At 45.5% G+C, this 144,179-nt stretch overlaps 4 protein-coding genes and 1 long non-coding RNA gene across 5 annotated transcripts; 2 read left to right on the top strand and 3 right to left on the bottom strand.

Moving 5' to 3' along the window:
• Positions 1–11,087: 11,087 nt before the first annotated feature.
• Positions 11,088–21,632, top strand: PRRT1 (proline rich transmembrane protein 1). Its single transcript, XM_066581058.1, has 4 exons — positions 11,088–11,235; positions 11,958–12,280; positions 12,631–12,807; positions 19,184–21,632. The coding sequence occupies exons 1-4, from the start codon at positions 11,217–11,219 to the stop codon at positions 19,358–19,360; spliced, it is 696 nt and encodes a 231-aa protein (XP_066437155.1). The 5' UTR covers positions 11,088–11,216; the 3' UTR covers positions 19,361–21,632.
• Positions 21,633–38,217: 16,585 nt separating this feature from the next.
• On the bottom strand, positions 38,218–50,600 carry LOC136580469 (uncharacterized). Its single transcript, XR_010786958.1, has 3 exons — positions 50,476–50,600; positions 44,814–44,921; positions 38,218–38,519 (listed from the first exon to the last, which is right to left on the bottom strand). It is a non-coding gene; the product is annotated as an uncharacterized lncRNA (long non-coding RNA).
• Positions 50,585–56,668, top strand: FKBPL (FKBP prolyl isomerase like). The gene is made up of 2 exons (XM_066581057.1): positions 50,585–50,652; positions 55,007–56,668. The coding sequence occupies exon 2, from the start codon at positions 55,044–55,046 to the stop codon at positions 55,854–55,856; it is 813 nt and encodes a 270-aa protein (XP_066437154.1). The 5' UTR covers positions 50,585–50,652; positions 55,007–55,043; the 3' UTR covers positions 55,857–56,668.
• Positions 56,669–62,946: 6,278 nt separating this feature from the next.
• On the bottom strand, positions 62,947–95,395 carry LOC136581056 (zinc finger protein 25-like). Its single transcript, XM_066582047.1, has 8 exons — positions 95,388–95,395; positions 82,709–83,060; positions 81,236–81,401; positions 79,623–79,712; positions 68,207–68,316; positions 67,406–67,594; positions 67,205–67,328; positions 62,947–65,711 (listed from the first exon to the last, which is right to left on the bottom strand). Exons 1-8 carry the CDS (start codon positions 95,393–95,395, stop codon positions 64,834–64,836), a joined length of 1,917 nt encoding a protein of 638 aa, XP_066438144.1. The 3' UTR covers positions 62,947–64,833.
• On the bottom strand, positions 93,135–141,405 carry LOC136581055 (zinc finger protein 850-like). The gene is made up of 14 exons (XM_066582045.1): positions 141,286–141,405; positions 140,991–141,179; positions 140,587–140,913; positions 140,396–140,504; positions 136,919–138,841; positions 131,707–131,888; positions 131,449–131,586; positions 106,609–106,697; positions 104,161–104,269; positions 102,987–103,175; positions 102,789–102,909; positions 102,595–102,674; positions 102,409–102,517; positions 93,135–97,489 (listed from the first exon to the last, which is right to left on the bottom strand). The coding sequence occupies exons 1-14, from the start codon at positions 141,355–141,357 to the stop codon at positions 95,865–95,867; spliced, it is 5,262 nt and encodes a 1,753-aa protein (XP_066438142.1). The 5' UTR covers positions 141,358–141,405; the 3' UTR covers positions 93,135–95,864.
• Between the last annotated feature and the right edge of the window lie 2,774 nt (positions 141,406–144,179).

The following is a 144,179-nucleotide window of genomic DNA, read 5'->3' as shown; positions in this document are numbered from 1 at the left end:
CCAGACATAGCTACACAATACACCAATAGTACTTGTCCTACTATATAGGGGTGCCAGACATGGCTACACAGTGCACTTTTAGTACTTGTCCCAATATATAGGTGCCTAGACATCACTACAGAGTGCACCCTTAGACCCTGTCCTAAAATATAGGGGAGCCAGACATGGCTACACAGTGCAGCATTAGACCCTGTCCTAAAATATAGGGGACCCAGACATGGCTACACAGTGCACCCTTAGCCTCAGCCTAATATAGAGGGGACCCAGACATGACTACACAGTGCACCCTTACCACTTATCCTAATATATAGGGGTGCCAGACATGGCTACACAGTGCACCCTAAGCACTTGTCCTAAAATATAGTGGACTTAGACATGGCTACACAGTGCACCCTTAGTACTTGTACTAATATACAGGGGACCCAGACATGGCTACACAGTGCACCCATAGCACTTGTCCTTATAGGGGTCAGACATGGCTACAAAGTGCACCCTAAGTACTTGTCCTAATATATAGGGGACCTAGACATGGCTACACAGTGCACCCTTTGTACTTGTCCTAATATATAGGGGACATAGACATGGCTACACACTGCCCCCCCCCCCCTAGTACTTGTCCTAATATATAGTGGTCAGACATGGGTACAAAGTGCACCCTTACCACTTGTCCTAATATATAGGGAACCCAGACATGGCTAAGCAGTGCACCCTTTGTACTTGTCCTAATATATAGGGGACCCAGACATGGCTAGAGAGTGCACCCTTAGTACTAGTCCTAATATATAGGGACCCAGACATGGCTACACAGTGCACCCTTAGACCTTGTCCTAATATATAGGGAATCCAGACATGGCTACACAGTGCACCCTTAGTACTTGTCATAATATATAGGGGTCAGACAAGGCTACACAGTGCACCCTTAGAACTTGTCCTAATATATAGGGGACCCACACATGGCTACACAGTGTACCCTTAGTACTTGTCCTAATATATAGGGGGGCAGAAATGGCTACACAGTGCAACCTCAGTACTTGTCCTAAAATATAGGGGTCAGACATGGCTACAGAGTGCACCCTTAGTACTTGTCCTAAAATATAAAGGACTCAGACATGGCTACACAGTGCACCCTTAGCACTTGTCCTAATATACAAGGGTCAGACATGGCTACACAGTGCACACTTAGTACTTGTCCTAATACATATGGGACCCAGACATGGCTACAGAGTGCACCCTTAGTAGTTGTTCTAATATATAGGGGACCCAGACATGGCTAAACAGTGCATCCTATAGTACTTGTCCTAATATATAGGAGACCAGACATGACTGCACAGGGCGCCCTTAGCACTTGTCCAATAAATAGGGGACCCAGACATGGCTACACAATACACCAATAGTACTTGTCCTACTATATAGGGGTGCCAGACATGGCTTCACAGTGCACTCTTAGTACTTGTCCTAATATATAGGGAACCCCGACATGGGTACACAGTACACCCTTAGAACCTGTCCTAAAATATAGGGGAGCCAAACATGGCTACACAGTGCACCCATAGCTCTTATCCTAATATACAGGGGACCTAGACAAGGCTACACAGTGCACTATTAGTACTTATCCTAATTTATAGGTGCCTAGACATGGCTACACAGTGCCCTCCCTAGTACTACTCCTAATATATAAGTGATCCAGACATGACTACACAGTGCACCCTTATGTAGGGGACCCTTAGTACTTGTCCTAATATATAGGGGACCCAGAAATGGCTACACAGTGCACCCTTAGTACTTGTCCTAATATATAAGGGATCCAGACATGACTACACGGTGCACCCTTAGTACTTGTCCTAATATGTAGGGGACCCTTAGTACTTGTCCTAATATATAGGGGACCCAGACATGGCTACACAGTGCACCCTTAGTACTTGTCCTAATACATAGGGGACCCAGACATAGCTACACAATACACCAATAGTACTTGTCCTACTATATAGGGGTGCCAGACATGGCTACACAGTACACTCACAGTACTTGTCCTAATATATAGGTGCCTAGACATCGCTACACAGTGCACCTTTAGACCCTGTCCTAAAATATAGGGGACCCAGACATGGCTACACAGCGCACCCTTAGTACTTGTCCTAATATATAGGGGACACAGACATGGGTACACAGGGCACCCTTAGCACTTGTCCTAATATATAGGGGACACAGACATGGATACACAGGGCACCCTTAGTACTTGTCCTAATATATAGTGGTCAGACATGGCTACACAGTGCACCCTTAGCACTTGTCCTAATATATAGTGGTCAGACATGGCTACACAGTGCACCCTTAGAACTTGTCCTAATATATAGGGGAGCAGACATGGCTACACAGTGCACCCTTAGCACTTGTCCTAATATATAGGGGACCCAGACATGGCTACACAGTGCACCCTTAGTACTTGTCCTAAAATATATAGGGGTCAGACATGGCTACACAGTGCACCCTTAGTACTTGTCCTAAAATATATAGGGGTCAGACATGGCTACACAGTGCACCCTTAGCACTTGTCCTAATATATAGGGGCCAGACATGGCTACACAGTACACTCCTAGTACTTGTCCTAATATATAGGTGCCTAGACATATCTACACAGTGCACCTTTAGACCCTGTCCTAAAATATAGGGGACACAGACATGGGTACACAGGGCACCCTTAGTATTTGTCCTAATATATAGTGGTCAGACATGGCTACACAGTGCACCCTTAGCACTTGTCCTAATACATATGGGACCCAGACATGGCTACACAATACACCAATAGTACTTGTCCTACTATATAGGGGTGACAGACACGGCTACACAGTGCACTCTTAGTGCTTGTCCTAATATATAGGGGTGCTAGACATGGCTACAGAATGCACCCTTAGAACCGGTCCTAAAATATAGGGGAGCCAAACATGGTTACAAAGTGCACCCTTAGCATGTGTCCTAATATACAGGCCACCTAGACATGGCTACACAGTGCACTCTTAGTACTTGTCCTAATATTTAGTGGTCAGACATGGCTACACAGTGCAGCATTAGACCCTGTCCTAAAATATACGGGACCCAGACATGGCTACACAGTGCACCCTTAGTACTTGTCCTAATATATAGTGGTCAGACATGGCTACACAGTGCACCCTTAGCACTTGTCCCAATATACAGGGGACCCAGACATGGCTACACAGTGCACCAGTAGTACTTTTCCTAATATATAGCGGACCCAGACATGACCACACAGTGCACCCTTAGTACTTGTCCTAATATATAGGGGACCCAGACATGGCTACACAGTGCCCCCTTAGTACATGTCCTAATATATAGGGGACCCAGACATGACCACACAGTGCACCCTTAGTACTTGTCCTAATATATAGGTAACCCAGACATGGCTAAAAAGTGCACCCTTAGTACTTGTCCTAATATATAGGTGATCCAGACATGGCTACACAGTGCACCCTTAGTACTTGCCCTAATATATAGGGGACACAGACATGGGTACACAGCACACCCTTAGAACCAGTCCTAAAATATAGGGGAGCCAGACATGGCTACACAGTGCACGCTTAGCATTTGTCCTAATATACAGGGGATCTGGACATGGCTACACACCGCACCATTAGTACCTGTCCTAATGTATAGGAGACCGAGACATGGCTACACAATACACAAATACTACTTGTCCTAATATATAGGGGACCCAGACATGGCTACACAGTGCACCCTTAGCACTTGTCCTACAATTTAGGGGTGCCAGACATGGCTACACAGCACACCCTTAGTACTTGTCCTAATATATAGGGGACACAGAGATGGCTATACAGTGCACCCTTAGAACCTGTCCTAAAATATAGGGGAGCCAGACATGGCTACACAGTGCACTCTTAGTACTTGTCCTAATATATAGGGGACACAGACATGGGAACACAGGGCACCCTTAGTACTTGTCCTAATATATAGTGGTCAGACATGGCTACACAGTGCACCCTTAGTACTTGCCCTAAAATATAGGGGGCAGACATGGCTACACAGTGCACCCTTACTACTTTTCCTAATACATATGGGACCCAGACATGGCTACACAATACACCAATAGTACTTGTCCTTCTATATAGGTGTACCAGACATGGCTACACAGTGCACTCTTAGTACTTGTCCTAATATAGAGGGGACCCAGACATGGGTACACAGTGCAGCCTTAGAACCTGTGCTAAAATATAGGGGAGCCAGACATGGCTACACAGTGCACCCTTAGCACGTGTGCTAATATACAGGCGACCCAGACATGGCTACACAGTGCACCCTTAATACTTGTCCTAATATATAGTGGTCAGACATCGCTACACAGTGCAGCATTAGACCCTGTTCTAAAATATAGGGGACCTAGACACGGCTACACAGTGCACCCTTAGCCTCAGCCTAATATATAGGGGACCCAGACATGACTACACAGTGCACCCTTACCACTTATCCTAATATATAGGGGTGCCAGACATGGCTACACAGTGCACCCTAAGCACTTGTCCTAAAATATAGTGGACTTAGACATGGCTAAACAGTGCACCCTTAGCCTCAGCCTAATATATAGGGGACCCAGACATGACTACACAGTGCACCCTTACCACTTATCCTAATATATAGGGGTGCCAGACATGGCTACACAGTGCACCCTTAGTACTTGTACTAATATACAGGGGACCCAGACATGGCTACACAGCGCACCCATAGCTCTCTAATATATAGTGGTCAGACATGGGTACAGAGTGCACCCTTACCACTTGTCCTAATATATAGGTGACCCAGACATTGCTAAGCAGTGCACCCTTTGTACTTGTCCTAATATATAGGGGACCCAGACATGGCTACAGAGTGCACCCTTAGTCCTTGTCCTAATACATAGGAACCCAGACAAGGCTACAGAGTGCACCCTTAGTACTTGTCCTAATATATAGGGAATCCAGACATGGCTACACAATACACCCTTAGTACTCGTCGTAATATATAGGGACCCAGATACGGCTACAGAGTGCACCCCTAGCCCTCGTCGTAATACATAGGGGTCAGACAAGGCTACACGGTGCACCCTTAGTACTTGTCCTAATATATAGGGGACCCACACATGGATACACAGTGTACCCTTAGTACTTGTCCTAATATATAGGGGGGCAGAAATGGATACACAGTGCAACCTCAGTACTTGTCCTAAAATATAGGGGTCAGACATGGCTACAGAATGCACCCTTAGCACTTGTCCTAAAATACAAGGGTCAGACATGGCTACACAGTGCACCCTTAGTACTTGTCCTAATACATATGGGACCCAGACATGGCTACAGAGTGCACCCTTAGTACTTGTCCTAATATATAGGGGACCAAGACATGGCTACACAGTGCATCCTCTAGTACTTGTCCTAATATATAGGAGACTAGACATGACTGCACAGGGCATCCATAGCACCTGTCCTAATAAATAGGGGACCAAGACATGGCTACACAATACACCAATAGTACTTGTCCTACTATATAGGGGTGCCAGACATGGCTACGCAGTGCACTCTTAGTACTTGTCCTAATATATAGGTGCCTAGACATCGCTACACAGTGCACCTTTAGACCCTGTCCTAAAATATAGGGGACCCAGACATGGCTACACAGCGCACCCTTAGTACTTGTCCTAATATATAGGGGACACAGACATGGGGACACAGGGCACCCTTAGTACTTGTCCTAATATATAGTGGTCAGACATGGCTACACAGTGCACCCTTAGCACTTGTCCTAATATATAGTGGTCAGACATGGCTACACAGTGCACCCTTAGCACTTGTCCTAATATATAGGGGAACAGACATGGCTACACAGTGCACCCTTAGTACTTGTCCTAAAATATATAGGGGTCAGACATGGCTACACAGTGCACCCTTAGTACTTGTCCTAAAATATAGGGGACTCAGACATGGCTACACAGTGCACCCTTAGCACTTGTCCTAATATATAGGGGTCAGACATGGCTACACAGTGCAGCATTAGACCGTGTCCTAAAATATAGGGGACCCAGACATGGCTACACAGTTCACCCTTAGTACTTGTCCTAATATATAGTGGTCAGACATGGGTACACAGTGCACCCTTAGTACTTGTCCTAATATATAGTGGTCAGACATGGCTACACAGTGCACCCTTAGCACTTGTCCTAATATACAGGGGACCCAGACATGGCTACACAGTGCACCCTTAGTACTTGTCCTAATATATAGTGGTGAGACATGGCTACACAGTGCAGCATTAGACCCTGTCCTAAAATATAGGGGACCCAGACATGGCTACACAGTGCACCCTTAGCCTCAGCCTAATATATAGGGGACCCAGATATGACTACACAGTGCACCCTTACCACTTATCCTAATATATAGGGGTGCCAGACATGGCTACACAGTGCACCCTAAGCACTTGTCCTAAAATATAATGAACTTAGACATGGCTACACAGTGCACCCTTAGTACTTGTACTAATATACAGGGGACCCAGACATGGCTAAACAGTGCACCCATAGCACTTGTCCTTATAGGGGTCAGACATGGCTACAAAGTGCACCCCAAGTACTTGTCCTAATATATAGGGGACCTAGACATGGCTACACAGTACACCCTTTGTACTTGTCCTCATATATATAGGGGACATAGACATGGCTACACACTGCCCCCCCTAGTACTTGTCCTAATATATAGTGGTCAGACATAGGTACAGAGTGCACCCTTACCACTTGTCCTAATATATAGGGAACCCAGACATGGCTAAGCAGTGCACCCTTTGTACTTGTCCTAATATATAGGGGACCCAGACATGGCTACAGAGTGCACCCTTAGTACTAGTCCTAATATATAGGGACCCAGACATGACTACACAGTGCACCCTTAGTACTTGTCTTAATATGTAGGGGACCCTTAGTACTTGTCCTAATATATAGGGGACCCAGACATGGCTACACAGTGCACCCTTAGTACTTGTCCTAATACATAGGGGACCCAGACATAGCTACACAATAAACAATAGTACTTGTCCTACTATATAGGGGTGCCAGACATGGCTACACAGTGCACTCTTAGTACTTGTTCTAATATAGAGGGGATCCAGACATGACTACACAGTGCACCCTTAGTACTTGTCCTAATATGTAGGGGACCCTTAGCACTTGTCCTAATATATAGGGGTCAGACATGGCTACATAGTGCACCCTTAGCACTTGTCCTACTATATAGGGGTGCCAGACATGGCTACACAGTACACTCATAGTACTTGTCCTAATATATAGGTGCCTAGACATCGCTACACAGTGCACCATTAGACCCTGTCCTAAAATATAGGGGACACAGATATGGGTACACAGGGCACCCTTAGTACTTGTCCTAATATATAGTGGTCAGACATGGCTACACAGTGCACCCTTAGCACTTGTCCTAATATATAGTGGTCGGACATGGCTACACAGTGCACCCTTAGCACTTGTCCTAATATATAGGGGAACAGACATGGCTACACAGTGCACCCTTAGCACTTGTCCTAATATATAGGGGAACAGACATGGCTACACAGTGCACCCTTAGCACTTGTCCTAATATATAGGGGAACAGACATGGCTACACAGTGCACCCTTAGTACTTGTCCTAAAATATATAGGGGTCAGACAAGGCTACACAGTGCACCCTTAGCACTTGTCCTAATATATAGGGGTCAGACATGGCTACACAGTGCACCCTTAGTACTTGTCCTAATACATATGGGACCCAGACATGGCTACACAATACACCAATAGTACTTGTCCTACTATATAGGGGTGCCAGACATGGCTACACAGTGCACTCTTAGTACTTGTCCTAATATATAGGGGTGCTAGACATGGCTACAGAATGCACCCTTAGAACCTGTCCTAAAATATAGGGGAGCCAAACATGGTTACACAGTGCACCCTTAGCACGTGTCCAAATATACAGGCGACCCAGACATGGCTACACAGTGCACCCTTAGCCTCAGCCTAATATATAGGGGACCCAGACATGACTACACAGTGCACCCTTACCACTTATCCTAATATATAGGGGTGCCAGACATGGCTACACAGTGCACCCTAAGCACTTGTCCTAAAATATAGTGGACTTAGACATGGCTACACAGTACACCCTTAGTACTTGTACTAATATACAGGGGACCCAGACATGGCTACACAGTGCACCCTTAGTACTTGTCCTAATATATAGTGGTCAGACATGGCTACACAGTGCACCCTTAGTACTTGTCCTAATATATAGTGGTCAGACATGGCTACACAGTGCAGCATTAGACCCTGTCCTAAAATATAGGGGACCCAGACATGGCTACACAGTGCACCCTTAGCCTCAGCCTAATATATAGGGGACCCAGATATGGCTACACAGTGCACCCTTACCACTTATCCTAATATATAGGGGTGCCAGACATGGCTACACAGTGCACCCTAAGCACTTGTCCTAAAATATAGTGGACTTAGACATGGCTACACAGTGCACCCTTAGTACTTGTACTAATATACAGGGGACCCAGACATGGCTACACAGTGCACCCATAGCACTTGTCCTTATAGGGGTCAGACATGGCTACAAAGTGCACCCTAAGTACTTGTCCTAATATATAGGGGACCTAGACATGGCTACACAGTGCACCCTTTGTCCTTGTCCTAATATATAGGGGACATAGACATGGCTACACAGTGCACCCTTTGTACTTGTCCTAATATATAGGGGACATAGACATGGCTACACACTGCCCCCCCTAGTACTTTTCCTAATATATAGTGGTCAGACATGGGTACAGAGTGCACCCTTACCACTTGGCCTAATATATAGGGAACCCAGACATGGCTAAGCAGTGCACCCTTTGTACTTGTCCTAATATATAGGGGACCCAGACATGGCTACAGAGTGCACCCTTAGTACTAGTCCTAATATATAGGGACCCAGACATGGCTACACAGTGCACCCTTAGACCTTGTCCTAATATATAGGGACCCAGACATGGCTACAGAGTGTACCCTTAGTACTTGTCCTTATATATAGGGAATCCAGACATGGCTACACAGTGCACCCTTAGTACTTGTCATAATATATAGGGACCCAAATATGGCTACAGAGTGCACCCTTAGCACTCATCGTAATATATAGGGGTCAGACAAGGCTACACAGTGCACCCTTAGCACTCATCGTAATATATAGGGGTCAGACAAGGCTACACAGTGCACCCTTAGTACTTTTCCTAATATATAGGGGGGCAGAAATGGCTACACAGTGCAACCTCAGTACTTGTCCTAAAATATAGGGGGGCAGAAATGGCTACAGAGTGCACCCTTAGTACTTGTCCTAAAATATAAGGGACTCAGACATGGCTACACAGTACACCCTTAGTACTTGTCCTAATATACAAGGGTCAGACATGGTTACACAGTGCACACTTAGTACTTGTCCTAATACATATGGGACCCAGACATGGCTACAGAGTGCACCCTTAGTACTTGTTCTAATATATAGGGGACCCAGACATGGCTAAACAGTGCATCCTCTAGTACTGGTCCTAATATATAGGAGACCAGACATGACTGCACAGGGCGCCCTTAGCACTTGTCCAATAAATAGGGGACCCAGACATGGCTACACAATACACCAATAGTACTTGTCCTACTATATAGGGGTGCCAGACATGGCTACGCAGTGCACTCTTAGTACTTGTCCTAATATATAGGGAACCCCGACATGGATACACAGTATACCCTTAGAACCTGTCCTAAAATATAGGGGAGCCAAACATGGCTACATAGTGCACCCATAGCTCTTATCCTAATATACAGGGGACCTAGACATGGCTACACAGTGCACTATTAGTACTTGTCCTAATATATAAGGGATCCAGACATGACTACACAGTGCACCCTTAGTACTTGTCCTAATATGTAGGGGACCCTTAGTACTTGTCCTAATATATAGGGGACCCAGACATGGCTACACAGTGCACCCTTAGTACTTCTCCTAATATATAGGGGACCGAGACATGGCTACACAGTGTACCCTCAGTACTTGTCCTAATATATAGGGGACCCAGACATGGCTACACAGTGCACCCTTAGTACTTGTCCTAATATATAGGGCCACAGACATAGCTACACAGTGCACCCTTAGTACCATTCCTGTTGTCCTGCTTTGTGCCACTCCTCTTTACCTTGACATGGAAACTACATGTGAGCAGCCACATGATATTTCTGTGTCCAGATGATTGGGGCTGCACAGAACGGCACTGTGGGTTGTATGTGGCATCTGGGTTGCACGCTGTGCGCCCCTTGCTCAAAAGTATCTGATCCAGGAGACCCTCTGATTCTAAGGCATCTTTCGATCATGGTCATAGATCAGAATCGGATTTGTGACCCTGAAGAAAGCATTTGTGAGTGATTCTGTGCCTCCTGGAAATATTGTGCATTGTCTAAGGGGTGCAAAATTCTGTCAGTTCTATGATCTCTTCTGTAAATTAACATTTGATTGCTCCTGGAGATGCAGCACTTCAGGCGTTCATGTAGGATCTGGAAGGCTCCAACGTAACGGTCTCTTTTCAACATGTACTCGTCTGGAGAATAATGATGTGACAAGGATCTTAAGGACCAAAAATCTGGACCTGTCCCATCCCCCTTCCACCCCCAGGGAAAGGGGACTGGGGTTGTCATTGCCATTGTTGACACAATATTTGAAATTAACCCATTGTTCCCCGTGACAAGTGAATGAATGTGACCTTTAGAAGGAGAAGAAGAAAGAGGAGAGAGAAGTACAGAGGAAGCGAGAGAACAGAAGGAGGGGAAAGTGAAGTGGAAGCAGAGGGAGAATATTGGGAGGAGGAGAAGACAGGAACAGTGGGGAGACACAGAAAAAGAGAATTACAGGGAAGAGGAGGGACATCACAGGAGGAAAGGAGAGGGGGTGAGAGAATCAGAGGAGGAGGAGGAGGAGAGAGGAGGGAGGGAGGTAGACAGGCTGCTGCAGAAAGAATTGGTGCAGGATCAGAAGAGAAGCACCGAGGGGGGGAGACGGTGAGCGGGGGCGAGGAGAGACCCCCCATCCTGCCACATCTATCCGAGGACCCCCCTAAAAAAATCAGCACAGCTCCCTCCCCCCAGAGACATGTCCAGCGAAAAAACAGGTAAGGGGGAATACAGATGACATCATGGATTAAAGAGAATGGGGGGGATTTAAAAATGGGGGGTATGTATTCAAATTATCATGATAAAGAGCACTTCATGCACCTGGCGTTTGTCCGTAGCCTTCATGTCATGTGCCTGATCATGTCTGTCTGATGTTCATCATCTCCACCAAATAACCACCGGTCACAGCTGGAGACTCTCGGAGGGGAGCAGAGGGGGGCTGTGATGGAATGGATGGCAGAGGCTCTAGATGTGAATGTGCAGGGGGTCAATCTCTGCTAGGCCATTGACATCGCTTAGTGATTTGGTGGTAATATCCTAAATATATATGCATTCTCTATGTATGTATAGGGTAAATACTGGTCTATTGTACAATACATAAATTTGATATTGTTTGTAATATGACGCACTATATTGTATGTATCTGCTGTATGTTGCAGCAGCTAGGAGTGTGCATTTGAAATGTATACTGTATACGTAGTATATGTAGAGTGTATGGTATATTATAGGTGTCTTTTATATATGAGAACACAATGCTGAGCTACTATGACTTTATATAATGTGTATATTCGTGTGGGTCTATATTTGGATCTATACGGTTGTCCCTGTCACTTCTTGTGTGTTCTGACCTGTTGTTGCCCCAGGGGGTTGTTATCGCCAGTGCTGTGACTGACAGTGTCCTCTCTTTCTTTCTCGCTCCCCTCCTGCTATGGCTCTTTAGGCCCTCCGGATACTGGACCCCACAGTTCCCCCCCACCTTATAACCAACCGGTGGGGGAGGGTCCCTGTAATGGAGTTATTCCAGGTTATAATGACCCTCCACCCCAGCCGGCGACTGCTACCTTAACCCGTCAGGATGCGCAAGGAGGCTATCTTCAGGAGACCCCTTTTACAGGAGCACCACCAGCTCCCCAAGGGTATGTGGTGCAAACCCATTCGACCACAGGAACCCTGCCCGTTGGAGGGTATGTGCCACAAGCAACAGGGTATCCCATGCACCTGCAACCCTGCACAGCCTACGTCCCAGTGTATCCCATGGGAACGGTGAGTACAAACACATCAGTGTTAGGATGGATATTTAAGGAACTGTATAAAAGAGCACTTACCCCTACATTTGAAGAAAAATTGCCAGTTCCCAGTCTTTGGAAAAGTTGGGTGACAACCAATATGGTTGCCAGTAGAGTACTGCAAGGAGTTTTCACTCAGCTTTCCCAAATTCTTGAGTTAAAAATCTGCTTAGTGATGTAGCAACGGATTTCTAGATTTACCCTCCACCACCATGGAAGTTTAGTACTGGTCTTTTTGTATATTGCATCTCTATACATATGATACACAATTATTACAAGAAACCCAAGTTTTCACTTAAATTAATTCTTTTATTGTTTTTTCAACAGCAATACCAAGCTGGAACTGTTCCCCCTCAGCCTGGGATCCCACCTCCTCAGATTCCACCTGGACTGGCCCTCTTAGAGCCGCGACGTCCTCCACACGACTATATGCCGATCGCTGTGCTCACCACAATCTGCTGCTTCTGGCCCACCGGAGTTATTGCCATCATAAAGGCTGTGCAGGTAAGGGTGACTTGGTGGAAGAAGATAAAGGGCTAAAATCTGTCCCCATCACTATGTCCCAATACTCTTCTATCATCCATACATGGATGAAGCACTAGCACAAGTCCTGACAGATCTTCTCATTGGTTTCTCATTTATAGAGTTCACTCCTAATTAGAAGACCATCTAGTTGATCCTTTACTCGAAGGAGTTTTCCAGGATTGCACTCCTCAGGATATAGATCATCAATAGTTGATCGACGGGATCCACTGCATGGAATCCCCACCGATCAGTTGATTGATGAGGCCACGGCGCTCCGGTGAGCACCGCAGCATTCTCTCAGGTCAGTGACATCACTTTTATTCGCCACGTGGCGTGAGAGCAGTTCAGTCCCATTCAAGTGAATGGAAATGAGCTGCAATACCAGGCACGGCCGCTATACAATGTATGGTGCTAAGCAGGGGCGTAACTATGGAGGATGCAAGGGATGCGGTTGCACCCAGGCCCAGGAACCTTAGGGGGCCCATAAGGCCTCTCTTCTCCACATAGGGAGCCCAGTACTATGAGTAAAGCATTATAGTTGGGGGCCCTGTTACAGGTTTTGCACTGGGACCCAGGAGCTTCAAGTTACGCCTCTGGTGCTAAGCCTGGTATGGACTGATGTCACATCAATTAGCTGTACCCCTGCCGATCAACTGAGGATAGGTCATCAATAGTTTACTCCCAGAAAACACTTTTTTTTAAGGGATTTCCAGAGTTAGAAAAACATGGCTGCTTTCTTTCAAAAACAGTGCCACACCTGTCTCTAATCTGTATGTGTTACTTCACCCTAGCTCTAGTCATTTCAATGGAGACACAACCCATATATATGTTTCTAAAAAATAAAAAAGACATTTTTAACCCTCTACATACCCTTTAATATTGGGTCATCATTTCTGCACACCAAAATCCTTAGTACTTTCCTTTATACCCAACTTATAACAATTTTTATCCTTCTACTCCAGCAATGCTGGATGACTCTCTCTACAAAGGCACCCTTGTATCTAGCAATGAGATAGTGGTCACTCGGAAGTCCTGGTGCATAGCACAATTGATTATTGGTCTGGGTTCGTTGGGCCAAATGGTTCTGAGGGTCCACCCACTATCCTTACAGAATATGTGCATGTAAAGTATGTACATCCAGGAGACTGACCCCAAATGGAGTGGTCTTCTGCTGTTGGACCTTTGAGCCTATTGATGTAACAAACCCTGGGCCTCCAGCAGGATCCTCTGGTATATTGGTGGGCCGGTCCATCTGTGATACAATGTCCTACTACAATATGATGTCCTACTAAAAACACTTCCTACAAATGAATTTTTATCTTGCTCACTCGAAAAAGTCATAAATTCATGATCATGTTTTTCTACTAGGTCGAGCAACTTAGCGTCTTTAGGTAGTTAACGGATAAAGGTCTGCATATCATAACCTATCATCTCCACAGTCTCCATGATGACGTTCTCAAGATCCAATAGCTGAATACAAGGGCATATGTACCATATAGGCAGACCATGTGGCTACTGTGGGGCCCATGGAGTGAGGGGGCCCAGCCATGTGTGGTTCCACCCCTTTTTTGTATTAGGTGGCTCGAACCAGTATAGGACTCCCTTCTTTAAAGGAATTGAATTGAAAGTGCTTGAAAACAAGGGAATTTGGAATTGTCTTAAGGCTCATGGAAATGGAGTGAAAAGGAAAACAAACATCAGAACCTTCTGTCTTCGGTGCCAAAATCCAGCACCTTAAAGGTGTTTTCCAGGAGTAAACTATTCAAGACCTATCTTCAGGATATTTAAGACTTATCCTGATGATATGTGATCAATAGTCAAGTCCCAGAAAATGCCTTTAGTAAGGGGCCAATTTTGAGCTTTGCTGTGGGGCAGCCTCTTTTCTGTGTAAGTCACTGGTAGAATACAACCAGTCATTTCTTGGAGAAAGCTATGAATTTGTATGCTCAGGATTGGTGTGTCTCACGATACTTGGTCAATTTCATCTACTGTTCATTAAAATAGTCGAGGTTGCAGAGATGGACCCTACACCTGAAGCTGTCACATTACTTTTTCCTATACCTAGAGTTTGTAACGTTTTTCGGGTGATAGTCTCATAGTAAATGGGCATCACTAGTAAAATATGACTAATCATTTCTTGGAGAGGGTTAAGAACTTGCAAGCAGGATTGGTACATCTATCGTGATACTTGGTGAAGGTCATCTACTGTTCATTAAAGTGTTCTAATTTTTTCATTATTTGTGTGGTGAACTAAATGGTTCACCATGCAAATAATGGTTCACTAGTGCAAGGGGGTCCAGGACCCAGAGGTGAAGCCCTAACCTGATGCTATCATATTACAGTCGTACCTATAGTTTGTGAGGCTAAGAATTCTTATACATTGTAGTTCTCTTATGATACTTGCTGTAGTCTATCTACCGGCCCTTATAATGTTATGAGATGTTATAATGAGTCGTTACAACCTGATTTCATGTTTTATGGTGAGGCCCACCATGATCACGCACCCATTATAATTATATCAGCGTTCACTCCTTTTATTCACATAAATGAATGACCTCCATCTGTTCATTTTGTACTTGTTCTCTGCATTTTGCTTTTCTCCTTGTCCCTAATGTTCCTCCCAGCAGGTGGCATTTTTTTCAAAGCATGCTAGCAATTGCAAGGGACAATGGGATGTCTTCCAAAACCATAAAATAATGTATTTCTCACAGTTCTGCCTGACCTTCCTACTATTCAAATATCAAGCCCAGGTGTCTATGGAGACGTTGGACTTGTTTGGACAGAAGTGTTGACTTTTCTCGGTTCTTTTCTGTTGCTTATGATCTAACATGTCCATTTTTGGCTGGAGATAATTGATATTTTTGATGTTTTCGAGATAAGACTTATCTATTGCATTTTTTGTATTCACTTGTCTGTGTAAGTGGAGGCTCGACTGCCTAATAGTTTCATAGCGATTGTTTTGTCATTTACATGCAGACTTCATAAGTCTTCTTCGCCTTGGTGTCTTGTGTGGGTGGAGGCTCAGATCTGTTGCAGAACGAACGGTTTCCTCTCTACAACTTGACATCCCTCGTTGGTTTATTTCTTTAATAATGGTTTTTTCTTATTACACATTTTTACGTACAAGCAAGAAATACTAATGTGAACGTTCATGTGTGATCCAATAGATAATGGCATCAGTTCAGCACGTAAAGAGAATAGATGAAAAAAAGAGAAGACCAGCAGCCCTGAGGGTGTCCGTATTTTTGTAGACTAGAATGATCTAATGGAGCAGAGAAAGAAATGTATAGAAAAGGAGAGAAAAAGAACACAAAAGAGAGAGTAGATACCAAGATGGTAGTGCGGACGAAGGGATGAGAGGGGTAGATGGTCACCTTAAAAAGTAACCTTTTCATTTATTATACTTGTGCTACTTGAGTCTTGAACAACCTACTGCCAGGATATACAGCAATGTATGCTATGCGTATTATTTTCTTCATATACTTCAGACAATGTTAGGCGTGCCTGAGATAGGAGGAGTTTATTTTACTGATTTGTATAGATAGTACATACATATTCCGCATTGTTGTACAGTGATTGCTATCATTTACATTGGACCTCACAATCTAAATTCACCTATCTGTATGTTTTTTGGAGCGGAGGAGGAAACCCACACAAATACACGTAAAATGTACAAGCTCCAAGAGATTGGTTCCATTCGAACCCTAGCGCTACAAGGCAACAGTGCTTACCACTGAGCCTTAGACTAGGCCGCATGCACATTGGCGGGTCGGATCAAACATGCGGGAGCCTGCAGCGGAATCCCACCCTGTGTCCAGCTGGCAACCACGCATACTTGTATTTTCTTCTTTTTTTCAATACTGCAGATTGTCCACACGGCTCGCCGTTTGACATGTGCAGTACAGATTTTTTTTAAACTCCTTTAAACTTCTCCCGTGGAATCTGCGGCCGCTTCCATTGACTGCAGTAGAAGCTGTCCATGCTGAATCCACAGGAAAATGTAGCATGCTGTGATTTTTCATCCGTGAGCGGAAACTGCAACTGCAAGAATCACTTTTTCATTGCATGCTATGGGCGGTATTTGCCGTGGAATCTGGTCGCCCGCTCTGGATTCAACAATTCAAATCCGCCCGTATGCATTTACCCTTATAGCAGCACTCCATTCTGCTGCCTATATGAACTAGAAAATCTTCAAAATGTTTTAAATTGGTGAGCGAAATAAGGCACCAAAGGTTGTAGGTCTTGTAGTTCCATCAGATCACCCAGTATCTACGATAGACCTCTTGGACAGATAGGGCATTAGTACAGATTGACCCTATAATCTTTTTGTAAGGACGGAGTGAATAATGGAAAATCACCCTCAAGGAATCCTCTTTAAAATGGCAGAGAAAGTGATCCTATTCAGATTATTGGCCTAACCAATGGGTGTGAGAGACTGTGCTGCTGGCTTTGGAAAAGCATTAACCCAGTGGGGAAGGAGCATGGTAGACCTTAGGTAAGGTAAAGGCAAAAACTCAGCTTTGGCGCAAAGGTGGTGTGATGAAGAACATGAGTGAAGGCCTGACCTGACTTCTACCATTATTAGTGTCAGCAAATGTATATTTATATGTATACTGTAGTATATATTTGCTGGCACTAATAAATAGAGAAGTCAGGTCAAGCCTTCACTTAGCCTATTGTTTCTTCATCACAACACCTTTGCACCACAGCTGGGGTTTTTTGCCTTTACCTACCCTGTGACCTACACTATCCTACCAAAAGTAATTGGACGCCTGAGCAAGAATCAAAAGTAGCATCTATTTCCATATTTTAATACTTAGTGGGGCTCCTCTGGCCCTCATGACATTAGTTACTCTCCGCGGCATACTTTCCACTAATGTCTGATACACTTCTGCTGTTATTTCTCTCCCTCGATCCTTGTCTGGCAAATTTTCTCAAAGACACTGGACTCTGTTCATATTTCCTGACTCGACGTTTCAGTTTGTTCCAAAGAGGTTCAGGTCGAGACTCTGTGCAGTCAGCCCAATCGCGAAACATCTATAGCCTCAAACATTGGTTGGATTGGTGATGAGGCGCGTTGTCTTGTTGGAAGTATTGCTGACCATTTGCAGAGTATTGTCACATTACTGGCAGCACGTTATTGTCTAGAACAGGGTTTCCCAACTCCAGTACTTAAGGCACGCCAACGGGTCATGCTTTTAGGATTTCCTTAATATTGCACAGGTGATGTAATTATTGTCAGTGCCTCAGGTGTTCTTACTCTAGGTTATCCTGACAACAAAACCTGTTGAGGTGCCATGAGGACTGGAGTTGGGAAACACTGGTCTACCATGTCAGGGTGCACCTACATGTTCATGGTCTTTCCACTACAATCAACGGACAGAGACCATGCCACATAAAACATCCTCTGACCATGATAGAACCTCTGCCGTACTTAACACACTAAGGCATTCCCCAGGCATCCTGCACACCCAGGTATGTCCATCTGATTTGAAACAGATCTCCTTACACCATTGTAGAGAGACCAATGCATCTTCTTAAAAAAAAAAAACGAACCAGAAATTTGCAGGATGAATGGAGAGAAATACTAGATGAAGTGTTTCAGATGTTAGTAGAAAGTATGCCACGGAACGTATCCGATGTCATTAGGGCCATAGCAGCCCACTAAGCATTAACAATCTGTATGTAAATAAATACTACTGTACATTGGGCCTCACAATCTAAATTCACCTATCAGTATGTTTTGGGGGGCATAAGAGGAAAGCAAAGTACCTAGAGGAAACCAACACAAGCATGAGAAATACCTACAAACTCCACACAGATATTGCCCATGGTCAGATTTAAACACCAGGACTCTAGTGCTGCAAGTGCTTTTCACTGAGCATTAGGGTAGCCCTCCATCTCAACTAGAAAAGGTTCAAAATGTTGGTTGAATTAGGCACTAAAGTTTATGGGTCTTGTGGCTCCATCAGAGATTACGAATGCATGTTACTGACACTTTGGAGAGATAGGTCCCCGAGTTCTGACTGAACCTATACTCTTTCTAAACAGTGTTCTTCCTATCTGGAGTCAAAATAATGTTAGCAAATATGGGGAGAAGAACCAACCAAGGTGACCACTTGTGTGCATTAGTGGGTTCAACTGGTATTACGGGTGGAGTCACCATTCCCTTCTCTGCTATGAGGTCCCTCAACTCTACATGTAGCCCATTCTTGGAAGTACAATACTCTGCCCCTATGGTAAATTCATGAGGCTCACTCAACTCCTTATACCTAGAACAGCATGCCAACCATTTGTTTGCCCATGCTAGTAGAATAGGTACATAATTTGCTCTCATCTCTCTCTATCCCTACAGGTGAGGACAGCTTTGGCTCGTGGAGACATCATGTCTGCAGAAATAGCTTCTCGTGAGGCCCGGAACTTCTCCTTCATTAGCCTGGCAGTGGGGATTGCCGCTATGGTCCTGTGCACCATCCTCACAGTGGTTATCATCATCGCAGCTCAGCACCATGACAATGACTGGGGTAACTGAATTATCCCTCTGGGACTTGGGGGCAACTGATGTACAGGCCAAGCCACCAAGATCTCACCCAGCACTTTCTTAACTCGCCTATCTCCAAACCTTTTTTTTCTAGATTTTCTCTTTTTTAATCATTTTTAACTTCTGTATCATTTTCCTTTCATTATTCCTTCTTGTGTTCTTCCTTCTTCCTCCCTGGCCACCAATATTTTCTTCTCCATTTGCCCATATTTATTAACCTACGTTTCCAATTTTTCCATCCTTCCTTTGGTTGTCCATGTTTGACCTCTTCATATCATGTCTCTCTTCTCCCGTGTTTCGCATCCACCACAGTGCTCTCTGTCTCCTACCTTCTTCCCTGTCTGCTCCTGTCCTATTTCCCTCCCTCGTTTTAAATAATACAGGTGCCATCTTGGGGTGTTACGGGGTAAAATAGGAGTTTTATGGGGGTATTTTTCAGCTATGTGTTAAGGGTGCAGAAGAACAGTGGACTGAGAGGTAAAGACTCCAGGAGATAGTTCAAGAGACATAATGGGTACTGGATAATGAGTGTACCGTCACACGGGCAGAAGTCCTTCAAAGAGAGACAGCTAGGCGAATTTTACAAGTGAGTGAGGATTTTTAGAATGAATGTGTGACATGAGAGGTTAGGACACGTTGGCCATTGATGTGGTCATTTTGTCCGAAAGGTATTGTTCAAATTGGCAAAAATAGACCGGAAAGGCCAAACCTGTCCAAATCCGTTTTCTTTAAAGGATATCTATCTGAGAACGCTATAGACCGTTGGTGGATAAGCCAAGATCTGCCAACCACAACCTAATGTCAATGCTCAGCTGAAACCAGCGTAAAATATGATAAGCCATAGAGAAGAATGGGTTTATATGGGATGACACTCAATTGCAGGCGCATATGAGGTAATACAGTGCAGGACAATTAGTACTGATATGCCTCCTACCCATTTCCCTTACTGCTTCTCTACTGCCGTTGCCCATATTTAATGGATTTGGGGTTCAATCTCGGCAGAAAACATCAAAATTTTTGAAATCCACACAAGTGCCAGATATAACAACCCACTTTGGTTTCCAATGATGAAAATAACACTTCTGACCCTACACTTAAGGTCCAACGCTGCTGTTGATGCATCAACACATCCTGACACAAGCCCCGGCACTCCCGCACTTTATACTTCTGGGTTTGGAAGCCTAAACTCCATGACTGTTGGCGATTCCCTTTCCGATCTGCGAATGGCACTATTTTTGCCTGGTGCCAATTTGGCTGTAATTCTAGATCGCGTGTGGCAAATTATATTTGCTGTGTTAAGAATTACGCACCCAGCTGCCCTTTTGTGGTTTTGTAGCCCTGGCATGCTGATACTTCTAGTCTTTTTCCCAGCAGCGGAAGAGTCACAGTTTGTCGTCTTTGGCTTTATTACCTGGAGGAATGTTACCTTGACAATCTAATTAAGTGGCTCCTGCGCTAACCCTAATATGGAGATATTTTTGGAGTGTTTTCATCAGACCTTGATACATTTAGGTCACTGGAAAGTGGTTAAGAAACGGCGCACCACCAATGTGCTTTCATATACTAGATCACTGAGCAATGGACTTACATTTATAGCTAATAAATATCTGCATAATTAGATTTTTATTGGTGCTGTCCCTAAAAAAAAAAAAAAAAAAAAAGTAGCCATGACGGGTATGGCGGATTTATTTCGGAACAGATCCCATTGACTGCAGTATTCTTGCTGTCAAAACCACTGATACCCCAAAGGAATGGAATACAATGTGTTATATTCCAACTTTGCATTAGTATTGGGTAAAGTTGATTGTATACTGTAGCTAATTTTTAACAATGAATACCCAGGATGCCCTGCAGCCGAGTGTCACTTCAAATGCACAGCTAGTGAGGGGCTGCTGGGTGCCTGCAGAGGGTCCCAACAAGCCACTCTGGACCAGGGTATTTAGATACAAGGCTAGGGCAGTGAAGTGAAACTTTGTCCCAAGTGCAGGAAAGCCTAACTACGACTCTGGGCACACGACAGCGTCCCGACCACCAGTCCCAGAGGACCATATGTGGATAAGAGAGAGTGGAGGAGAGAACGTGGCGGCTTGTGTGTGTAATAAAGAGATAGCTGCTATATTTTAGAACAGTATTATAAGGAGGCGGTTTATTTCTGTGATTTGGGAGAAAAAAAATATTTATGGTTCTGATTAATATTCTTATTTATTTCTTGGTTGGAGGGATGCATTGTGGGTATTTATTCATTAGCATTTGGAATGGTTAATTAGCTGCATTATCTATAATAAAACCAAAATGTATTTCAATGGCTTCCGTCACATTTGTTGGAAAAACTGAAAGGGAGCTGGGTCTAGAGTTTGAGAGCGTTTGCATTTAAAGAATCTCTGCTTGCTGTCAGTGAATGGAAACATTACTTGTTTATATTGACAGGCTAATGAAACTTTTAGAAAGAAGAGAATCTCATGATTCTCGTTTGCCCGAGGTGATGATGTCATCACAGCTCGTTCATAGGAATGCATGGGAATGTGAAACACTGAATGAAAAGTGAATGAGCCGGTTCTGGCTTTTATGGCGGCTGAAATCGCATAACGAACGAGAAGCTCACGCTTCTTATTTCTCATTGGTTCGCCATTCAAATTTGTTTGTCGAGAAGCATTTAGGACAAACCCGGTCCTATAGTTATCACAGCTGACGGTTCACTTAGGCCTAATGCACACGGCCCGGTCAGATTCTGTCTGCAAGATCTCGCAGCGGAATCCGACCCTGTGCCGGCCAGTGACCCCCGCGTACCTGTCTTGGATGCACTTCAGATGTGACGGCTGCTGCACGCGCACAGTGCAGAGAATGTCGCACCGGAAATTACGCGGATCCGCAGCTATTTCAAAATTAATATTTTGGAATTGCCGCAGGACGGACAGCTTCCATTTACTGCAGTGGAAGCAGTCTGTGCGAGTCTTGCACAAAAATCGAGCATGCTGCGATTCATCCTCCTCGCGCAGAAAACACAAGTCATTTCCGCTTGTGTCCGTGGAAGAATCATTTTACATTGCATGCTATGGCCAAACATTGCTGCGGAATTCACGGCGGCGTCTCTGTTCTCATAGTTTTGTTAGAATGTATCAGAAGATGTAAAAAGTCGTCCTGGAGTCCTCAGAGGAGTGTCTGGGTGGAATATGTGAGAAGTATTGGGCACGCTGGGCTTTTCAGCCTCTGCATGTGAACAGGAATGCTCTCATTCACTAACAACAAGCAGAGGTGTTGAAATTGGTAAAAAAAAAAATTGAAACACTTGGGCCGCGGTCACATGGCCGTAAGCGGAATCCACTTGCGGAGGCCTGCAGCGGATTCCAGCTGTGACCCTACGTACGGCCGCGTATGGCGGCAAGATTGTTCTGCACATGACCGCGTACTCTCGCAGGCGATCATATGCAATACACCTTTTTTTGTTACTTTGTTTATATTTCCCGCATCATGTAATTGCGTATGGGCTGCGAGTATATCAGCGACCATAGAGAACAATGGGCTCTATGCTGCGGATATCCACAGTAAAATAGAACACGCTGCGTTCTTTTTTCTGCAAGCGGATTACGCAACTTCAACACTCTAATGTGAGCGGAACTGTGTAATTCAATGCACTTGATTGAGGCCGCCTGCACACGAGCAGAAATCCCGCCGCGGGATTTCCCGCGGGATTTCCGCCGCTGAAAGTTTGCATAGGAGTGCATTAAAATACGCACTCCTATGCAGACGGCCGCGGTTTGGCCGCGCGAAACCTCGCGCGGCAAACAAACCGCGGCATGTCCTAATTTTCTGCGGGGCACGCACTCACCCGGCCGCCGGCTCCGGTCTGCGCATGCGCCGGCTGCGCGGAAGCCGGCACATAAAAGAGCCGGGGCCGCCAGGCGCGGGTGAGTACGCGCTCGTCTCTGCAGGCGCTCGGGTCGGATCGCGCGGCGAAAATTCTCGCTGCCGGATCCGACCCGCTCGTCTGCAGGCGGCCTGAGCCCCGAAATCCGCAATTCAAATCCAGTCATGTCTCGGCCCTAGTGGGGGCATTAAAGGGGTTGTCCAATTAAAATTTTTTAAAGAAGTGGCCTTGTTATAAAAAAAACTAAATAAACCACACTTGCCTCTCCTCTACCCCGGGAAATGCTGCTGTGGGTTCCATAGCAAGTGATGTCTCTGCTGACAGCAGAAGTCACGTGACTACTGCAGCCAATTAGAGGCCAGAACAGATTCTCCGGCGACAGAGCAGGTACGTGCGGACCCCTCTGCTGCGGAGTTCTGCATGTGGCATCCGGCTCTGCAGTGTGCAGGGGGTCTTAGGGTGCATTGACATGGGTGAGAAAAGCGTGCAAGTTTTGTAATGGGTGTAATCACATGGACGGATTTTGTTTTGCCGTGATGCTGCGATATGGAAAATCTGAAGCATCTCCATTACATGTAAATTTACCTTTATGGTGGTTTAAAAGGAAAAAAAAGGGGTGTGGGAAAGAGAAAAAAAAAAACGATTTTTTTTGCACAGCTGTGCAACCTTTTTTTTTTAGTTTCTTGCCTGCCCTGGTACTTTAAAGAAAAAAGTGGGTTGCACCTAGTGGTAGCAGGTGTGCCCACTCACGGTCTGTCAGATTGGTTATAATTTACACCATAAATGTGCAGTGCATTGTAGGAATACTGAATTCTATACAGAAGAAGCATAGGTGGCGGCGGTATTCTGCTGATCGCCAAGGAGACGCACTTGGGCAGACTCAATTTGTTCTAACAGCAGAGCACTAGAAATAAGTGAAGGTGGGGTGAAGGGCTCCTATATAATGAGGGCAAAATTAAATGTTTATTTTACCAGTATCGGGGACAGGATACAGGATGTACATCAGATTGGTGGGGGCTGACTGCTGAAAACTCCATGGATCACGAGAACAGAGATTGCCAAGCACTGCACTTGGCTCCATCTTGGCACTCCTATATAGGTGAATGGAGCGCATGCTTCATTCATTAGAGGGGAGCACAGGACTCTCATCCTTGTGATCGTCCACCGATCAGACATTTAGCGACTATCTTATGGTTCATTACCAAGAAAATTGCCAGAGGCAACAGAATAGCCTGATGGTTATACTCACATTTTGTATCATACCCTTTCAGCCTGCCTAGCTAACACACACTTAGTTCATCTATGGACATACTCCAGATCTAGTTCAACCACCTAACTCTTTATTTTAAAGTGTCTCTGTCCTTTTTTTGAGTGCATATATGTTAATAAAGTATACAATTTATTATTTTGTGTTTCAGAGGGTATAACCATTAGGCTATTCTTTTGTCTCGGGCAATTTTCTTGGTAATTGTTTGTTTAGCCAGGGATACCCTAGGGATGTCTACTTTCCTTACAAGGAAGTAAACAAGTTTAAAAGGAATTTTAAACGGAGCGGGATCCTTCCTTGGACCTGCAGTGGCAAAAGCTTGACTTCCAGTCTGGTTCCGACCCCCAGGACTCTCTCTGTGACTGTCACAGGGGCTGGTTGTCCTGCTCATTTTAATAATTAAGCCATCCCCCTTCTCTGTCTCTACACTGACTGTAACAGAGAAGGGGGCTGGCTTAGCTATTATTATGAGCGGAACAGCCACTCCCTGCAACAACGTGATGGGCACAAAGCCCATACATGTGACCTGGTATTGAAACCAGAATTTGGAGGTTTTGACACTGCAGGTCTGGATAAGTATTACACTTCCCTAGTGACGCCTTTAAATCTTGGCACAACCCCTATAAAAGGGGTTTCACCACTTAAAGGGGTTGTCCCGCGCCGAAACGGGGTTTTTTTTTTTCAACCCCCCCCCCCCCGTTCGGCGCCAGACAACCCCGATGCAGGGACGTACAGAAAGCTTACCGGAGCGCTTACCTTAATCCCCGCGCTCCGGTGACTTCTATACTTACCTGTGAAGATGGCCGCCGGAATCCTCTTCCTCCGTGGACCGCAGCTCTTCTGTGCGGTCCATTGCCGATTCCAGCCTCCTGATTGGCTAGAATCGGCACGTGACGGGGCGGAGCTACACGGAGCCGGCATCCTGCACGAAAGGCTCCATAGAAGAAAGCAGAAGACCCGGACTGCGCAAGCGCGGCTAATTTGGCCATCGGAGGGCGAAAATTAGTCGGCACCATGGAGAAGAGGACGCCAGCAACGGAGCAGGTAAGTAAAAAACTTTTTATAACTTCTGTATGGCTCATAATTAATGCACAATGTACATTACAAAGTGCATTAATATGGCCATACAGAAGTGTATAGACCCACTTGCTGCCGCGGGACAACCCCTTTAAGGAAGTGAAAATAGATCTCTAGGATATGCTGATTGGCGAGGTTCCATTTGATTGGATCTCAACACTTGATGCTACACCTTCACTACAGCCCTCTCAGGACCTTTCACACAGTGATGTCACAGTTTAGCAATTCATAGATTCTGGGGGGTGAAACTTCAAAGCAAAGAAAGTGAAGCACATTTATTACTGGAATTGTGCCATAATTCTGGTGTAAATTGCACATTTCTTTGGCGTATTAGACAAACTTACTATAGGTTTGCATCTGAAAGTGCAGATGTTACACCTCGATCTGCTTTTCAAGTGTCTAAAAAAGGGGTGGGGTTTAAGAAGAGAAGTTTTTAGAGTTAGGATTTTCTCTCTCCAGTAGTTTGGAGGTTTTCAAAGTGACACCACATCTATAGACATATTTAACCCTTTCCAATTCACTGTCTGACCTCTGAAGACATTATGATTTAAGGCTGTACAGCTCTGCTGTTGGAAGACGTCCCTCGGGGTTCTCTTACTGTATATGCCAGCCTCTCTGCTGTCGGAGTCTACCCAATGTGTCACCTCATGCAGTACTGGCTTTAGCCAGCAGATAGCGCCGTTGTATAACGGCAGAAAAAGAGTAAGTCCCCTAGGAAAACCAGGACATGAATTGGATTGGAAAGGGTTAAAGATGTAACAAATGTATCAACATTGTGCGATATTTTATAAATTTATTGCATTTTAAACCGGAAAAGGAAGAAAAAAAAAAATCTAACAGAAAAATGGTAAGAGAGTCCGTGTGTGCGTGCGTGTTATAAACGTCCAGCCAAGGCAGATTTACCATTCAGGAGTCAGGGAAAGGTGAGTGTCAAGCTCTCAGGCACCTTTAATTAAGGACATTTTGTTTGTGACTTGACCTTCATGGTAACAAACTGGTCCGTGAAATCGATTTTTTTTCAATCTGAAGGCGCGTCATAACGTCCGTGATTAACGGTGGTGATGGTAGTGGGGCATGTAATTCTAGAAAACAGTAATGCTGTATTCCGCTGTGGTGGGGGTTATATTGCTGTGCATCAGACTACATCTCCCACAATGCACCAGGCAGGCAGAGATAAGAAAAGAGTTCAGCAGAGGACCTGCTGAATGGCAGTGAACTGGAAATGAGCTGCATTTCAAATGCAGCTCTGAATGTGACCAGAGTGTAAGACACGCTGGAACTCAAGATTATTATAAGAAAATACAAGAATTAAATATTTGCTTTCGTATTCTAAATGTTACAAGGACAACAATAGCAATATGCGGACTGGAAGAGTTGTCACAACACGCAGCCAAGGTCTATCGTGGGACCTGCGGGGGTGAAGAAGGATATTTTTACAAGACAGCCACAATGTTCTCCCACGTCTATGCTCACATCCAGTGTAACGGACCATCAGCAAGATAAATCACCACAGACACAACGCTACTATGATTTGACTTAAGAAAAGGACAGGTAAGTGACCACCAGAGGGAATAGAACTAATGATCTTGTAGAAACCAGTCTCATTACTGTTAACTCACTAAGCACCAGAGTTATAAATATTAACTTACTAGAAATATAGGATGGCTATTTATTTACCAGATACTAAGAGGTTAAAGGGCACCGTCACCTGCTTAAAGCACCATAAACTAACTCAGGGTAGTTTCACCCGGGGTTCCGCTCTCCTGCTCCTTTTAGGAAACAGGAAAGGTGAATTCCCATGGTAGAACAGCTCAGTCTTAGGATGGAACTGAATGCAGAACTGGCGCCATTGACTATAATGGGGTCCGTTCGGTTTCTGCTCAGTTGCCAGGCTTTTGCACAGCAGAATAAGAGCTGCATGCAGATCCGGTTTTCGTCCGGTAACCGGATTGGTGATGGAACCTCCGACCGGTGGTTCCAACGCAGACGTGAAACCGACATTATGGTGCTGCTAAGGAGGTGACTTGGAGACGGGTGCTATATTTTTTATACTTCACCTTCTGGTGAAGTCCGCGTGGTGCACGAAAGTCTAGCTCTTTTTAACCCACTGGATGCCAACAACGTTAATAAAGGCCGGTGACACCACTGTGTTTTGTCCTTGTTTTTGCGTCCATAATATGGATGAGTGTCGTTAGGAAACTCGTGGTTAGGCTAGGATCGTTTCTATGATACTTGGGGTTTGGGCCAGGAGACCCACGGTAATGTTGGAACACTCCTCCATATTACAGACGCAAAAATAGGACCGAAATACCCAAAACGATACTCTCATCATGTCATGGTATATTCACGGGAAATGCCATGATGTAGGTCCCACCTCTAGGACTTGCACCTATCCCTAGCGCGGCACCTGCGGGTGGTTGAAATGTACGGGAACAGCCAAGCAGACTTTGCTATGCCATTTGCGTAACTTCCTGTGACTTCTATGGGAGTTATGGAAACAGAGTAGCATAGCCTGCTCAGTGGTTCCAGTAAGTCCCAATCACCCACCTTCACCATATTCAGCCCGGCTGAACCTAGAGATGAGTGCAGGTCCTACAGGTGAGACCTGCCATGAATGTCTCCGATGGGAATACCCCTTTATCCCACTAAACCACCAGACAACACTACTGCTACCGCTGTAACGGTCTTAAAATAACAAAAAGAGCAATACTTACCCATCCTCAGTCGCGGGCATCCAGTGCCATTAGAAAGTCACCTGACCCTTGCTGCCAATCAGGGGCTGTAGCGTCTCCATTCTCAACTCCAGGCATCATGGCGCCAAGAATGTGAGAGTTGATGCCAGGAGAATGAGCAGTGATGCCGTAGCCTCTGATTGGTTGAAGAAGTCAGGCGACTTCCTGTGATGCCATCTTCTACAACAACCACCAGGAGCACAGCGGGGCAAAGGTGCAGGATCCCCATGGTGGCGGAAGGGCAAGTTCTGCTCCTTTTATTACTTTAAGACTGTTACAGCTATAGCAGCAATCTTGTTTGGTAACTGGACAACCCCTTTAACTCTACACACCAGGTATCTTTAAAACTAGATGGCGACTTGCCTAAAGAAGTGAGCCCGACAGGTGTGGGCATTACTGACGACTATTGAATTATATATCGCTATGTTCATTGCGGCCTCAACATTTCAAGTGCCCCCCTGAAATGCTAGACAGACCCGGTTATTGCATTGTACTTGGACATATTTGCAAAAGCGGCTCTAACAAAATGTCCGCTCTAACAAGGACTGAAGCCCCAGCTGTGCCATGTTCTTTTGCTTCTCAGAACTAAAGCGAATTAGGAAAACATTTGACAGCGCCTCATGTTGCGCGGAGAGATGCTGCCCGCCGCTCCACTCCCACACACACAGATTGCAGCACAATGAAATCAGTACTGAGCCCCAGCAGTGCGAGGGGAAGGCGCTCGCTCATTCATACAGACATATTGATTAACACTTAATCTGCTGAACAGCCAGGGCACACAGAGCGGGCAAAATGTCTGTGCAGCTGTGCCACTTCTCTTAACCTCCATATGCTGGAAACCGCTCCCGGCAAACCCTCTGCAATTACAGCTGCATTTCATAATCGTTTCCCTCACAGCGGAGCATTTATTAACATGGCTTTAAATGCAACACTCAGCCCACCAATCAGATTGTGTCCTGTTATATGAAAGCAAATTGCTTATTGGTTGTTACGGACCAGTGCAAGTCAGTTCTGAGTATATAGAGGGCGGTATTATAGTACTAATATTCTTGTACATAGGGGGCAGTATTATAGTAGTTCTATTCTTGTACATAGGGGGCAGTATTGTAATAGTTATATTCTTGTACATAGGGGGCAATATTACAGTAGTTATATTCTTATACATAGGGGGCAGTATTATAGTGGTTATATTTTTGTACATAGGGGGCAGTATTATAGTGGTTATATTCTTGTACATAGGAGCAGTATTATAGTGGTTATATTCTTGTATATAGGGGGCAGTATTATAGTAGTTATATTCTTGTACATAGGAGCAGTATTATAGTAGTTATATTCTTGTACATACGAGCAGTATTATACTAGTTATATTCTTGTACATAGGGGGCAGTATTATAGTAGTTATATTCTTGTACATAGAGGGCAGTATTATAGTGGATATATTCTTGTACATAGGGGGCAGTATTATAGTAGTTATATTCTTGTACATAGGGGGCAGTATTATAGTAGTTATATTCTTGTACATAGGGGGCAGTATTATAGTAGTTATATTCTTGTACATAGGGGGCAGTATTATAGTAGTTATATTCTTGTACATGGGGGACAGTATTATAGTAGTTATATTCTTGTACATATGGGGCAGTATTATAGTATTTATATTCCTGCACATGGGAGCAGTATTATAGTATTTATATTCTTGTACATAGAAGGCAGTATTACAGTAGTTACATTCTTATACATGGAGGCAGTATTATAGTAGTTATAGTCTTGTTCATAGGAGCAGTATTATAGTATTTATATTCTTGTACATAGGAGGCAGTATTATAGTAGTTATATTCTTGTACATAGGGGGCAGCATTATAGCAGTTATATTTTTGTACATAGGGGTAGTATTATAGTGGTTATATTCTTGTACATAGGGCGCAGTATTATAGTGGTTATATTCTTGTATATAGGGGGCAGTATTGTAATAGTAATATTCTTGTACATAGGGGGCAGTATTGTAATAGTAATATTCTTGTACATATGGGGCAGTATTTTAGTGGTTATATTCTTGTACACTAGGGGCAGTATTATAATGGTTATATTTTTGTACACAGGACCAGTATTATAGTGGTTATATTTTTGTACATAGTAGGTAGTATTATAGTAGTTATATTCTTGTACATAGGAGCAGTATTATAGTAATTATATTCTTGTACATACAGAGCGGCATTATAGTAGTTATATTCTTGTACATAGGGGGCGGTATTGTAATAGTTATATTCTTGTACATAGGGGGAGGTATTATAGTAGGTATATTCTTGCGCATAGGGGGTAGCATTATAGTAGTTATATTCTTGTACATAGGGGGCAGCAATATAGTAGTTATATTCTTGTACATAGGGGCGATATTATAATAGGTATATTCTTGTACATAGGGGGCGGTATTGTAATAGTAATATTCTTGTACATATGAGAGGCATTATAGTAGTTATATTCTTGTACATAGGGGGCAGTATTATAGTGGTTATATTCTTGTACACTGGGGCCAGTATTATAGTGGTTATATTTTTGTGCATAGGAGGTAGTATTATAGTAGTTATATTCTTGTACATAGGAGTAGTATTCTAGTGGTTATATTCATTGTACATAGGGGCAGTATTATAGTAGTTATATTCCTGTACATAGGAGTAGTATTCTAGTGGTTATATTCATTGTACATAGGGGGCAGTATTATAGTAGTGAAATTAAAATAGCATTGTTGTATCAAAAATGTTTATTTAGGCAATGGACATTATTTTGTAGAGGGTGCTCTGTGCTCAAAGTAATTACTTCCATTTTTAGTCTATGTTGCACTTGATAAAAGGTGTATTAGTCTTCAGAAAACTCCTTTTAGAGTAAAATTCATATATATGAAATTCCAGCTTCTTCAGGTTATAAAGGACATTATAATATCTCTAAATCTTTAATATGCAGGTATGTATATTGAAGGACCTCATATCAACATAACAGTGGTCACCAAAGGGTATGCACTAGCATCTATAGTACATCCGCTTGCAGCACATGCTGCCCCCGATATAGAATCTCTGCTCAGAGACGCCATGATGTTGTCATGGCGACAATCTTGCACTAAAGAACCACCTACACATTTTCAAAGATGCCATTAGAAGCAAGGTTCAATTTAGGGGCATTATAATGGTAAATTCTTACCCAGTCTGTCAGCAGCCATCTATGTCACATGTTAGCTCCTCCTAGTGGTGGCTGCCAGGAGCCAGAATTTTTGATAGCTCCAGCAAGAAGTGATAATTTCAGCTCAGGTTGTCTTCTGCTGGACCATCCATTCTGACAAGGCCAGTTACTGCTTTAGATCTTTACTGGAGGATCTTGTGGTGGAGGTCAGAAAGCGCCATATACATTAGGCCTCGCTCACTAGTATTTACGCAACCGAAAATCACATTTCCTCCCGTATTTCAACCGTTCTTGTGGGTTTTTGTGCTCACGAATACACTGTTTGTTTGCACTGCAAAAAAAATATGCGGAAGGTCCCATTGTTTTGCTTTGCAAATGCGCAGTGAATATGTTTCTTGCATAGTCACTGTGTTTTTATGCTGGCGCATTCACTTCAATGGCTTATTTGCACCAAAATAGCACACGCAGCGTGGTTTTACACGTGACCAAATATTGCAAGGAAAAAAAAAATAAGCGCATGTGAATAAACCCATTGAAAGCAACGGGTTCTATTCACTGCCTAATACGCTGTGCCAGTGCACCCATGTGAATGAGGCTAAGGCTTCAGTCTTCCGGACCCTCAGATTTTGTTGGCATTGGACCACTGTGTAAGTGGGGCCTTTTAACTTTCCCTGACAGATTATGTCGGAGGCAAAAAAGGACCGTAGATGTTGAATTTCAACGTTCGATCCTTTTGTTGCCCCTGGAAGGAAGTGGCCAGAGAAGTCAGCCTTCGTCTCTTTTCTGATGGCTTGGCTCAACCGACTGTTCTTGTGTTTGAGGAAGTTGGAAGAAACAGCTGCTGTCCGCACAACTAGTGAAGGTATATGGCGGTCATTAGAGGTGTACACACTAGGCATGTAAACTAGGATTGAGGGCGGCTTAACTAGAATGTCATGGCAGATCTACCGAATCAGCCTTAGACCCAATGTCCACAGGCGGATTTGAATTGTGGAATTCATGCGGAAGATCCACAGTTCAAGCCACCCATAGGGAACCATGGGCGTCTGGACTTGAATTACACATGCAAATTTGTTTTCTGGATTACGCATGAGGACAACAATTCGCAGGAGCTTGCTCTATTTTATTTAGAGCGGTTCCCACATGGATGGTTTCCATTGAGGTCAATGGAAGCCATCCGATCCGCGGCCTGTCTGCAATTGACATTGTGGATGGGCAGCGAATTCTGCGGGAAAGTCAGAGTTTGAGGGAAAAAAAACTGTACTTCTGCACACATCCGTAATACTGAAAAAAGAAGACCTGGACAGGTAAGCAGGGTTGGATTTCATTGTAAGCTCCCACATGCAGAATCCAACCCGCCTGTGGATATTAGGCCTTATTGGAAGCCCCCTGGACCTTCAAGGTGGTGGAGGCACTAGGACTTGTGCCTTCTCCTTTTAGCTCATCCCAGAAGCTTCCTGTTGCTCTTGAAGATCCTTTGGCTTCTATGCGTGGGCCTGGAACCTCAACAGGGGACATATATAATTTATAGTAGAGATATGATGTAGGTGTGGGAGTCACAGGATCCAAAAAGGAACAAGTTCTACAGAAACGTGTACTGCACATGGTGATCGGAAGTCTCAAAATGCTGAAACCTGACATATTTGTGAATGAAGCCTGCGCAGAAGCCTCCTAGTCATAGACCTTACGTGACACCTTACTGCGCTGATCTCCCCCGATTGCTCACTTCACTTAATGCGATAACCTCCGCCTCTACATAACACGTGTGTGTCACTGCATGCCGTGTCAGCTCGACCTGTGCCTTCTCAGGATATTCACAGCACCTCAAGAGGTTTTTTACAGTTTGCCAGAAACAGCACCACTCTTGTCTGTAAAGTGTCTGGTATTGCAGCACTTAACCCATTTAGAAAGGCCCCTAGATGATCTGATCACAAAGTGCACTCTTGCTAGGAACTCTAGTGATCAGCTGTGAAAAAACCTGGAAGCAAGTGTTCAGTTTCTCTGCAGCTCCCCCACAGGGAAAATGAAGCATTACACAGTTCTCATTCATATCATTGAGTTGTCTGTGTAAGGCAGGACAGGTCAGGTCCTCCAGAAGAAGAGGTGCTCTTTGTAATCTCTGTGGCAAAGAGATGAGTATTCTGAACAGGGTTCCCTCAATAACTCAGAATTCTTTAATACAGTAAACGAAAACAGGCTTTCTAAAATCGGCCAATATCTTTAACTGGGAATGAGCTGCAATCCAAGTTACAGCCTATAGAGAAAAGTGGCACTACTTCCAGAATAAACCCCCGGCCTTTTTTTTTTAACCATGGACAACCCATTTAAAAAGGAGAATCTCCATCTTATAAAGTGATAGCATTATATTGCTATGTTATGCCATCACTTTATAATTGGTGGCGGTCCAACCTTTGGGACCTCCACTGGTCCAGAGTATGAAGCCGCTGCAGCACTGGTTTAGTATTGCATCGCCTTAAAAGTTTGCCCTGCACAGCAGCACCCTGATACGACTAGCCGTGCCGTGAACTGCAGCTGGCAACATTCACTTGAACAGGGTCACCCTGCACTTCCCAGTATAGCGTGTGGCGGAGATATTGTCATGCATAGAAAAAGTGAAGGAAATGCGGTTTTCTTGTGCGTTTTTTGACGCGATATCACGGCGTTTTTTTAACTAGATTGTCAATGGGACTTTCTAATGTTAAAAACGCATTGCAAGTTTGTGCTTTGCGATTTCTGTGTGATGCGTTTTTAACATTAGAAAGTCCCACTGACAATCGCGTGAAAAAAACGCTGCGATACCGTGTAAAAAAAATGCGCAAGAAAAACCCAAGTGGGTGTCCACCCTAAACCAGTGTTGCAGCTCCTTCATTCTCAGTACTCGTGAAGGTCTCAAAGGTCAAACTCCTCCACCCGACTATAAAGTGATGACATATTGTATCCACTGAAGCATTGGTCCCAAGAATAAGAAGCATTTTAGACTAGCTGATTTATTGTCTGAACGAGCGAGTGACGTAGACACTACCCCGTTTCCCTAAAGAAAAAAAAAAAAGAGCTACCACAAAAAATAAGCCCTAGGCCATTTTTTGAGGAGACCCTACCCTGAAAATAAGCCCACCTCCAGGAAGCAATGGCTGTGATTGGTTCTTCGGTCGCTGACATCACTTCCTGGTTACGGGATTCAAAAATCCTGCCTCTAGGAAGTGATTGCCGTGATTGGTTCTTTGACCGCTGCGCAGCCTATCAATGCAGTGCTGGATGAACCAATGCGATGGCTGTGATTGGTTTATTCAGTGCTGCATTGATCGGCTGGGCATCGATCAAAGAACCAATCATGGCCCTCGCTTTCTAGAGGCAGGATTTTTGAATCCCGTAATGTATGAGCGGCTGAGGATTGGGGGAAGCACATTGGAGCTGAGGAGAGCAGCGACAGGGCGCGGATCAAGCCTGCTAGGTAAGTAGAAGACACCTAGTGCCTCTTATGGGGCAAAAATTAGTATAGGACAGGGTCCTATTTTCATGGAAACACGGTAGCTCGTTCGCCTCGTGCGGCCTGTTTATGCAGGCAGATACATCGTTGGCCCGTTCAAACGTATAAGTGTATAAGACAGACCGAGCGATCGCCGTTTATACCAAACAATAGGAACGCGCCAACAATGATTTTTATGCCTGCATAAAATAGACGACGAACGAAAGGTGAACGATTATCTTTTGTTGTTCAGTTCTTGGCTCGCGTGTAGACCGAAGATCATCGTGAACTTTCGCTCATTTATATGCTTTTTTTGAACAATAATAGAGATTCAAAAAAGCCATCAGAGCGGTGTGCGGTATAGTTTGCATGAAGCAGCATTACTGAACCCCACGTCCCTCCTGCCCTGACACAATCCCCTCCAACTCCAGTTATTGGCTCCACACACTACACCCCCTAAAAGGGGTTAGAACTGCTCGTCACAACATTACAACCCACTCTTTACGACCAGCTGAAAAGTTTCCATGGCGATGCCATATCCTGCAGTGATGCAGAAAGTTGTATTTTTAGGAAGGTTCAGGCACTATAGACTCGATCTCAATATAGCACTGGGAACATATACACAGAGATTCTGATGTCCGAGCAATGTGAATAGGATTCATACTACAGTGGAGGTGACAGACTAAGGCCTCATGTCCACGGGGAAAATCAGGCCTGCTACGGATTCTCCATGGAGAATCCGTAGCGGGTCCCTCCTGCCCCGCGGACATGAGTGCTGAAAATAAGAATAAACTCACCTCTCCCACGCTCCGGATCTTCCCTTCGCCGTGGCTTCATCTTCTCTCCGTCGCGGCCGGATCTTCTTTCTTCGGCCCGGAGGATGTGCATGGCACGTCGGTTGCGTGCCGCGCGCATGCGCCGGGCCGAAGAAAAAAAGATCCGGCCGCGACAGAGAGAAGATGAAGCCGCGGCGAAGGGAAGATCCGGAGCAGGTGGGTATATTCTTATTTTAGGTCTCCCGCGGATCCGGACGGCTTCCATAGGCTTCAATAGAAGCCTGCGGGAGCCGTCCCCACGGGAGACCCGCACGAAAATGGAGCATCGGCCAGATTTTTACATGCTCCATTTTTTTAAAAATCACTTTTATTGACCATCCGCGGGTATTTATCTACCCGCGGGTGGTCAATGCATCCCTATGGGGTGCGGATCCGCGGGCGGGCGGAAGAGTTAAAATCGCTGCAGATTTTAATTCTTCTTTTGCCCGTGAACATGAGGCATAAGGCCTCATGTCCACGGGGAAAATCAGATCTGCTACGGATTTGTAACGCGGATTTGGGCTGCGGATGAGCTTAACATTGTATTTTATTGCATGCGGGTGACATGCGGATGCGTTTTTTTTCACGCGTGTATGTACGCGGATGCAATTTTTACGCTGGAGGTGTTTTGCCCACTTTACCCCACCTCCTAGTACTTTCTCCCCCTCCCAGCCTTGAAATCCACAGCATATCTCCCACACCCATTTAATTACATTTAATATCCGCAGCGGATCTCCCGCACCCATAGAGATCAATGGGGGCCATCCAGAGCGTGATCCGCACTGAAATGGAGCATGTCACGGTTTTTTTTCATGCTCCAGAAATTTTTAATTCACTTTTAAATACCACCTGCGGGTATTAATCTACCCACGGGTGGTCAATGCATTCCTATGGGGTGCAGATCTGCATGCAGGTGATCCGCTGCGGATTTTAATTCTTCTTTTCCCCGTGGACATGAGGCCTAAGTCATTGTATGTGAGGCGCTACATCTTCCAAATCATAAAGACAAGGAATTGGGATACAGTCCAGAAATTATGAGAAGACTATTAACCACACATGCAATGTAAAGAGGTAACATGGTGGTGGAGAAAAATAAAACTGTACTCATATTAATGGAAGACAATACATGCCAACCCGTCCATCAGAGTGCAGGATCGGGCTGTCAGTGACTTCAAAGTAGCCTGAAAGCCAGTCCTTAAAAGCAGAAGATATTACATATTACTTTTATATTAAACTTATTCTTGACCACAAGGGGCAGTATTTATATACTTAATCAAAAGGGGCAGTATTTTTGCGGGTACATTCTTGTCCACAGGGGGCAGTATTATATCAGTTATATTCTTGTCCACAGGGGGCAGTATTATATCAGTTATATTCTTGTCCACAGGGGGCAGTATAATAGTTATGTTCTTGTACATACGGGGCAGTATTATAGTAGTTATGCTCTTGTATATAGGGGGCAGTATTATAGTAGTTATGTTCTTGTATATAGGGGGCAGTATTATAGTAGTTATGTTCTTGTATATAGGGGGCAGTATTATAGTAGTTATGTTCTTGTATATAGGGGGCAGTATTATAGTAGTTATGTTCTTGTATATAGGGGGCAGTATTATAGTAGTTATGTTCTTGTATATAGGGGGCAGTATTACAGTAGTTATGTTCTTGTACATAGGGGGCAGTATTACAGTAGTTATGTTCTTGTACATAGGGGGCAGTATTATAGTAGTTATGTTCTTGTACATAGGGGGCAGTATTATAGTAGTTATGTTCTTGTACATAGGGGGCAGTATTATAGTAGTTATGTTCTTGTACATAGGGGGCAGTATTATAGTAGTTATGTTCTTGTACATAGGGGGCAGTATTATAGTAGTTATGTTCTTGTACATGGGGAGCAGTATTATAGTAGTTATGTTCTTGTACATAGGGGGCAGTATTACAGTAGTTATGTTCTTGTACATAGGGGGCAGTATTACAGTAGTTATGTTCTTGTACATATGGGGTAGTATTATAGTAGTTATATTTTTGTACATAGCAGCAATATTATATCAGTTATATTCTTGTACATGGTGGCAGTATTATAGCAATTATATTCTAGTCCATAGGGGGCAGTATTAGAGTAGTTATATTTTTGTACTTAAGGGGAAATATATCAGTTATATTCTTGTACATAGTGGCAGTATTGTAGTAATGATACTCTAGTCCATAGGGGGCAGTATTAGAGCAGTTACATTCCTGTAAGTAGGAGCAGTACAGGATGTGATCCGAGCAGTTGTCACTTCCCTTTATCCATTCTTTTCCGCTCATACAAAGTGCATGGCTCAGCAGCATGTGTGCTGCATCCTGGAATACAATTGGCAGTAAGCAAATGTACTAATCATCACACAGCCCAGATGTCGCATCCTGATGGCCTTGCTGCTCACATATTATTCGCACATAAGAAGAGACTTCTACATCCAGATCCACTTAAGTTACAAATCTTTATTCAGTTAACACAGTAGCGGCGGGTCTCACCTCCTCCCCACCTCTGTACACAGCGGCTGGAGGGCGGAGGATCATTCTTCTACTGTGTTGCCCGAACACAAACTTCTTGAAGCCCACATAATCTCTTCTGGATCTTTGGCTTTCGGGGGATGCGTTTTTAATATGGTGCCAAGTTACCGGAAGAAGTAGAGGGACTTGGGGATTCTTCTGTCATGTCAGAAATGAGTGGTATAGAAGAAGCAGGCGGTGGAGACTTCACGGCCTTGTCCTTCTTGCATCCTAGAGCAAGAGAAAGAAGCAAACCTGGAGCAATTATAATAATACACATTCACACACAGCAACCACCAGATACTCCTACACTAACCCAGTACTCCCCAACCAGTGCAGGTCTTAGGTTAGATGGCACCCTTTGGAGACTTTTTTCTTTTGTTCCACCCTGTCCTAAGAAAAAAAAATTATGTATTGCACTTATAGGCAGTCTGCCTATATTCTACATTCCCATACCAGAACAGTTCAATGAGTAAATACGGTACCAGAACCAAGCTCGTAACCACAGCACCAGAACCAAGATTATAACACAAATGCAGCCCCAGAACCAACCTTGGTACACAGATACAATACCAGAACAAAGCTAATATAAATTCAGCCCCAGATTAACACTCTGTACATAAATACAGCAACAGAACCAAGCTCATAAGATGAATACAGTAGCAGAACCAAGCGATTGTTCTACAAAGCGATGATGGGCTGACAGCAGTGCCTTAGAACATCAGAAGGGAGGAGACAGAGCCTGGAGGACGACAATTCATGTAGCTCCACAAGACATTGCTCTACAGAGGAAGATGTTCATCCGATCAGGTGGACCTAGGGAGGATTAAGGGGGATAGGAGAGGCAGATGCTACCAGCCTACTTCTACCTGGTGCATCGACCAACGGCTGGTGCCGTAGCTAGGGCCAGCCATACAATAACCATTGGATAACACTACACATTACAAAAACTGATACCCTGACAAACACCACCAGGTACTTCTACATTAATCACCGAATACCCCTATAATGAGGGGCAAATGTGTAAACTGTGGCATTAAAGAGGAACAGACTACTGTGACTGCAAACAGATAGAAATCAGAATAGGAGCTGTATACATAAAATAGATTTTTAATTACAATTATTTGGGGTTTCATTTTTTTAAAATTTCAGCTGCATTTGTATGATAAATTAAAGGTTTGCCGAAAGTATTCAACCCCCTGAATATTGCGTGTCCATAAACCATTTTATAGAACAGCTGGACAAGGTCCCTTTCCTTTGATACCGTGATCATTAAAAAAAGGAAAATTCATTTTGAAGCACGGAGGTGTTGGTTATAATCCAGAGGAGGGCGGGTAAAGAAGCCTTTGATAACCCCACTCTGAGGGGAGGGCGAGAGGCACGACAGGCATAGATCTCTGTTCTGGAGGCCTGATGGGGTCCAATGAAAGCAATGCAAGATTTGAACTCCGGGAAATTTTTTTCCCCAAAATGAGGAAAATTGGCTTCAACTTCATTGGGTTTTTTATTTTTGCCTTCCTCTGGATCAACATTGGGGGGTAATAGGCTGAACTGGATGGATATGTGTCTTTTTTAAGTCCTACATTACTATATTGCTACTATTGTCAGACAGACACCCCCCGAGCCCACATTCATCTTCCCTTTAGGGCTGTAGGTGGGTAGATCTGCACCTACTGGGCACCTATACAGGACAATGTTGTGATCCTAAACATAAGCAACATTTCTGGACATAATTAACATGCATTTAGAAAGCTTCCAACAACGCCTGGCACACATGGAGGCCTGGCACATGTAGGAGCCCTGCCATGTCAGCCCGGCACAGATGAAAGATTTCCTGAATTAACAGAGACAAAATGTTTTCCTGCTTCAGCCAAAGAATGGTAGAGCCATCTGACGGCGTACGCTGCGAGAGGCTGGCATCAGGTGGCACAGGCTGAGTCACATAGTTCATTCATCACTCGCCTCCGATTGCCTTCTATACATCCTCCAGGGGACGGTTCATTCTCCCGCTTTAGGTTTCCAAGAGGCTCCGTCTTCTGCCCACTAGTGGTTTGGCGTTTAGTTTGTATTTATAGACAGCAGCCAACCTGTACCAGCTTAGCAGCAGTGTAAGCGTAGGTTTAGGCCGAATGCCCACGGCGGATTATCGCTGCGGAAATCGCGGTCAGACACCCGCCGCGATTTCTGCAGCAATAACCGTCCATAGACATGCTGTGTAAAACGATTGTCCTATGCCCACGAGTGGAAATCAGCTGCGATTTTCCGCTCGCGGGGGGAGAATCGCAGCATATTCTAAAACGCACAGACAACTTCCATTGCAGTCAATGGAAGCCGTCCATCCCACGCTATGGTTGGATGGTCCACATTCAGTATCTTCTATTGAAGCTGCCCTATAATACGCTATGTAGTTTTGAAAAGTAGTACAACCATACAGTGTACAAATAATCCTACCATAGAGTGCCTGGCTGCCCCCATGGAACAACGCCCAAGTTACACTGCCAAATCAAAAAGTGAAGAAGCAGCACTACCACGTTTCCCTGAAAAGAAGACCTAGTGTCTCTTTTGGGGCAAAAATTAATATAAGACAGGTCTTATTTTGGGGGGAAACCCGGTATTAGTTCGGGCACAAAGTGCTGGATCCTGCAGTCTGCATCCAGGTGCTCAGAGCTGGTAGTGCTCCCATTAAGCAGGAACAAGCAATACACCCTGTGCAACCACAATCTACGCCGCTCTTAGACAATCAGAATGGATATATGTCACGTCTCTCTAGGACTGCCGATGAAAGCAGACAAAAAACTAGAGGAGTGGATACAGGGGCTGTCAGGTCGACATGTATGCAGAGGACAAAGGGTTGCTAGATGACAGGAGAAAGCATCAGAGTCCAAAAAGAATGGAGCCCCATGAACCTCCACGACTGGACCTACCACAAAGCAGGGCACTCGCACCGAGAAGAGTGACCCTGTTTGAACGTGGCAAGATCCAATGACCTGGCAGACCAGACAAGAGCTCAGGCCACTGACAGACAGACAGGAATGCAGAGAACACAAAACAGACAAATCAGACAGGAATGCAGAGTCCTGACGGTGCCAGAAGGAGTACAACCAGCGCCCTCAGCAAAGATGCCAATCATCCAAGCCAGCTCTTCAGCTGAACAGCAGCAATGAGAATTTTAACCCCTGACATCTAGGACCGAATGAAACATGAATATGCCGGAAGACACATCATGCGATCTGAAATGTATGTTGTGATGTCACCGCAGATTCGAACCTGAGACTCAAAAGAAATTGGTGCCAGCAGCGCTGTTACAGTATACTTCGGTCTACCAGGCTGGCACACTGAATTGCTCACAGCTGCTGTCATCCATCACGTCATGGTCACATTGTGTTTTACTTGTATGTAGAGGGACGTAACGCAAGGCTATGATGGGATCGGATGTCGCAGTGTAGCAAAACTACAGTCCATGTCGCCATCCACCTGTTGCTGTGCTCTTAAAGTGCTACTGTCCACATACCTGTGAATGGGGCACCAGGGCAGCACTGGCAGAGGAGTACCCTGTCAATCAGCAGCTCTCCTCCAATCACCAGTGCAGTTCAAGTGCTCTGCGCCCATAGACCTAACTACTTGTAGATGGCGCTGTCACTTTAAATGGGGATTGTTATGCATAAAGTGCTTTCAGCTTTACATGCAGGTGGGACTACAGGACGGAGCCTACTGTATGATGCAAATGGCTGCTGTCAGTACGAAGAATGTGGTAAGCAAACATTGAAATTACCAGTGCTTTTAATATTTAAGGACTTGATGCATAAGCTATACAGTAGTCACTGACTCAAGTCTTCTTACAATACTGAACACTACCCTCTTGTGGCCACCGCTGCTCACTACATGCAGTCACAGACAGTGGAGTCTTCCAATGCTGTACAACACTGCTCCCCTGTGGCCACCACTGTTCACTACATCAACTCTCATTTTACAGTCAAAACATGACACAGCAAACATATTGTAAGGGCAGTGATAGAGAAAAAAAGTACATAAAATGGGCAAGGCAGGTGATAAAATGCAACAATAAGCTGTACACACCAGTCAGATGCTTCCCCCCTGTTCCAGCACAGGAGCCCGGGCCCCTGCTGCTCCGATCCGTGAAGAAGCTGCAGCTACCATTCATTATGAAGCCAATCACAGGCTTCCGCGATCACATGCCTTTCCTGGCAGTATCGTCACTGATTGGCTGAGCTGTCATGTGGACAATGAATGGCAAGTGACCGCTGCAGCTTCTTACAAGATCAGAATGGCAGGGACCAGTGCTGGACCGAAGAGGGTATATTTAAAGGAGTTTTTTTTAAATTGACTTTTCACCAAACAACAATTAGGTAAAATTATGACTAATTAGGGTCTCACTGCTGGGAACCCCAACAATCTCATGAGCGGGGCTCCCGTTGTCCCCTTATCCTCCTCACTGCACCCCTAACCGCTCCTCGCACTAAGTAGAAGACTGAATAGATCAGTGGTGGTCGCACATGGCCGATGTTGTGCCGTTCATTCTCAATGGGAACTTTTACTGATGCGAATCTCTTGCAACACATTCGCGTATTGCGGGATACTCTCATCTCCCTGCTGAAGGTGGGTAATGAGACGGGTATAAAGACCACCAACAGTTGCTGTCGCGCCATAAATACCCTCTGATATTTTAAAAATATCTTCAATGCTCCTTTTCTGGCCTTAAAGGGGTTGTCCCGCGCCGAAACGGGGTTTTTTTTTTTTCAACCCCCCCGTTCGGCGCGAGACAACCCCGATGCAGGGGTTAAAAAAGAACACCGCACAGCGCTTACCTGAATCCCCGCGCTCCGGTGACTTCTTACTTACCGGTTGAAGATGGCCGCCGGGATCTTCTACCTCCGTGGACCGCAGCTCTTCTGTGCGGTCCATTGCCGATTCCAGCCTCCTGATTGGCTGGAATCGGCACGTGACGGGGCGGAGCTACACAGAGCCCCATTGAGAAGAGAAGAAGACCCGGACTGCGCAAGCGCGTCTAATTTGTCCATTAGACGGCGAAAATTAGACGGCAACCATGGAGACGAGGACGCCAGCAACGGAACAGGTAAGTGAATAACTTTTGATAACTTCTGTATGGCTCATAATTAATGCACAATGTACATTACAAAGTGCATTAATATGGCCATACAGAAGTGTATAGACCCACTTGCTGCCGCGGGACAACCCCTTTAAAATCAGTCTTCCAGGCACCTCAAGTGTAATTAGGGCTAATTTGGGATGAGCGGGATGGGGTGGGGGAGGTAGGAAACTTGTTTATTTGTATAGCGCCAACTTATTCCGCAGCGCTTTTAGGGAATTATTACCCCCCTCCTTCACCGGTCATATTTGCCCTGGTCAGGGGAAAATAGACCTGCTGAAGCTGTTTGGAACTAGGAGTCTCCTCGGGGGCAATTCAGTCTTACAAAAATTTCAGTTAACCAAGAAAAGAACTCCACTAGACGAAATATGAAGTGACCAACCTCTGAATAAACTAGTAGCACAGTACCTTTGGGGAGGCTGTACAGTCATGAAGTCAAACAATCTGTAATACAGGCTTCAGATAAATAGTAAACCAGCAGCATCAGGGGTGTCAGTAAGATAAGTAGAAAATCTTCATGGATACTAAAATCCCATCTTTAATTCATCTTGCATAGTAAAATACAACGTTTCGACTGGTGAAACTCCAATCTTTATCAAACCAATCTAGATAGATTGGCTTGATAAAGACTGGAGTTTCACCAGTCGAAACGTTGTATTTTACTATGCAAGATGAATTAAAGATGGGATTTTAGTATCCATGAAGATTTTCTACTTATCTTACTGACACCCCTGATGCTGCTGGTTTACTATTTATCTGAAGCAAGTATATTGGATGTGAGGTCCACGTCCGAACGCAGCTTTGCATCTAACGCCTGGTTACAGCTCTAGTGAGTATACTTATTTCTCCTATTGTGGAAGTGCCGCAACAACCTGCTTTTTATCTTAATCTGTAATACAGGTGTAGAGCCTGGGTGATGGGATTTACAAGTACACCACCAAAACTTGAATATCTGGATAATGGTTGTAAGCCTTTCTGCTGTTGTTGACGATCCCTCCCGGTGAAAGCTCGGTGTTTGCGGGCCGTATTTACAGTTGATGTTTTCTTGGTTGATTGGTAGATTTCCCTCTAGTACTCATTTTACAACAACTGGGAGCATCATCCAGGGACCCCAGTCAGGCTTCTGCCTATCAATGGTGCAGGAAATTCAGCTCTCTAGTAGCACTGGGGCAACTCACTCTTCACAAGGCTCTCTGTCTAAAAAAATGATGTGTCACACGCACAATCTCTTTCTGTACTAAGGACAGCTCAGATCCTATCAGCCTACAGGATCAGATTGCACAAAGTCATCTGACCTCTCTGTGAAGGTTCTATCAGGGCCATAAAATAAGGTATAGCAGTAATATGCAGAGATATGCACAGGGATTTAACCCCTTACACAACTACAACCACATTACCTTGACGCAAAGCACATGTTGCCTTCACAGAATTGGTAGCTGCCCTTTTCTCCTCCTCTTCTTCTCCACGCCTGGCATCTGTTATTTTGCGAGCCACATAACGGCAAGCTGAAGAAGAAAAATAAAATGTCCAACACATTCCTGTACAAAGAAAAGGGGAAGCTTCCACAGCAACAAACAGAAGAGGACTCCATTCCACCTCTTCTCCATCATATCTCATGTTCATATCCCACCCACCAATCTCTGAGTCGGAGCAGATCCCGTCAGAGGAGAGCAGGAGACCCTGAACCTTTGGTGGGATCCACTCAAGAAATGTCAAGATGAGTGTTGGACAAAGATCCAGATAAAGAAATATGGACTGCTCCATTATCTGCAGAACATCTCTGCAGGCATCACTGACACTGTGCGGAGCACCTCGACCGTGCCCTTTACTCATCTATAATGGCTGCAGAGCATCACACCCTCAAGTACACAATGAAAGAGGAAAAGATCGCAGATTGATTGATGCTTTTGGCATACCACTGTGAGGAGAACCAGTCAGTAAGCAGCTTACTGCGTTTGGCCAGATTCACCCAGCTCTAATATGGCTGCATTTTAGTGTCCACATTACTACGGCAGGACCCGGACCTTGTATGGTTCTTCTGAACCGAAATCAGGTCACGTAAAATCCATTAAAAAATTGCCAACAATATGGCGACAAGGTTAAAGGGCTATTCTAACGTAAATTAAATAGGGGCAAAGCTATATATTACACTTCTTGCTATGGCCAGTAGGGGGTCGGATGTCCAGGATAGATCATTCATAGCAGATATTCGGGGATCTGCCATTCGGAACCACCACTGATCAACTGATCTTCCAGCGTGCTGTCAGTGCTGCGGGGCTGGCGTCCACATCAGTAGTAAAAAGTGGGAGACCCCTTTAAGGCTCTTTTGAGAGGTTGATGATCCAGAACACCCGAAGGTTCGTTTTCTCATTTGAATATGCCAGTGATCAACTGAAATATAAGCCTTCCATCTAAAAGAAGCCTTAGCTGCACTACCTGAAAAAAAAAAAAAAAGCAATATTTCACCTAGTAGACGGCGTTTGGGTCCGTCACGCTGGGCTGCAGTGCTGCTGCAGGCTTCCATGTAATCCTAAACGCCGACAGAGCATTTCTTCCTGGTAGGGGTGCTTGAATACCCTGCCTGCGGCAAACGATTGCTTCGTCAAGCGCGGTGTCAGCCAATCAGAGCAGGCGCTCGATTAACCAACCACAGCCATTCATTGAATGGCATCATTGAATGGCTGCGCTTACTTAATCAAGCCCCGGCTCTGATTAGTTCATGAAGCGCCATGTCAGCCAATCAGAGTAATCGCTTGCTGGAGGCGAGGTATTCAAGCCCCACTACCAGGAAGAACTGCTCTGTCAGCATTCAGAAGTACACGGAAGCCTGCAGCAGCGCCGGAGACCAGCACAAGGGACCCAAACGGCGTCTACTAGGTGAATATTATAAGATCCCCCCCCCCTTCCAGTGACCCGATTGGTTGCTCTGGTCACCTGCTCCATTTTTCCTTTCTATCAGTTTTGATAAATCTACTCTAATGACCATACCAAAAAGTCTTGCAACCTTCCAAAAATCTATTTAGCTATTGTTTACTTTAAAAAGTAGCATGGCCGATGAATCAAAAATGTGCAACATTTATGAACCACTTGCACCATTTTTCATGTGCAAGTTGCACACGCATATATTTGTATGCGTATAAGCTAACCACGACATGGAGGAAGCGTGTTCGATGTGCGGCTTTTAGCACTGGGGATTGAATGCACATTTTTGCATCTTATGAAACTTTTGGTAACACTCCCTGTTCTATTTCTAACCTCTGCTTTCTGTCAGTAAATGGGAACATTGTTTCCATCAACATTCTAAAAACATGTACAAACTGAAGGCCGCCTGCACACGGGCGGAAATCCCGCGGCGGGATTTCCCGTGGGATTTCCACCACTGAAAGCCTGCATAGGAGTGCATTACCATACGCACTCCTATGCAGACGGACGCCGTTTGGCCATGCGAAATCTCGCGCGGCATGTCCTATTTCAGTGCGGGGCTCACCCGGGCTCCGGTCTGCGCATGCGCCGGCTGCCGGCACATGAAAGAGCCGGGGCCGCCGGGCGCAGGTAAGTACGCGCTCCTCCCTGCAGGCGCTGGGGTCGGGTCCCGCGGCAAGAATCCTCGCCGCCGGATCCGACCCGCCCGTCTGCAGGCGGCTTAAGGGTACTATTATAGACCGCTAGTGGCGGCAGCTAGCTCTTGTGTGTTACCGACAATTGTTGGGCTGAACCTGAAAGCACAGGTGTAGCCCAGCAATATACTGCACGGTGAGCACCGAAAAAAAAGTAACACAAAACATGCCATAGGAATGTGAAGCGCTGAGCAAGAAGTGAACGATTCTCAGCGATGATCTGCATGTCGAAACGCCTCACATTCCTGGGTGAAACACACTTTGACAAGCGCAATATTGGGCGGGCTTTTTTGTTGCCCAGTATTGCGCTCGACGTGTGATTGTAGCCTTGTACCCCGCAATGTGCATGATGTAAAGAAAAAAATAATGACAGAATCTCAGCTTTTTGGTCATCTGAATGCCAAAAAACTGAAAAAAGTGATCCACATTGACCAGTGACCACATCATTTTGCCACTAATCATGGCCTATTGGCTGCTGCAGTGAGTATGACTTGGCCACATGTGGCCAGCTGGACAGTGCGGTCTTAGCCAAACTCTGTATTGTTTCCATGATACGGAAGCACGTCCTGGCCCGAACTCGAGACTTTGTAGGAATGTACAATACTCGAAGTTTGGAGCAGCAGACCCGCCGTCAGCCAGGATGCACTTCTGTATTATGGACACAAAATGTAGGCCAAAATACGGCAGTGTGTCACCGACCTTATCGTCTCACAAGACTACGGTAATGCCCGTCATCAAGACTCCCAGCATGTCCTCAAAGTCTGGAACTACCTGGAAGCTGTAGTTCTATCAAAATCTAGGTTCTCCATCTGTTGAGATTTTGATAGAACTACAACTCCCAGCATTCGCTGACAGTTGCAGACCGATGGCATGCTGGAAGTTGTAGTAGGTTGCACTTGCTAGTAGCATTCCCCTTCCCTCAGATTTGCACATGATGCTGGAGGTGCAGGGAGCTTCCCTCTTCCAGATGACTTGCAGGATGAAGGACCTGTGATGTCATCACAACAGGTCCTTCACACAGTCCAGTATCGGTAACTGCTCTAATAATACAGTCCAGCATTATCAGTGCAGCTTGTACTGCGTAGTGAGGGCAGTCAACTGACTAACAGATTACCGGGCAGATCCCTTTCTAGTGTATGACTGAGGAAGGGAGGGGGGGCAGATGTTAGATATTCACATCAGCATTGTGGGTTCCGTTTTTCTGCTTCGTTTTTCCTCCGCTACAACTAGTGATTGGATTATTCAGAAAACCCTTTAATAAAGGCCGCGGCCATTTATTTCAAAATAAAAGCGGTCAGTGTTGTTTATTTTTCAAACAGTAATTTAAAGGGAATGTCACGTCCCCGCAGCTCCATCAGCGTATGGCCCTTTTACACGGGACAATCTGTTGGGCAACAAATACCCGACGGCTTGTCCCGTAATATTTTATACTCGTCCGCTCCCGCGATCCAGTGTCAACCTCCGAAGTCCGCGCACAGCGGAAAATCTGACTCTCTTTCAGAGTCTAATGGGTGCTCTCCCATAGATTTGTATAGAGCACACTGCTGGATTGCGGGAGCGGATGAGTATAAAAAACAGCACCATAATCTAGTTTATAGTTCTGTGGAACGTGGCAGGTTCTCTTTAAGATACCACATCCCCTTCACAAACGGACAGCAGGATGTAAACAGATCCAGCGTGGAGAATGGCAGATTCGCTGGACCCGGGCGAGTATATGTTATTTTATCACTTCTCAGCACGACCAGACGGTTTAAAAAAATCTTATATATAAAAAGCAAAATCTGTTTGTGTCGTCTACAAATCCACAGTTCTGGTCCGATTTGAGTGACATTTTGCATGAGCGTTCTTCAGTACAGGGCGACGAATAACGGTGAAATTAAAAATCTAAAACTCACTGACTTAGGCCGCCTGCAGACGAGCGGGTCGGATCCGGCAGCGAGAAATCTCGCCGCGCGATCCGACCCCAGAGCCTGCAGGGACGAGCGCGTACTCACCCGCGCCTGGCGGCCCCGGCTCTTTGATGTGCCGGCTCACCGGAGCCGGTGGCCAGGTGAGTGCGTGCCCCGCAGAAAATTAGAACATGCCGCGGTTTGTTTGCCGCGCGAGATTTCGCGCGGCCGTCTGCATAGGAGTGCGTATTGTAATGCACTCCTATGCAGACTTTCAGCGGCGGAAATCCCGCGGGAAATCCCGCGGCGGGATTTCCGCTCGTCTGCAGGCGGCCTTACCCTGTAATTTTTGTTGCACATAGCGTCCAATCACAGCGCAGCTCTCACTTCTCATACAGCTGAGGTAAAATGAAAGCTGAGCTATGATTGGTTGCTATGGGCAACACAGATTTTCTTTTGGACCGCTCTCATAACAGTGCGGTGCTGGGCTGATTTGTGGCGCACATTATATACTCCAGGACTGCTAGTCATACAATTGCCGCCTGGCGCAGGGGGATCCGTCGCCCCGGTATTCCAGCCGACGGCGCAGGGGGATCCGTCGCCCCGGTATTCCAGCCGACGGCGCAGGGGGATCCGTCGCCCCGGTATTCCAGCCGACGGCGCAGGGGGATCCGTCGCCCCGGTATTCCAGCCGACGGCGCAGGGGGATCCGTCGCCCCGGTATTCCAGCCGACGGCGCAGGGGGATCCGTCGCCCCCCGGTATTCCAGCCGACGGCGCAGGGGGATCCGTCGCCCCGGTATTCCAGCCGACGGCGCAGGGGAATACGTCGCCCCGGTATTCCAGCCGACGGCGCAGGGGAATACGTCGCCCGGTATTCCAGCCGACGGCGCAGGGGAATACGTCGCCCGGTATTCCAGCCGACGGCGCAGGGGAATACGTCGCCCGGTATTCCAGCCGACGGCGCAGGGGAATACATCGCCCGGTATTCCAGCCGACGGCGCAGGGGAATACATCGCCCGGTATTCCAGCCGACGGCGCAGGGGAATACATCGCCCGGTATTCCATCTGACGATGCAAAGGTATATCACCTAGTATTACATATAACAATGCAGGAGTATATCTCCTAGTAAATAAACAAAAATGTCTCCAAAAAGCCCTTTAACAAGAATATTCCAATTTCCCGCAGCAAGCAGAGTTGCTGAAAGAGGTGAAGAATTGATCCGGAATGCTCAGCGATTAGCACTGCAGTCGTGGGTCCAACACCTACATGGAGTTTGCACGCCCTCCCTGTGGTTCTAGGGGTTTCCTTTGGGTCCGCCGGTTTCCTCCCACACTCCAAACACATGCAACTGTATACGGTGCGCCCCAAGTGTTGGTAATTTGGTACAGCGGTGCAGGGTATGCAGGCGCTATATAAAACAGGTGCAATAAACAAGTAAAGTCTATTGGAAAGTTCCAGAACTTTTCACTATGCAATGGGAAGATAAAGGCGGCGTGAGCGCTGCACCTAATCCCCCTGCACAGGTACATTGTATGCAGGACCATACTCACCACTGATGATCAGTCACACCATGGCCTCCTTGCTGGCTGTCACCACTCCCTTGTTACACAAGCCTTCTGCAGTGCAGGAGGGGGGAGCTGCAGAGCATGCTGGGAAACACAACTCCCTCCCTCCTCTTCATCATTGCATTACACTTCCTGCTGAACTCACAGCCCAGCAGCAGCAAGGTAAGCAGAGCCGCCATCCCCAGCCAAATGCATAGTGTGTGGTCAGTGCATGCTGGTTGTTGTAGTCCTGCAGGTGAATAATCTAGAGCACTGCAGCTGGACTACAAGTCCCAGCAGGTGTGCTTATATGATAATAACCATTTATTATATGCCATCTGCTTTAGGTGACATAACTTGTATGGGGTACAATGTTCAGGCACGCGCGGTCCGGCAGCAGTGACGCTGGGGGGGGTCACATACTTGTTGATTCAGGCCGTCTTGCTATAGCAATATCACATTCAAGTTGCTTTACTGTAAGGTCAGATTAGCACAGACGTATTTGCACGTGAAATTTTTTTCCTGCGAATTTCGGTCGCATCAAAGAAAACAAAAAGCTGCACGATCTATTTTCTTGCACATTTGCGCACCAAAGGTACCTATAGAAGTCAATGGGGGGGGGGGGGGGGGGGGGCCCGCGTTACGCAAGGAGGTGTGGGATTCGCTGCGTAATTCTGCTGAAAAAAGAATACATTTGGAACTAATTACCAATTTCAATCGGTGCGTCTTTGCGGCGCACAAATGAACATGCCTTGCCGATGCAAAAAGCACAGTAAAACGCGCCGGTGCGCATGCAAAAAATGCATTTTTTTTTCAGCAGAAGCACTACGCTCATTGCGTGCAAATACGCATATGTTCATGTGAATCTGGCCTAAGGGTATGTGCGCACAGCGACATTTTGCCGCTGTTTTGATATGGAATCTGCACTGTAGTTTTTACAAGGAATTTAAATCCGTGTATGGAAAAAAATGGCGTGGATTCAGAGGAAAATCCGTACTGGGTATTCTGCGGGTGGATTTGCCCATTGAGAGGACGTAAATCCACATCTGCGTCCGATGCAAAAATCATTGGTCGAGGATTTAGAGGTGGAATCTGTATGAAAAACTGACACATTCTGCCTTGTGAACAAAGGCGCACCCACACGGGCGTATGTGAGCTGCACCTGAGATTCTCCGACGCAATTCGCATCGGACAACCTATGGGCACACATCCATGTGCCATAGGTAAAGGGCATTGCACAGCAGATTCTGCTGCACCATGTGGACCAGAATAGGATGTGGTACTTTTTTTTGCGCGGCCCATTGATCCATGGCAACAATGGGTTCGTGTGCTGTCCGTAAAATACACCCATGTGAATCGGCCCTAAAGGTTCTTTTACATGGTCAAAAAATTGCCTGTGCTAGCGAGCGTTGACCAAGAATAAGCATGATAGTCAGTGCTCTTTCCTTTGTACACATATGGCGGTGTGTTGTGCGGAAAAGCTGCGTGTGTTTAACCATAAATTGCCGTGGTTTAATGATGCGTTTTTTACAGGTGAAGCACCTTGAAAGCCATGGTTCACCTGTAATAATCGGTCAATAATTGCATCCAAAAACCATTGCAAGATAAAATATGTGCTTTTTTTGCCACATATATTAATTGGCCGCGCAACACATTACTGCTATGTGTAAACCGAGCCTTAGGATATATAACACCCTGACACTATGAACAAGGTATATAATAGCGCCCTCTGCTGTATGATGATATTACACAGACAACAGCGAGAACCATTGTAACTATCACACAAAGACACGTCAAGAAGTCTGTAACCAAATATAATACCGCACAAGGAGTCTTCTATAATGGACTGCTGGCGTCATTACTGCAGGGCTCGCTAACAGGAGCACATACTGTCACTGGAGGCCATGATGCGTATATACTGTAGGTTGTTATGACCCACGAAGAAGGGCCGTCTGGTGTGCTGGTCCACGGTCCTGGTACTGGTGTATCTTGTCTCCATCAGAATGGATGAGAACAAAATGCACACCCACATCTTGATTGGCTGGGCAGGAGAATGGGTGCCCATCATCTCCACGGCTACGACATCCCATTTCTGCTGCTGCCCACCCTGTCACTCTTCTCCTCCCCCCCCCCCCCCCCCTCCACCAGGGTGCCATGTGTGCTCTCTCTTCTGGCGACCCTGTAAGTGACTTTTCTTGCTGCTCTCCCATTATTCCCTTGCAGGCTTCAGCTCTCCCGTGCGCTCTGCTATCTCCCCTCCCACCTTCGGCACTGTCATTCTCACCACCCACTGCCATTCCATGTCCACCACTGTTACCTCATCTCCCCTCCTGGAAGTTGTCATCTACCGGCTGCGGCGCAGTGCGTTCCCCATGGACACTCTCAAAGCCAGCCTCCCATCAGCGCTGCAATGTGTCCGCCGCTTACAGACTTCCATTCCCTCACCTGTCACTGGCTCCGGCGCTCTGCCTTCTCCCCTCCCTGCTCCGGCGCAGTTGGTGAGCCACTGTCAGTCTCCTTGCCGGCCTCACATAATGGCTGCAATATGTGACTGCAGCGAGGAGACTGACAGCGCAGGAGCCGGGAAGGAGACAAAGGAGAGCAGCGGAGGGGTGAGTGACATGAGGCGGGAGGGGAGATGATGGGCACCCATTCTCCTGCCCAGCCAATCAAGTTGTGGGCGTTGGTTGTGGATGTGCATTTTGTCTCCACCCATTCGTCTGGTGGAGACCAGATACACCAGTACCCAGGGTCCTCACGTGGCCCGAAGCAGCGGGTCTGTGGTGCAGGGGAAGGTAATGCAGTGTTAGGCAAGTGCTGCGACCCCCTTCAATCACAGTATCAGTGGGGGACCCAGAATTCAGGCCACCAGCGATTATAATGCAATAGCATATCCTACCGGTATGCATCACTTTGTCAGACGGGTATAACCCTATGCGGGTTCATACAGTGCAGTACAGTGAGGGCGGACCCAGGGGAACCATGGCTGCCAAACCGTGTTCCAGTATTCAGAAAGCTTAAGACATGGGCAACACTAGAGAGCTGCAGAACTATGAATGAGCCCCATCGGTGAAGAGCCTTGATTTAGTAATTCCATTAAGGGTGTATTCACACAGGCGATTTTCATGCGCAGGTTCCGTCTGATTGCAATATGGCCGAAACTCGCACGTAAAAAGAACACATTAATTTAAATCTGTTTTCTCATATGAGGGATTTTTCTCTCGGACTGATGGTGCGAGAGAAAAATCACAGTATATCCTATTTTGGGGCAATTATTGTTTAAGAATTGCCAATTATTTCCTACAGGAGCCTGAAAAATAGCGCATTGCGTGTAAATGTGATTTTTCCAAATGTGATTTTTCTGTTATTTAGAATTAAAATAACATGCTATTTTTTACACGCATGAAAAAAAATGTGAAAATCGCAAATGCAGTGATGCGTTTTTCTGGCAAAAAGCATTGCTGTTGCAGGCAAATGTTTCTCACACCGTTATCGCACTCGCCCGTGTAAATTCGCATTTGCGCACGAAAATTTAATGTATTTGCATACGCAAAAAGTACAGTAAAACACGCACATGTGCAATCAGGATCTGGATTGCCTAAAAAAGTTTTAGTAGTCCCCTAAAGAGGTTCTCCACCTACAGGTATGTTCACTCCACCTACACTCCAGAAAATACATTTTCGGGGATTTATTGATTAATACCTTAAGGCTGGGTTCACACAAGGCAGATTTGCTGCGGAAGTTCCATGCGGAATTTCGCTGCGGCAAGTCAGCCTGCGGCCGCTAATTCCGGGGTTGGCCAGCCATGTGGACGAGATTTGTCAAAAATCTCGTCCACACGAGACTGCCAATCCGTCGCGGCAAAGCCGGCGCTGTGGCGCAGGTTCCTCGGCTGCAGCATGTCTATTTTTTTTCCCATTGCGGCCGTGCTGCCCTCCGCAACAGAACAGCATGCGCCAAGCCACTCCAAAATCCGTGGCTAAGTGCCGCGGGTTTTGAAGCTGCGCTTTCCGCGGGATTCCACCCTGTGAGAACCCAGCCGTAAAGTTACCCTATGGTTTGGGAACAAAAGTCTGTCCCAGAACTGGAAGAGGAGGTATTTTACTTGCAGTTCCTCCCTGCCCTACCTTTGATCTGCCAAGTCCCATTTTCAGCTGTCCAGGATAGCTGACAGTCTTCAGAGTACCTAATCCCCCACAGTGCATTGCAAATGTTAGACTACTAATGCACTGTACCTGCTCTCGCATGAGCAGCATTGACCAATCAAAAAGCATCAGGTAAAGAATTGTTCCAACCATCTTCAACAGCCAAAAATGGGGCCTAGAATTGGTGGATCAGATCAGGGTGGCAAAGAGCAACAACTGCAGGTACCAGTAATATACCCTCCACCTCCTTTGGTCCCGGGACAGAATTTTGTCCCAAAACCGGAGGGTTGCTTCAAAGGTCTTAGTTGATACCTGATATTATTATGAGTTTTCATTACAGAATGTATCATGCAAATAATCTTGCTTTGTGTATTCTCTTTGATGTCTTACAGAAAACTGGCGCATCCTTAGTTGGAATCCTGAGAGGTGATGGAAAGTCCTCCAACTTCACTAAACTGTAGATCTTGGCAGAGCCCCGATGGAAGTTTTACAAAGACCATTCTAGAGCCAGGATCAGGAGTTGACAAACCCAAAGAATGTGCCAATTGTACCATATTTTTGGAACCTCTCAGTGATCCTACAACTCAGTCATGTTCTACTATAGATGCTGGGTACACCGCGGGTAGCTGGATACAGATAGAATTGGGGGAAGGTGATACCAGTCGGGACCGTCTCATCGACCAGTGTCTTGAGACTATGCTTCCTGGAGAAGTCTGCAGAGTGGACAGTGCATTGGGTTTTCAGTTTGTTTTGCGATTAGCAAACTTTGAAAATGGAAAGGAAGTGTGGGAATTGGATGTGAGTGAGAAGATCAAGAGGGCAGTGAGAGATCGGGAGGTGGGTGGGAAAGCATACCGAGATGGGAACCTTGAAGGAGCAGAAAGACGATATGCGAGGGCGCTAAGGCTGCTGGTCTGCACACCTGGAGATGCCGAAGAGGAAAAAATTGCCTTGCTTTCTAACCTGGCAGCTTGCGATCTGAAGAAGGGAAGGTTACGTGAGGCTGAGGTGAGGTGCACCCGAGTTCTTGACAAGGAACCCAACCACTTAAAAGCTTTGTACAGGAGGGGCATGGCCAGAGCAGGAATGTCGGACTGGATGGGGGCACGGGCGGATTTTGAAAAGCTGTTGAAACTGGATCCAAGTAGCAAGGAAGCAAGAAGAGAAATTGCCAAAGTCAGGGAAAAGCAGAAGAATGAGCAGGCTCAGATCAGTAAAGCTTTAGGGAAAATGTTCCTTTAACTTCTAGCCCGTACAAGCCATTTTACGGATTGCACCAATAAAGAGCCATAAATCCACTCAGAATAAGTGGTATCACTGATGATCAAGAAACGTACCACTTTGTGTCTCAGTAATATCACTAGTTCTACAGGCTTCATTGTCATGACTACTGGTTCAACCAGAAATGGCTGCCTACAATGCAAACCCATGGCTAATTTAAAGGTTTTTGGGGGGTAAATACTATTAATGACCTATTCTCAGGCTAGGTCATCAATAGGTAATTGCTGGGGAACAGTGGCTCGGGATCCCTGGCGTTCAGCTGCTTGTCCAATTTACTGTGAGTGTAGTGGAGCCGGACATCATCATCGGGTCAGAGCACGAAATCTCAGAGGTGGCTTTTCTCCCTCTGAAATCAATGGGAGCAGAGCAACCTATTATACCTTTGGCTCCGCATTGGGGTTGGAGCAGGATGTCTCAGAAACGGCTTTGCACTCATTGATTTTGGTGGTAGTGAAGCCACCTCTGAGACTTCCTGCTCCAACCCCAATGATGATGTCTGGCTCCGCTGCCCTGACAGTGGGTTGGACGGTCAGCTGATCGCCGGGAACATTAAGCGTCAGACCCTGGCGATCGACTATGATGACCTATCATGAGGATAAGTCATCAAGTAGTATTTGCCCAGAAAACCTCTTTAATGTAGGTGTCTGGTTGGAGAAAACGACTCTTGGTTTGTTTACCTCAGGGAAGTCAACCACAAATGGACTGACGTATGAAATGAAATGCAGGAGGCGTAGATAATATCCATGTACAAATAAAGTATATTATTTATTCCATGTTCTCTAAGCAGTCTGGTTCATTGCATGCTTTCCAACACATCGGCATCATGATGACTCCACCTGCTCTGCTAGTGACCTACTTGGAGAAGATAGGCCAGAGCCATATGTCCTAGTCAGTAGGAACAGAGGGGTTGAAGAGATTTTCCCACTACCCAAAATTGCTCCACAAGTCTAGATAAGCTGAGACAATTCAAAGAGTGTTATCCATTTACATACAGGGCCTATTGATATACAGAATGTTTGCTGTAACTTGTTCCTTCTCTGTTATCAGCCACTATAGGCTGAAGAAAGACTGATATCATTAATCGGAAGTGGGATAACTGACAAGAATCAGATCTATAGCCAGAAATCTCTTCATCTCTATGGAGAGAAATTAGCATTCGCCCTGGCACGATGCGCACATGTACATTGGCAGAGTTTTCGCCAGCACTGCATTAAATCAAGCTGCTGCAGAGCCGCCTATTATTTTGAGGTCATTTCTAATAAACGTGTGACTCCTAGTAATAAAATGGATTCTGTTCCTCCACATCCACAGAGTGGCCGCCCCGCACTTACAGTTCCTGCTGGCAGCGGTTACTTTCTTACTTTGTCCTGACACGTTAGTTATGCAGCTGCACTTCCGCCTTCAGCACGTCTCACACTGGATGGACGACTGAATTCTGCATCATTTTATCGCGTGAAGCTTTACCTCTGATATAGCAAACTTATATAAAGTTCCGAAAACAGCTTTTCATCACCAGGTTTCAGGTTTAATTTTCAGTTTGTTCTGGAAACCATCAACAGGCAGGAAAATGGATAATCCCCAGAACAGCTTAATCATAACTGACACAGGAAGATACATTTTTGTAGGGGGTATTTATTGTCTGTGTCCTGCATGTCACATATCAGTACTCTACCCAACAAAGTGAATAATTCCAGTATACATGTACACACAGGCACCCGTGGAATCTATATTCAATTTAAACTCGCCACCTTCATCCACAAAGCCCTCCACAGTGCAGCGCCCCCCTATATCGCCTCCCTCATCTCAATCCATCAACCAGCCCGGGCTCTCCGCTCTGCTAACGAAACCAGATTGAGCGCCCCCTTTAATTCGAACTTCTCATTCCCGCCTCCAAGACTTCTCCAGAGCAGCACCGGTCCTCTGGAACGCACTACCAAAGGCTACCCGAGCAATCCAGGACTCGCAGAACTTCAGGCGTGCTCTAAAAACACACCTCTTCAGGGAGGCACACCGCATTCCCTAAACAAACCTCTCTGTACTCCGCCTGATAACATGCTCCCTGACCTACTGACTGCAATCCCTGCTAGCCATCATAAACCGCGCCTGCAGTCATACTGTTTCTGCCGTCACACGGCTAAATGTCTGACCATTGTCTATGTGTATATCACCCCTCACTCTCCACCTCGCCATACAGTGCACATCTCCTGCCCCTTTACCTTCTGTATCACCCCATTACTTGTAGTATGTAACCTCGTTGGAGCAGGACCCGCACCCCTATTGTTTCCATCAATTGATTACTATGTAACCGTGGTTCTGTAATGTTTTGTACTTTTGTCTTTCTGTATCCCCTGTCTATGTAAGCGCTGCGGAATATGTTGGCGCTATACACATAAAGTTTATTATTATTATATACAGACATTTGTGTAATCCTATACAGGAGAAGTACTAACATATATTTCATCGAGATGCCAAGGTAAAATGAAAAATCCAGGAGATGTGTTTTGCTGAGCCATTATTTAAGTGTTTTACAGGTTGAATTTTATTGGATGGATGGGTAGGTTGGAAGTGGGATCCATCACTCCCAGTCCTGTACGGGACTTTCCTGGTTTCCCAGTCGGCTCACCTGTCTCTACTGAGCTGGTTACGGGGACGTAAAAATCTACAAACCCAGGCAGTCTGGGTCAGAGCCTGGGAGTGAACACAAGTCCACTGTGAAATTCTAACGGCTGACAAATGCCGTATGTTATTGCTAGGTAAGCAAAGCACTGTCTAGTTAGTGCCCAGCTGGGCAGGTGTTTTATTTCAAAATTACAGAAAAACACAAAGAGAACGTACAAAGTCTAGGGAGAGTGTTTTTCTTGGAAAGATTTGAATATAGGACCCCAGCACTGCAAAGAAACAGTGCTAAAGACTGAACCACCATTCTTGTTCCTCCTCCAGTGCAGAAGGAGAACAAGGGATAAAGCGAAGAAAGAAATAATGAATAAGAAGATCTTTCCTTCTTCCCCTCCTTTTTTTCCTCCTCCTCCGTCTGCTGTGCCACACTCTCCAGAAAATGGAACACACCTACATCTGCCAGCCAAAACAGAAGGCACCACCCCTCTGTCCTTCACCACTGCCTTAAAAAGATAGCTACACATAATGAGGCGTTTCACAGTATTTCCTAATAAACGTCAACCCCCCCCCCCCCTTCCTACAGTAGCAAACTTCTGCAATCATGGTTTCCATGCTAGATGCCCATTGGTATGGTTTTCATAGATCTTATCACTTTTTCACATAGACATTTTATCACGGTGCCACTGGCACCGGGTTCCTCCGTGTCTCGTGGTTGAATCCAGCGTGATGTTATGACATTAGTTTCAGATCACATAATGCACCTGCCTGCGTATTCTTGTTTCATTTAGTCCTGAGCATTGAGGGTTAAAACTCTCCTTGATGCTGTTTAGCTGAAGGGCTGACTGTAGAAATGCTCGGGTCCGCGTTATTCGAGTCGAGCTTTTCGTAAAATTCGAGAGCTCTACTTGAGTAACAAACCCCATTGACTACAATGGGAGACTCGAGCGTTTTTGTATGTGGGACGCCGGGTCCCGGACTTTTTTTTCTATCTCTCTCTCTCGACAAAAAAATTGGCATTGAACCGTGCTGTGGCGGGGAGGGGCCAAAACAGGCACGTCACAGCGGAGAGGAGCCAAAAACTGGGGCAGGGTCAAACACGGTTTGATTCTCGTTAGTAACGAGCACCATCGAATATGCTAATACTCGAACGAGCATCAAGCTCGGCAGAGTATGTTCGCTCAACTCTAGCTGACTGGAGTGATTGACAGCCCAGTCAGCAGCTTTCTTGATATATAAGCTGGCTCCTTGCTGAGGGCACTGATTATACTCCTAGTATTCTAGCTCTGTCAGGACTTTCAGTACACCTGCCTGTTGTCAGTGTTCTTCAATCTGTATCCAGTCCTTCCGTATTCTCTGGTCCATCCCACCGGTTCTCCTCTGATGTTGGCCCTTGCCACGTGCAGTAGTGGGGTCACCCTTCTCAAGGCGGGTGCTTCATTTCGTGGCAGGTCCAGTTGGGGAGGTTTAAGGGGTTTTGTTTAGTTCAGCAGTAAATTATTACTTCCAATTATCTACACCAAGCCTGCGTCTAGCATCTTCTCCATATACACGCTATCCAGACAGCTCCTTAATCCTGCTCTCCTTTGTTTCATCATCAGTTCACGCCAGAAGCTGAAACCAAAAAGTGGCAACAGCACTCAAAATACGTTTTCTATCAAAAATATACATACCTATAATAGCTACACTAACCACATTAAATAATCCAAGGTTCTTGGTATATAATTTAATCAAATCATGTTGGCCCATCTACCAACATCCAGGTGACCAATTTTATCTTTTTTTGTACGAATATTGTGGAGTTGTGGCTGCCTCCACCTGGTCGTGCATGCCCGCCTACGTACCTTCTTTCGCTCCTATTGGACCATATAAATGGTATCCTACCTTCCCTGGTTTTATTTGTAGGCCTAGTCCCAAGAGAGGTGCATTCTTCAAGGTAGGTACCCATCTTTACCAGGTTAAGATTAAACCACCTGGTATTAGCATTAGGACCCATCTGAAAGCTTGGTCACCTGGACGTTGGTAGATGGGGCAATATGATTTGATCAAATTATATACCAAGAACCTCGCATTATTTAATGGGGTTAGTGTATCTATTATAGGTATATATATTTTTGATAGCAAATGTATTTTGAGTGCTGTTGCCACTTTTTGTACAGTTCTGGACAGAGGTGACACACTCAAGTTCTTCTATGTGACTTTACACAATCAGTTTCCCTTTTCTTTTTACACTACCTATGTGTATGTGTGATATTGGTATTAGTGCAATATGTCTCCACTGGAAGTATAAGTGGAGACCTACTTAGTTACAGGTAACGCCCAAAAGCTCTGACCTGGCTCTTGTTCCTGTCTGTCAGCAGTGAGGGCAGAGATGAGCAGTGAGGGGGCCCCGTGCCTTGGGCGGCTGGGTAAGTAGGAGCAGGAGTGGCCGCAACGGGACTGTCGGAGGGAGACGCTTCCAGGGGCTGGGCAGCTAGGAGCATGAGTGGCCGCAGTGGGACTGCCGGAGGTAGCCACTTCTAAGAGCTGGGTGGCTGGGAACAAGAGCAGCCGCAGTAGGATTGCCAGAGGTGCTTCCAGGAGCTGGGCGGCTAGGAGCAGGAGCGACCGTAGCGGGACTGCCGGAGGGAGCCGTTTCCAGGAGCTAACCAGCCCATGAGCTGCAGTAGGAGCGGGCGCAGTGGGACTGCTACAGCCGCTTCCAGCGGGGGAGTGGTGTGATATGTTCTGTCAGATATTTCCTAGAAATGTCAAGTAGTTTAGCAGCTTCAAATAACAGCTTTTTATCTGATGCAATTGTCATTTACATTTTGTTACAACTGTCTTCATCATAGACTAAGGCCCCCTGTCCACGGCCGTGACGGAATATCGCTAGAGAAATTCCGCTCCATGGGAGCAGAGGGGAAAACTGTCAGGTCTCTGCAGTAAGCCTATCTGACAGATAGGCTCACCGGGGAGAATCGCGGCCTGCCACGATTTGAATCCCGTGAGCAGAGAATCACTATGATTCTCGGCTCGTGGACGTCAGGGATGCGCTTTCCATACCAACGCTATGAAAAGCATTCACTGCGTTATCCGCGGCCGGATTATCGCTGCGGGTAACGCAATGAACAATCTCATATTTTCATCTGTCTCTTCCATATCAGCGGCAGGCGCTACAGGTATTGATCACATGCTGAATAGGACACTAAATATAAAAGTAATTAATCCAATGGCAAACCATAAAGAACACCTAAATTAAAAAGAAAAAAAAAGTGTCACTCCAGCCTTAAACAAAATCATGTTGATCAGTGTTATTTGACATTGTCAATGACTGTTCTATATGTCCTTTCAAACATGGACACACATGCAAATAGATTCAACTTGGCCAATTTAAATTTTTTAAAGAATTTCAGATGTTGGCATGCTGTCACTTTTAATACAGTAGATTAATTTATTTAATCAGTCTAAATCATTGTCATAATGTGTGCTGTCGGATCTGAAAAGACAAAGTACTCGCACGAACACTGCATGTCATATTTCTCATCTGTGAAACTGATAAAAATAGGACATATCTCGGGTTTTTGAGTTGGGTTCGTGTGGTAAATCATCTGTGTATAGCTTCATAGGCTATAATGGGGCCATGTGCTATCTGTGTAATTACATGGACAGCACACGGCCTGAAAATATCTTTCAGGCCTTAGAAGTCAGAATGTAGCTCTCTTGCCAACCAGCGAGTGTGGGCCCACCATACCATTAACCGATTTGACTTTGGGCTACTACGAAAGGTAGCACCTAGCGCTCTCCTGTTTTTCACCCTTTAACCCCTCCAATTGGGATCTGGCTTCAGCTGCGGGGGCCCCTAGGCTGTTACCTTGAGTAGTCTAGGTTCACTGGCAACTGCAACAGAACAGTCAGAAGCACCATAGTACAGTACCAGACCAACAGGCAGAGGCATACTTGATATACAAAAGCTGAGGTGAGGACAGCTTGAGGGTCAGAGCAAGCAGCAGATATATCACGGTTAGAGTACAAGCCAAGGTCAGGACAGGAGAAGATGGGAAAGCTGGGTGAATTGGGCATTAATCAGATTAGGAATTAGTCAGAAAATAATAGCACCTTTGCAGAACCATATAGAACCAATTGCTCAAGCACCTCCCAGGGACAAATCTGGATTGGCCGAAAAAGGAAAGCTGGGTGCCAGAGCTGATGCACACATGCACCTTACAGGTGACAGTGACCAGAACTGATAAGAGGAGGATTTGCTGACCACGGAGGGAGGAGGTAGGAATAGCCACTGACGACAACCATAACATCCTCTATCAACCAGCTGGGTTCCTATCATCAGTGCATCTGGCACCTGTACTCCACCTTCAGATTCTAGGTTCTTCATATTCCAAGAAGCTTGAAACCTCTGTTTGGTTTTTTTCAGCCCGCTTTTTCGATGGTTCCCCAAATGTAAAATAATTCCGTCTCAGGGTAAAATAGGAGGACTCAGACTTGTTTTTTATAAGAAGGAAAATTTATTGGAGTCTTTGTGAAGGATGAAGTAATTATAATAAAAACAGAATAGTTGCATCAGCTGTCAGTGTCCTTCTCTGTTCCTGAAGATAGCTTGTTGGGAGTCAATGACTTCTCTCTTGGCCTGTGTGTTTCTGCGCATATAACGAGGGTGCGTAATAAGGAACAACCAGGAAAGAGACTAGTCAGGGAAAAGACTTTGTGAATAGGTTACCCCACACGACTGTAAGGCCTGATAAAGCCTCTTACTCTTTTTAGCCATTAGGTCTTTGTATATTTGTGACTGATTTAGTGTTATTGATGCAGTGTTTACACTTATTAAGGAATGAACATGTGTACCATATTATGCTGCAACCAACTTGTCTCCACCATTACCATCACATCTGCACATCACCAGAGAGATATACCAAATGTTCATAAAGCTATGAAGAGGAATATTACCTGTTGCCAGTCTATCATTTTGGCAATTTACAGGTAGTAAGTCAGTGCTAGTTAAAGGGATTGTGCAAAGTTCTAAAGTCATCCCCTACCCACAGGATAAGGAATAACTATATAATCAATGGAGGTCCGAATGCTGTGACAGTCAGTCCTGAGTGAATGAAGTGGAGATCATGACGCTGCTCTTTTCACTTCAATGACAGCACCGGAGAGTACCAAATTTATGTGCTTTGGCAATCTCTGGTGCTGTCAGTGAATGGAGCAATGGTGTGCCTGCGTGACTTCGCTCGATTCACCCGAGGGGCGACTACAACCTGGTTTTTGGATTGATAGGGGTCCTTGTGGTTGGACTCTCACCAATCATAAAGTTATCCCATATCCTGTGGCTAGGGGACAAACTCACTGTCACATGACCAGGATGTACTGAAACCGTCCCTCCGAACAATTCCTGGGCTATGTTCACACAGTGGAACAAAGAACGTAAACGACCACAGGAAATGTGTGGAATAACAGATGGAGAGAGGAACTTTCCCCATATGACTCAGAATGAGAAACTGTACCTGCCTATAGCAGATCTCCCATCCTGATAAGAACACAACTGATCCTTGGTCATTCACTGTCCCTATCTGGGACAGAAGTAAAGTACTAAGTAAGAATGCAACTGCCACCAGTAACTACAGTACTTAGCTTGAGATGAGCAGGGAAAGACAGGAAACCAAGATACAGGTCTGAAATCAAAAACCATCAGATGCAGACTGAGAATAATCAGCACAGATGCACAACCAAGACAGGAATAAAAGCCCTCCCTAATTACTAGGCAGGTGCAAAAGGTAGCAGAACACTCCTATAGACACCCCCACCAGTGCTAGAGAAAGCTAAGAGTAAAATCCACAATAGTGCTAGTATTAACCAGACCTCTGTGAACAAAAACCAAAACTGATGCATCACTTAAAGCGAAGCTCCAGGTCTGGGACAAAATGTCCCAGAAGCGGAGAGGGGGGTATATGGCCTGCAGTTGTTCTTCCCTGCTGTACCTCTGATTTGTCTGTGCCGGGTACCATTTTCAGCCATCCCAGATAACTAACACAATCTTCAAACTACGTAATCACCACAGCACATTTGTAGTGTTAGACCACTAGTTCACTATATCTGCTCTCCAATTGGCCAGAGCTGCTCATGTGATCAGCACTGGCCTATCACAGAGCAGTGCACTGTGTGTATTAGGGAGTTACCAAATTGCTGCCGCCATCTTAAACGACTGAAAACGGGACCTGGATCTAGTGGATCAGAGGGACAACGGCAGAAAAGAACAACTGCAGATAAAATAATTTTGTCCCTAAACCAGATGGTTGCTTTAATCTAATTAAACAGAAATGTCTAAAAATATTCAACTACTTAGAAAAATGTTTGCATATTCTGAACATAAATCCAACTTCTCCGCGTGTGAATTCTCTGATGTGTAGGAGTCTATAGCACTGTAAGACATCTCCCACATTCTGGACATGACTATGGCCTCTTCCTGGCTGTGACTTATCTGGTGTGTAGACAGCCCTCTATTCTGGATAAAACATTGCTCTGGGCATGAATATAGCTTCTCTCTGACGTGAATTCTCTGGTGTCTAACAAGTTTCGAATTGGACACAAAACATTTCCCACAATCCGAACACAAATATGGCTTTTCTCCTGTGTGGATTCTCTGATGGATGACAAGATAGGATTTGTAGGAAAAACATTTCTCGCATTCTGGGCATGAATAAGGCTTCTCCATGGTGTGACTTCTCAGGTGTCTGATAAGTTTTGAATTTGCTATAAAACATTTGCCGCATTCTGGACATGAATATGGCTTCTCTCCCGTGTGCATTCTCTCATGGATGACAAGATTTGATTTGTAGAGAAAGCGTTTCCCACATTCAGAACATGAATACGGCTTCTCCCCCGTGTGATTTTTCAGATGATCAATAAGATGTCTTTCAAGTTTGAAACACTTCTCACATTCTGGACATGAAAATGGCTTCTCCATAATGTGACTTCTCTGGTGTCTGATAAGTTTTGAATTAGATATGAAAAACTTTCCACATTCTGAACATGGGAATTGTTTATTAATTTGTAATTCAGGGGGTGGCATCATGAGGGTGGTGGGATCCGATGATAGATCTGTTGGGTGGATGACTGAAGGACTTGGAGTAATGAAGTGTTCTTCATTAATATCATATCCTATTTCGCAATGAGAAGGGAGATCGCCTTGTTGGAATTTTAAATGATCATCTATTGAGATAAAGACAAAAATATTCATTCATAAACAAAATAAAAACTTTCCAGTTATTGCAAGGAATCAATATACCCCTGATTTCGAAGTATGAGACACCCCTCCCCATTGTGCTTTTAGATGGATACAGTACTGATATCATCAACACTGGTCCGTCCAAGAGCAGTGAGGAATGTGTCTAAGACACCCAGACCTCACAATTGTCCCTCTTTTAGAGGAACAGTCCCCAGAGTTGCCAACAATCGTGGCAATTTTCTTTTCTGGACAATTGACCCAAAATCATGAACAGTCCAAAATTTTACAGCCAGACTCCGCCCCTTTATAGAGATCACACCCTTAAAATATTCCCCTTGATTCAAAAATCTGGTATGTTAGCTTGGTAAGTAGAGCTGCTGAGAGTTGTAGTTTCTGAATTGCTCATTCCTTTACATGCTGAATGGACGGATACAAGGCCCCACCCACTTTTTAAAAACTGTCAGAGTTGGAGTAAGAAATTTACGCCAAAATTGCAACTCTTTGTGGCCAGAATTCTGGCGCAACCCGTATAATAAATGTACCCCAGTGTTTATTTGGTGACGAGACCTGTTTTTATAACTAGGACTTATAAATCTGCTCAGAGTTTGAAAGCAGAGAAAAATGCAGAAACTAGAGACAAAGAAGGAAGGGAGAGAAAATATAAAGAAAAAAAGAACAGAAGAAAGTAGACGGAGGAGCAAAGACAAGAGAAGATGTAAATAAAAGATATGTACAGGGATAAAAAGGAAAAGAAAACCTTGAATACTCAAGGAGAGTCAAGTAAATACAATGGAATGGCAACAAAATGGAACATCCAGTGACAGTCTTGGCACATATCTGAAACTGCTAGTACTGCTGCAGGAGCTTATGGATGATGATCCTGCAATACCTTCGCCGGTCTGGGCTGCTAGTGCCACATCAGTCAGTCACCTGACTTTACAGCAGTAGTACTGTAAAGTAAGTACACACCACCTCGGCCACCAAGGATCAAGGCTGACACCAGACATTCGATTCCCACCAAAGTCCAGTTCTGTGGATCAGCAAGCAATCATTTGTACAGTATACTGCACTACATGAGTATTGCAGTATGTTGTATTTTTAACTTTAATCTATTAAATAAGCCTTCATTAGGCTCCGGACTGTCATGTGCATCGGCACCCTCAACTAGAGCTCTAAAGGGAACTAGCTGTTTATTTGCTGCTGTCAATGTTGACAGTGGCATCTAAGGGGTTAACAGCCATAATCAGAGCTAACTCTGATTGTGGCCATTGTAGGTTGGTGTCAGCTGTCGGAAACTCGCCCCTGTATAGAACGAGCTCGGCTCCCGAGCCTGCTCCGTACACCACTCAAGACCTGCCGCCATAGATATACGGTGGGTAGTTGTTAACACGTTAAGCCATTGTGTCTTGTTTGATTTCCTTCTTTATCCAGAGAACAGGACAGGGAAAAATCACAGCCAAAAATAACTTTCTCTCACCCTGTGATGTGAGGGGCTGGTGGTCCTCCATCATGACCTCCTTGTACTGATCCTTATGTTCTTCTAAATACTCCCACTCTTCCATAGAGAGATGGACAGTGACGTCCTGACACCTTACAGGGACCTGCGACACAATGATACAGTCACCATCAAGACACATTGTACCTTCATGTTACCCTATTATGTCCCGGCAGCGCTCACCTCTCCGGTCAGCATCTGAATGATCTTACTGGTGAGCTCCAGGATCTTCTGCTCACTGTCTCTAGTATGTGTCCGTAATGGAGGTGGAGGCGCCTTGATGGGGCTTTGGCTCTTGCTCCATCCTCTAGACATGTGGGGATTGGAGCTGGTTGTCACATGCTCATCAGGTTTCTTCACTACTATGCAATTCTGTGTATGGAGAGATGCACTGATGAATATTATCTTTTTGGCCATGCCTGCCGGGGACCGCTCTCCAGACCTCCATGCAGGCTACTGGGCACTTGTCAAGCCGGCACAGCATCTTGCTAGTGACGGGGATTGAAATCCCCCGCCTCCAGCAAGCGATTGCTCTGATTGGCTGAGTGACAGCCCGCTCAGCCAATCACAGTCAACGCTGGATGCTCCAATTACAGCCATTTATCCATGAATGGCTGTGATTGGAGCATGCATGGACCGCCGGCAAAACTAGAAGCAGGCAGCAAAAGTAGAGGCAAAATTCTGCGCTGAAGAATCGGCGAAACTGGAAACCCGCGAAAGTAGAAGACAACAAAGCTAGAGGTATGATTGTATATATAAATAGTCACGTATTCCTGGTTAATACATGAAAAAAAAAAAATGTGTCTCTTTAATAATTCAATTAGTGCCGTACTCACATTGCTGTGTGTGAGTTGTGCCCGTGCAAAATGGGCACAAAAAACATTGCACAGACTATTGGTCCATGTGAAACATTGGCCATCTGAATAGTCTCATAGGCTACTATGGATGGGCCCGAAGAGTGATCTTATTCCCAGAAGTCCTTACCTCTCCGGTCAGCAGGTAGATGATCTCCAGGGTGAGGTTTAATATCTGCTCAGCCATCTTGTAGTTGGCAAATGGACAATTATTTGGTGACTTGACGGAAGGGAAGGCACCTAGAGAAGGGGAAAAAAATGATCAATACTCAAATCCAATGAGAGATGACATCCAGCAAAGAAGATAATTTCACTAGATGGGAAGAATACGAAAAATATCAAAGAATATCTAGCCAGTGACCATCTATGTATCAAGAAGTGCTAAGCTGACAAAAGAAGGATTAAAACGTCAATTAGGATATATCTAAGATATTATTACTGACCCCTATGAGGTGCCAGGTGGACAGTATCGACTATGGTGCAGAAAGGGTTAAATGGTGGGGAGAAAAAGCTGATCCCTGAGGTTTAACCCTTTCTGCACTGAATGTTGTAAGGCAGATATCAATCACAGCTGCCGTCCAACAGGTGATTGCATACACACAGCTTCTGTACCCAGCGCCATCCCCATCACGTACATGTATGTTAGGATATGGGAAGGAGACCTTTCCTGCCATGTACATGTATATGTCTGTTGGAAGGGGTCAATATTGGCTGCTTTGGGAAATAGAAAGAGTCTTGTTGCCCACTGGGGGACTTGGAGGTGCAGTTTCCTACAGCATGTGAGGGTAAATAATAATCACTAGAGATGAGCGAGCACCAAAATGCTCGGGTGCTCGTTACTCGAGTCGAACTTTTCGCGATGCTCGAGGGTTCGTTTCGAGTAACGAACCCCATTGAAGTCAATGGGCGACCCGAGCATTTTTGTATATCGCCAATGCTCGCTAAGGTTTTCATTTGTGAAAATCTGCAAAACCCAAGAAAGTGCTGGAAATGACACAGAAACGGATAGGGCAGGCGAGGGGCGACATGCTGGGCTTCATTTCAGGTTCCCAGGTCCCACTATTCAGCCACAATAGCGGCAAGAGTGCCCCCCCCACCACCAATTTTTACTTCGGACAAACCCTCATTAGCAAGGCATACCTTAGCTAAGCACCACACTATCTCCAACAAAGCACAAGCACTGCCTGCGGGACACACCCCTGCCTCTTCTCTTGGGTTACATGCTACCCAACCCCCCCGCACGACCAAGTGTCCACAGCGCACACCAAAGTGTCCCTGCGCAGCCTTCAGCTGCCCTCATGCCACACGCTGGCCGCACAGCCACACCACCCTCATGTCTATTTATAAGTGCGTCTGCCATGAGGAGGAACCGCAGGCACACACTGCAGAGGGTTGGCAGGGCCAGGCAGCGACCCTCTTTAAAAGGAGCGGGGCGATAGCCCACAATGCTGTACAAAAGCAATGAGAACTCCAATCCTGTGCCACCTCCGTCAGGAGCTGCAAACGTGGGCATAGCAATGGGGAATCCATGTGCCACACAGTATTCATTCTGTCAAGCTGTCGCAAAGCTCAATCCACACTGCAAGGGGAAAGTTGTCAGCGCTCTGCCCCCTACCCAAGTCAGTCAATGCCTTTGTGCCAGACAGGTCAAACACCGCAATGGGAACTAAGTTGGCACCAACAGCATAGGTGAGTCCTAGGAAACCCAAGACATGAACAAAAAATTGATCTGAGCGGCCAAACATGGCAGACTTGCACCGCGCCCACGACATAGGCCTCAGCCCACAGATTCAGCAATCCTAGGCTGGAAGCAGACTTTCACTGCACCCAGGACATAGGCCTCTGCACAAACCCTCAGCAATCGCGTGCCTACAGCAGACTCCAATGCTAGCGTAGCTGTGCACATCTCATTAGCGCTGTATTGCTCCTGTAGTTTGTCCCAATGCAGTGCCCCGGATAGTAGAGCTAACGTCAGATTAAATACAGGTGGGCTTCGGCCCACACTGCATGCCCCAGTCAGACCGGGGTTTTTAATACATAGACACAGGCAGGTACAACTCCGTGTGGACCGACAGCATGGGTGGGTCCCAGGAAGCCACTGGCGATACATAAATAAATCCCATTACAGTGCCCAGCACAGCTGAGGTAACGTCAGGTTTAATGCAGGTGGGCTTCGGCCCACACTGCATGCCCCAGTCAGACTGGGGTTCCTTATAAGTAGACACATGCAGTTACAACTCCGTGTGGACTGACAGCATAGGTGGGTCCCAGGAAGCCACCGGCGGTACATAAATATATCCCATTGCAGTGCCCAGCACAGCTGAGGTTACGTCCGATGAAATGCAGGTGGGCTTCGGCCCACACTGCATGCCCCAGTCTGACTGGGGTTTTTAATACATAGACACAAGCAGGTACAACTCACTTATGTGAAGTCCGTGTGGACCAACAGCATGGGTGGCTCCCTGGAACACACCGGCGGTACATAAATAAATCCCACTGCAGTGCCCAGCACAGCTGAGGTAACGTCAGGTTTAATGCAGGTGGGCTTCGGCCCACACTCCATGCCCCAGTCAGACTGGGGTTCTTTATAAGTAGACACATGCAGTTACAACTCCGTGTGGACCGACAGCATAGGTGGGTCCCAGGAAGCCACTGGCGGTACATAAATATATCCCATTGCATTGCCCAGCACAGCTGAGGTTACGTCCGATGAAATGCAGGTGGGCTTTGGCCCACACTGCATGCCCCAGTCTGACCGGGGTTTTTAATACATAGACACTGGCAGGTACAAATCCCTAATGTGAAGTCCCTGTGGAACCACAGCATAGGTGGCTCCCTGGAACCCACCGGCGGTACATAAATAAATCCCATTGCAGTGCCCTGCTCAGCAGAGCTAACGTCACATACAATACAGGTGTGCTTTGGCCCACAGTGCATGCCCCAGTCAGACTGGTAATATGTACCTTAACAGTAACCGCGTTGGTGGGAATGTGGTGGCGACTGCGGACCTAGTAGCACGGTTTTATTTAGTTGGTTTTCGGAATGTGGCCAGGATTAAGTGGGCCGTGGCGGGGGGATGGTGGGGGGGCTCTCTTGTTGTGTCGGTAAAGGTGAAATTCTTAGGCTGCCACCAGACGGACCAATGCAAAGGTATTTGCCAAGAATGAGGAGGGGAATGTTTTTGAGGCACTACGTGTCCTCTCCACGTGTCCGTGGTTATATGCACCTTAACAGTAACCGCGTTGGTGGGAAATGGCCTCGCCACCATCATGTCTTTGGGAAGCCTCCGTTTCCACACCCCAGTGACATAGCATTAGCAGCGGTATAGGCAGAGCCCAGAATTAGTAACATTTCAGCGGTAGCATTAGGGACAGACCCCAGTAACATATCACTAGCAGCATTATAGGGGGAGCACAGTCTTAGTTCCATTTCAGTAATAGTAGCAGTCCAGACAGGCCCCAGTAACAATTCCGAAGCAGCAGTATAGGGGGAGAACAGTATTAGTTCCATTTCAGTAGTAGTAGCAGTCAAGACAGGTCCCAGTAACAATTCCGAAGCAGCAGTATAGGGGGAGCACAGTATTAGTTCCATTTCAGTAGTAGTAGCAGTCAAGACAGGCCCCAGTAACAATTCCGAAGCAGCAGTATAGGGGGAGCACAGTCTTAGTTCCATTTCAGTAGTAGTAGCAGTCAAGACAGGCCCCAGTAACAATTCCGAAGCAGCAGTATAGGGGGAGCACAGTCTTAGTTCCATTTCAGTAGTAGTAGCAGTCCAGACAGGCCACAGTAACAATTCCGAAGCAGCAGTATAGGGGGAGCACAGTATTAGTTCCATTTCAGTAGTAGTAGTAGTCAAGACAGGCCACAGTAACATTCCCGTTGCAGCAGTTTAGGGAGATAACAGTCTCTTTCACAATTCAGTAGTTGCAGTATAGACAAGGCCCCAGTTACATTTATGTAGCAAAAGTGTAGGCCAACCCCACACACCTTGCTGTACCATGAGTGCAGGCGAAGCCCATAAAAATTACTAGGATTACACTGTAGGTGATGGCCCAAAAAAATTGGTGTACCAACAGTACCAATGTACCTCAGAAAAATTGCCCATGCCCAACCAAGAGGGCAGGTGAAACCCATTAATCGCTTTGGTTAATGTGGCTTAATTTGTAACTAGGCCTGGAGGCAGTTAAAATAAAAATTGGTTCAGGTGCAATTTTCAACGATTTAATGAGAATTGAAACGTATAAACATTGTTTACAAAAGTCATATGACTGAGCCTTGTGGGCCTAAGAAAAATTGCCCGTTCGACGTGATTACGTGAACTTTCAGGAGGAGGAGCAGGAGGAGGAGGATGAATATAATACACAGATTGATGAAGCTAAAAGGTCCCCGTTTTGTATGGTGATAGAGAACGATGCTTCCATCCGCGGGTGCAGCCTACATATTGTTTAGGTACCGCTGCTGTCCGCTGGTGGAGAAGAGAAGTCTGGGGAAATCCAGGCTTTGTTCATCTTTCTGAGTGTAAGCCTGTCGGCACTGTCAGTTGACAGGCGGGTGCGCTTATCCGTGATGATTCCCCCAGCCACACTAAACACAAGACGCTAGCCGCAGGACAAGCAAGCACCTCCAGGGCATACAGCGCGAGTTCAGGCCACGTGTCCAGCTTCGACACCCAGTAGTTGTAGGGGGCAGAGGCGTCACCGAGGATGGTCGTGCGATCCGCTACGTACTCCCTCACCATCCTTTTACAGTGCTCCCGCCGACTCAGCCTTGACTGGGGAGCGGTGACACAGTCTTGCTGGGGAGCCATAAAACTGGCAAAGGCCTTGGAGAGTGTTCCCCTGCCTGCGCTGTACATGCTGCCTGATCTCCGCGCCTCCCCTGCTACCTGGCCCTCGGAACTGCACCTTCTGCCACTAGCGCTGTCGGATGGGAATTTTACCATCAGTGTGTCCGCCAGGGTCCTGTGGTATAACATCACTCTCGAACCCCTTTCCTCTTCGGGTATGAGAGTGGAAAGGTTCTCCTTATACCGTGGGTCGAGCAGTGTGGACACCCAGTAATCCGTAGTGGCCAGAATGCATGTAACGCGAGGGTCACGAGAACGGCATCCTAACATGAAGTCAGCCATGTGTGCCAGGGTACCTGTACGCAACACATGGCTGTCCTCCCTAGGAAGATCACTTTCAGGATCCTCCTCCTCCTCCTCAGGCCATACACACTGAAAGGATGACAGGCAAGCAGCATGGGTACCCTCAGCAGTGGGCCAAGCTGTCTCTTCCCCCTCCTCCTCATGCTCCTCCCCCTCCTCTTCAACGCGCTGAGATATAGACATGCGGGTGCTCTGACTATCCAGCGACATACTGTCTTCCCCCCCTCCATTTCCGAGCGCAAAGCGTCTGCCTTTATGCTTTGCAGGGAACTTCTCAAGAGGCATAGCAGAGGAATGGTGACGCTAATGATTGCAGCATCGCCGCTCACCATCAGGGTAGACTCTTCAAAGTTTTCAAGGACCTGGCAGATGTCTGCCAACCAGGCCCACTCTTCTGTAAAGAATTGAGGAGGCTGACTTCCACTACGCCGCCCATGTTGGAGTTAGTATTCCACTATAGCTCTACGCTGCTCATAGAGCCTGGCCAACATGTGGAGCGTAGAGTTCCACCTGTGGGCACGTCGCACAGCAGTCGGTGCACTGGCAGATTAAACCGATGTTGCAGGGTCCGCAGGGTGGCAGCGTCCGTGTTGGACTTGTGGAAATGTGCGCTGACCCGGCGCACCTTTCCGAGCAGGTCTGACAAACATAGGTAGCTTTTCAGAAACCGCTGAACCACCAAATTAAAGACATGGGCCAGGCATGGCACGTGCGTGAGGCTGCCGAGCTGCAGAACCGCCACCAGGTTACGGCCGTTGTCACACACGACCATGCCCGGTTGGAGGCTCAGCGGCGAAAGCCAGCAGTCGGTCTGCTCTATCAGACCCTGCAACAGTTCGTGGGCCGTGTCCCTCTTCTCTCCTAAGTTGAGTAGTTTCAGCACGGCCTGCTGGCGCTTGCCCACTGCTGTGCTGCCACCCCGCGCGACACTGACTGGTGGCGACGTGCTGCTGCTGACACATCTTGATTGCGAGACAGAGGTTGCGTAGGAGGAGGAGGAGGGTGGTTTAGTGGAGGAAGCATACACCCCCGCAGATACCACCACCGAGCTGGGGCCCGCAATTCTGGGGGTGGGTAGGATGTGAGCGGTCCCAGGCTCTGACTCGGTCCCAGCCTCCACTAAATTCACCCAATGTGCCGTCAAGGAGATATAGTGGCCCTGCCCGCCTGTGCTTGTCCACGTGTCCGTTGTTAAGTGGACCTTGGCAGTAACCGCATTGGTGAGGGCGCGTACAATGTTGCGGGAGATGTGGTCGTGCAGGGCTGGGACGGCACATCGGGAAAAGTAGTGGCGACTGGGAACCGAGTAGCGCGGGGCCGCCGCCGCCATCATGTTTTTGAAAGCCTCCGTTTCCACAAGCCTATACGGTAGCATCTCCAGGCTGATCAATTTGGCTATGTGCACGTTTAACGCTTGAGCGTGCGGGTGCATGGCGGCGAACTTGCGCTTGTGCTCAAACAGTTGCGCTTGCGACAGCTGGACGCTGCGCTGAGAGACATTGCTGGATGGGGCCGAGGACAGCGAAGGTGAGCGTGTGGGTGCAGGCCGGGAGACGGTCGTGCCTGTGTCCTGAGAGGGAGGTTGGATCTCAGTGGCAGGTTGGGGCACAGGGGGAGAGGCAGTGGTGCAAACCGGAGGCGGTGAACGGCCTTCGTCCCACCTTGTGGGGTGCTTGGCCATCATATGCCTGCGCATGCTGGTGGTGAGGCTGGTGGTGGTGGCTCCCTGGCTGATCTTGGCGCGACAAACCTTGCACACCACAGTTCGTCGGTCGTCTGCACTCTCAGTGAAAAACTGCCACAGCTTTGAGCACCTCAGCCTCTGCAGGGTGGCATGGCGCGAGGGGGCGCTTTGGGAAACAGTTGGTGGATTATTCGGTCTGGCCCTGCCTCTACCCCTGGCCACCCCACTGCCTCTTCCAACCTGTGCTGTGGCTACAATTGCCTCCCCCTCTGAAGACCGGTCCTCAGTTGGCTTATCACACCAGGTGGGGTCAGTCACCTCATCGTCCAGCGGCTCTTCCTCCGAATGCTCTGTGCGCTCCTCCCTCGGACTTACTGCCCTTACTACTACCTCACTGATAGACAACTGTGTCTCATTGTCATCGTCCTCCTCACCCACTGAAAGCTCTTGAGACAGTTGCCGAAAGTCCCCAGCCTCATCCCCCGGACCCCGGGAACTTTCGAAAGGTTGGGCGGTCACGATAAACTCCTCTAGTGGGAGAGGAACGGTTTCTGCCCAATCTGGGCAGGGGCCTGAGAACAGTTCCTGGGAGTCTGCCTGCTCCTCAGAATGTGTCATTTTCATGGAGTGAGGAGGCTGGGAGGAAGGAGGAGCAGCAGCCAGAGGATTCAGAGTTACAGCTGTGGACGGCCTAGAAGACTGTGTGGTTGATAGATTGCTGGATGCACTTTCTGGCATCCACGACAGGACCTGTTCACACTGCTCATTTTCTAATAAAGGTCTACCGCGTGGACCCATTAATTGTGAGATGAATCTGGGGACCCCAGAAACTTACCTCTCTCCTAATCCCACAGCAGTTGGCTGCGATACACCTGGACCAGGAGCTCGGCCTGTTCCCACACCCTGACTTGGACCTCCGCGTCCTCGCCCCCGTCCACGTCCTCTAGGCCTACCCCGACCCCTCAGCATGGTGTATTACGAGATTAGCAGAAACAGAACGCTATAATTAAATGTGCCACTTATTGGCCTGTGGTTGGAGGCTGACTTCGCATACGTAACGCACTGCAGAGCCAGGCAACAATTATGCGCAAGGCTGGGTATTAATTCAACAACTACTACCCCCAGCAGAGACGCAGTAAACTGAAGGCAATGACAGGCAGGCCTAATATTGTATTTTTTGGAAGTTTTTTTGAACAACCACACTGCCTGTGATATAGTCTGTATTTCGATTTCCCTGTTGGAGGCTGACTTCGCGTACGTAACGCACTGCAGAGCCAGGCAACAATTATGCGCAAGGCTGGGTATTAATTCAACAACTACTACCCCCAGCAGAGATGCAGTAAACTGAAGGCAGTGACAGGCAGGCCTAATATTGTATTTTTTTGGAAGTTTTTGTGAACAACCGCACTGCCTGTGATATAGTCTGTATTTCGATTTCCCTGTTGGAGGCTGACTTCGCATACGTAACGCACTGCAGAGGGAGGCAACAATTATGCGCAAGGCTGGGTATTAATTCAACAACTACTACCCCCAGCAGAGATGCAGTAAACTGAAGGCAGTGACAGGCAGGCCTAATATTGTATTTTTTTGGAAGTTTTTGTGAACAACCGCACTGCCTGTGATATAGTCTGTATTTCGATTTCCCTGTTGGAGGCTGACTTCGCGTACGTAACGCACTGCAGAGCCAGGCAACAATTATGCGCAAGGCTGGGTATTAATTCAACAACTACTACCCCCAGCAGAGACGCAGTAAACTGAAGGCAGTGACAGGCAGGCCAAATATAGTATTTTTTGGAAGTTTTTGGGAAAAAGCCCACTGCCTATATAGCCAGTATACCTCTTTCCCTGCCTCACCAGTACTGCCCCTATACTCTGTAAAATGACTGCAGACTGAGCTATGGTCTGCACGCCCGATATACAAAAAATAAAAATTGTGCAACACTGCTAAAAGCAGCCTCAACAGTACTGCACACGGTCAGATGTGGCACTAAGAAGGACCGTTGGGGTTCTTGAAGCCTAAAATCACTCCTAACACTCTCCCTATAGCAGCAGCAGCACTTTCCCTGATCTCTGTCAGAATGCATCTGTGGCGAGCCGCGGGAGGGGCCGATTTATATACTCAGGTGACACCTGATCTCGCCAGCCACTCACTGCAGGGGGGTGGTATAGGGCTTGAACGTCGCAGGGGGAAGTTGTAATGCCTTCCCTGTCTTTCTATTGGCCAGAAAAGCGCGCAAATTTCTCAGAGATGAAAGTGAAAGTAACTCGAACACCGCGTGGTGCTCGTCTCGAGTAACGAGCATCTCAAACACCCTAATACTCGAACGAGTATCAAGCTCGGACGAGTACGCTCGCTCATCTCTAATAATCACACATTCAGTCTCTGATATCATGAATGGCACAGTTAGGCTACACTCAAATGGGCGAGCGCGAGATTGCACTTGCCAGCGTGAGAGTTTCAAGCTGATACAAAGCATTTTTTATTAAAAATCACATTGCTTCTATAAATTGCAATATTCACACGTGTGCTAGGATCTTTAATAGGACTTCAATCTTGACTTCAATGGGAAACATCCCATGGCACTTGCATTCAAGTGCCATGCGATGTTATTTAAGGTCCCATTGAAAACAATGGGCGATGTGTTTGAGGGAACCCCAAAGATAGAGCATGCTGCAATTTTGTTTTCTTGTGTGTATGAATGGACAAAACTTGCACGAGAATATTGCTCACGTGAACAAGCCCTTAGTGTGTATTTAAGTGATCATAGGATCACAAGTCCCCTACAGGGGCATAAAAAAGGTAATACAAATAGTTAAAAATATATATATATATCCACTCGAAAAAAAAACTTTTTTGTGCCGTTTTCATTTTAGTAGCAAAAAAATTGAATTATAAAAAGATATATATGTTTGGTAGCACCACATCCGTCACAACCCGTACAACAAGTCAAATGCACTTTTTTATGGCACACAGAAAACATAGTAACATATATGTAAGGCTGAAAAAAGACATATGTCCATCCAGTTCAGCCTATTACCCCCCCCCCCCCCCCCCCCAATGATGATCCAGAGGAAGACAAAAAAACCCTAATGAGGTAGAAGCCAATTTTCCCCAATTGAGGGTAAAAAAATCCTTCCTGACTCCAAACTGGCAATCAGAATATCACCAACCCTTCTGAAGTTGTTAATGATTATAACATATAATATTGTATCACTCAAAAAAAGCATCCAGGCCCCACTTGTATTCTTTTATAGAATTGCCATCACCACGTCCTCAGGCAGAGAATTCCACAGTCTCACTGCTCTTACAGTAAAGAATCCCCTTCTATGTCGGTGTAGAAACCTTCTTCCCTCTAGATGTAGAGGATGCCCCTTGTTACAGTCACAGTCCGGGGTATAAACAGATCATGGGAGAGATGTCTCTATTGTCCCCTGATGTACAATATGTATTCTCTCTGGCCATGTGCATAACCTTACATTTATCAGTGTTAACCTCATTTGCTACTTTTCTTCCCCCAACTTATACAGATCCATTTGCAATCATATACTCTCCTCTCTTATGTTAATATCTTTACATAATTTTGTGTCATCTGCAAAAATTAATATTTTACTGCACAATCCTTCAACATAAAACCGACCCCAGTGGTATCCCACTAGTAACGATGAGCCAATCAGAATATGTAGCATTAATAACCACCCTCTGCTTTCTATCACTGAGTCAATTACTGACCCTCTTACACACATTCTCACCCAGACCAAGGATTCTCATTTCATATACCAACATTTTATGTGGCACAGTATCAAACGCTTTGGAAAAGTCCAGATACACAAGAGTCAATGAATCTCTTCGGTCCAGTCTAGAACTTACCTTCTCATAGTAGTTGATCAGGTTGGTTTGACAGGAGCGACAGTTTAAACACTCCTCCAACCTTCTAGTCATCTTCTCCCCCAGCACAGCTGCACCCTCCCCATTGAGATTCAGCTCATCCCTACAGTAGAGCCGGTGCTCAGCAGCAAAATTAGCCTAGTTCTTCAGGAAACCAAACCCCTCCTTCCTAAATCAACTCTGCAGCCACTTGTTTACCTCCCTAATCTTCTGCTGCCTTTCTTGTGTGGCCCATGGTACATGTGGTATTTCAGAAAATACTACTTTGGAGGTCCTTGCCCTGAGCTTATATTCTAGTTCCCTGAAATCATTTTTAAGAACTTTCATCCTGCTCTCCCGAACTATCATCCACTCCCACATCTACCCCAGTGAGTAGCAAACGCCTTTCCATTGTGCCAATTGCTATTAAGAAAGCAAAAAAAAATGAGAATGTGTTACTTTTTTTGTTCATTTTGCCTCCCCCAAAAAAGTGATAAAAGTGTTAAAAAAGTTTCAAAATGGTACCAATAAAAGTTACAGAAAATAATAAGCCCTCATAACTCCATTCATGGGCAAGCATTTTTTGGGCTTTTTGAATGCAACAATACCAAAAACACTTAGCCTTTTATTGAAAAGTAAGAAGAAAAACCTAAAAAAAAAAAATATCTATTTTGTATCTGCGTGATCGCACCGACCTGCAGGAAAAAGTTATCATGCTATTATGTCCCATTTAGGAAGAACCGCACCGTGTGATACAGATTGTAACACCGGCACATCTGGCAGAAGCTGATATCACATACACACAAGTGACACACAGATCACATGACAAAGAGGACAATACACACTGACCGGGAACATGCCAGGAGACTCCACAGCGCAGCCGATGAAGGACCTGTGATGATGTCACAGTCATGTGATCATGCAGGATGGGGTCTAAACCTGGAGGGGCGGAGTTTGTCCATGAATCAGGTCTACAGCGTACCATCTATTTAAGAGTGCCTTTACACGTGCGATAGCGATATCGCTGCGTTTTTTTTATGCGAATGTCAACAGGACTTTCTAATGTTAAAAATGCTTCGCACAAAACTCACAACGCACAAGCTTATGATTTTTGTGCAATGTGTTTTAACATTAGAAAGTCCTATTGACATTCGCGTTAAAAAACGCAGTGATATTGCGATCGCAAGGGAGTCCGGAAGGAGCTCCTCATAGACATAGGGAGTGCGATAGGCCTCAATAGGAGCAATAATCCTCCACACACGACAACCCCTGCCGCAGCGCCAACAACCGTGAAACCGCCAACCCCGCTCGGTCCGGTTCGTCGAAGATACCCCCGAGTTCCTGAAAAAAGGAGTCCACGGACTGTAGGCAGGAGGAACCCTCGGGGATGGAGAAAGCCCATGTCTGTGCCGAGCCCCGCAGCAGGGACATTATCAGCCCGACCCTCTGAGCCTCCGACCCGGAAGAACGGGGACGCATGCGAAAAAACAGGCGACACGCCTGTCGGAAAACAAAAAACTTGTTCCTCTCCCCAGAAAACACCTCGGGAAGAGGGCACTTGGGTTCGGGGCTGGTTGAGGCGTCCGACCCCTGCGACACCCCCTGCTGCTCCTGGGCCACCATGCGGGCGGATAAATCCTGGATCACAGGCACCAGGGCCTGCAGCTGGTTCGTGAGGGAACTGATCGCCTCCATGACAAAAACGGTTTTAAATGGCCAGTTATTATGTTACGGCACTCTGCCCCCCGAGCGCCAGTTGGGGTGCCCTGATCTCCTGCACCCCACTGTCCCTGCCTACTTGCCTCGGCCCTGGCTAACCCCAGGCGGACAACTGGGCGGCAGTCCCTGCGCTGGCTAGGGACCTGGCGACTACCTGGATGGAACTACTAACAGGGGACAGAGTGCCGACAGAAGAGGCAGGTGTAACAGACCAACAAAACTACTAGGTGAATCAAGGCTGGAGGTGTAGCTCACAGGCAAACGAAAGGATGCTGACAAGCAACTAGGACAGACTAGAATAGACCTGACTAGAGGCTAGCAGAACCAATAACTGGCAGTGAGTTCAGGTCACTGCCAGCCTTTTAACTAAAAGCCTCCGCCCCGGGGCGGAGAGTGGGAGGAGTCGACTCTCCCACTGTTGCATAAGGGAGGTGGATGAGAGCGGGCGGCACCCTACGGGCGGACACGCCCACGCCGCAGCACGCTGGCTGCTCCACGCTGCTGCACGCTGGCTGCTCCACGCCGCCGGGAGATCCCTGACAGCACAGCTCCGGGACGCCGAAGCCGAGCTCGAAGCGGCGCGCGCCGGCCGCGGGACCCAGCGCCGCCCTGCATGGTAACAGATATACTATGTCCACCGCATTTTCCTGATCAACCCAGTTGGTGATTCTGTCGTAGAAAGAAATTAGATTCCTCTGACATGACTTGTTTGTTACAAACCCATGTTGGCTCTGGTTAATTACTTCCTTTTCTTTCCAAGTACTTGCACATCTGCTGTTTAATAATTTGCTCAAAGATCTTTCCCAGTATAGAAGTTAGGCTCACAGGCCTGTAGTTTCCTGGATCCACCTTCTTCCCTTTTTTGAAGATAGGGACAACATTTGCCTTTTCCCTTCTTCTGGGACTCTTCTGGCAACAAATTGTTGTATGGTGTAAAGTTTAGATTGTGTGCAGAAATGTCGTAGGGTGGTTTTTTGATTACTTAGCCACCACTGAAAATGAGCTAGGTCTTGGCTTGGTGGAAACTGTGGGTTATGAAGTATTGGTAGCATTCGGGAAATCTTAGAGGAAAGATTGTACTTGAACCGGGCGCTTCTCCACAATAGGAGGGAGTGGTGTGATAGCGGGCTCATTTTTGGGGAAGTGGCCCTGAAGATCAAGTCAAATATGCTATATTGCGTGGATAGATACGTTTTTACTCTATTTCCAGCCATAAGCTACCTTTGGGGTCGTTTGGCCCCGCTACCCATTGGGCTATTTGGGCCGCCTTATAATATTTGATTATGTTGGGCACTGATAGACCTCCCAGCCTTTTATGCATTGTTGTATGTTTGATTCTTGCTCTTTTATTGGCCCATAGGAATCTAAATAGAGCGTGTTGAAAGTTGCGTAAGGTGGCTAAGGGAATGGGTATCGGTAGACATCGAAAGAGATATAATATCCTTGGCAAAGTAGTCATTTTTATCGCATTAATTCTACCTATCCAGGAGAGTTGGGGTTTATCCCATTTCCGCAGGTCAGATGTTAGTCTCTTTATTAATTCTGGGTAGTTCCACTTATAGAGAGATTGTATTGAGGTAGTCAGTTTAATGCCTAAGTATGAGATGTAGTGTATTTTATACTGAAACTGAAAGTTTATGTTTATCAATTTTATTAAGGGTTCCGGTTTTTTGATAAAGGATATTTCGGATTTATCAACATTCACTCGGAGGCCCAAGAGCTGAGACCAGATGTCTAGTGTGGACATTAGGTTCGGCAATGATGTTAAGGGCTGGGAGAGGGTCAGTAATCAGTAATAGGTCATCTGCAAATAGGCTCGTTTTGTATTCATTATTCCCTATCCAAATTCCTTTTATGTTGGGGTTAGCACGGATTGCTTCTGCCAGTGGTGCAATCACTAAAGCGAATAATGCTGGGGAAAGGGGGCAACCTTGTCTAGTACCTCTACTAATTGGTATAGGGGCTGCTTTAGTGGATGGTAGTTTAAGGTTTGCAGAGGGTGTCGAGTAGAGGGCTAGGAGGGCTGACAGATAGGGTCCCCTAATCCCATTGAGACGTAGGACTGAGAATAAGTAGCTCCAGGATAGTGTATCAAAAGCCTTCTCTAAATCTAGTGCTAGGAGGGTCATTTGGGATTTTGTAGTGTTAACGAAATCTATAATGTTTAGGACCTTTCTTATGTTGTCTGGCGCTTGTCTCGCTGGTATGAAACCCACTTGGTTCCTGTGGATCAGGGAGGGGAGAAGATGGTTCAGTCTGTTTGCTAGTATGGAGGTAAAAATCTTGTAGTCCTGGTTCAATAGTGAGATAGGTCTGTAGTTTTTGGGGGACAGGTTATCTTTGCCTTCTTTAGGAATTACTGTAAGTTGCGAGTCCAGAAATTCCTTCGGGGGTATTTCCCCATTCAGGAGTTTCTGGAACACTTTCTTTAGAGGCTGGACTAGTACGTCTTTGAATTTTTTATAGTATAGCGAGGTGAAGCCGTCGGGGCCTGGGGCTTTTCCCATGTTAAGATTTTTAATGGTGTCTGAAATTTCTTCATCTGAAATATCGGCATTCAGGACTTCTCTTTAAGAATCAGAGAGGAAGGGGAGTTTTATGGTATCTAAGAAGGTGGCTCTCGGGGGCGCAGAGTTGCTGTCTTGGGCTTTATATAAAGTAGTATAGTATTCATGGAAAATATTGTGGATCCTGTCAGGATTGGATGTAGTGGTTCCTTGGGGGTGTTAATCTTGAAGACTGTATTAATTTTTGTCTTATTTCGTAAACTTGCTGCCAACAGGCGATCCGGCTTGTTTGTAATAAGTTGCTCCTGTCCATCGAAGGGCTTTTTCAACCTGTTGTGATAGTAGGGCGTTAATTTGTAGTTTAGTGTCTTTGATATCTTTGGTCGTAGCTATGGTTGGATTATATTGATTTAAGGTCTCTAGTAGGAAGAGTTTCCTCTCCAGAGCTAATATCGCCTGGCCTTTTTCACGCTTTTTCTTGGACGCTAATTTGATCAAGTGTCCCCTGATGCACGCTTTATGGGCTAGCCATGTCCACATCGGGGACGATTCTGGGTTAGTATTAATCTCAAAAAACTCAGTTAGGTGTTGTGTGATTTGGGTTAATAGTTTTGGGTCTCTCAGCAGCGATTCATTTAGACGCCATTGGGTCTTTAGGAACAGTGCAGAGGACCATAGTATAGAAAATACCACAATGTCGTGGTCAGACCATGCACAAGGTATATGTCTAATTTGGGCTAATTTGGGGAGGAGAGAGGTTGGAATTAGTATGTAGTCTAATCTAGAATATAAGCGGGCCGTTGGGGAGTAATATGTATATCCTCGCTTGTTGCCTTGGAGTTCTCTCCAGCAGTCCGCCAGTGATAGAGATGTTAGGGCCTCTGACCATCTTTGTCTCTGTGTTTTAGTGAACCTGTCAGGTCCAGGGGCCGTTCTGTCCAGCTGTTGGGAGAATTGGAGGTTAAAGTCTTCTGCCCATAGCAATTTTGCCGATGTGAATTTTGTTAGTTTTTGGCTCAGAAGGAACAGCGTGGGCAATGGGTTTTCCGAAGGGGCATAGACATTAATAAAGACTACTTGTTGGTCATGTAATGTTCCCGCTATCAGACAGAAATGATCTTCTTCATCTATGTCAGTTTGATTAACATGGAAAGGAAGGAGTTATGGAACAGAGTCAGAACTCCTCTGTGTTTTGTAGGGGCGGAGGCGGAGTAAAATCTTGTATATTGAGGGTGAAGGTATTTGGCTGAGGAGGCTTGGGAAAAGTAGGTTTCTTGTATGCAGATACCATCTGGGCGATGTGTCTTGTAGGATAAGAAGGCCTGTTTTCTTTTTCTTATTCCCCGTACATTATGTGAGATGATGTGGACCATGTATAAGAGGTGGGAGATGCAGTGGAATTTCTAGTGGACCATAGTGCAGTAGCATGCTAATGGAGCAATTTGATAAAGTGGACTCTGTTGACAACCTAACTAGAGGAAAAACAAACAAAAACTAGAGATGAGCGAACGTACTCGGTAAGGGCGATTTCGCAATCGAGCACCGCGATTTTCGAGTACTTCACTACTCGGGTGAAAAGTACTCGGGTGCGCTGTGGGTGAGCGGTGGGTTGCAGCGGGGAGTGGGGGGGAGAGGGAGAGAGAGAGGGCTCCCCCCTGTTCCCCGCTGCTACCCCCCCGCTCCCCTCTGCAACCCCCCGACCCACAGCGCACCCGAGTAGTGAAGTACTCGAAAATCGCGGTGCTCGATTGCGAAATCGCCCTTACCGAGTACGTTCGCTCATCTCCAACAAAAACCTGAATTTCAGGAACATTATGAACAAGCAATTGAAAACAATAGTGTGGGTTTTAAAGGCCCACTGATGGCGACTGAAGACTTTTCCCAATGAAGGGTGTTCAGCAGTCATATTTAGTGTAACAACCTGTACAGCCAGGCCGGACCTGCACTGGCCTCCTGTACAATTGAACTTTGAGGTTTAGCTCCTTAAATCCTTGAAGGGCAACAAGTGTCCCTCCCTAAAAGACTATGACCTTAATCCAACGTTATCTTTACAGGTCCTTTCTAGTAAGATAGTTGGGGTTACTGATTCCAGGTCTCCCCCACATCAGCGTTCCGTAATATACATTGTGCTGGAGTGTAGAGCCTAATATCGGCCTTGAACGATAAATGTGTGGGGGTAGTCCTGGGACAGCTTTGAAATCGGGTCTGCCAAAAAATTATTTAACATGAACTTAGTTCTAATAACATTAAAGGGGTTGTCCCGCGAAAGAAAGTGGGGTTCAGCACTTCTGTATGGCCATATTAATGCACTTTGTAATGTACATCGTGCATTAATTATGAGCCATACAGAAGCTATTCACTTACCTGTTCCGTTGCTAGCGTCCCCGTCGCCATCGTGCCGTCTAATTTCAGCGTCTAATCGCCCGATTAGACGCGCTTGTGCAGTCCGGTCTTCTCCCTGGTGAATGGGGCCGCTCGTGCCGAAGAGCTGGTCCTCGTAGCTCCGCCCTGTCACTTGTGCCGATTCCAGCCAATCAGGAGGCTGGAATCGGCAATGGACCGCACAGAGCCCACGGTGCACCATGGGAGAACACCCGCGGTGCATCGTGGGTGAAGATCCCGGTGGCCATCTTGGTAAGGTAAGTAAGAAGTCGCCGCAGCGCGGGGATTCGGGTAAGTACTAAACCTTTTTTTTTTGTAACCCATGCCTTGGGTTTGTCTCGCGCCGAACGGGGGGCCTATTGAATAAAAAAAAAACCCGTTTCGGCGCGGGACAACCCCTTTAACTTAGAAAGCCTAACCAGGTTTGGCGTTATCTGAGTCATTTGACCCGTATAAAGCCTCTCCTATTTCTGCTTAACATTTACCCTATGGGGCATATCTGGCAGGGCATAGGAGCTTACTGATCCCAGGTCTCCCCCCCCCCAATGCCCGATCACACACCTCATGCGAACTGCAGGGCCTTATGTCGGCTATAAGAAGTAGGTGCGCGGGGGGGACCCCGGAAGCAGCGCTAACAAGATCAGGTCAACAGGGTAATATTTAACGTACGCTTGGTTTCTATAACATTAAGTCTGAAAATATGGTTTGATTCAGAATTACCCGAGACCTGTGGTTCGTATGGGGTTAGTCCCTTTTCTATGCAGATCAGGTGCCTGTGTCCGTTTGGACCCGGGTGTGAGCTGGGGTCGCTCCATTTCTTCTCCTGGTCGAGCCGGTCACAGTCCAGGTTCGTCTTGGGCGTGGGGGTAGAGCTCTCGGGGTATAGGTTGTCGGTATTGGAATTTGCGCAGCCTCCGCAGCTTGGTATGCTTCTTGCAGTGTTTTCACCGAGTAAGATCTGCCCTGTTGGTGGAAGATGAGGGCAAAAGGGAAGCCCCACCTGTATTTTATATTAGCCGATTGGAGGGCTTGGGTAATCGGTCGTAGCAATCTGCGTTTCGCCAATGTGGAAGGGGCAATGTCCGCATATAGTTGGACAGATGGTGGGAGGCCTGGGAGGTGGATCAGTTGTCTAGCTGCTGACAGAAGTTGATCCCGATGTTCGCTGTAGTGTAGCTTCAAGATTACATCTCGGGGCAAATTCGGGTTAGGCGGTCTAGCAAGGGCCCGGTGGATCCTGTCGATCCTAAGCAGATGCTGGTCGACTGTTGGCAATAATGCTATAAACAGGTTGGTCGCTGTCTCCTTTAGAAGCGTCACTGTCTCAGGAAGTCCTCGAATGCCAATGTTTGCTCGCCGAGATCTATTTTCGAGGTCTTCATATTTAGCTTCTAGGGCCTCAATTTTGGACTCTAAGGCCTCATGTCCATGGGGAAAATCAGGCCCGCTACGGATTCTCCATGGAGAATCCGTAGCGGGTCCCTCCTGCCCCGCGGACATGAGCGCTTAAAATAAGAATTAACTCACCTCTCGTCGGTTGCGTGCCGCGCGCATGCGCCGGCCCGAAGAAAAAAGATCCGGCCGAGACGGAGAGAAGATGAAGCCGCGAAGAAGGGAAGATCCGGAGCAGGTGAGTATATTCTGATTTTGGTCTCCCACGGATCCGGACGGCTTCCATAGGCTTCAATAGAAGCCTGCGGGAGCCGTCCCCGCGGGAGACCCGCACGAAAATGGAGCATGGTCCGGATTGGTTGTCAGTACTGCATGTCACTGTCATGCGGCTCAGGGTCTTTGCAGGTTACACGTTTATAGAACCAAAGGGGGCTGATTCACCACCAGGGAAGAAGCTTGGGCTTTTAGAATGTGCTGTTCTAATAGATGACCACTAGGTGGCGGCAGATCTTCATTAATGTCCTGTTATCCTATGTATACAGCACACTGTGCTTCTGCAGATTGTCACTCAGCTTTCCTCCACACTTGCCGCTATTTTTCTGCGGGGTAAGGGGGGGGCACGAAGTCTTTCTTTGGCCCAGCGGATGTGCACGGCACGTCGGTTGCATGCCGCGCGCATGTGCCGGCCCGAAGAAAAAAGATCCGGCCGAGACAGAGAGAAGATGAAGCCGCGAAGAAGGGAAGGTCCGGAGCAGGTGAGTATACTCTGATTTTGGTCTCCCGTGGATCCGGACGGCTTCCATAGGCTTCAATAGAAGCCTGCGGGAGCCCCGCACGAAAATGGAGCACGGTCCAGATTGGTTGTCAGTACTGCATGTCACTGTCATGCGGCTCAGGGTCTTTGCAGGTTACACGTTTATAGAACCAAAGGGGGCTGATTCACCACCAGGGAAGAAGCTTGGGCTTTTAGAATGTGCTGCTCTGATAGATGACCACTAGGTGGCGGCAGATCTTCATTAATGTCCTGTTATCTTAAGTATACAGCACACTGTGCTTTTGCAGATTGTCACTCAGCTTTCCTCCACACTTGCCGCTGATATTTTTCTGCAGGGGTAAGGGGGGGGCATGAAGTCTTTCTTCGGCCCGGGAGATGTGCACGGCACGTCGGTTGCGTGCCACGCGCATGTGCCGGCCCGAAGAAAAAAGATCCGGCCGAGACGGAGAGAAGATGAAGCCGCGAAGAAGGGAAGATCCGGAGCAGGTGAGTATATTCTGATTTTGGTCTCCCGCGGATCCGGACGGCTTCCACAGGCTTCAATAGAAGCCTGCGGGAGCCGTCACCGCGGGAGACCCGCACGAAAATGGAGCATGGTCCGGATTTTTTCATGCTCCATTTTTTTTAAAATTCCCTTTTATTGACCATCCGCTGCGGATTCTAAATCCTATTTTGCCCGTGGACATGAGGCCTAAGTCATCGATGCGTTGTTTATCTTCTTCCATCGCTCGGACACTGTCATCTGTTTTACGTTCGAGTTCATCTGTTCTCTGGCCTAAATCTTTTATTTGATCCGTGAAATCTTTAACCGCCGTCGCTAATTCCTCCTTGAATATAGACTTCATATGGATTAACAAGGTAGCATGAGGACCCGTCAGAGCGGCAGTTATTGGATCTGGAGTTTGTTGTGAGGGGGTGCATCATATAAGCATTCTGATACAGCTGGACTTGCCGGTCCGGTTGTTGTTTGGGGTTCGGCTTGAGACTGCATTGCAAACATTTCTGGGAGTGTACCTTGTACAGTAGATTGAGAGTCCCGAGAGCTCTTTCTATTGGTTCTGGTCATATTCGTATTAGCGTTCTGTGTGTAGCATAAAGTGAGCTGTTTTCAGAGAGTGCGGAGGTCCGGCCCGGGCATGCTTTAGATAGACATTAGGAAGTCAATCGTAAACCACCCATGTGTTACACTTGTAGATTGGAGGGCGGGCATAGCCTATGGCTTCTGGTTGTCAGTACTGCATGTCACTGTCATGCGGCTCAGGGTCTTTATAGGTTACACGTTTATAGAACCAAAGGGGGCTGATTCACCACCAGGGAAGAAGCTTGGGCTTTTAGAATGTGCTGTTCTAATAGATGACCACTAGGTGGTGGCAGATCTTCATTAATGTCCGGTTATCTAAAGCAGGGGTCCCCAACCACCGGGCCGTGGACCGGGGCCGGGCCGTTGGGTGGTTAGCGCCGGTCCGCGGCACCGCCGGGAACTTTTGCTCTAAACGCAAGGCCCGCGGCCCGAATCCGGCCCGCTGCCTTGTGCTATGTGGCCCGCGGCGTGCCATAGCCGCTGACCACTGAAGCGATTACCAGCGGGGCCGTCTGTGCAGCCAGATTCCCCTCCCCGAGTCCCCTGCTCATTAGTTCCGCAGGAGAGGACTCGGGGAGAAACCGTTCCGGGCTGCACACTGACGTCCGGGCAAGCAGAGAGAGAGCGACAGCAGGGAGGAGGTAAGTATATGGGTTGGGGGGGCTGCCTATTACTGGGGAGGGGGGTGGGGGCTGGTTATTACTGGGGGGTGGGGGCTAGTTATTACAGGGGAAGGGGCTGCCTATTACTGGGGGGGCTGGTTATTACTGGGGGGTGGGGGCTACTTATTACAGGGGAAGGGGCTGCCTATTACTGGGGGGGCTGGTTATTACGGGGGGGCTGCCTATTATGGGGGGAGGGGGCTGCCTATTACTGGGGTGGGGGGCTGCTTATTACTGGGGGGGGGACCTGCTTATTACTAGGGGGGGCTGCTTATTACTGGGGGGGGACCTGCTTATTACTAGGGGGCTGCTTATTACTGGGGGGGCTGGTTGTCACTGGGGGGGGGCTACTTATTACAGGGGAAGGGGCTGCCTATTACTGGGGGGGCTGGTTATTACTGGGGGGGTGGGGGCTGCTTATTACTGGCGGGGACCTGCTTATTACTAGGGGGGCTGCTTATTACTGGGGGGGCTACTTATTACAGGGGAAGGGGCTGCCTATTACGGGGGGGGGCTGCCTATTACTTGGGGGGGGGCACTGCCTATTACTGGGGGGGGCTGCTTATTACTGGGGGGTGACCTGCTTATTACTGGGGGGGGACCTGCTTATTACAGGGGGAGAGGCTGCTAATTACTGAGGGATGGGGCCTGTCTATTACTGGGGGGGAGATAAATTATATGCTGCCCTATGTGTGTGCTGGGGGGGGGAGGATAGATTATATACTGCCCAATGTGTGTACTGCCAGGACATTCTAAATGTCATAATTAAATAAGAATGCACTAAACTCCATCCCCCTTCATAACCCCACCCCCTATAACCAAAGCCCCACCCATGTCCCGCCCAACCCTTCCGGGCCTTGTAAAAATGGTCTTGCTTGAAGCCGGTCCCTGGTGCCAAAAAGGTTGGGGACCACTGATCTAAAGTATACAGCACAGTGTGCTTCTGCAGATTGTCACTCCGCTTTCCTCCCCACTTGCCGCTGATATTTTTCTGCAGGGGTGGGGGGCTGGGGGGGGCACGAAGTCCCTCTATTGACACAAGTAGTACTCCTGGGGCCCCACTACCCTCCCTGTCTGGGTCAGACAGTCTCTGCAGATGGTGAATGGGGTACCTTTGGGGGGGCTGTATGCTCCAGGTGTATAGGGGAGCTGTAATTTCCCCTCTTTCCTCAGGCTGCCTCTCTGTATATGCCTTCAGGGGCGCCCAGGGCTGTGTTTTAAAGTCCCCTGGCTCACTGGAGCTCCTCCTCACCTTGCTTCCCCATTTTGGGGGTGCTGTGAAGCTCCCTCTCGGTCTTGGGTCGACTCCTGCTGCTCCTGAGTCCCTCAATTCATTATTAGCTATAGTTTTTCTGACACTTGCCCTACATTTTCTGCAGACGGCATTATATTCTTCTTTAGATATTCCCCCTTTTTCCTTTTGATAAACATATTTTTCTTCATTTTTAACATGTGTGCAAGTTCTGTGTTCATGCATCCTGGTTTCTTTAAGTGCTTCCCATTCTTCCTTCTTTTAGGGGTTGTTAACGATTGTGCTTTGAGAATCTAATTTCACAATATTTCCCAACTTTCTTGGACATTCTGACCTTAAGAACATCCAGCCATTAGATTCTTCCTACTCTCTTTCTGAGTTCATTAAAATCTGCCTTTCTAAAATCCAACCTTGAGGTTTGAGTTTTCTCAGGTCTTCCTCCCCTTTTTATCCAAAATTCAAGGATAGCATGATCACTGCCTCCTAAGGTCCCAGCCACCCTTACTTCCTCAACCATTTCCTCCCTGTTGGTAAGATTTAGGTCCAAGATAGCAGATCCCCTTGTTTACTCTTCTACCTTTGGAAGATAAAGTTGTCAGCAAGAGCGGATAAGAATTTGTTTGATCCATTACTTTTACCTGAGAGAGATTCCCAACAAATGTCTGGATAGTTAAAATCTCCCATGATCACTATGTCATGCTTTTTTAAAAAGCTTGGCCATCTGATGTAGAAAAAGTTTATCCATATCTTCTGCTTGTCCAGGCCGCCTATAGTAAATGCTTACAATGGTGTCGTTGTTCTGTTGTTGTTGTTCTGTCAAACAATGGTGTTCTGTTGTTCTCTCCTTGTATTCTTACCCAAACAATTTCTACAGAACCACCATGCTCTGAAGCTTGAATCTCTGTGGAGATGAATGTTTGCCTACATTCAACGCAATACCTGGTGATGCTGATCAGATGAGGCCACTACAGGCTGCTGCGAACCCAAAGCCGGGGAGCACTGACATCGGGAAGCCTTCGAAATTTGTACCAATGTACCAATGGTGGGGATTTTGACTATTTTTTTGGATGTGGAAATGCTGCGTAATTTGCCGCACCAGACATCCTGCAGCATTTCCGCCATGTGCAAACATACCGTACCTTAAGTCAGCTGGAGGTATGTTGCGATATGCAGAGTGGCCTCAGTAGTAATAGTGTCCCTTATTTCAGCCCCAGTAGTAATAGTGACCCCCACTGTGGCCTCAGTGGTAACTGTCCCCTATATTGGCCCCAGTATTAATAGTGGCCTCAGTAGTAATAGTGACCCCCACAGTGGCCTCAGTAGCAATAGTGTATGCTAAAAGAAAAAACTGCTGCGGTACAAGGGTGTTGAGTTTGAAAATCCAGTGCATTTCTCTCTTTCTTAAAAACTCTAAACAATTGTTTATGGAGGGCAGAATTTGTTCAAGAATTGAGACTGAAAAATCCTTATTATGAGTGATAGCATGTCGCGAAATGCTGTGCTTTAAAAAAAAACATTAGTGGAATTTGATCTATGTTTATTTTTACGACAGTGCATATCTAAATGTGTTTATTAGCTGGATTTTAAATTTCAATATTCTAAATAAAGCGAGACGTTGGATATTCATCTAATTGTTCTTGTACCTTTATTGGAACTTCCGGAGATTTGCACCTACACAGAAGAAGATTTTTCTTTTAGCATATTCTACCCTCCCACCATCGGTGGGTTAATCTGGGTGGTAGCATCTCCTGCTGTCTACCATATCCAATCTAAGCACTTTAAGACCGAGGTATCTTCCCAGGCCTTCAGTAGTAATAGTGTCCTCTATATCGGCCCCAGTAGTAATAGTGACTCCCACAGACATGAAACATCTTGGTGCAAATTCTGTGTCAGGTTATCCACACGCAGTTTTCCTATTTTCCCTTTTTTTTTTTTAATTCTTAGTTTTGCATGTACACTGTTCAGTGGGTCACTAAAAGGGGTATTGCCATCTTGGGAATCCTATATCAATGTGTTTGAAATTTCAGAGCTATGCACCCACCCAAAATACTCCATTCTCCAGATATTGATTCCTCTGCCTTCTGGTTTACTGCCCATTGCCAGGGAAACCAACCACCTCTTCTATAGAAAGAAGTAGCAGAGGAGGCCGGTGTTTGGGCACTTCTTTCATCTAAACCTGGTGGCCAGGATCTCAGGAACGCATGAACACTAGCTTTCAGCCTGGCCACGAGCTACTGCTGTGCTCTGCTATTTCTTTTCTAGAAGAGGTGGTCTGTTTCCCTGGCAGTGAGCAGTAAATAACCAGAGGAATCAATAGCTGCAGTATCTGGAGAACGGAGCATTTTGGAAATGAAAATCTTGTGGGTGAGTGCATTGTTTTGCAATTTCCAACACATTGAAATAGAATTCTCGAGATGGAAATGGCCCTTTAATGTACATCACAGCATTTTTCAGGGTTTCCATTTAAAGTTACCTCAAAAATTGGCTAAATATACAAACTGACACATTTCAAATACTGATTCTTCAAGAGATAACACACAGTGAGAGAGTCAATATTTAGTTTGGAATCAGACAGACACTTTTTGAAGAAATACTGTAAATTTATTAACTCGAGACGACTGAGTTTTCTAAAATAACGTTGCAGAAACAAAGAGTACAGGAAGATTAAAGTAAGAAGACAAAGGCTGACTCTTCAAGTAGGGACACTTTGAGGGTTGTGGATTTAGATGATGCCCTTCTCAATTTTAGATAGTTTTAGAAGTTTGGAAAGTCTGAAACCAGAGGTGAGAAACATTCCCCCACTATCCTATTCTTTTCTCCAGTGTAGTTTGTCTAATTTATTTCTAAATAATGTGCTCCTCAGATGAAAGCTTTGTTCACACAATCATAAGATGGGTCCATATGAGGACCTTTTGCCAAAACAGGATCCGAATTCTATATCAGCAAAAGATGGAGTCTTTTGCTCCATGTATTCGCTTATTAGGATATTAAAGGAGAAATCAGAGCATATTTTATAAGATCTATCCCAAAAATAAGCCCTACCCTGATTTTTTGGGGAGGCTTTAAATATATTACCTACTTTGAAAATAAGTCCTAGCTACATCACATAGAAAAAAAAATACATTACCTAGGAGGCGCTGTCCAAGTCCCTCACACCACTCTCCAGAGGTCTGCGCTATTCCCGTAGTCCCAGCTACTCGCACATCATCACTTCCTGGTTACAGGATTTATAAATTCTGTCTCCAGGAAGCGATGGCTCTGATTGGTTCTTGAGTGCCACGCTCAGCCAATCAATGCAGCGCTAGATGAACCAATCACAGCCATCGCATTGCTTCATCCAGCGCTGCATTGATCGGCTGGGCCACGGTCCTCGAAGAACCAATAAACAGCCATCGCACTGTGGTGGTGGTATTTATTAATTGGCTGAGCAGCGACTGGCTCAAGAACCAATCACAGCCATCGCTTCCTGGAGGTGGGACTTATGAATCCCTTAACCAGGAAGTTATGATGTACGAGCAGCTAGGAATGAAGAACAGCGTGGACCTCCGAAGAGTGGCGTGAGGGACATGGACTAAGCCTGCTAGGTAAGTTAAATAAGACACTTTCTGAAAAAAGAGCCTCTTTTGGGGCAAATTATTATACGACAGGGTCTTATTTTCAAGGCAACACGGTAGCTTTCAGCCTTGAACATGTGACTACACGTGGATAAGTACATACAGTGACACTGACTTCATGATAAGTAATGAAGCCACACTACGCACAAAAGTCATGTTATATCTACTATCTAGCACAGTTCCAAATGGAATGTAGTTCAGGTGAGCAGTACAGACCTGTATGTATTATTTATGGCATTATATTTTTACTTGGCAGCTATATTCTAAAATATGTTGGAGAATTCAACTTTTTATTTGTCACAGACCTAAGTAGCGCAGATGTACACTGCTAAAATAACACCTTACAGTGTACTAGTAAATGCCACAACTTTTCCCATTATAGCAAGTGCATACATACACATAAACATATATATATTCAAACACTCATACACATATATATACATACACACTGTTCCATGCATATCCACTCCTCTGCAGTATTTCTTTCTAGAAGGCATTGACATAAGGCCACAGAGTTAGTGATGTTGACCCACTGGGTGTCTGACTGATTTTAGGGCTGCAGCAGGGAGTGGAGTCTAAGGAATTGTGACTTATTCACTCTTAACCTCCACAATGGAATATGGACTTCTCCATGGGGAATCCCCATGTCACAGGGGCCTAGCTAAAGGCTCATGTGCCCTGGTGCAAAAGTTTATCTTGAGCCCACCAACTTCTCTTAACTCTGTTAATGCAAAGGTGTAACTTGAAGCTTCTGGGCCCCAAAGCAAAACCTGTAACAGGGCCCCCAACTATAATGCTTTATTCATAGTACTGGGCTCCCTTTATGGAGAAGAGAGCCCTTATGGGTCCCCTAAGGCTCCTGGGCCCAGGTGCAACCGAATCCCTGCATCCCCTATAGTTACACCAGTGCTAGGTCACTACCCCCTGGAGTAGTCTCTGCTTGCAATAGCTGACGCTTGGATGGGCTGAAGATACCGATTTGCAATGCCAAAGTAGCAAACAGAAATCACATTTGGTCAAGGCATGGGCTCAATAATACTGTTAGTATTCAACAAAGTGGGTTCATTCCATATGCTTGTTGATGTATGAAGATATAGGTTCTTCAGTGCACTCTAATCAGTATAGTACTTGACCTCAAAGGCTCCAGAAAAACTGTATATAATGATACAAACTATGCTTGGGACACACAAGAGAGATAAAGCTGGAAAAGGCTTATGGGGAAATAATTACCTGTCCATGTTTAGGTGATTTGCACAGAGTTAGTAGTAGTTAACAAGGCTGCTTACTGTTAATGTAATTCGAGGGTCTGCATAGTGTCAAACAGTTTAGGATGATTGCCTTGATGAAGTTAGGAATAAATGGGTTACAACACTATCCTACCATATAACGTTTGCTAAAAAGCAAGGGAGAAATTGTCTTTCCCTTAAATTGCATGCTAATGTATTGTGAGCATCAGACATCTGAATTACAAACAACACAGCATCCTATGACATCAGGTCCAATAGCAGCCATTACTGCGGTAGCTCTGACCCTGGGATAAAACAATCACAATTAAAATTTCTTCAATTAAAAGTTTTGAAACCATGCACCTATTGTGCTTGGAAAACTTTTCCTGTAAACTGAACCTGGATGTGACTTCTCCCAGTGTGATTTCTATGACGTGCAAGAGTCTTTTCATCTGTAAGACATCCCTCCCATTCTACACAGCTATGGCTTCTCCCTGGTGTGACTTTTCTGATGGGTAATAAGAGTTTGTAGCTGATTAAACTGTTTCCCACACTCGGCACATGAATATGGCTTCTCGGCGTGATTCCTCTGATGTATGACAAGAGCTTGTTTCTGGTTAAACCTTTTTCCACATTCTGAGCATGGGTATGGTTTCTCTTTTGTGTGAATTCGCTGATGTACAACAAGTGCTTGTTTCTGGTTAAAGCGTCTCCCACATTCTGTACATTCATAAGGCCTCTCCCCCGTGTGGGTTCTGTGATGATCAACAAGACTGCGTTTTCGGGTAAAAGATTTCTCACACACTGCACATGAATATGGTTTCTCCCCTGTATGACTTCTCCTATGTGCTTTAAGATCTGATCTCTGGGTAAAACATCTTTCACAATCTGGGCATGAAAATGGCCGCTCCCCCGTGTGAATTCTCTTATGTACGTAAAGATTGTTTCTTATTCTGAAACATTTCCCACATTCTGAACATGAGAATGGTTTCTCCCCGGTGTGAATCCTCTCATGTTCCACAAGATGTTGTTTATTCCTAAAGCATTTCCCACATACTGAACATGAGAATGGCTTCTCCCCTGAGTGGATTCTCTGGTGTCTCACAAGATCTCCTTTCCGGATGAAACATTTCCCACACACTACGCATGAAAATGGCTTCTCTTCCGTGTGAACCTTCTGATGTTCATCAAGGTTTGTTTTCATTGCAAAACATTTCCCACATTCTGAACATGAATACGGCTTCTCTCCTGTGTGAGTTCTCTGATGTGCAACAAGAGCTTGTCTCTGGATAAAACATCTCCCACATTCTGAACACGTGAATGGTTTCTCCCCTGTGTGTATTCTCTGGTGTCTCGCAAGATCTCTTTCCCGATTAAAACATTTCTCACACCTTGAGCATGAATATGGCCTCTCCCCTGTATGAATTCGTTGATGAATAATAAGATCTGTTTTCAGGATGAAACATCTCTCACACACTGAACACTGAAACGGACGATTCCCTGTGTGAGTTTTCTGATGGGCAAAAAGATTTGATTTAATTGCAAAACATTTCCCACATTCCGAACATGGAAATGGCTTCTCCCCGGTGTGAACTCTATGATGCTCAACAAGATGTTGCCTATTTGTGAAACATTTTCCACACTCTGAACATGAATGTGGCTTCTCTCCCGAGTGGATTTTCTGGTGTCTCATAAGACCTGACTTCTGATTAAAACATTTCCCACATACCGAACACAAAAATGGCTTCTCTTCTAAGTGGGTTTTTTGATGTTCCCAAAGATTAGATTTCCAGGTGAAACTTTTCCCACATTCCGGACATGAATATGGCCGCTCTCCTTTGTGGGTTCTCTGATGTTCAAGAAGATTTGTTTTATTTGTGAAACATTTTTCACATTCCAAGCAGGAAAATCGTCTCCCATTTCTTTTCCTACCAATCTGTGATTGATCAGAAGGTCCTCCAAGAATAGCAGGATCTGATGAGAGATCTTTGCTGTGTAGATTTGAGGCGCTAAGGTCTTCCCCCAAACTATTTTCTATAGTACAGCATTCTTTTTCAGAATCAGAAGACTGAGGGGAACGATCGCACTGAAGACTCAATGGGACATCTGTTGGGAATAAACAATAATTCATAATTTATTTTTCTTTAAACATAGGCTGGTTTCTTGTGGCTATATCACTTCTCTTGTATGGGAAGATGTAGCTACTTTAGGCCAATTTTATATTTCTATTTAAATGCACAACTGCGCTCTTATATAGACAGAGCCATCTAGACATATGTTGGCTAAAACTGCAATATACAACTAGCTCAAGTAGAAAGAAAATGCTAAAAGCCAATCAGACTACTAACGACCACTTGACTGTCAAATTTGTGTGTGACGTGTGTTTTACATGCAGAACCTGACAGTACCTGTGATGTCAGTTACCAGCTCTTAGCTCTGGCCCCTGCTCACATGATGGTGATGTCCTCACAGGTCCTTTATCCTCCTTCTGCAGTGAAAGAGGAATTATGGGCAGACTACATTCCTCACACGCCCCTGCGGCTTCAGTTGCTATGGATACAGCAGTACTCAGTCTGCCAGTTTGTACCTGGTTATCAGACTGCTGCACACCTATGTGGAGACTCCAAAAAATGACACCTCACAAATGTCCACATACATAGCAGGCAGTGCATGTTGACCAACAACATTGAAGCATAGTCCTGCACCGCTATCTTCACATCTCCTGAACGTAATATCATGTCATCTCAAGTGCTAATGCCCTAATGCCGCCAACACCAGTCCAGCCTTCACCTAATCGTCAACCGTTGTACAGTGTTGTAATAAACCATCGCTGTCGTGCAAACATGTCACCATAGAGGGTTCAACGTCGCCATGAAGCTAATGCAGCTTACATGATACATCGACGAGCTACAATTTCACCTCAGCCACCAGCTGAAGTTCGTAAATCACATGCAGCTCATATGCGAAAGCAACGTAGCAGAGTTGTGTGTGTTGTGACGTGCATGTAGCATAGCTGTGTGGTGCATTGCGCCACCAGAAACACTGGTACTATAATTTCCTAATAATTACTAGTGATCCACATGTTAAGTGCAGATAGAGGTATTGTATCTGAAAGATGCTGTAATGAACTGTGGTACACCTGACTAACCAATAACCCAGCTTCAAAGGTGTGCGGTATAATGTTTCTGTCAGGATCGTCAGGAAGTAGTCCCAGTATCATGGCAGCTGATGCTACTAGAGGCCTAGGCATGGTACCTGAGTGTGTTAACAAGAGCTTAGTCAGACAATCCAGGTCAGAGCAGGTGGCGCACTCCAGCATGAGGAACAAAGCCAGAGGTCACAAAGAGTAGTTTCAATACAGATAGTCAGGTCAGGATCGTAATCAGAATAGCAAGCCAAGATCAGGAGCGAAAACAGGAACGTGGTAGGAATAACAAACCAAAGTCACATAGAGCAGACCAAATTAACCTTGATACTCAAGCACCCTCTACAAGGGGAGGATGCCTGGTATGGCCAGGTGTCAAATGAAATTGGAAGAGGAACATTACTATGAGGTACACTGGCTGTTTAAAAACATGGCCAGAAACACACGCTCTCCAGGCCAGTGCCAGTGGCAGATCAGAGGCCAGGAGTGGATGTCTGCAGTGGAAGGCAGCTGACTGCGAGCCACGGCTGCCAGGAGGGGTAAGTCAGCAGCCACCGACATAACCTGTAACAGTGTCCAATAAAGACATTCCAGCCGGTGGTGTCCCGCGTGCACATTTCAGAAAGGCTTGCGTGTGACGTCGTGCACTGTTTGGACAGAGACCCACTGGTCCAAAAAAATAAGCAATGAGCTTTTTTTGCAGTTCTAGGTCAAAGCAAAGTGTGATGTCAGACACCAGCCTCTCTGAAATGCACATGGGACACAACCAGATGGGGTGTCTTGGTGCGTGCAGATCGCCGACTACATTCACAGATTACAAGAAGAATTAAGGTACATTTACACTGAAAGATGATTGCTCAAACGACAGTTTGAGTGACAGTTTTGAGTGATCATCCTTGCATAACTCTTAAGTAGCTAATTAGCTATTTAAAGAGTTGAATGCAGGCGGAACGGGACACCTCTGATAACTCCCAGAACAGCAGCTGTTTTGTATATGCAAACAGCTGCATTGTTCTCTAAGCTTTCAGCTGGTATCCCGCTGAGAAGTACCAGCAGGATATCAGCTGAAAGAATGCTATCAGCGCCACCCGCTGAGAAAATCAGCATGCGGCGCAGTCATCGGTTATTTATAGCTTGCTAGAAATCAGTGATGAATGAATAGTGCACAGGCAGTGCACTGTTTAGACACCACGATTATCACTCAAAAGATGGCTTTTGAGCTAATTTTCAGCGATAATCGTTGTGTCTAAATGGGCCTTTACCCATCATATGCAGATACCATTTGACACACTATGCCACATGATTGGGTTATTGGTCAGTCAGATGTACTACAGGTGATTAAAGCATTTACATATTCAGGTACAATTACTCTATCTGTATTTACTAGGCACAGCAGGTGGACCAATGACTTGGCATTTTATTTGTACTTTCTATATTGCAGTTTTAGTCAATAGTGTCTGGGTGGGTCTGTCTATTCAGGAGCACAACTGTGCATTTTAATATATATATTTTTGGGTGTTTAGCCTGTAGGGAGTTGAACAGGAGCCACTTACATCCAGCAACCCACTACTAAACTCGGCAGAGAGGCGCTGGTGTCTTTTATGTATGTTCGAGCGGTGTCATATTCGTAATACTGCCTGTTCCACTTGCCTGTTTCTCCACTATTTCTGCAAGACCCCCTGATACCGACTTCTGGCTTCCCTTCCGACTACACTGCCCACCTCATCCATCTGTACTGCAAACCGAGACCTCCCATTGCTGACTTCTGGCTTCCCTTCCAACTACGCTACCCGCCTCATTCATCAGTACTGCAAACCGAGACCTCCCATTGCTGACTTCTGGCTTCCCTTCTTAATACGCTGCCTGCCTCCTCCATTTGAACTGCAAACCGTGACTACCTGTTGAGACGACCTCCGGCTTCCTCTCGACTACTCTCCGGTCCCGCACGGCTACTACAACTACGGCTCTAATCTAGCACCTGAAACACTACATAAAGGCAGTTTTGGTAAGCTGGCAATAGGACCTTGTAGACAAGCCAATTATCAGGCATAAACATTTGCCGAAATATTTGATAGCTCAAACAGTCAGCTCTTCTGAAATTCCCAACAGTCGTCCCAAAGATTATCCCTCCTGAGGCGTGAGCTCAGCTTTCTTTTCACCAGAAAAAGTATTATATGAAAGCTGAGCTATGATTGCTTGCTATGGGCAACAAAGCACCTTCCTACTGTAAGAGTGATATATCTCCCCCAATGTCACTGAGGAAGCAGGGGGCCACAATCTTCACTTGATCTGATAATCATTTACTGAATGGAGGTGGTGCTCTCTGGAGATCTCTTCTGGCCACCCACCTCCGTAGATGAATGACTGCCTATTCACATTGACCAATTATGGGCAGGTTTTTATGCCTGCATAAAATGAAGGAATTATCAATTGTCATTCAATTGTTGACCATGTTTACACCGAATGATCATTCAGTTTCTCATGATCCCACAATTAACTGAATGATACATTCAGTGTAAAAGGTCCCTTAACAAAAAAAATCATTGCTGTCAGCAGCACATTTCCCTGTGCAAAAGGAGGATGTGCTGCCAAGAATGATGATACTGTATGGGAATAAACAATAATACCAATGATCATTCTTCTCCTACTAGAGTCAGAAATGGTGTATGTCAAGGCCAGGCAGAGAAGCCTGATTGGTGCTCCTTATCAGGCGTGCATTGCATGAAGTAAAATGACACTTGAAAAAGAGATGGTTGGGAAATGGTGCTTAAATGCTTCTTCTGTTTCTCAACACGTTTGTGTTCAGGTGCCCCATCCAATCCACTATTTTAGATAAACTAGGGCAAGCTTATTCCTCCCTTGTTGGTTGGCAGAATCGGGATGTGAGTTTGAATTAGGTCTCGTTCACACGAGCGACATGTGGTTCAATCAGAGCCATTCATCGAGCGCTGGCTGGGATTGGCTAAGCGTCAACCAATCACAGCCGGCGCTTCCAGGAGGCGTGGATTTTTCAATCCCCGGCCAGAAGATGATGAAGAGAAATATTGCCAGGACCCGGGAAGAAGGTGGTGCGGCGTCAGAGAGCGCTTGTAAGGTGATGTATGTGTTTTTTTTTATTTTTTACTGCAGCAGTGGCTTAGATTACAGCTTTGACTGTAGGATTTCCTACTGTCAAAGTTGCATTGCACCGCACGAAAACTGCGTTTTTGTACAATGCGATTCAACAGAGAGGAAGGCTCCATAGGGAAACATGGGCTACAAAAACCTCACAAGTCACGGGCATATCGCCGAACCCGCAAGGCTTTTGTGTTGGGTTGTCGCATGCTACAAAATATCGCATTTGTGAAGTAATCCATAAGAAAGCATGGGTTTCTCATACATGCGATTTGTAGCATTGTAGCAGCGCGACTTTGTCGCCCGTGTGAGTGAGGCCTTAGAGGTCACTTATCTTCCCCTAAAATGAGAGAGGTTAGACTACATAAATGAAGAGCTTGGTAAGGATACTGGGAGCACTTGAAAGGGGAAGCAGGTATACAAAAAGTCAGGGAGAAAAAAAACTCTACAGAACGGATTCATGGTCTCGGCCACATTTTTAGATTTGTCTGCAGGAACGTTTTACTGACAGACTAGGTTTTAGATCCTATACCAAACTGGGAGCTGCTCTAATGACTGCAATAACTAAACTTCCATCCTTCATAGAATATATAATTATCAAGAATATGTCCCCACGTTCTGGTTTCTATCAAATAGGACGCGAGGGCTGATGACTACCCTAAACCAGTTAGAGACCTTTTTCCCTTTTAGATTGTACTAAGAAGACTGCCATCACCGCAAACAAGGAGAATATATGACTCTTCTACACCAAGTGGTTATTACTAACCTGTGCTGATATCAGTAGGTATTTCGTCTTCCGTACAAGGGAGATCAGCCTTATAATACTCCTCGTCTCCATCTGTATTTTCCACTTTGACAATCACCAGGTCCTTCATCTAAAACAAAATTGCACTGGATGAAATATAGTTTGACCTGTGGTGACTCTTTAGATTCTTCTATTTGATTCCTCTACCTCATCCTCCGTTTGCTCCAAGGGAAAATTGTCAAGAGGACTGGGACAACTCTCTGGTGTACTACTTCTACTGGATCCATCTGTAAGAAACACACAGACATAGTGCTGGTACTCTGTGTTTATACGTAATTGTACGTACATCCAGATAACCTCCGAAACGCCCATTTATGCAGTTATTGACCGTCTCCTCTTACCCTCTGGTGTGAGGGACTGGTGGTCCTTAATCATGACCTCCTTGTACTGATCCTTGTGTTCTAAATACTCCCACTCCTCCATGGAGAGATGGACAGTGACGTCCTGACAACTTACAGGGACCTGAGATACAATGATACAGTCACCGTACAGACATATTATTCCTTCACATTACCCTATAACGTCCCGGCAGCGCTCACCCCTCCGGTCAGCATCTGAATGATCTTATTGAGGAGCTCCAGGATTCTCTGCTCATTATCTTTGAGATGTATCAGTGAGAGAGGTGGAGGCGCCATGATGGGGCTTTGAGTCTTTCTCCATCCTCGTAACACATGGTGTTTGGAACTGGTTGTCAGGCCCTCATCAGATTTCTTCACCACTATGTAATCCTATGTATGGAGAGATGCACTGATGAATATCATCTGTCTGACCATGTCTGCTCTTTGGTAAGGCCACTTCCACACAGGCGATGTTCTCAGACAATTTTGTTGCAATGCAAAAATGCTACAAGTTACATGTATGTAGAGCCCATGCTTTCCTATTGGTTATTCCACACAAACCTGCGACATTGCGAGACTACAAAATCGCGGCATGCTCTATTCAGCCACGATTTGCTTTTTTTTATTGGTAGCCCAGAACGCGGTTTTTGTGCGATGCAACTTTTACAGTAGGAAATCTTACTGGAAAAGCCCTAAACTAAGCCCTAGCTGCATGAAAAAAAACATCACCTCTCCGACACTGTCCTCTCCTCGCAGGTCTTCCCTGAAGCTCACCAGCAGTTGCTTGAAGTTCTCCTGCAGAGCTTCCAGGTCGGGACTTTAAAAATCCCTGCCTACAGGAAGTTCTGCCTCTGATTGGTTCCCGAGCGTGTGGCTCAGCTAATCAGAGCCAGCGCTCGAGAAACCAATCACAGCCATTCATTGAATCATTGAATGCCAGTGATTGGTTCATCGAGAGCTGGTCCTGATTGGCTGAGTCAGCGCTCTAAAAACCAATCAGAGGCAGAGCTTCCTGGAGACGGGCATTTTCAAAGTCCCGACCAGGAAGCTCTGCAGGAGAACTTCAAGCAACTGCCGGGTAGCTTCAACAGAGACATGCAGGGAAATGACAATGCCGGAGAGGTGATATATAATTTTTTTTCTTTATGCAGCTATAGCTTATGTTTGTGGTAGGTCTTATATTTCAAGCCCCTCTGAAAATCCTCGCACGTGGTGCTATAAAGTCGCACGACTTTGTAGCGTCACAAAATCACGATATCTCCGCTAGAGAATTCAGCGATATCGTACACAACACCGCTGCGATTTTTTCGTGGAGATATCACGTCACTCGTGTGGAAGTGGCCTAAAACAAATAAGAGTGCTCTTATTCCCTCACCTCTCCACTCAGCAGGTAGATGATCTCCAGGGTGAGGTTTAATATCTTCTCAGTCATCGTGTAGTCAGCAAATGGACAATTATCTGGTAACTTGGGTGGGATGGGACACCTGGAGAGGGAAAGAAAGTGACTGATAATAAAAAGCACAAGAGACGCCATAAAGTATGGAATATACTAATCACGAACTGGCAATCACAAGAGAAATAGCTGAAAATATTGTGAAGTATATAGGATGACGGAAGGGCACCAGGAAAAGCCAATGCATGAAATGCAGCTTTTGTAAAATGCACAGACATCAGTTAGGATGTACTTGAAGAGGTTGTACAAGAATATACTATCTATAGGTTGAGTGATAAAAGTCTGATCAATGGGAGTTTTACTGCTGGGACCTCCACTGCTCCCAACAATTGGGGTCCCGTGTCCCACTCTCTTCCATACTATCTGCATTGCGGAGGAGATTGATTGGAGTGGCGGTTGTGCATCCGCAGTACCACTCCATTTATTTTCAGTGGGACTGCCGAAGATAGACAAATGCTTGTACCCAGCAATTTCCATTAGCCCCATTGAAATGAATGGAGCAGCATCGCGCATGCTGTACCGCTGCTGCATTCAATCTGACATAACGGCGGGTAGGTGCAACAAGCCCCACTGATGAGGAAAGGGGGATAGAAGACCCCAACCGATCAGACTTTTATTACCTAGAATACAGTCTGATCGGTTGGGGTGCAACCACTTTAATATATTATAATTGGAAAGCCTTGCAGACGCCTGTTAGTTTGAGGCTGATGGGAAAGTAACAAATGGAGGTCCCTGCCTTTGTCAGCAGAGTCATTCCATGTCAAGTGGTCTGAAACAAGAAAAAAGTCCCCACTTTCACATCTCAGATTTTGCTCACAATTTATATATTACACGCCCATGGTATCAAAAGAAATTTCCCAAAGTTTTAGACCTAAAACTTTGGGAAATTTCTTTTAATGCCATGGGCGTGTAATATACAAATTTTGAACAAAATCTGAGATATGAAGGTGGGGAGCATTAGACCACTTGACATGGAATGACTCAGCACCATGATCAATAATGATCGTAGTGCAAAACGGGTTTAAAAAGTCCAGGATCTGGATTTTCTCTGTTTCGCACCAGTCCTAAACGAAAAATAGTATAAAGGCGTGTGCGATTTTCCAACAGAAAAACATTCGCACCACAGACTCTTAGGATTAGGAGGCACATAAAAAAAGTATTATTTTATTTCAATCCACCTTAAAAGGTTCCATATATTAAGTAATGTATGCACAGTTTTTTAAAAGGCAGTATAGCAATGGTTCGGACAGCAGCGTCCTTTATCAAGCTTCAATGAGAAAGACAATAAAAACAAAAACAGTGGAAAATAGATACAAAGTGTACATATACATAATTAACATACAGAATAATCAGGAGCCAGCAAATGGACCACAGCAAAAGGATGAACTGTAAGGCCGGTCTCACACAACAAGAAAGGAATTGCGGATTCCGCCAGTGTATGATCCACAGTAATACACGGATCAAACAAATGCACTGGATTACACAATTCCACTTACGGGACTGACTCTCTCCATCCATCCATCTCTGTAAGGCTGCCTGTCCACGGGCGCTTTTGCATTGCATTCCCCGCTGCGATAATCCTGTTGCGTGGAACGCAGTTGAAGCACTGCTATGGAAAGCGCAGCCCCCCTGTCCACAAGTGTAGAATCACAGCGATTCTCCGCGGTGAGCCTATCTGTTGGATAGGTTAGCCGCGGAGATCCATGTGCTGGCTCCTGCCTGTGGACAGGTGGCCTAATACAGTGCCATACAGAGGCATCCTGTAACTGCATACAATGTGTATAGCATATGTTTCTAACACTATGCAGGACAGAGCTGTGATGTCGAAGGCTGTTCTGCATGTGTGTATTACGGTATGCAGAACAGCCTCCGACATCATAGCTCTGTTCTGCTATGAGGTTTTGCGTGAACAAACACGTTTGTGTGAAAAGCCCTCAAAAATTGACACTTTTTTTCTGCAACAAGCACGTAAACTTCTATGTTGTATGAACTACTGCGCCGATTCCCCCATCAAATTCAATGAGATGGTAAAATTATGCGAATTTTGATGCAGAATCTTCACCGAAATCTGTGCAAAAAATACACATGCAAGCGGCGCCTTATTATACATATCATATACATTAAGTACATATTATTGTGTGCATATATAATACAGACCCGCGGATATAGCCGCGATGCCCATAGCAACCAATTAGGGTTCAGCTTTTTCAAACCATCCCTATAATGAAAGCGGTGATCTTGTCTGCACCAGTCTGATGGGGAACTGCAGCGTGTGATACAGGTATGTAATACCGACATATCTGGCAGAAGCTGATATCATATATACACAAGTGACACACAGATCACATGACAAAGACAACACACACTGACCGGGAGCATGCCAGGAGACGCCAAAGCGCAGGTGACGAAGGACCTGTGATGATGTCATAGTCATGTGACCATGCAGGGTGGAGTGTAAACTAGGAGGGTGGAGCTTGTCCATGAATCCGCTATGTAGTGCAGCATCCACTTATTCTAAGAAATGAGAAAAGCACATGGAAGGACCAACGACTCATCCTTCCTCTGATGACGTAAGCGTGATGTCATCAAAGGTCCTGTAGCCACTAAAACCTACATCTGCAAATAAATAGCCAATCAGGGTATGAAAATCCATTCCGTATACCTGAGTAAGATTGTTTTTGTATGAGAGCTCTTTCACATAAGTGTATGCGTATTTTGGTCCATGAATATGCAGCGCAGTCACGAACAGAAATATGCCGATTCCCTGCGTGTTTCCTCGTGTTTTGCCCACTGATTTTGTGTGTCATTAATTTCCTGCATTTTTACGCACGTCCATCGATTTTATTTCCTTGCATCGAAAATCGACCGCAGTAGACCCAAAATAAAATGATGAACTGCGCTAGGTCACAGCGCAATGTTAAGTATGTATAAGATCTGGAAAAACAAACACATAAGTATTGCAACGAAATGCTAGATACTTGATGCAGTCCTCTTCCCAGTCACAGCTTATGGCTGAGAAAGTTGGCCACTGAAGAAATGGAGGAGAGGAAGATTGATGCCTTTGAACTTTGGTGCTGGAGGAAACTCCTACAAATTCCTTGGACCGCCAAGATCACGAACAGAACAGCCCCAGACCGCATCCAACCAAAGTTTTCATTGGAGGGCAAAACTATGAAACAGAGACTGTTATAATTTGGCCGCATAATGCGAGCTAATTCGTTAGATACATCAATAATGCTTGGAGTGGTCGGCACTGGCGCCAAAGAATGCGCTAGTAGATACTATTAAAGCCGACACCAACCTACAAATGATCGAACTGAAGCTATACAAAACAGAACCGCGTGGAGAGGGCTGATCCATAAAGTGTCCGAGAGTCGGCTCCGAATAAACAAATAAAGATAATACGAACCAAGATAGGACATTGGTCGCGTGAAAAAAAGCAGCTGTAGATGAACCCCTTGAAATCAATGAGAGCCGTGCCTGCAATTACAAGCGCCCGCCACTACTCAAAGGTTGGTGGCTTCTGCTCCGACCTCTGTGTTATGGCTGTGTTGGCAGCATGCACCCGCTCAGCTGATCGGTCGGGGTCCCGAGCAGCAGACCCCAGCCGATCAACTATTGATGACCTATCCTGATGATAGGTCATCAATAGTATTTCCATGGAAAACCCCTTATTTTGTTCACCCAAGTACAGTACAGTAAATCACCCGCAGCATGCTGTATTCTCTGCGGGTCTATGGAAGCCATCCGGATCTGCGGTACACCCACAGCTGAATTTCTGCTCTGTGGCGCAGGAGTGCCGGAGAGCAGGAGTTCAAAAAAAAAAAAGGTGCACGGCGCATGCGCGCGGCACGCTACCGGCGTGCTGAGCATATCCGCCGGGCAGAGGGAAAGAAGATCCGGCCGCGACGGACGGGAACCCACAGCATCCAGACAGGTGAGTTAAATCATCTTTCAAGTCTCATGTCTGCGGGAAAGTAGGGACCCGCTGCGGGATTCTGCATGGAGAATCTGCACAGGCCCGAATTTCTTAGTGGACATGAGGCTTTAGAGACTGGGCTATTGCCACTCAAGTAAAGTTCCTTTGTAAACCAAAATGTGGGGTCAGAAACAGTCTGTACGAGGGTCTTGCATAATCCTGCAGCAACCTTGTGACCGATGGCTCCATGCCAAATATGCAGTGGTAAAGGTGAGGACGGAGCAGCTAGATTAAGACATGTTGATACAAGTTCTCAAAGTGTAGTACTCATCATCTTACAGGTTCCAATCCCCTACCTGGCACCGCGTCCCAACAGAGCCTCACGGGGTGCCGTGCTAGAAACCAATCCCTCCACTACTACGAACAAAAAAGGTCTGGTCCAATGCCACACCGATACCAGTGTCAGTACAGAGACTGCTATAGCAGCAATCATTATGTGAGTGGAATCCTGCCATAAACAGTCTATGAAAAAGAAATCTTTCTACTTTAACCTCTTCATGATTTGGGGTGTTTTAGGCCTTCATGCCCAGAACAAAAAAATATTTTTTGGAATGCTATGCTCTAAAGGTGATTTTCTTTTTCCCAAATTCTTAGTCTATCCCATAATACAGGGTTATCACAAATGATCTTCCTGATTTGAAAAACTCATAACTCAAATTCAATGACAATAAATTTGAGTTAACAAAATATTTATTGATTTTATGATGTTCAAAATGTACTAATCAAGACTTACAATATAACATTCATGTGTAAAGTTCAGCGACAAGTAGACTGAAGGGATAAATCAGGAAGGACATTGCCAAATGCTATTTCTAGGAGGCATAAAAGGTAAAATAAAAGTAAAGTGCCAATTTCTACTACTTCAATAACTGCAACTCCTAATGAAGTAAATCATTAGCGAACCCTAAATGAAAGTAACAAGTGGGGGAAGACAAAGAAGATGGGAAGAACACATAAAGAAATATCGGAAGGGAAGGGAGGGATGATGCTGTAATGGGGTTTATTATGTGGGTGAACCTGCAAAGGAAAAATAAACTGAACTTATTCGATTAACCTGGCCAGAAACCATGGTCCTCATCAGTCTGTTGGGGGAGTAGATAAAATAACATAGTAACATAGTTTGTAAGGCCGAATGAAGACAATATTCATCTAGTCCAGCCTGTTTTAGCCTCCTGTGTTGTTGAGCCAGAGGAAGGCAAAAAAAAAAAACAAGAGCAGAAGCCAATTAGCCCTTTTGAGGGAAAAATTCCTTCCCGACTCCCTAATGGCAATCAGACTGTTCCCTGGATCAACCCCTAATAGTTCCTACCTGCCTGTATACCCGGATTAACAATTAACCTAAGATTTATATCCTGTAATATCCTTCAGCTCCTGAAAGACATCTAGTCCCCTCTTAAACTCCTCTATGGATTTTGCCATCACCACATCCTCAGGCAGAGAGTTCCACAGTCTAACTGCTCTTACAGTAAAGAACCCCTTTCTGTGTTGGTGATGAAACCTGCTTGAAGTTAAACTAGACTGCCCTGGAAGAGTCAAAGCTCTAGCTGTTGGGTTCCATAGGCGCATAGTCTGCGAATAGTGAAACCAGGACGACCACTTCACACAAGGCTTCACATCATGATCCAAGACAATTTTGTTTTTTACAAGATCAATGATAACTGAAGTTTTCCTCCAGGAGTGAGGAACTGCAATATGAACAGCCAGGAAGCAATAGGATATCCTTTTGTGTGTGTATTTGGGGATGTTGGGAATTTGTTTACCCAGTAGAACTTCTGAGGGCGATTTTTGTAGTGACAGGTTTGTCATGGAGAATATTAACCCCTTAGTGACCAAGCCTGTTTGCGCCTTAATGACCAGGCCAAATTTTGCAAATCTGACACGTGTCACTTTAGCATGGAAAAAGACCAGAAAGGTTTTGCATATCCAAGCGATTCTGACATTGTTTTTTCGCCACATATTGTACTTCATTTAGGTGGAAAAAAAAGACCGATAGAATTTGTGTTTATTTATTAAAAGCGCCAAAATTGGGAAAATTTTGAAAAAAATCGTCATTTTTTCACATTTCCAACTGCAATATCTCAAATATGTGCAAACATAATATAGAAATTTTTGCTAAGATTTATATTTCCATCCGTTTACTCTATTTTGGGCGCACATTGGAAAAACTTTCGTTTTTTTTTTAACCATTTAGGAGACGTACAAATGTAACATTACTTTTCAGCATTTTGAGGAACACTTTGTTTTCCTACACCAATCCAAGATTGGAAAGGCTCATAGGAGTCAAAATGATAGATACCCCCACAAGTGACCCCATTTTAAAAACTACACCCTTTAACGTATTCACTGAGGGGTGTCCATGAGTATTTTAACCCCACAGTTTTTTTTCAGGAGTCAATGCAATTTAGAGGAGAAAAACAAAAATTTCATATTTTTGCAAATATGTCATTTTAAAGACAGGACTTTTTTCTATAGTACACATGAAAATTAGGATTTGCACCCCAGAATGGATACCCCTGTTTGTCCCGTGCTCAGAAACATACCCATTGTGGCCCTAATCTTACGTTTGGATGCACAATGGGGCCCAAAATGAAAGGAGCAACCGGTGGCTTTCGGAACAGAAATTTTGCTTGAAGGAGATTTAGTCCCCATTGCCCACTTATAGAGCCATTGAGTGACCAAAACTATGGAGAACGCCCACACGTGACCCCATTTTGAAAAGTAGACCCCTTAACGAATTTATCTAGGGGTACGATGACTTTTTTGACTTCACAGTTTTTGAATGAATCTAAGCCAAGCCGAAGGAAAACAAATACGATTTTCATTTTTTTGGTAATTCTGTCATTTTAAAAGCAGTTTTTTTGTACAGCACATATATGAATGAAGACTTGCACCCCAAAATGGATACCCCTGTTTCTCCCGTGCTCAGAAACATACCCATTGTGGCCCTAATCATATGTCTGGATGCACAATGGGGCCCAAAATGAAAAGAGCAACCGGTGGCTTTCGGAACAGAAATTTTGCTGGAAGGAGATTTAGTCCCCATTGCCCACTTGTAGAGCCCTTGAGTGACCAAAACGATGGAGAACGCCCACAAGTTACCCCATTTTGAAAAGTAGACCCCTTAACGAATTTATCTAGGGGAACGATGACTTTTTTGACTTCACAGTTTTTGAATGAATCTAAGCCAAGCCGAAGGAAAAAAATATACGATTTTCATTTTTTTGGTAATTTTGTCATTTTAAAAGCAGATTTTTTGTATAGCACATATATGAATGAAGACTTGCACCCCAAAATGGATACCCCTGTTTCTCCCGTGCTCAGAAACATACCCATTGTGGCCCTAATCATATGTCTGGATGCACAATGGGGCCCAAAATGAAAGGAGCAACCGGTGGCTTTCGGAACAGAAATTTTGCTTGAAGGAGATTTAGTCCCATTGCCCACTTGTAGAGCCATTGAGTGACCAAAACGATGGAGAACCCCCACAAGTGACCCTATTTTGAAAAGTAGACCCCCTAATGAATTTATCTAGGGGTATGATGACTTGTTTGACTTCACAGTTTTTGAATGAATCTAAGCCAAGCAGAAGGAAAAAATTATGATTTTCATTTTTTTGGCAATTGTGTCAATTTAAAAACTGTTTTTTTTGGAAAGTGTACATAGGAATGAAGACGTTAACCCCAAAATGGATACCCCCGTTTGTCCCGTGTTCAGAAACATACCCATTGTGGCCCTAATCTACTTAAAGGAAACATAGCTAGGCCTATAATGGAAGGAGCACCCGTTGGATTTCAGGGTACAACGGAATAAATTCCAGTCCCCATTGCCCACTTGTAGAGCCATTGAGCGTCCAAAACGATAGAGAACCCCCACAAATGACCCCATTTTAAAAACTAGACCCCTTAACAAATCCATCTAGGGGTGTACTGCATATTTTGACCCCAAAGTATTTGAATGAATCTAAGCAAAGCAAAAGGAAAAAATTACGATTTTCATTTGTTTGGCAATTTTGTCAATTTAAAAACTGTTTTTTTGTACAGTGTACATAGGAATGAAGACTTTCACCCCAAAATGGATACCCCTGTTTGTCCTGTGTTCAGAAACATACCCATTGTGGCCCTAATCTACTTACAGGACACATGGCTAGGCCCATAATGGAGGGAATGCCCGCTGGATTTCAGGGCAGAACTGAATAAATTCCAGGCCCCATTGCCCGCTTATACGGAAAAAATTTTGACTTCCTAAAAATAATCCCCCCCTCCCCCGCCATCCCCATTTTTTGGCATTCCCTAAATATTAGATAAAGGTAATAATATAAACTGCGTTTTATGTCTGAAGACAGGGGTAATTACGGAGGCTGGTTGGGTTGGGCACATGGGGCAAGAAAACCGGGTATCCCCCCCCTCCTCTCATGTATTTTGGGGGGTATTTCGTAACCTCAGCGGCGGGGATGGGGTGTAGAAAGTGGCGCTGTGAGGCTTTGTAATCTTGCTGCGGTGCAGCGGTCTCACAGAGAAGGCGCTCAACAAGCTGCTCCTGGAACTGCAGGAAGACTAACGTTCCCAGGGCTTCTTGTAAATTACGGATTACTGGTAGCGGTCTGAATAACGCCGTGCTCACGTAGCCGTAGGCGGAATCCGCATGCGGAGGCCTGCAGCGGATTCCAGCTGTGAGCCCGGCTGTGACCCTGCGTACGGTTGCGTAATGTACTGCGCATAACTGCCTACTCACACAGGCGTTTTTTTGTTTGCATTTCCCGCGCCGTCGCTTTGGGATGGCCCGGGTACCCGCAGCCCGTACACAATGTGTTTGCATATGGGGTGCGAATATATCCGCGGTCATAGAGCACAAAGGGCTCTAGGTCGCAGATATTCGTGGTAAAATATAGCATGCCGTGTTCTGTTTCTACGAGTGGATTACGTAATTCCGACCCGCTAATTGGGGGGAATTGTATAATCCAATGCATGCGATTGATCCGTGGATTACCGCTGATCAAGCGCATACAGAACCCGTAATTCCTCTCCGGTCATGTGTGACCGGCCTAATGTTAGATCGCTACTTTATCACGTGACCGGGGACCGCTCAGCGAGGCCGCCGGTCACTGCTCCAGGGAGCAAGGAGATTTAAAATTTCCTGGGCTTCCCGGCTCCTGCGAATGTGTCTGGCATTTTGCCGGCGGGCGCATGCGCAGCAGCCGGAAGGTCCATGGAGGATAATCGCATCTGGATTCAAATGCGGAAGCCTCCGAGAAGATGTTTCATCTCCCCCAACCGATCGCATCGGTGAGGGGAAATGAAACTGCCACTTTTTAAAGAACTTTTACGTGATCGCCATTATGCATTGGATAACGGCGATCACGTGACCAGTAACCGCCCCGTGACATCTCCAGGCTCTTGGCTACCTTTGGTAGCCAGCAGCAGGGAGATTTTATATTTCTTGGGCAATATTTCACTTTTGCGCATCATGCTGACGGGCGCATGCGCCGAAGCTGGGGTAAGATCCGCGGATCAACATCCCACCAGGGAACAAATCCGGGACCTTGGGTACGTAATTTCATCCCCCCTTACGGATACGATCCATAAGGGGAGATGAAACTTTAACTTTTTCAACTTTTTTTTTACTTTTAACTTTTTTTTTTTTTTTACTTTTTAACTTTATATGATCACCGTTATCCGATGCATAACGGTGATCATATGACTGGAAACCACATACAGCGGTCCCCAGTCATATCTCCCTGCACTCGGCTATCTGTGACAGCCGGGTGCAGGGAGATTTTGAATTTGCCGGGTTCGCTGGCTTCTGCGCATTCACGCCGCATCGGCACATCGCAGAAGCCAGCGGGGGGTCCCGACATCGGCTGGAGGACATTGGCGGACCTGAGGTGAGTATTTTCACCTCCCCTCATGGATCCGATCCATGAGGGGAGGTGAAACTTTTCTTTTTTTACACTTTTTTTCACTTTTCCGCGATCGTCGTTATCCATTGTATAACGGCGATCGCGGTACCGGGGACCGCTCAACGTGGTCCCCGCTGACATCTCCTGCCTCCCGGCTACCTACAGGAGACGGGAGCCAGAAGATTTTAAGTCTCCCGCGCCGCCGAGCCTTCTGCGCATGCGGCTGACGTAATGCTGCCTGGCGCGCATGTGCAGAAGGACGGCTACGGCGCCCGGAGCATCGGGACAACGGGGAGTCGTGCGGCGGACCTCGGTGAGTAATTTCAGCTGCTCCGATGGATCCGATCCATCAGAGCAGCTGAATCTTTAACTTTTATTGCACTTTTATTTACTTTTTTGCGATCGGCGCTATCCATTGCATAGCGCCGATCGCAATGCTGGGGGGGTGTCCGAACAGCCCGGGATGACAGCTCCATGCTGTCAGCTACCTGCGGACACCGACAGCATGGAGCTGTCACGTCCACAGCCCGAGGGGCATTATTCTCTGCAGGACACATGTTTTTACGTCCTCAGAGAATAAAGCCCACTTCGGGAGGACGTAAAAAGGCTATGGGCTGGTCGTTAAGGGGTTAAAGTATATACCTGGATCCAGAACCTACGAAGCCTAGGGCAATTCCACCAAATGTGTAGGAAGAAACCCTCACCTCACATCCTCTGAAGCATAAGCCTGACGTCCCTGGGAACATACTGGCCAATCGTCTCTGAACCATTGCATTAAAAAATTATAACCCGACTCTGTTATTGCTGCATTAATAGAAAGATTTGCAGTTGAAATGGCTATTTTATGCCAGTCCGAGATTGGCAATTCTTCGCCTACCTCTTCCTCACATGACTTCATATATTGGAGTTTATCCATGGGTGTTGTAAAGTGGGAGTACAATTTCGGGATTTTACCAGGACCTCTGGCGTTAGTGTTACACAGGCTTTTAAAAATAGTTAGCTTGGAAAGGTTTTGTCTATTCTCTGTGAGTGCTAATGCATAGTGTTTAATTTGTTGAAGACAAAACATCTCCGAGTTTGGAATGGAGTGAACAGCTCGGAAAAACGCAAATCGTCTGAAGCCAAGTCTATCCACAAAATCAACTATTATGGTGAGGTCCCTCGCTATCCACCATCCAAACTCATTTTTGTTCATACCCGGGGGAAAGGCGAGATTACCAAATATACTGGAAATAGGGAGGTGCCTAGATATCAGGTTATATCTTTTAGAGAGTCTATCACAGAGAGCCAGGGAGGAAGACAGGGTTGGATTCATGATTGCTTTTTTATGTTCTGTTCTGGTCCAAAAATATCTTCAAGTGGTAAGGGAAAGACTGCCTGTGCCTCAATTAATACCTAAAGTGGTTTATCGTGACGGGAGAAAATGAAGGCTAGTTGAGCCAATTGGGCTGCATGATATTTTATTATATTAAAGACCCCCAAGCCTCCCTTACTCCGAGGCGAGTATAGGGTAGACTGCTGAATACGTCTAGATTTGTTAGACCAAATGAAAGCCAATAGTTTAGACTGTAAGCATTTTAAATCTACAGCTGAAATGGGAATGGGCATACCACTGAATAGATATAGAATTTTTGGAAGCCATGACATTTTGATAGAATGGATTCTACCTAGCCAGGATAAGTTGTAGGATGCCCCAATGACATCAAATTTGATATAAATGGAAACAAAAACTCAAAAAGCTTTTGCACGGCATCAAAAATGTTTTCCACATCAGGTGGGTTCAATATGAGCCCTGTTTTTCACTCGACACACATTGAGCGTGCAGTCACGTTCCTGCCATACACGTTATAGTATATCACGATTGACGAATGCAATGGCTTCTGTGGTGCGTACTTGTAGATCATGCATAGTGGGTGTGTAGAGTATTCAGTTAAATTTGGATAATACTCAAAGGGTATCATACCCTTATTAATCAGATCTGTATAATTATCTATACAGGGTGCTGGGGAAGAACTTGGACAAAATACAGAATTGGTTGTGTTGTAACTCAGAGCTCTTCTGAACTAAATCCTCCCTTTTTTATTTTGATACATAAATGAGGAATAACAATAACCAATCAGTGTCTGACAACAGAAGGGAGTGATTTCTGTACAATTACCTCATTGTTGGTTACCACTGCATAGCCTGTTTTTGCTTGTCCATTTCCATGGTATCTGGAGCCATCTTGGAAACTCAAAATCAGTATAAGCGGACGACCTCCTGTTCTTCATATCCAACCCAATGACGACTTTCCTGTGCTTTATGGAAGAATTTCTACAATTCCAAGTAATTTCCCCTTTTAAAATAAACTTTCAGAAATCAGAGGCACTAAACATATCCCTACCAAAATCTCTACAGAGCTCACTCTCATTGTTCTAGTTTAAGCGGTCCCATGACACCATCAAATACCTGGGAGTGCAGTTCCTGAAATATCTACATGAACTCTATACACGCAACTATGTAGCTATTCTCAGGGTTATCCAGGAGGACTTAACTCATTGGTCTAAGGGCCTATACACTTCGTTCGGATGATGTGTGATATACAAGATGAATGTCTTAGCATGTATCCTACATCTTTTCCAAACCCTCCCTATTAAAACTCCAGGACACTTCTTCAACTCAGTCTCCTCAGATCTGAGTAAATTTATCTGGGCCAGTAGACCAGCCCAATTATCAAGGTCTATCCTTTGTCTTTCGAAGAAGCAGGGAAGAGTGGGTCTACTTGAGATACAGTGTTATTATCAGGCTGCAATACTTCAAAGAGTCTTAGAATGGTGAAGACATGCCACCCTGAAACAATGGGTTTCTATTAAAAACACCTTTGCTTCGACCCCCCCCCCCCCCTCCCTGCATCTCCTCCCACTAAGAACATATCCAACTATAGGACCCACATTCTCTCTGAGTGGGAGCCTGTTCCCCAAGGAGACTTTATCATCAACTCTCTCGCCTGCTTTTCCAGTTATAGGGAACACCCAATTCCCCGCAGAACTTTCTTCTGGATCATTTCAAGCTTGGCACCTCGCTGGCAGGGGACGGGCAATACACTTCCTATTGAGCTCCAAATGGATGTCCAGACCGGAGATGTTGGAGATAACAGAGCCGGTTCCCCTGGGCTTTTGGATAACTATTCAGACAGCTCACTTCTTGAGCTCCGTTCCAATGGCATGAGGCTTTGGAAGAGCTCTTATGGTTTTTGAGAAAGCCTGTCTGGGACAAATCCCCATGCAACGTACACTATCAAGCATATAGTCATTGCTGATTTCACAACCACAGGATTTCAGGCCCCACTAACTAAGCAAGAGGGAACAAGAACTTGACTGCACCTTCTCCGGGGCCCAGGTGAACAGAATATTTGAGTTTACACATAAATCCTCTATCACTAATAAATATCAAGAAGCAGGTTTTAAACTTCTCTGTAGATGGTACCTGGTCCCACACAAAGTACATAAAATCTACCATTCTTCATCCCTGCTGTGCTGGCATTGCAATTCAGAAATAGGCACCCTACTACACATCTTCTGGGGATGCCGGCTTATACGCAATTACTGGATGACGGTTCATGATACTATCGGGAAGATTCTACATGTGCAGATCCGGAGTCACTGGCTCTTTACTTCTTGCATCCATCTGACATCCCCTTACTCACGTACTGTAAATCTTTACTTAGACACTTCATTAACGTGGCAAGAGTGGGTATTTCTGCATTCTGGAAGTTCCCGTCACCTCCCCTCTCTTTCAGTGGGTTCATAGGTTGGAGGAAATCCAATGGATGGAGGAACTCCTTACAGAACAAACACGAACTGTCGCTCCAAACATGGATTCCTGGGTCAGCTTTCAAGGCACTCCGGTGTACAGAGCTAATATGTGACCAGGTAGGGTGTCTAGGAAATAAGAAGGCATGGTGTGATGGTTGTGACATGTTCTAGGAGCAACACGCAAAACAGTGTCCAGATATGTCATTGGTCTCCCATGCACCTTTTCTTTCACCTCCTCTTTTTGTTTGTTTGTTTGTTTGTTCTGTTATCTGGGCGTGACTTGCCATCCCCTTTATGTGCGTCCACTTTTTCTTCCCCCTATTGCACTTCTTAAAATACAGTCTTGGCTAGGACTGTTCTCCCTCTTTATTTTTTTTGTTCTCTCTTTCTCTTTTTTCTTTCCTACTATTTCGTACTATATGGTTTACAAAGTAAAGTTGTTCACTTTGGTTAAATTTAACCTATTGGTGGATCCATGCACACCAAGGCACTTAAGGGCACACTAGGAGATGACGGTTAAACCTGAGTTTACAGAGAGTTGCCTTGCAGTGGGACATGCTATCTCTATCATGAGATAAAAAATGTCAGTATTTATAACCAAAGCTTCTATTTCAATGTTGCCCCATACGGAGGGATGTTTTAAGTTAATATACTTGAAAAAGTTTAAAACAAAAATTGTATTACCAATAAGGGTTTCAACAATGTTTTCAAGACCCCTGGTTTCATTTTCCATTAACTCTAAACAGTCATGGGTGGCCTAAGGCATGAGGGATTAAGACGCTGGCCTTGTGAGCTCCCGCTGGACCCCGGCTACTCACCAACACAGGAGGCATCCAACAACAGCATCCGCGCACATGGGTCGCAACAGGCGTCCTGGAGAATGGGGAGCATCCGACCGTGATGATTCCGGCCCTCTGGATCCATTTCTGGGGCATAATCCGAGGAGGAAGACAGCTCCAGCAGGCCTCAAGATGGTGCCGCCGCTAACCCCGATGGGCGAAGCTCCAACTGCACCCAGCTTCGAGCCACCAACAGCGGCTCCCCCGCCAACATCCCCGCTCTGAAACAAGAGTCAGGGGTTTCCTGACACCCAAGGACATCGGGGTGAGTCTCCTCTACCACAGAGGGCACTGAAAGCCCAGAGGGTGCTCTTGCGGCAGACTCCCCCCCCCCCCCACCGCTGCAGAAATCAGCAGCGGGGGACAGGTGACATACCGAGGTCACTCCAGAATCTCCCCAGAAGGTGTCCCATGCAGATGGAGGTTCTCCCCAGGGCTCTCCTTCCCCACAGCCCTCTGGATGCCTTCAGGAGGAGGGTGGCCACAATGAACGGATGAGGGGACTTCCCAGTCCTCGGAAGGGGGGGAAGGGAACGCACTCATACACATGCAGCCGGCTAGCAGCAGAAGGAGGGGAGCACCCACTCATTCTGAATCCCAGAAAACTTGCGAGGGAGACGGGATATCTTGTGAACCCCCTGTTACCCAGCATTATGGGGCACCTGGGGCCCAATCAGAGACCCAGCTATCAGCCTCCAAACCCATAAAAAAAGGCCTAGCAGCCAGTCCATCAATCAGAACAGACACCTCAAAAGCCGCAGCTGCAGATGGTGATAATGATGATGATGAATGGGATTGGAAAGCTTATTTAAGAAGCATCCCCACAAGAAACGAAATCGATGCTCTACTAACAAAAGCTACAAGCTCGCAAATTCAGACAGAAATCAAACAGATTGGCCATAGAGTAGCCGACTCTAAGGTGTCACAAGCCCAACTTCAATCTCAGGCTAATGAGCATCATCGCATTTTGCAAGACCATTCCCTGCAAATCACTTATATCCTGACGCAGCTTGCAATAGAAAACCATAACAGACGGAATAACGTCAGAATTAGAGGCCTAAGTGAAGAAGTGGAGCCAGCACGGCTGGAACGGTGGGCCATAAAGTGCTTTGGTGATCTTCTCTGGAGGCCAGACGACAGTCCTATAGAAATCGATTGCATACACAGATCCTTGGGACCCAAAAGCGCAGACCCTGCTCGACCCTGTGACGTCGTATGTAGAATCCACTTTTTTAAAGAAAAGGAGGACTTGCTGAGGAGAGTCAGAGAGAGAGGCCCTATCATGTACAAGGGCACCGCCCTCCTAGTACTTCCGGATCTCTCGAGGAGAACTCTCCAGCTTCGTAGAGCTCTCAGACCCATCTTAAATGCCTTAAAGAAAAAGAATATTCCTTACCATTGGGGATACCCTTTTCAGCTGCAGGCTGGTAGAGATGGCAACACAGCAATCTTCAGGAGACTCGGGGACCCCCCCAAAGTTCTTGGCCAAGTTTGAACTTCCTATGATACCATTGCGCGAATGCCCGAGAGTTGCCGCTCCAGACCCGCTTCCCCCAAGAGAGGATTGGCATGTGGCTGGATCGGCTGGAAAACACTGACTGTCAGGGTGACTAACCACTCTCCAGATGTACTTGCTGGGTACCTGTCTTCCTGGGCTGATGATACTATTCTATTCCAGGCTGTCCGCGGATGCCTCCTGAAATGCTGTTGACGCAGATATACCCCTATTAGGATTCATTTATGTGAGTCAGGGTTCGGGGTGAGCTGAAACCTTGTGTCTCGGTTCCAACTCCCCCTAACTAGGCCAGCAACACAAGTTGTTCCACCAACAAAGGTTACTTACCCGTGTAGCTCTGTCCGCTACTCGATTCCCTTTCTTCTTGGGGTGGACCTGCCATGGCCTCTGTTCCTGCCTCAACCAAGAGGCGAAATACATGCCTTCCTCTTTCTTTTTCTTTCTCTTGTCAGCATTAATACCTATCAAGACATATGCTGACTCTCTTCCTTTTTTCTCGCCCTTCCCTGACTTCCCATCTCCTTTTTCCTGACCTCTCTCCTCCCGTTCATCATAATAGGAGCCCGCAGCGGTCGATTCGTGCGGTCTGGAGCCCCCCCCCCCCCCCCAGAGACTAAGACAATGGCGTAGTTAACTAGAAGTTCATACAATGCTAGAGGCCTCAACAGCCCAGGAAAAAGGAACCAAATCCCATATGGGTTCCATAAGAAGCGTGTCATGATAGTTCTTTTTCAGGAAACTCATTTTACGTCCACAAATACCCCTAGCTGCCCCAGCCGATATTACCCTTATTGGTGCCATGTTTCTAACCTCAACCGCAAAGTGTGTGGAGTATCTATCACTTTCCATAGATCAATAAACCCACAGGTCCTGGCGATCGAGAGGGACGAGGGGGGAGATACATCTTCCTAAAGTTAAAATGATCTGACGATGTGTATGGCTAACTTTTATTTCCCTAACCAGGATTAGGTTTCCTTCAGCTCTCCGGAGACTGGCAGAGTTTTCGGAAAATACGACCATCATTGCCGGAGGCGACTTCAATGTGGCATTGGACCCACACCTGGACGCCTCTTCAGGTCACTCCTCGGTCCCTCACTCGGCCATCCGCAGACTTCGAAGAATCCTGGTTAGTCTCCACCTTGTTGATCTGTGGAGAATCTTCCACCCCTGAACTAAGGACTATAGCTACCACTCGCAGGTCCACAACTCATACAGCAGGATCGACTACATCTTTGTCTCACATAGATTTCTAGATGGCACTAGAGATGAGCGAGCGTACTCGGAAAAGCACTACTCGCTCGAGTAATTTGCTTTATCCGAGTATCGCTGTGCTCGTCCCTGAAGATTCGGGTGCCGCTGCGGCTGACAGGTGAGTCGCAGCGGGGAGCAGGGGAGAGCGGGCGGGAGAGAGGGAGAGAAAGATCTTACCTCCGTTCCTCCCCGCTCTCCCCTGCAGCTCCCTGCTCCGTGCTGGCACCCGAATCTTCAGGGACGAGCACAGCGATACTCGGATAAAGCACATTACTCGCGCGAGTAGTGCTTTTCCGAGTACGCTCGCTCATCTCTAGATGGCACCCTAAAATGCTCATTAGGTAATTTCATTTGGTCCGACCACGCCCCCGTGTATGGGGAACTGAGACCTAGGAGACAGGACTCTAGGGGGTACAATTGGAAGTTAAATGATAATTTACTCAGAGACCCTGTATGTGTCGCCGATTTGACCAGGACCATCACAATCTTCCTTGAGTCCCACGAGTCTGACCCCACTCCAGCCCCGATTAAATAGGAGGCGCTAAAATGCTCCATGAGGGGGGTCTTCTTGTCACACGGCTCAAGGCTCAAGAAAGAAAGGTAACTAAAGCTAAAACAACTACTACAGACCCTAGAGCTAAGAGACACCGCAAACAAAGCAAAGAGATCAGACGCACTGTTAATAGAAATCACTAATATCAGCCACAAGATACTTTCAATTTTAGACCAAATCACCTTATACCTGAGGGACAGATTCCGGGCGGGATGCTATGAATATGGCAACAAAAGTGGGAGATGACTTGCCAGAGCCCTACACCCCCAGGTTTCCCAGGCAAATATTTTTTCCATAAACTCCCCTACAGGGAAAGTTGTTTATGCCCCGGGTGAGATACTTGAAGCCTTTAGGACATATTACGCTAAGCTTTATAGCATCCCGCGCCCGGAGGAGTCGAAAATGCTCACCTACCAAGACAGCACCCAGCAATACTTACAACAACATATCACTAGAACCATCCCAAACGATGTGTCAGGGGATCTCGAAGGCGACCTCACTCTCTCAGAGCTTTCTCAGGTTATGAAGGATCTGAAAGTAGGGAAAAGCCCTGGACCTGACGGGTTTACCCCAAGGCTCTACAAGAAGTTCCGAGGGCAGGTGGCAGACCCCATGTTAGTGGCGTTCAACGCAGTCATGCGGAGATGTCCCTTCCCTCCCCAGGCATTACAGGCTCACATCGTAGTGATCTTGAAACCAGGGAAGGACCCTCTCTCTTGCAGTAGCTACAGACCCATCTCCATCAGAAACAGCGACCTCAAAATATTCTCCAAGATCCTGGCTAATATGAACCCTCATATTCCCCACCTCATTCACACGGACCAAATCGGTTTTGTCCCGGGTAGGGAAGCCCCAGACAACACGATAAAAACATCTTCCCTAATCAGCAAGGCCCATAGATCTAATATCCCACTATGCCTGCTTGCAGTAGATGCTGAAAAGGCCTTTGACAGGGTGAATTGGAATTTCCTGGAGGCGGTGTTGAGGGGGGTGGTGTTGGGTCCAAGGGTCCTTTTCTAGATAATGGCCCTGTACAGCTCTCCCTCTGCTCGTATCAGAGTCAACGGGCTTCTTTCAGACTCCTTTGGGATCAAAAACGGTACCAGACAGGATTGCCCCCTCTCACCAGTTTTATACATCATGGTGATGGAACCCTTGGCTGACGCCCTGCGAAGCAACCCTGATATACGAGGTGTTAGGGATCGAGTTAGGGACCATAAGCTATCCTTGTTTGCAGACGATCTATTGCTCTGCGTCTCGTACCCTAGGATTAGCCTACCAGGAATTATGTTGGAATTATCCAGATACGGGAAAATCAGCAATTTCAAAATGAACTCTCAAAAATCCGAAATCCTTAATATTAATCTGCCACCCCTCGAAGTCAACGCACTGCGAGAGTTTCCCTTTCCAGTGGAGAGAGAAATACCTAAAATATCTAGGCATACACATACCTACCGACCCCTCTTCAACCTTCGAACTAAACTATAAACCCTTACTGACGAACCTTGACTCTGATCTGGAGGGGTGGTCTAAGATACACCTCTCCTAGTTTGGAAGAATTAGCTCTCTAATGATGAACGTCCCCCCCAGAATCCTCTACATATTTCAGACGGTCCCATGCGCCTTTTGAATCCCAGGTAGGGTGGACTGGAGGGGGGAGGAAGCCAAGCCCCTTTCTCTGAGCCTGCACCAGGCATGGTCCCACTTTGCGCAAGGCAGACAGGTGGTAATGATTCCGGGCCCTTTGACGCCATTAGTGGGGAACCCACAGATGCCGGCCATGAGGTTCACAAGAAATTTATCTTTTTTACCAAACAGCCCATATCCACGGGTCCAGAAGATCATGGGCCCGAGGAGCATACGTTCCTTGTGCGATTTAGGAGGGAAGCATAGACTGAAGCTGGGGGCTTGGATGCAGTACCTCCAGGTGAGGGACTACGTGAGATCTCTGAAGGCCCCAGAGCTGCTGATAGCAGACCTCACCCCTTTCGAGAGACTCTGTATGGCCACGACCCACCCGCCCCATGTGGTCTCTCTGCTGTATGGGTTGTTGATTAATGAGCGGGGGCGCGAGGTTCGTCTGAAATGGGAGACAAGCAGGGAGGAGGCGATCGGGAGGCACTTCTCCGGAGAGCTCTGGACCAAGTCTTACCTCCTATCTCACAAGCTCTTTATCTCGGCTAAAGCTCAGGAACTAAATTACAAAATAGTGATGCAATGATATAGAACCCCGGATAATCCCCCTAGAATCTTTCCAGAGAAATCAAATGAATGCTGGAAATGTTGTTCGAAGGTTGGCACTATGTATCACATTTGGTGGAGCTGCCCTTTGATTGCTTCTCTCTGGGGGGACGTCGCCAGGCTGTACGAAGGGGTGTGCAGATCCCTACTTGTACTGACTCCCGAGATCGCTCTCCTCTCTATGTTTCCAGGACCTATCTCACACGAGAAAAAGGGGGTGTTGAGACACTTCATTTCGGTTATGCGCCATATTATACCCCAGTATTGGAGGCGGGGAGGTGCGATCCCGAGGGTTGCATGGGTGGAGGCCCTGGGCTTTATCAAATACATGGAAGAACTTAGGAGCTCCAATTTGGACATGGGCTTTGCACAAGTTATCAGCCTTGATGCATGGGCTCCCTGTATAGACTTCAGAGGATCACCGGCATTTCATAAATGGCTTACTGATGGCTCGGTGTAAGAGCTGTCCATGACAACCACCAGTGGACTTAAGGGTCGATGCTTTAACTCTTTCATGTGGAGGACGAGAAAATCCTACCCCCCCCTCCTAACCCCTCCTCTATCCCCTCCCTTTCAAGCCTTATCTTCTTTCCCCCCTTTTTTTCTACTTTTCTCTTTCTATTTTTTTATTAACGTGTACCTTTTTCTCTTTTTTGTTGTTTAGAAGTTAATATTGGTTTAAGGCAAATTGCTTTCACCAATGAGCTCTCTAGGGGGGCTCGCCGAAAGACACATATTATAAGTCCACATTTCATCTCTATTTTTTCAGTATGAGATGCTCATGGCCAGGCCTTGGGGAACTACATTCAAATTCAAGTTGGTTATGTACTTGTTTACTATATAACTTGACTGGCTGAGGATTTCACGGCTGGCAACAATGTTTTGTTTGATTCGGAATCCGACTATACAATACGATGCATCGCATTGTTTTCTACTCATGTAATGCAAGTTCACGATTGCCTATGTATGTGGTGTTGACTAAGGAAAACCCAATAAACATATTTTGAAAACTCTTAACAGTCACGCATTTGATGTTCAGCCTCTATTTCTATTTCCCCCTCTTCTGAATTCAGTGGAAGTAATGAAGCTGGATTTAGAAATGTACATGCCCTTGTGTCTCATGCGGAAAAAAGGTTAACGGGAATGTCATAATTGGGGAGGCAGAGTGCTGAGTGAGGCAGTGGACTTTTGAGATCCCGAAAACATTGCCGGACTTCAACTGACAGCATTGACTGGGCACGTCTCTGACACTGAAAATCTACCCAGAATTTCTTGGGTGAACTGTAAAGTAAGGCCACTCTCACACACAGCATTGGCCAAACGCCAAGGTTGTTGCCATAAAGGGGAGTGGGACATCTAGATTATCAATTTCTCATTGGCTGGCAGGGCCACCCTGGGCCTTTTGTGGGCAGTTTTGTAGACAATTGCGAGCAAAGTGACCTATTTGCTGGCAGTTGTAGAATTTAAATTGTGCTGGACCTCTCCTCTTGTTAGGAGGGCCATTGTGTTTGGTGAATGACTCAGGATGTGATTGATGGTTCTGCACTAAAAAGGCTCCTTGGGTCTTCTTCTGTTTCTATGTATATTTGACAGGACGGCAGACTGTCAACAAGTCACTAGCCTTCATGGTTTTAGTCTCTAATCTGGCTAAAAGCACTGCCTTCCGCATGGGTTCATGTAGCCCATCTAGTGATGAGCAGCAGAGGATTCTATCAACTACTGCTGAGTCTGATTTAAACTCCATGTCCAGCCATGCAGTCTATAATCTAGCATAAATGCCCATCATTGTTTCTCCTTTGTTTTGTGTGATGTGGTCAAGAGTCATAGGGCTCATGTCCAGCTGTGCCCTAGTCCAACATTGTACACACTGGACAAAATCACTTCCTGACTGCTCAGTTCTTTCATCCTTTGGTTTCCCCACTCTACATTTAGCCCAATAAGGCTCTATTAGTGACCCATTACCTCTATAAGCAGGATCCAGTGAAGTAAAGTCAGCCATGGTAGCAATGTATGTTGTTTGAATAGTCTGCAGTTCTCAAGCAAATCCCATAGGGCTAGTCCTGGGATTAAGCAATTCCTTAACCAGGGTCATTTGGTCTGTTGGCGTGCAGGGTTTATAAGCATTGTGCCTTAAAACTATCTATAGTTTTTGTGCATCTGCACCTACGTCTCCCTGTACTACTCTAGTTGTCCTCATCATGGGATAGGCAGGGACTGGAAGCACTGATCCACCGGGCCTGTGACAAGATAATTTGCCCAGGGAAGGGTTTTTAAAAACAGCTAGGCCATGTCCACCCCTCTGGGGAGGTAACACCATGGGGTGGAAAGGGAGGGAGAGCTGCAATTGCCTCGTGTAACACTTTCTCATTGTTCTAAGTCATACGTTCCTTTTACACGGGCCGCCAGTCCGGTAAACCACTGCACGAGTGCTGACATCACTGCTAAGGTCTTCCAGATTCCGGCTATGAGTCCTGCAGGTGACCCTGTGTACCTTTCTCTTTTTTTGTTGGTTTGTATTTCCCGCGCCATCGCTTAGCGATGACACTGATATCCTTCCTCAAAGGCCGACATCTAATTTTAAATTGCAGTCTTCATAGAACTACTTTGCCTGGCTTTCGTAAAGGCATCTGCTTAACCTTTAACAAGGGCTGATGTACTGTAAGTGGTTACAGAATTGTAGATACCGCTATGAATGCTTCTATTGTGGTGGGGCGCATACTATGTTTAAAAGAGTCACTTAGCTTAACATCCATCCCTTTGGTAAATATTTTTTACCCAAAGGCCTTGACACCAGTGAGGCTTCCAAGAATGCTTCCTTGGCTAGAAGTCTATCCTGACCATCTGAAGGCCAGGCTAATTACTCTGGGTTTTCAGTATAGGTTTTCTTGTTCCTGAGTTTACAGATTCAGGTTGTACAAGGGTTAAAAATGTAAAGTCTGTGGATATATGTTATGATGTTGTTAGAACTAAAATTGAAAAAGAGATAGCTGAGGGCCGTGTTGCTGTCCATTTTGATATTCCCCCTTTTGCCAAATTTAGACTATCTTCACTAGGGGTTGTTCATATTATTTATCATTAATCTTACCCCACTAATTTGTCACTCAGTAATGGGATTGATACTAATTTATCATCAGTTGAATATGCTTCTTTTGATTCAGCATTGGTTTTGTTAAGGCTCTCGGGTCAGAATGTCTTAGTATTAGCCAAATTTTATATCAAATCTGCTTTTCGCTTTTTATTTGTGCCCCCTTTGGCTATAATTCTTTTGCTTATCAGTTTGGAAGGAAATTTTTCTTTGATACGTGCCTCCCTACGGGACTTTCTTGATCCTGTTTTAACTTGGAGACCTTGTCATCTTTTCTAGAGGAAGTTGTGACAAGTGAGATTCCATCATTTGGCATCATGCACTATTTGGACCTGCTGGGCTTCTTCTTCCTTTACCCATTCCTGAGACTCCATGGCAGCACATAGCCATGGACTTTGTAACAGATTTGCCCCCTTCCAGTGGTTTCATGGTCATCTGGGTAGTCCTCGACCGATTTCCAAAATGTCTCACTTTATTCCGTTGCCCGGGTTACCATCTGCCAGCCAGCTAGCTGAGAGGTTCATCGATCATATCTTCTGGCTCCATGGATTTCTCCAGCACATAGGGTCTGTAAGGGGGGTGCAATTCACTTCTAAGTGCTGGAGGTCCCTTTCTAAACTCATTGGCGTATCTTTGGACTACTCTTCTGCTTACCACCCACAATCTAATGGGCAGGTGGAACGTACCAATCTTCTCCATAACATGAACTTCTGCACATTTTTTTTGCCATCACGTAAAGGGTTACCTTCTCCAGTGCTCCCAGCTCAGCTGTAGGGCATAGACAATTACCTTCCTATTTAGCTGAGCTGGGAATCCTCCCTCATTGCCTCAGTGTTGGTGTGTTTGTCTCAGACACCCAGTATAGGTCTTTTCTCCCCCTACTTTGTCTGTGCTTACTCCGGATTCACATCTGTATTTGTTTGTTTGCTGCCTCCCTGTCTTTGCTCAGATCCTGCCCCTGTCTTTTGCTCTTCTCTGTGTGCACTTGTTTATTGTCTTCCTGTCCCTGAACAGAGCATTTCCGTCCCTGCATAGAGCGTTCCTGTTTCTGGGGTTTGTATCACCCTGTCCTGTGTCCTATCAGACAGTCAGGCCTGAGAGGAAGACTGTGGGGCCGTCCTTGTTAGGGCGCCTACCCCACTTTTTAGGCAGGGATAGCCCCACCTTTCCAACTAGCAAGGGACGAGATTTCCCCTCTAACCACCGAGGGTCATCTGCCAGGCCTAACCGGTAGGATGGCACGGTGGGTCCACACTCACAGTCTAACATTTTCAGATTAAACAGTTGGTTGAAGGCTATAAATGTAAGACACATGGGCCTGATTATCGGCCTCCTACGTAAGTTATTTGGTGAATTAGTATCTGTCTTGCCTCAGGTTTGCTATTCACGCCACGAAACTTTGTTGTTTTGTTGTGCCTTTTTATTGGCTTTTTTCTATGCAGTTTGCATTGGTGTCCAGGGGCAAGGTTTCTCCGTCCCCTCTATTACTGTCAGATGTGTGTTTCGGTGAAGGTTTCATTAAATTATTGCTGCGTCAATCTAAAACGGATAAGTTGGGTCGAAGTGTTTGGATTCAGGTAAGCAGTTTGGTTAATTCCCATCTATGTCCTGTGCATTATTTATTGTTTTTTGTTGAATCTTGACCCTCATGTTGTTGTTGTTAGCCGTTTAGTCATTCACAACCCTCAGCGGCCCTATAGGCGAACTTCTTCCATGTTTTACGGTTTTGCACTTTCAATTGTGTGATATCCACGCCAGTATCAGCTTTGACAGTATCAGCCATCGTGTTCCTTGGCGGCTGGGTCTTCTTTTGCCACTGATCTGTCCAAGCATTATAGATTTTTCTAGTGACTCTGCTCTCATTACATGGCCAAAATCTGTGAGTCTGAGTCTGGCCATCTTGCCCTCCAGTGATATATTGGGTCTTATACGATTCAGGACTTCTCTGTTACTCTTGTCCTCCTGGATATATGCAGCAGCTTTCACCAGCACCACAGCTCAAACGCATCAATCCTATCAGCTTTTTTCGCAGTCCAGCTTTCACACCCATACATGGCTATGGGGAAACCGGTGGTTTGCACTATCCTGTGTTAAGTTGCTATACCGATATCCCTACTTCGCCCCAATGCTATACTATGTTTTATCTCTGGCCTAGATTCTCCATCCTGGTCAATTTTTGAGCCAAGAAAGATGAAGTCTCTCAAAGTGGTTGACCCTCATAGTGGTTCTCTATTATTTCATGCTGACTGCTCTCCTCTTTAAAATTGCAATAAACTGAAAACGGTAAAGAAATGTTTTGTTTTATTGAGATTAAGTAATGCGCGGGTTACTTCACATTCATTCAGATTTGGGGCCTTTACAGAAGCTGCTGCTTTGGGCAGTAGTGAAGAAGCATTATGAAAGATTGGGAGATGGGATTCTAGGCGCTTCAGGCTATATGTTTGGCCACATTTGATAATTATTTCTTTTTCCTTTCTTAGCGATATGTTTGGATAATTGGTCATTCCTTTGTTTTTTGGGCCTGAAGCAAGAAGATAATGTGTGATTTGGCCTGATCCTGACATTTTAATTTTAATCTTAATTTAAAATCTTAAGGCAGGTGTCACATGAGCATAAGTGCATTTACACCGTGTATTTGTGCATGCATGTTTTAGGCTAGTTCCATACGACCGAGCGTGTCATCAGGCCGTGAAACTTCGCCTGATATTACGCTTGTGTAAGTATGATGTCCCCGCGGTTGAGGGCTGCTATTATCTCAAAAGCGCCTCCCATCACTTCAGTACAGTTGTGATCCTGAAAGCCGTGCCAGAGAATCATCAATATTTTTTCCCATTGTTCTCAGTGGTAAACCTTACATTGCACTCGTGTGCACATCACACGCCATGCAATTTGTTTTTAGGCCCCATTAAAAACCATGGACAATATGTTCTGAAGGAATGCCCAAAGATAGGACATGCCATGATCGCTTATGTATATGACTCAAAAGAACGGGATTCACATTTGTGCATCTCACAATACACAAATCTGAGGTTTTGTTTTTTTTTGTGAAAGCAGCCTTACTGTGCTTTCTGCATATGCAAATAGTGCACAGAAAACACACAACCATGCTTCCATTCATTGAAATGGCCAATTAGTATAATTAGTTCAATATGTGCTCTCTCCCTGCGCAAATACGAAGAAAAATAGAGCATGCGGCATATTTTTTTCAGAAACAAAATGCATGTGGGAAATGGGTTCTATTCACTGCGTGTTGCATGCGGAAATTTCCCAGGCTTTAGTTTTCGGTACTTTGAGTTACAGGGATTTTTGTCTGGCTTTTATCAAAGCGTCGTATCAATTTATCGGACATCGACATTAAATATATATTGTCATCTTCAAACTATAATCGAGAAGACTTACGAGTGGATATTGTTTCAATAGTTCAATTCAGTTTTGGACTTGGCAGACTTGAGTCTGTATGACTAGTCACTGGATATGTTTAATATGTGCATGGTTTATTTTTATATATGCGAGGGGATGCTGATAAGTCTTTGGCTTTACCCAGAAAGAAACGAGATAGGAAGATGAAACTTTACATTTATTCCACATACTCTCCACTGATGTTAACACACTTCTTACATCGGTATTCCAAGTTCTGTAAGCCTTGCAAAAAGGATTTCGGTTGTGCCTCAAACCAGTCATCCGTAGCAGCCATGGCATCAGAAATGGTGTGAAATTTGGTACCCTTGAGGTGTCTCTTCATGTTTGGAAACAGATGATAGTTGGAGGGAGCTAGATCTGGTAAATAAGGTGGGTGGTCAACCAGCTGGAAGCCTAGCTCCACCAGTTTTGCCATGGTTTCTTGTGCAGTGTGAGTGGAGGCGTTGTCTTGCAGGAACAAGATTCCTTTGGACAGCTTGCCGCACCTTTTGGCCTTCAGAGATGCCTTCAATTGGTCCCAAAGTTCAATGTAATACCTTGCATTGATGGTGGAACCATTTTGAAGGTAGTCCACTAGCAGCAGCCCTCCTTATTCCAGAACACAGACGCCATCACCTTAGTGGCTGATTTTTGCACCCTGAACTTCTTTGGGTGAGGAGAACCACTGTGCCTCCACTCTTTTGACTGCTCCTTGGTTTTAGGGTCATACAAATGAATCCAGGTCTCATCCATAGTGACCAGTTGATCCGGGAAGTTCTTATCAATCTGGAAACGCTGACAAATGGACCGGGAAGTTTTCACTTGCATGCTTTTCTGATCTGTTGTCAAACATTTGGGGACCCACTTTGCAGAAAGCTTCTTCATGTTCAAATGTTCATGGATAATGACACAAACACGTTCACAAGAAATCCCCATGATGTCTGCTATTCCTTTAGCTGAAATTCGACGATTCTCCAGCATGTGGTTGTGCACAGCATCGACAATCTCCGGAACAACAACCTCTCTCGGGCGTCCAGGATGTTCTTCCTCATTGGTGCTGAAGTGGCCCGTTTTAAATTTGGCAACCCAGTTCTTAACTGTAGAATATGAAGGGCATTGATCCCCCAATGTCTGCGACATATCACCATGAATATCCTTCGCGGACTTTCCTTGCAGAAACAAGAATTTTATCACTCCTCTGCTCTCATTTGCTGTGAATATCGCCTTAGACTCCGCCATTTTGTTTTCCCGCGTGCCTAGATCACTGTTGCCATAAACTACAAACATAAAATTTTGAAAACATATATTAGACACAAAAGGCTTTTATGTGATATAACATTCGTTACCATAGAAACAAAAAAGAACACAAAGCCAAAGACTGATCAGCAGCCCCTTGTATATCTATTGAATGCTAATTAAAGTTAGGTAATCCTTTAAATAAATACAGCGGCCTTTTATATTCCAAATTGTGTGGTTTGTGTGTTTATTACTGATTATTGGTACTTGATTATTCATGTGTCATGACGCTTAGGATCCCTTGGTGTCAGTTTGGTGTCCTGCAGGACAAGATAGGCATGCTGCACTATTTCGCTTGTGTCAGCAACAGCGATTCCAACACTTTTGTGACTAGTCCTTATTTTGTGATGTGGGATCCATGGTAAACTGCTGTATCTTTGTCTCACCTTTCCATTGTGGATTATGTTGGGGGCTGTAAATTTATCAAATTTGATTATACATTGTACACACACTGTTGGGTCGATTCTTATGGTGCATAAGGTTGGTTTTACACTACTGTCCAAATAATCTCTCGAAAGAGTGAATGCAAATGACAGTCATCCCATGTCAATTCGGCCACCAATATGCTGATGAGTGATTCTCCTAGTTGAAGTAACAGGGCAGCCTCCGGAGCCCTATCTATAGTATCTGACTAGATGATCTGATCGTCAGGACCTGCCACATTATCCTCAAGCATTTAACATGGAGGTTTTTTTGTATTCAATATAAGTGAAGGGAAGGAGCATTTGCCACATTTATAGCAACTATAGATGAGCGAGTATACTTGCTAAAGGCAATTGCTCGAGCGAGCATTGCCTTTAGCGAGTATCTCCCCCGCTCGAGACTGCAGGTTCGGGTGCCGGTAGCGGGCACAGAGCTGCGGGGGAGAGCGGGGCGGAACGGAGGGGAGATCTCTCTCTCCCTCTCTCCCCTCCCTCTTGCTGACAGCCGCTACTCACTGCTTCCCCGAGCCGGCACCCGAACCTGCAGTCTCGAGCGGGGGAGATACTCGCTAAAGGCAATGCTCGAGCGAGCATTGCCTTTAGTGAGTATACTCGCTCATCTCTAGTAGCAACCCATCAATTGTCTACTCCCAGAAACATTCAGTGTTTGATGAGATGCTGAAAAGTGGCTATGTAGAAACACATCCCTAAGGTTCCGACCTCTACAAAACATGATGCTTGGATGGGTTCCAACAGCATCAGGACTAAAACCAACACAGCCATATCAAGACACATGAATGACATCCATGGGCGTAAATTTAATTATGTGATTTGGTGGAAAAACAGTAACAAGAGGCACCTTACGGGTGGATTAATCAAATTAATTTGATTAATTGCCCAGCCCTACATGGAATACTGTGTGCAATTTTAACTTACAGCAGGTGATGAAGAGGGCAACTGAGATAACTGGAGGAACAGGTGGACTATGGTATCAAAACAGGTTATCAAACTTGGGGTTATTCAGTTTGTAAAAAAAATAAGTCTTAGGGGTGATCTAATTACTCTGTCCAAATATAACACGAGACAACACACAGTATGGGTGTAGTGGTTTCAGGTACTGAGTTGGAGCCTTATGTGTAATAGCTGCAGGTCTGGAGAGTAGTCAGGGAAGAGCCAGGAGTCAGCAATGGAGGGTCTCAGTTTGTAGTATAGATGGATAAAGCGGGTAGCGTAGTCAGAAGGGAAGCCAGGGTTCAGTAATGGGAGGTCTCAGTTTGTAGTACAGATGGACAAGGCAGGTAGTGTAGTGAGAAGGGAAGCCAGGGTTCGGTATCAGACAGTCTCAGTAGAATCACAGACGAGCAGGCAGAAATTAAGCTTGATCAAGACTTGGAGCACAATAATCACGCAATGCATGAAGAGACAGGGCCAGATTTATATAGAGATATTAATTAGCTGCAGGCGTGGCCAGGACAGTGAGGCCAGTACTAAACTAGCAGGAACATAGAACAAGGCTAGGTATGCAGGGGAACTTGTCCAAAGGCCTGGAAGGCTCAGCAGGGAGAGCTGCAACCTGAGAGCAGAAAGTCCCGGATTCGAGGCCCGACCATGGTAGTCAATATTTAGTTCAAATAATAGACACTTTTTGAAGAAAAATTCTACATTTATTAATGTAAGACTTCATTTTTTCAAAAAAAACCCCACATCCTAGGAGCAAAAAGTACAGGGAGATTAAAGCAATAACATAATGACCACCCCTTCGGTAAGGGACACTTTTGTGGTTATGGCTTTAGATGCTGTTACACTTTCTCTGCCCTCATGAAATTTAGATGTTATGAAGTATACAAGTCCAAGAACAAAATCCCCCCCACTATCCAATGTATTCCTTAAAGGGGTTGTATCAAGATTACAACTTATCTTCTATTCACAAGATAAGGGACAACTTGCTGATCGTTTGGGTTCTTACCAGTTTAACCCCCGCTGAGGGTCACTTCTCCACTTGCAGTGATGTCAAAATAAATGGAGAACTAGTCGACCATATGCGGTCAGCGCTCCATTAATTTCAATAGGGGTTAATGGAAAAACTAGAGCGCATGCCGCTAGAGTATCACTGCAGTCCCACTGAAAATGCATAGAGTGTCAGTATGCTTGCGCGATCAGCACTCCGTCCGCTCTCCTCCTCAATGTGGGAGACCCGTGTTCTTAAGTTCGGTGAGGGTTTAAGTGTTGAGACCTCAACTGATCAACAAGTTATCTTCTATCTTTTGGATAGGAAAAAACTTGTAATCTTGGTACAACCCCTTTATGGCTTCATATGCCTCACGCAAACACAAAATTAGATTCTATATCAGCAAAACAGGGAACCTACCGCTCCATGAATTTGACACACGAGTGGAAACTTACACCAAGCAATCTGAAAAAACGCTAAATATCACAGTAGCTCACAATGATGTATGAAAAATTTGGTGCATCGTTCTAGACATGTAGACACTTTTGCCTAACTTCACACCACCTATTAGTTGGCTTATTTTATGCCAATATATAGCACCAAAACTTTGATGCAATTTTGGTGTGGATTGTTGCATTTCAAGCTCCACCCCTCCCCAATTTCTCTAAGCCACGCCTCTTGTCTAGAAAGGTGCAAAAAATGTCAAAAACATAATGAATGGAAAGCGTGTACGCCATTTTATTGCCGCAAATTGTGACAGAATTCTGGCGCATTTGAGTAACTCTTTGTATGCACACAAGAGTCATGCTTGTATGCAAGCATTTATTTCAAGTAGAAAAGGAGGACTTCATAGGTCACAACTGATTTTGTCCACACCATTCAGCTTACATGCATTTTATCTCACCAATCTTTACCCCCAGGGACTTAGCGTGGGACATCTTTGGTTACATAAACCCAGTTAAACGCAACTGCACAAGTAAAGGGCAGAAACTTTTACAGATGGTGGCAGCTGCCGATACAAACTTTCCATCTGACTTTGTTCTTCTCCTACTATTTTTGGTACTGAAAAAAATCTTGCAAAAAAGAGTTTATAAACAAAATAAATAAAATGATACTAAAAGGCCACTTTCTTAGAGACACCTGTCCTTTCATGACTTGATTGTCCCTGTATGGAAACTGGACCTGGGACCCCGGAGTGCAGCATAAAATCAAGTGACAAGTTTTCCGTGGATCAGTTTCAGTGGGAATCCACATCGGAATAGGAAAATCCAACAGTCAGAGGGACTCCTAATGAAGCATGGTCATCGGTGCTAGAACACTGATGCTCTAACTAATGTGTCTGGATGCACATTTCATCATTCCTTATCATGGATGGGCTATTAAACAGATGACCAGTTCCAGGCTATTGTTGTCTATGAGAAATAGAAAGGCAAGACAATGCAAAAATTTTACCACTGAGCAGTAGGAAACCATCACCTGGTCAGGTGAATCGAGATTTTAGCTGCACCGTGCTGATGGGAGGGTCAGCATGAATCCATGAATGCTTCCTGTAAGCTGTTCAGAGCATACGAGTACCTCCATCTAACCTGCAGCAACTGCAAGAAGATCCCTGTCCGCATGGGCCAATATTCCTGAAGATCAATTTCAACACCTAGTGGAATATATGCCACAGCAAATTGCTGCAGTTCTGAAAAGCAAAGAAGGTCCAACACTCAACTCAAAGGGAGTCTCTAATTGAGTGGATATTCAGTGTATATATATCACATTCTCAACTCCACATTCAACAGACATACACCTCTAACAGCGACTCATCTTCTGCAATATGCCCAATCCTCATTCGACTTAATATCTACTGCTGGGGGACAGTTAGGAGGTCCACCCGAATATACACTAGATCTGTGTATGGTCAGTTTTATAGTTTCTTCAAATTGCCATACTACCTCTATTTAACTGTCCCTATAACAACATTATAATACAAGGTGTTTTACTTGAAGCACTCAGATTCATGCTGAATAGAAAGCAGTGGCGGAAGAGTTGACTAGAGGTGCGGTTAAGATCCACTGAACAACAGGAACTACCTAATTATTGTTCAGTGCAATACATACCGAGTGAACAACATATGATTGCTACGTCACTGCTGGATGCATGCTCGTTCCAATGTATCTTGCCATGTAAAAGAGCCTTTAATTGCATCTTAATGTTTTGTGAGCTTTAGCCATTTGAGCACTGCATCCTATGATGGAAGGTCAAACCATTACTGTGGTAGCTCTGACCTTGGGACAAAAAAGTTTAATTACAAGTATAAGTAAAAATGCTTTCTACAATTAAATATATTGAAAATATGTAACCACTTAGAAAGTTTTCCATATTCCGATCATGAACTTGATCTCCCTCCATGTGAATTCTCTGATGTACAAAAGTCTGCTCATGTATAAGATGTTTTGTATACATTTTACACATCACAGGGTCTTCCCCCCATTGTGATTTCTCTGATGCATCATAAGAGATTGTTTCTGGGTAAAAGTTTTCCCACATTCTTCGCATGAAAAAGGCCTCTCCCCAGTGTGACTTCTCTGATGTACAATCAGAGTCTGGAGTTGGATAAACCGTTTTCCACAATCTGCACATGAATATGGCTTCTCTCCAGTGTGATTTCTATGATGTATGATAAGTGAGTGTTTTTGGTTGAACCGTTTCCCACACACTAAACATGGGTATGGCCTCTCTTTTGTGTGAATTCTCCGATGTACAACAAGAGCTTGTTTCTGGTTAAAGCATTTCCCACAATCTGTACACGGAAAGGGCTTCTCCCCTGTGTGGATTCTTTGATGTTCAACAAGACTTCGTTTTCGAGTAAAACATTTCCCACAATCTTGACAGGAATATGGCCTCTCTCCTGTGTGACTTCTCCTGTGTGCAACAAGATCTGATCTTTGGGTAAAACATCTGTCACAATCTGAACATGAAAACGGGCGCTCCCCCGTGTGAATTCTCTTATGTACGTAAAGATTGTTCCTTAACCTAAAACATTTACCACATTCTGAACATGAGAATGGTTTCTCTCCGGTGTGAATTCTCTCATGCTCTACAAGATGCTGTTTATTTGTAAAGCGCTTCGCACATACTGAACATGAAAATGGCCTCTCCCCAGAGTGGATTCTCTGATGTCTCACGAGATCTGCTTTCCGGTTGAAGCATTTCCCACACAACAAACATGTAAATGGCTTCTCTTCTGTGTGAACCTTCTGATGTTCATCAAGATTTGTTTTAATTGCAAAGCATTTTCCACATTGTAAACATGAATACGGCTTCTCTCCTGTGTGATTTCTCTGATGTGCAATGAGAGTTTGCAGTTGGATAAACCGTTTCCCACATTCTGCACATGAATATGGCTTCTCTCCAGTATGATTCCTCTGATGTACAATTAGAGCTTGTTTCTGGTTAAACCTTTTCCCACATTCTGAACACGGGTATGGTTTCTCTTTTGTGTGAATTCGCCGATGAACAACAAGTGCTTGTTTCTGGTTAAAGCGTTTACCACATTCTGTACATCCATAAGGCCTCTCTCCTGTGTGGATCCTCTGATGTTCAACAAGACTTCGTTTTCGGGTAAAACCTTTCCCACACTCGGCACACGAATATGGTCTCTCCCCAGTATGACTTCTCTTATGTGCAACAAGTTCTGATCTCTGGGTAAAAGATCTGTCACATTCCGTACATGAAAATGGTCGCTCCCCTGTGTGAACTCTCTTATGTACATAAAGATTGTTTCTTATTCTAAAACATTTCCCACATTCTGAACATGTGAATGGTTTCTCCCCAGTGTGAATCCTCTCATGTTCCACAAGGTGCTGTTTATTTCTAAAGCATTTCCCACATACTGAACATGAGAATGGCTTCTCCCCCGAGTGGATTCTGAGATGTCTAACAAGACCTGACTTCTGATTAAAACATTTCCCACACACTGGACACAGAAATGGCTTCTCTTCTGTGTGAATTTTTTGATGTTCACAAAGATTTGATTTCCAGGTGAAGCATTTCCCACATTCCAGACATGAATACGGCCTCTCTCCTGTGTGGGTTCTCTGGTGTTCAAGAAGATTTGTTTTAGTTGTAAAACATTTTTCGCATTCCATGCATGAATATCCACTCTCAGTTTTTTGATTACTCCCATCAAAGCCGGGAAGCGGTTTAGTAATTTGTGACAGATCAGATGAAGGTCCTTGAAGACTTGTGGGATCAGATGAGAGATCTCTGCTATGGATGGCTAAGGGTAGGTTTGGGCTATTAAAGTGCTCTCCAAAAATATTTCGCATGCTATAGTATTCTACTTCACAATCTGAAGGTGTAGGGAGAGGATCGCACTGAAGACTCAATAGGGCATCTGTTGGAAAAAAAAAAAAGAAAATGATTTTCCATTGTTTTTCCAAAACATAGTTAGGCTTCTTTCACATCTGCATTGGGGGTTGTTTTCCTGCTCTGTTCAGGAAGCAGGAAAGGTAATTCCCTGGCCGAACTGAATCTGTCTTATGACAGAACCGAACAGCGATGAACGGACCCCTTTGACTATAATGGGGTTTGTTTGGTTTCCGCTCAGCTGTCTGGCATTTTATTAGATGAAAAAGTGCTGCATGCAAGGCTTTTTCTTCCTGTATTTTGTTCTGGATCTGCGATGGAAGCTCTGAACGGAGGTTCACGCACAGATGTGAAAGCGGTCTTAGGCCTGTTTTACATAGCTGTATTATTTCTTTTGTACGGGAAGTTGAAGCTAGCTAAGGCTGGTTTTATATAGCTTCATGTTTGCACTGCGGCTAGGGCTACACAGCGACTTTGGTCACAAAATTAGAGGTAAAGCACATAAAGTGTTTGCTGCTCAGTTTTGGTCATGAACTAATTACCAGAGCACAACAGTTACATATACCAGAAGTCTGAAGGGTAACACAACTGTAATATTTTGTTTCTCTTATTAAGACCGATAAAACTTTCTTTCTTTTTTTTTTTTTAACTGACTAAGGCTGCATTCACATCTACACGAGAGGCTCTATTGAGCATATCCAACATTAAATGTGGGACTTTTTTGTCCAGTATAATCCTGGAAAGGATGATAGGAACTGAACGAACCCTATTACAGTCCATGGGGTCTGTGCAGTTCCATCATAAAACTGAACCATTCGACCAGGGGATTCCGTTTTCCTGTTCCCATAATGGAGCAGGAAAAAAGAATCCCTAACGAAGATGTAGACATAGCCTAACATAATACTTAAGTTTTATTTTTCGTCTTCTAGTGGCATACAATGATAGGATGTGGGGGGTGATGAATATCCTAAACCAGGTAGACAAATATGAAGAATGCACAGTGATGAAGAAGACTGAGCTTTATTAGATTACATGTTTAAGTGTCGGAAGGATGCCTTCAACAGGCCATAGACAGAAGGACAAGACAAGTGCATTTCAAAAAGAGCATTGTGGAAGACAGCAAAGCAGGTGATGTCACGTGGGTCAGCAAGGTGAAGAATATTGTTCACAGTTTATGGTCTGATGAAGGCATTCAACTAAAGCTTTATCTTCCTCATCGTCATGCATTTACCATATCAGAAGCACCACAGATCTCCTAGTTTTTCCTTCCTCAGCAGTTCGCTATGGAGGTGTCATTCTACCCATTTTCAGGAACGGCAGCAACTGAGATACAAAACCTGTAAGAGCTGTGCCTGTCAAAGCACAACTCAATTAGGCAAGCAGCATTCTAATCAGGTTGCCGCGAATTTGCCCCCTGGTGATCGCTGCATTGTGAAGTGCTTGCTTTATTTCTTTGCAGTGGTCAAAACCAGGTACAGATTTTTTTCTTATAGGATTGTATGGACAGAGGCGAGTGTAAAATAAGACATTGTCATCACAATGAGGATATGTGACTCTTCCATACTGGGTGGTTATTACTCACCTGTACTGATACTGGTAGGCAATTCCTCCTCCTTACACGGTAGAAGAGCTTTATAATACTCCTCGTCTCCCTCTATCTCTTCCACTTTGACAATGATGTGATCATCAATCTAAAAGAAAATTACATTTGATGAAATAGTTTGATATGGCGATCTCTCTTTAAAACTCTTCATCTACTGTCGATTGCTCTACCTCATCGTCAGTATGTTCCGAAGGAAAATCATGAAGAGGACTGGGACAACTCTCTGGTGTACTACTTCTACTGGCTACGCAAGGATCCACTGGATCTGCAAGAAACACACAGACACAGAGGCGGTACACCATGTTAGATGTAATTATAGGTACATCTAGGTGACCTCCAAACTGCCCACCTTTACCGTTATTGAAAGTCTCCTCTTGTGGTGTGAGAGGCTCGTGGTCCTCCATCATGATGTCGTTGTACTGATCCTTGTGCTCTTCCAAATACTCCCACTCCTCCATGGTGAAATAGACAGTGACATCCTGATACCTTATAGGGACCTGACAGACACAATGACAGTCATCCACCAGACACATTATTTTGTCATGTTACCCTATAATGTCCCAGCAGCGCTCACCTCTCCGGTCAGCATCTGGATGATCTTGTTGATGAGCTCCAGGATCTTCTGCTCATTGTCTCTAGGATGCATCAGCGGTGGAGGTGAAGGCATCATGATGGGGCTTTGACTCTTGCTCCATCCTTCTGACACATGAGGACTGGAGCCTGCTGTCCCACACTCAGTAGATTTCTTCACTACCGTGTAATCCTGTGTATGGAAAGACGCACTGATAAATATCATCTCTTGTCCTCTCTACAGCCATACTTTGTCGATTAGAATAATATCATGGGAGATAATTCCCAGAAGCCCTCACCTCTCCAGTCAGTAGATAGATGATCTCCAACGTAAGGTTTAATATCTGCTCAGTCATTTTGTAGTTGGACATCAGAAGGGCAAGCTTTCTGTTTAAGTTAACTTGAATGGAGAGGATCTTATACTACAGAGACCTGGAGAGGGAAAACAGAAGGACTGGTGCTAAAATCCAAAGAGACGACATCCTGAATACAGTCTAATCATGTATTAATATAAGAGGTAAGGAGTATGGGCAACAACTCATTTATTAAGAAAATCTGCATGTACGGATTTTGGTGTGGATTTTACCCCCTGATTTGAAGAGGTAAAATCCACAGTGAAAATCTGCACCATAAATGGACAAGTTACGGATTTAAAGGGCCGATCCAGCGAAAATACATTTTTCCATCTTTGTCCCCCTCACCTGATTGCCTGTCACACACCGGAGGTTTCCTCTGTATTACAGCCACTTATATGCAGTGTGGCCCCCTGTCTGATACTTATCAGGCAGCATCTCGATGGTGAAATTTTTACTTTCATTATCAAATCCGTCCCATGATCTCATAAAGACAGCGTTATTTCTGCTGTACCATTTCTGCTTATCGGAGAAATAGACCATGATTATACAGTGAGGAGGATGAGCTGTGATCTCCTCTACTATACCTGTGTGACAGGAGCTGTGTGATCATCATCAGTAACTGTGATAAGAGTGTCAGTGTCCCCCTATAGACAGTTTCTCTGGTATGTTCCATGTAACAGCATAACACAGACTGCAAAATTAACTAGTCTCATATGGCATAAACCTAAAGTAAATCTGAGCTGGTCAGAACTGAGATCATATGACCATCTGAGGAAAACGGGGCCAGTCGTTTCAGACATAAAGGAATAACTAACCAAGTTTATACTAGCTCACTTATATGTAGTGGGGGAATTGATACATAATAAATTTTAAAAATCACCGGAGTGGCCCTTTAACGCTACAGGATGAACATTTATGTCCTGGAGGTTCTGAGTTTGTATGCAAGTTTTGGCTGCTTCTTATACCCGACACCCACAAGCAACAGCTCCGGTAAAGAGCACCATTGATCACAGCTGTTTCCTTTAACCCCTTCCCGCCCCCTGACGTAAGGGTACGTCATGGGAGCGGGGTACTTCCCGCAAAATGACGTACCCTTATGTCATAGGGATAGCGCGAGATCATAGCAGATCTCGCGCTATCCCACAGCGGGAGCCGTCTGTCACTAGTAGCCAGCCTCCCGCTGCGACAGCGGGGGGCATCGGAGATGCGTAGATCTAAGTAGATCGCAGCAGGGAAAGAGCTCACAGAGGGAGCGCACTCCCTCTGTGACTCCAGCCCGCTATTGCGATAACATCGCGAGAGCCCGGCTGGTTGCTATGGCAACAGGACGCCAGATACCAGCGTCCTGTATTGCCATTGCCTAAGATTGCTGTAATAAGCGATAAGGCATGGCAGGAGAGAAGTCCTGCCATGCATTATCGCAGTGATCATTAGTGCTGCAGTGTAAGTCCCTCAGAGGGACACAGATGGTGTAAAAATAAGAGCAAAATAAAGTACAAAAAATAAAAATGTAAAAAAAGAATGTTAAAAAACACTTTTTTCATACTTTTTCTCATATTAGCATAAAAAATTAAAAAAACCCACATATTTGGTATCGACGCGTCCATAACAACGTGTACAATAAAAAACTGAGGCAAAATGCCAATTTTTAGCATTTTGCCTCCCAAAAACGCAATAAAAGTGATAAAAAAAATGTGTGTACCCAAAAATGGAACCAATAAAAACTACAGCTCGTCTCGCAAAAAATAAGCCTTCATAGAGCTCCGTCCATGGAAAAATAAAATAGTTATAGCACTTTGAATGCAGTGAGTTTAGAAAAAAATAATAATTTCCATTGTGGAAAAACCTAAAAAAAATATAAGAATTTTGGTATCGTTGTAACTGTACCGTCCGGCAGAATAAAATGCAGTGTGTCATTTATGCTGCATAATTAACGCTTTAAAAATAAAAATCTATGGCAGGATTGATGCGTTTTCTCTCCCTACGATCATAAAAAAAAATAATAAAAGTTTTACAATATAGTCTATGTAACCAAAAGCGGTGCCAATAAAAACTACAGCTCGCCACGCAAAAAACAAGCCCTTATACGGCTGCGTCAACGGAAAAATAAAAAAGTTATGGCTTTTGAAAAATGGAGATAAAAAAATAACAAAAATTGTTTGGTCCTCAACGCCAAAATAGGCCATGTCATTAAGGGGTTAAATTCCACGATCAATGTTAGGGGGGGCCCGCACGGCCAACCCCCTGCAATTATCGCAGGTTGCCGTGCAGTTTCCATGGCAGCCGGGGGCCTTCTAGAAGGCCCAAGGCCTGTCATTGCAGATTGCCTATCAAGTCATGCCTGTGGCGTGCCTGGTTGGTTGATTTCTTGTCAATTTGCAGTATAATGTAATACTATGGAATTATATCAAACTGCAGGAGCGATCAAACCATCGCAAGTTCTTGTCCCCTCTGGGAACTAAAAAAATGTAAGAATTAGTTTTAAAAAGTTTTATGCACTATTAAAAAAAAATTATTAAAAGTAACAAAAACAAAACATTTGCCGTATGTATAATGAAAGAAAGCCCTCGAAAATAAGCCCTGGCTGCAATTAAAAAAACAACAAAAAAAAAACAGGCTGTGATTGGTTTATAGCCAGCTAGGTGAGTATTAGTTGTTTGTTTTTTTTAAGGCAGTGTAGCTAGTTATCACATTATTTATTTTTCACAATGAACTCTGTAAAAATGAACTCTAAAAAACAAATGGCAGAATGTCTTTTTTTTTTCCACATTCACCCCTAAAAAAAATTACTAAACATTATACAAAACATTAAATGTACCCAAAAATGATGTCATTTT

This window comes from Eleutherodactylus coqui, chromosome 10, assembly GCF_035609145.1.
Source record: "Eleutherodactylus coqui strain aEleCoq1 chromosome 10, aEleCoq1.hap1, whole genome shotgun sequence".
Lineage (NCBI taxonomy): Eukaryota > Metazoa > Chordata > Amphibia > Anura > Eleutherodactylidae > Eleutherodactylus > Eleutherodactylus coqui.
Note: the sequence above shows the minus strand (reverse complement) of the source record. Positions and strands in the feature narration are given on the sequence as shown.

Coding starts and splice junctions, on each gene's coding strand:
- PRRT1 (XM_066581058.1), top strand. Junction 12,281..12,630: donor CAGTGTATCCCATGGGAACG/GTGAGTACAAAC, acceptor TTTTTTCAACAG/CAATACCAAGCTGGAACTGT. Junction 12,808..19,183: donor CCATCATAAAGGCTGTGCAG/GTAAGGGTGACT, acceptor CTATCCCTACAG/GTGAGGACAGCTTTGGCTCG.
- FKBPL (XM_066581057.1), top strand. CDS start 55,044: ATGGAAAGTCCTCCAACTTCACTAAACTGTAGATCTTGGCAGAGCCCC.
- LOC136581056 (XM_066582047.1), bottom strand. Junction 68,317..79,622: donor AGTCTCCTGGCATGTTCCCG/GTCAGTGTGTAT, acceptor CCCCTTCTCTAG/GTGCCTTCCCTTCCGTCAAG. Junction 65,712..67,204: donor CCAGCCCCTCACATCACAGG/GTGAGAGAAAGT, acceptor TTATCTCAATAG/ATGATCATTTAAAATTCCAA.
- LOC136581055 (XM_066582045.1), bottom strand. CDS start 141,357: ATGTCCAACTACAAAATGACTGAGCAGATATTAAACCTTACGTTGGAG. Junction 103,176..104,160: donor TCTACCTGCTGAGTGGAGAG/GTGAGGGAATAA, acceptor CTCCATACATAG/GATTACATAGTGGTGAAGAA. Junction 97,490..102,408: donor ACCTACTGATATCAGCACAG/GTTAGTAATAAC, acceptor TATTCCCAACAG/ATGTCCCATTGAGTCTTCAG.